At 36.8% G+C, this 144,179-nt stretch overlaps 2 protein-coding genes across 3 annotated transcripts; one reads left to right on the top strand and one right to left on the bottom strand.

Moving 5' to 3' along the window:
* Positions 1 to 51,564: 51,564 nt before the first annotated feature.
* On the bottom strand, positions 51,565 to 76,076 carry AP5M1 (adaptor related protein complex 5 subunit mu 1). 2 transcript variants are annotated; one of them, XM_081230260.1, is made up of 9 exons: positions 75,723 to 76,076; positions 68,585 to 69,230; positions 64,132 to 64,359; positions 63,419 to 63,558; positions 62,619 to 62,704; positions 62,414 to 62,532; positions 59,465 to 59,561; positions 56,739 to 56,817; positions 51,565 to 54,624 (listed from the first exon to the last, which is right to left on the bottom strand). In XM_081230260.1, the coding sequence occupies exons 1-9, from the start codon at positions 75,794 to 75,796 to the stop codon at positions 54,606 to 54,608; spliced, it is 1,488 nt and encodes a 495-aa protein (XP_081086386.1). In that variant the 5' UTR covers positions 75,797 to 76,076; the 3' UTR covers positions 51,565 to 54,605. The 2 variants fall into 2 exon arrangements, with proteins under 2 accessions (XP_081086386.1, XP_081086387.1); XM_081230261.1 differs by lacking the exon at positions 51,565 to 54,624 and having other exon boundaries at positions 56,735 to 56,817; positions 59,435 to 59,561.
* A 168-nt stretch (positions 76,077 to 76,244) lies between these two features.
* Positions 76,245 to 133,063, top strand: EXOC5 (exocyst complex component 5). Its single transcript, XM_081230259.1, has 18 exons — positions 76,245 to 76,500; positions 91,762 to 91,856; positions 92,485 to 92,632; positions 94,003 to 94,197; positions 97,832 to 97,896; positions 100,162 to 100,190; positions 103,564 to 103,673; positions 104,186 to 104,230; positions 104,340 to 104,480; positions 105,720 to 105,802; positions 107,453 to 107,662; positions 108,962 to 109,109; positions 119,058 to 119,166; positions 123,119 to 123,239; positions 124,430 to 124,516; positions 126,797 to 126,905; positions 127,102 to 127,317; positions 127,977 to 133,063. The coding sequence occupies exons 1-18, from the start codon at positions 76,474 to 76,476 to the stop codon at positions 128,163 to 128,165; spliced, it is 2,127 nt and encodes a 708-aa protein (XP_081086385.1). The 5' UTR covers positions 76,245 to 76,473; the 3' UTR covers positions 128,166 to 133,063.
* Positions 133,064 to 144,179: the final 11,116 nt, after the last annotated feature.

The following is a 144,179-nucleotide window of genomic DNA, read 5'->3' as shown; positions in this document are numbered from 1 at the left end:
TATCTATGAATGAGAGAAAGCAATTAGATTTGGTAAACTTTTTGTTCTTATTAAATTTACCATTCTTTAGCCCTCTAGGGCTCCTCCTTCCTTTGCCCCTGCTGGCCCCCTTAATGAGTCACCAGCCCCACGCCAGCTCCCACTGGGCACCCTTGACGACTGTACTATGGTGAATGAGTTTGTTCTCTTGAGGCAGATCCAATTGAAAATTAGTGGCTGCCTATAGTACTGTGCTGAAAATGGTTCTGAGGACAAATGTGGAACATAGGGTCATGATCAGGTAGAGATGCTGGTCACGAGGGAGGGTGTGACATAGCGTCAAGATCAGGTAGAGATGCTGGTCACAAGGGAGGGTGTTACCACACATGCGTCTTGGATTTGCTAACTAAGACCATGAGTATCATAAAGATTATCATCTCCAGAGCTACCAGGATATTCTCAGCTTTTCCCTAGGGTTAAGGATTCAGGACATGAATAAGTTTGAAACCTGGCAAAACAAAAAGCAAACCCCCAACACATTAAGGCATTGTGTTTGGAGTAGTCATTTACATCACTATTCTGTTTGGTCTCCCCAGTGGCTTTGAAAAATATAGGAGGATTATCAATTGCCCAAAATTGTCCTACTCCCTTTGAATGGTTCATTTTTCCTTGAATATTAAGAATTCTTATAATCTATTTCCTGTATTATCACAATGTCTTGGAGTAATAGAATCATAGATCTATTTCATTCTTTTGCCACTGAGCATAACTATACTCAAACTGGCCCTGTTCTTATACTTTTATCTCCAGGAGGTTTTATAGCTTTAGAATTCAGCATCCTAAACTTCGTTCATATATAGATCTACTAAATTACTCCATATTACTTTATTTTAAAGTCTATCACACATCCTATTAAAGTTATACTATTCCAAATTCAACTCTTGTATATTTTATCTTCTCAGTTGAATAAATATCCAAAAATGTTAACAATCAATGTTGCATTGAACCAAACTAGTGATAAATATTGTCCTTTTAAAGATTCCTAAAAATGTGAATCTTATTTACCCAAGTTCATAGCCAATGGAAATGTCTTTGAAAATTGTGAATAGATGCACTAAAATAATTTTTTTTTAAAGTATAGGTGAGAAGGGACCAGGGGATATACAACTGACTGCTGAGTCTGGGGTTCTTTCTGTATTGAACATTTTTCTTAGTGTATAGCCATTGAGCTTTAAGAGGACCACAAGTTTACAAAGAAAAGACTATAATTCAATAATAATTCAAGCATTCTTTTTCTTTCTTACCTTTTGTTTTGGGTGTATGGGAAGCTAAGAATGCAGCATCTCACTCTGAGTTCAGAATGACAAATAATTACTTTGATAGTTTATTTTCCAAAGCATACATATCTCCTGGGAGACCTATACTTGGCTTCAAATTTCTTAATAGGAGATTCTTACAAGTCTCTTCTTTCATGTCTGATTCCTATATGGCCTGTTTTAGGTTGAGCTAGATTAATAAAAGACAAAAGTTGCCCATAAAATTTCTGAAGTTCACTTCAACTGGTCCAAGCCAGAGCAGAAAGCTGGAAGTGCATCACGGAGGAGAGCGCAGCAATAGGAGTGCATAGGGCAAAGTGGAGAGATTCCTGCACAGAGGATGGGTGCTGACCAGCACTCACCAGCCTGAGAGGCTTGTCTGCTCACCCACTGGGGCGGGTGGGGCCTGGGAGCTGAGGCTCTGGCTATGGAGGTCAGATCCCAGGGAGAGGACGGGGGTTGGCTGCGTGAATGCAGCCTGAAGGGGGCTACTGTGCCACAGCTAGCCAGGAGGGAGTCTGGGAAAAAGTCTGGAACTACCTAAGAGGCAAGAGACAATCGTTTTGTGGTGCGCAAGGAGAGGGGATTCAGAGCACCGCCTAAACGAGCTTCAGAGATGGGAGTGAGCGAAGGCTATCAGCGCAGACCACAGAGACGGGCATGAAACGCTAAGGCTGCTACTGCCGCCACCAAGAAGCCTGTGTGCGAGCACAGGTCACTATCCACACCTCCCCTCCCGGGAGCCTGTGCAGCCCGCCACTGCCAGGGTCCCGTGATCCAGGGACAACTTCCCTGGGAGAACACACGGCGCGCCTCAGCCTGGTGCAACGTCACGCCAGCCTCTGCCGCCGCAGGATCGCCCCGCATTCCGTACCCCTCCCTCCCCGCGGCCTGAGTGAGCCAGAGCCCCCCGAATCGGCTGCTTCTTTAATCCCGTCCTTTCTGAACAAAGAACAGACGCCCTCAGGGAACCTACGCGCAGAGGCGGGGCCAAATCCAGAGCTGAACCCCAGAAGCTGTGCGAACAAAGAAGAGACAGGGAAATCTCTCCCAGCAGCCTCAGGAGCAGCGGATTAAATCTCCACAATCAAGTTGATGTACCCTGCATCTGTGGAATACCTGAAGAGACAACGAATCATCCCCAAACTGAGGTGGTGGATTTTGGGAGCAACTGCAGACTTCGGGTTTGCTTTCTGCATTTAATCTGTTTCTGGTTTTATGTTTATCTTAGTTTAGTATTTAGAGTTTATTTTCATAGGTAGATTTGTTTATTGATTTGGTTGCTGTCTTCCTTTATTTTTTTAATATATAGATTTTTTTTTCTTTTTCTCTTTTTGTGAGTGTCTATATGTATGCTTCTTTGCGTGATTTTGTCTGTATAGCTTTGCTTTTACCATTTGTCCTAGGGTTCTGTCTGTCCATTTTTTTTTGTTTGTTTGTTTTGTATACTTTTTAGCTCTTGTTATCATTGGTGGATTTGTTTTTTGGTTTGGGTGCTCTCTTCTTTCTTTTTTTTTTTATTACTTTATAATTTTTTTTTTTTTTTTTTTTTTTTCGGTACGCGGGCCTCTCACTGTTGTGGCCTCTCCTGTTGAGGAGCACAGGCTCCGGACACGCAGGCTCAGCGGCCATGGCTCACAGGCCCAGCCGCTCCACTGCATGTGGTGTCTTCCCGGACCGGGGCACAAACCTGTGTCCCCCGCATCGGCAGGCAGACTCTCAACCACTGCGCCACCAGGGAAGCCCACTTTATAATTTTTAAAATGTTAATAATTTTTATTGTAATAACTTTATATTATTTATTTATTTTCTCCCTTTTCGTCGGAGCTGTGTGGCTCAAAGGGTCTTGGTGCTCCGCCTGGGTGTCAGGCCTGTGACTCTGAGGTAGGAGAGCCGAGTTCAGGACATTGGTCCACCAGAGAACTCCCAGCCCCATGTAATATCACACGGCAAAAGCTCTCCCAGAGATCTCCATCACAGTGCTAAGTCCCAGCTCCACTCAACGACCAGCAAGCTACAGTGCTGGACACCCCATGCCAAACAACTAGCAAGACAGGAACACAACCCTATCCATTAGCACAGAGGCTGCCTAAAATCATAATAAGGTCACAGACACTCCAAAACACACCGCTGGACGTGGTCCTGCTCACCAGAAAGACAAGATCCACCCTCATCCAACAGAACACAGGCACCAGTCCCCTCCACCAGGAGGCCTACATAAGCCACTGACCAAACTTAACCACTGGGGGCAGACACCAAAAACAACAGGAACTACGAACCTGCAGCCTGAGAAAAGGAGACCCCAAACACAGTAAGTTAAACAAAATAAGAAGACAGAGAAACACACAGCAGATGAAGGAGCAAGGCAAAAACCCACCAGACCAAACAAATGAAGAAGAAACAGGCAGTCTACCTGAAAAAGAATTCAGAGTAATGATAGTAAAGGTGATCCAAAATCTTGGAAATAGAATGAAGAAAACACAAGAAACGTTTAACAAGGACCCAGAAGAACTAAAGAGAAAACAAACAATGATGAACCACACAGTAAATGAAATTTAAAATTCTCTAGAAGGAATCAATGGCAGAATAACTGAGGCAGTAGAATGAATAAGTAGAATGAATAAGTGACCTGGAAGTGGAAATAACTACTGAAGAGCAGAATAAAGAAAGAGGAATGAAAAGAGTTGAGGACAGTATCAGAGACCTCTGGGACAACATTAAATGCACCAACATTGAATTATAGGGGTCCCAGAAGAAGAAGAGAAAAAGAAAGGGACTCAGAAAATACTTAAAGAGATTATAGTTGAAAACTTCCCTAATATGGGAAAGGAAATAATCAATCAAGTCCAGGGAGCGCAGAGAGTCCCATACAGGATAAATCCAAGGAGAAACATGCCAAGACACATATTAAGCAAACGATCAAAAATTAAATACAAAGAAAAAATATTAAAAGCAGTGAGAAAAACAACAAATGACATGCTAGGGAATCCCGATAAGGTTAACAGCTGATCTTTCAGCAGAAACTCTGCAAGCCAGAAGGGACTGGCAGGACATATTTAAAGTGATGAAGGAGAAAAACCTACAACCAAGATTACTCTAACCAGCAAGGATCTCATTCAGATTTGACAGAGGAATTAAAAGCTTTACAGACAAGCAAGAGCTAAGAGAATTCAGCACCACCAAACCAACTTTACAACAAATGCTAAAGGAACTTCTCTAGGCAGGACACACAAGAGAAAGAAAAGACCTACAATAACAAAACCAAAACAATTAAGAAAATGGTAATAGGAGCATACATATCGATAACTACCTTAAATGTAAATGGTTTAAATGCTCCAACCAAAAGACATAGACTGGCTGAATGGATACACAAACAAGACCCATATATATGCTGTCTACAAGAGACCCACTTCAGACCTAGGGACACATACAGACTGAAAGTGAGGAAATGGAAAAAGATATTCCATGGAAATGGAAATCAAAAGAAAGCTGGAGTAGCAATACTCATATCAGACAAAATAGACTTTAAAATAAAGAGTATTGCAAGAGACAAAAAAGGACACTACATAGTGATCAAGGGATCAATCCAAGAAGAAGATATAACAATTGTAAATATTTATGCACCCAACATAGGAGCACCTCAATACATAAGGCAAATACTAACAGCCATAAAAGGGGAAATCGACAGTAACACAATCATAGTAGGGGGTTTTAACACCCCACTTTCACCAATGGACAGATCATCCAAAATGAAAATAAATAAGGAAACACAAGCTTTAAATGATACATTAAACAAGATAGACTTAATTGATATTTATAGGACATTCTATCCAAAAACAACAGAATGCACTTTCTTTTTTTTTTTAATTTTTTTTTATTTTTTGCTTTATAACAAATTTAATCAGTTATACATATACATATGTTCAAATATCCCCTCCCTTTTGCGTCTCCCTCCCACCCTCCCTATCCCACCCCTCCAGGCGGTCACAAACCACCAAGCTGATCTCCCTGTGCTATGCGGCTGCTTCCCACTAGCTATCTACCATACATTTGGTAGTGTATATATGTCCATGCCGCTCTTTCACTTTGTCACAGCTTACCCTTCCCCCTTCCCATATCCTCAAGTCCATTCTCTAGTAGGTCTGTGTCTTTATTCCTGTCTTACCCCTATGTTCTTCATGACATTTTTTTTCTTAAATTCCATATATATGTGTCAGCATACAGTATTTGTCTTTCTCTTTCTGACTTACTTCACTCTGTATGACAGACTCTAGGTCCATCCACCTCATTACAAATAGCTCAATTTCATTTCTTTTTATGGCTGAGTAATATTCCATTGTATATATGTGCCACATCTTCTTTACCCATTCATCCAATGATGGACACTTAGGTTGTTTCCATCTCCGGGCTATTGTAAATAGGGCTGCTATGAACATTTTGGTACATGTCTCTTTTTGAATTATGGTTTTCTCAGGGTATATGCCCAGTAGTGGGATTGCTGGGTCATATGGTAGTTCTATTTTTAGTTTTTTAAGGAACCTCCATACAGTTCTCCATAGTGGCTGTACCAATTCACATTCCCACCAGCAGTGCAAGAGTGTTCCCTTTTTTCCACACCCTCTCCAGCATTTATTGTTTCTAGATTTTTTGATGATGGCCATTCTGACTGGTGTGAGATGATATCTCATTGTAGTTTTGATTTGCATTTCTCTAATGAGTAAAGATGTTGAGCATCCTTTCATGTGTTTGTTGGCAGTCTGTATATCTTCTGTGGAGAAATGTCTCTTTAGGTCTTCTGCCCATTTTTGGATTGGGTTGTTTGTTTTTTTGTTATTGAGCTGCATGAGCTGCTTATAAATTTTGGAGATTAATCTTTTGTCAGTTGCTTCATTTGCAAATATTTTCTCCCATTCTGAGGGTTGTCTTTTGGTCTTGTTTATGGTTTCCTTGGCTATGCAAAAGCTTTTAAGTTTCATTAGGTCCCATGTGTTTATTTTTGTCTTTATTTCCATTTCTCTAGGAGGTGGGTCAAAAAGGATCTTGCTGTGATTTATGTCATAGAGTGTTCTGCCTATGTATTCCTCTAAGAGTTTGATAGTGTCTGGCCTTACATTTAGGTCTTTAATCCATTTTGAGCTTATTTTTGTGTATCGTGTTAGGGAGTGATCTAATCTCATACTTTTACATGTCCCTGTCCAGTTTTCCCAGCACCACTTATTGAAGAGACTGTCCTTTCTCCACTGTACATTCCTGCCTCCTTACAAAGATAAGGTGACCATATGTCCGTGGGTTTATCTCTGGGCTTTCTATCCTGTTCCATTGATCTATCTTTCTGTTTTTGTGCCAGTACCATACTGTCTTGATTACTGTAGCTTTGTAGTATAGTCTGAAGTCAGGGAGCCTGATTCCTCCAGCTCCATTTTTCGTTCTCAAGATTGCTTTGGCTATTCGGGGTCTTTTGTGTTTCCATACAAATTGTGAAATTTTTTTTTCTAGTTCTGTGAAAAATTCCAATGGTAGTTTGATAGGGATTGCATTGAATCTGTAGATTGCTTTGGGTAGTAGAGTCATTTTCACAATGTTGATTCTTCCAATCCAAGAACATGCTACATCTCTCCATCTATTTGTATCATCTTTAATTTCTTTCATCAGTGTCTTATAATTTTCTGCATACAGGTCTTTTGTCTCCTTAGGTAGGTTTATTCCTAGATATTTTATTCTTTTTGTTGCAATGGTAAATGGGAGTGTTTCCTTGATTTCACTTTCAGATTTTTCATCATTAGTAATATAGGAATGCCAGAGATTTCTGTGCATTAATTTTGTATCCTGCAACTTTACCAAATTCATTGATTAGCTCTAGTAGTTTTCTGGTAGCATCTTTAGGATTCTCTATGTATAGTATCATGTCATCTGCAAACAGTGACAGCTTTACTTCTTCTTTTCCAATTTGGATTCCTTTTATTTCCTTTTCTTCTCTGATTGCTGTGGCTAAAACTTCCAAAACTATGTTGAATAAGAGTGGTGAGAGTGGGCAACCTTGTCTTCTTCCTGATCTTAGTGGAAATGGTTTCACTTTTTAACCATTGAGGACGATGCTGGCTGTGGGTTTGTCATATATGGCCTTTATTATGTTGAGGAAAGTTCCCTCTATGCCTACTTTCTGCAGGGTTTTTATCATAAATGGGTGTTGAATTTCGTCGAAAGCTTTCTCTGCATCTATTGAGATGATCATATGGTTTTTCTCCTTCAATTTGTTAATATGGTGTATCACGTTGATTGATTTGCGTATATTGAAGAATCCTTGCGTTCCTGGAATAAATCCCACTTGATCATGGTGTATGATCCTTTTAATGTGCTGTTGGATTCTGTTTGCTAGTATTTTGTTGAGGATTTTTGCATCTATGTTCATCAGTGATATTGGCCTGTAGTTTTCTTTCTTTGTGACATCCTTGTCTGGTTTTGGTATCAAGGTGATGGTGGCCTTGTAGAATGAGTTTGGGAGTGTTCCTCCCTCTGCTATATTTTGGAAGAGTTTGAGAAGGATAGGTGCTAGCTCTTCTCTAAATGCTTGATAGAATTCACCTGTGAAGCCATCTGGTCCTGGGCTTTTGTTTGTTGGAAGATTTTTTATCACAGTTTCAATTTCAGTGCTTGTGATTGGTCTGTTCATATTTTCTATTTCTTCCTGATTCAGTCTTGGCAGGTTGTGCATTTCTAAGAATTTGTCCATTTCTTCCAGGTTGTCCATTTTATTGGCATAGAGTTGCTTGTAGTAATCTCTCATGATCTTTTGTATTTCTGCAGTGTCAGTTGTTACTTCTCCTTTTTCATTTCTAATTCTATTGATTTGAGTCTTCTCCCTTTTTTTCTTGATGAGTCTGATAATTGTTTATCAATTTTGTTTATCTTCTCAAAGAACCAGCTTTTAGTTTTATTGATCTTTGCTATCGTTTCCTTCTTTTCTTTTTCATTTATTTCTGATCTGATCTTTATGATTTCTTTCCTTCTGCTAACTTTGGGATGTTTTTGTTCTTCTTTCTCTAATTGCTTTAGGTGCAAGGTTAGGTTGTTTATTCGAGATGTTTCCTGTTTCTTAAGGTGGGATTGTATTGCTATAAATTTCCCTCTTAGAACTGCTTTTGCTGCATCCCATAGGTTTTGGGTCGTCGTGTCTCCATTGTCATTTGTTTCTAGGTATTTTTTTAATTTCCTCTTTGATTTCTTCAGTGATCACTTTGTTATTAAGTAGTGTATTGTTTAGCCTCCATGTGTTTGTATTTTTTACAGCTCTTTTCCTGTAATTGATATCTAGTCTCATAGCATTGTGGTTGGAAAAGATACTTGATACAATTTCAATTTTCTTAAATTTACCAAGGCTTGATTTGTGGCCCAAGATATGATCTATCCTGGAGAATGTTCCATGAGCACTTGAGAAAAATGTGTATTCTGTTGTTTTTGGATGGAATGTCCTATAAATATCAATTAAGTCCATCTTGTTTAATATATCATTTAAAGCTTGTGTTTCCTTATTTATTTTCATTTTGGATGATCTGTCCATTGGTGAAAGTGGGGTGTTAAAGTCCCCTACTATGATTGTGTTGCTGTCGATTTCTCCCTTTATGGCTGTTAGTATTTGCCTTATGTATTGAGGTGCTCCTATGTTGGGTGCATAAATATTTACAATTGTTATATCATCTTCTTGGATCGATCCCTTGATCATTATGTAGTGTCCTTCTTTGTCTCTTCTAGTAGTCTTTATTTTAAAGTCTATTTTGTCTGATATGAGTATTGCTACTCCAGCTTTCTTTTGGTTTCCATTTGCATGGAATATCTTTTTCCATCCCCTTACTTTCAGTCTGTATGTGTCTCTAGGTCTGAAGTGGGTCTCTTGTAGACAGCATATATATGGGTCTTGTTTTTGTATCCATTCAGCCAATCTGTGTCTTTTGGTGGGAGCATTTAGGCCATTTACATTTAAGGTAATTATCGATATGTATGTTCCTATTCCCATTTTCTTAATTGTTTTGGGTTCGTTATTGTAGGTCTTTTCCTTCTGTTGTGTTTCTTGCCTAGAGAAGTTCCTTTAGCATTTGTTGTAAAGCTGGTTTGGTGGTGCTGAACTCTCTCAGCTTTTGCTTGTCTGTAAACGTTTTAATTTCTCCATCAAATCTGAATGAGATCCTTGCTGGGTAGAGTAATCTTGGTTGCAGGTTTTTCTCCTTCATCACTTTAATTATGTCCTGCCACTCCCTTCTGGCTTGTAGAGTTTCTGCTGAGAGATCAGCTCTTATCCTGATGGGGATTCCCTTGTGTGTTATTTGTTGTTTTTGCCTTGCTGCTTTTAATATGATTTCTTTGTGTTTAATTTTTTTTTAAATCATCTATATTCAGTTTTATCTCTCACCAAAGAGAACTTTATTTTCCTTATTTATTTATTTATTTTTGGTATGCGGACCTCTCACTGTTGTGGCCTCTCCCATTGCAGAGCACAGGCTCCGGACGTGCAGGCTCAGCAGCCATGGCTCACATGCCTAGCCGCTCCGCAGCATGTGGGATCTTCCCGGACTTGGGCATGAACCCATGTCCCCTGCATCAGCAGGTGGACTCTCAACCACTGCGCCACCAGGGAAGCCCTGCGTTTAATTTTTGACAGTTTGATTAATATGTGTCTTGGCGTATTTCTCCTTGGATTTATTCTGTATGGGACTCTCTGTGCCTCTTGGACTTGATTAACTATTTCCTTTCCCATATTAGGGAAGTTTTCAACTATAATCTCTTCAAATATTTTCTCAGTCCCTTTCTTTTTCTCTTCTTCTCCTGGAACCCCTATAATTCGAATGTTGGTGTGTTTAATGTTGTCCCAGAGGTCTCTGAGACTGTCCTCTGTTCTTTTCATTCTTTTTTCTTTATTTTGCTCTGCAGCAGTTATTTCCACTATTTTATCTTCCACCTCACTTATCCATTCTTCTGCCTTAGTTATTCTGCTATTGATCCCATCTAGAGTATTTTTTATTTCATTTATTGTGTTTTTAATTGATGCTTGATTCATCTATAGTTCTTCTAGGTCCTTGTTAACTGTTTCTTGCATTTTGTCTATTCTATTTCCAAGATTTTTGATCTGGGAAATAGAATCTTGCATCATCTTTACCATCATTATTCTGAATTCTTTTTCAGGTAGACTGCCTATTACCTCTTCATTTGTTAGGTCTGGTGGGTTTTTATCTTGCTCCTTCTCCTGCTGTGTGTTTTTCTGTCTTCTCATTTTGCTTATGTTACTGTGTTTGGGGTCTCCTTTTTGCAGGCTGCAGGTTTGTAGTTCCCATTGTTTTTGGTGTCTGTCCCCAGTGGCTAAGGTTGGTTTAGTGGGTTGTGTAGGCTTCCTGGTGGAGGGGACTAGTGCCTGTGTTCTGGTGGATGAGGCTGGATCTTGTCTTTCTGGTGGGCAGGTCCACGTCTGGTGGTGTGTTTTGGGGTGTCTGCGGACTTTTTATGATTTTAGGCCACCTCTCTGCTAATGGGTGGCGTTGTGTTCCTGTCTTGCTGATTTTTTGGCATAGGGTGTCCAGCACTGTAGCTTGCTGGTCGTTGAGTGAAGCTGGGTGCTGGTGTTGAGATGGAGATCTCTGGAAGATTTTCGCCGTTTGATATTATGTGGAGCTGGGAGGTCTCTTGTGGACCAGTGTCCTGAAGTTGGCTCTCCCACCTCAGAGGCACAGCACTGACTCCGGGCTCCTCAATTTGGGATGATGTGTTGTCTATTCATGTATTCCACAGATGCAGGGTACATCTAGTTGATTGTGGAGCTTTAATCCGCTGCTTCTGAGGCTGCTGGGAGAGGTTTCCCTTTCTCTTCTTTGTTCTCACAGCTCCTGGGTCTCAGCTTTGGATTTGGCCCCGCCTCTGCGTGTAGGTCGCCGGAGGGCGTCTGTTCTTCGCTCAGACAGGACAGGGTTAAAGGAGCAGCCTCTTCGGGGACTCTGGCTCACTCAGGCCGGGCGGGAGGGAGGGGCACGGAGTGCGGGGCGAGCCTGCAGCGGCAGAGGTCAGCGTGACGTTGCACCAGCCCGAGGCGCGCCGTGCGTTCTCCCAGGGAAGCCGCCCCTGGATCCCGGGACCCCGGCAGTGGCGGGCTGCACGGGCTCCTGGAAGGGCGGTGTGGACAGTGACCTGCGCTCGCACACAGGCTTCTTGGCGGCGGCAGCAGCAGCCCCAGCGTCCCACGCCCGTCACTGGGCTTCGCGCTTTCAGTCGTGACTCGTGCCCGTCTGTGGAGCCCCTTTAAGCAGCGCTCTTAATCCCCTCTCCTCGCGCACCAGGAAACCAAGAGGGAAGAAAAAGTCTCTTGCCTCTTCGGCAGCTCCAGAGTTTTCCCGGACTCCCTGCCGGCTAGCTGTGGCACATTAGCCCCCTTCAGGCTGAGTTCTCGCCGCCAGCCCCAATCCTCTCCCTGCGCTCTGACCGAAGCCCGAGCCTCAGCTTCCAGCGCCGCCCGCCCCGGCGGGCGAGCAGACAAGCCTCTCGGGCTGGTGAGTGCCGCTCGGCACCGATCCTCTGTGCGGGAATCTCTCCACTTTGCCCTACCCAGGTATGTGGGGAGTTTCTTGCCTTTTGGGAGGTCTGGGTTCTTCTGCCAGCGTTCAGTAGGTGTTCTGTAGGAGTTGTTCCACGTGTAGCTGTATTTCTGGTGTATCCGTGGGGAGGAAGGTGATCTCCGCGTCTTACTCTTCCGCCATCTTACCCGGAAGTCCCAGAATGCACGTTCTTCTCAGTGCTCATGGAATATTCTCCAGGATAGATCATATTTTGGGTCACAAATCAAGCCTTGGTAAATTTAAGAAAATTGAAATCATATCAAGTATCCTTTCTGACCACAATGCTATGAGACTAGATATCAATTCAAGGAAAAAATTTGTAAAAAATACAAACACATGGATGCTAAACAATACACTACTAAATAACCAAGAGATCACTGAAGAAATCAAAGGGGAAATCAAAAAATACCTAGAAACATATGACAATGAAAACATGATGACCCAAAACCTATGGGATGCAGCAAAAGCAGTTCTAAGAGGGAAGTGTATAGCAATACAATCCTACCTCAAGAAACAAGAAACATCTCAAATAAACAACTTAACCTTACACCTAAAGCAATTAGAGAAAGAAGAACAAAAAAATCCCAAAGTTAGCTGAAGGAAAGAAATCATAAAGATCAGATCAGAAGTAAATGAAAAAGAAACAATAGAAATAAAGGAAACAATAGCAAAGATCAGTAAAACTAAAAGCTGGTTCCTTGAGAAGATGAACAAAATTGATAATCCATTAGTCAGACTCATTAAGAAAAAAAGGGAGAAGACTCAAATCAATAGATTAGAAATGAAAAAGAAGTAACAACTGACACTGCAGAAATACAAAGGATCATGAGAGATTATTACAAGCAACTATATGCCAATATATTGGACAACCTGGAAGAAATGGACAAATTCTTAGAAAAACACAACCTTCTGAGACAGAATCATGAAGAAATAGAAAATATAAAGAGACCAATCACAAGCACTGAAATTGAGACTGTGATTAATAATCTTCCAACAAACAAAAGCCCAGGACCAGATGGCTTCACAGGTGAATTCTATCAAACATTTAGAGAAGAGCTAACACCTATCCTTCTCAAATTCTTTAAAATATAGCAGAGGGAGGAACACTCCCAAACTCATTCTATGAGGCCACCATCACCCTGATACCAAAACCACACAAAGATGTCATAAAGAATGAAAAGTACAGGCCAATATCACTGATGAACATAGATGCAAAACTCCTCAACAAAATACTAGCAAACAAAATCCAATGGCACATTAACAGTATCATACACCATGATCAAGTGGTGTTTATCCCAGGAGTGCAAGGATTCTTCAATATTCACAAATCAATCAATGTGATACACCGTATTAACAAACTGAAGGAGAAAAACCATATGATCATCTCAGTAGATGCAGAAAAGCTTTTGACAAAATTCAACACCCATTTATGATAAAAAAAAAACCCTCCAGAAAGTAGGCATAGAGGGAACTTACCTCAACATAATAAAGTCCATATATGACAAACCCACAGCCAACATCGTTCTCAATGGTGAAAAACTGAAACCATTTCCTCTAAGATCAGGAACAAGACAAGGTTGTGTACTTTCACCACTATTATTCAACATAATTATAGAAGTTTTAGCCACAGCAATCAGAGAAGAAAAAGAAATAAAAGGAATCCAAACTGGAAAAGAAGAAGTAAAGCTGTCACTGTTTGCAGATGACATGATACTATACATAGAGAATCCTAAAGATGCTACCAGAAAATTGCTAGAGCTAATCAATGAATTTGGTAAAGTTGCAGGATACAAAATTAATGCACAGAATTCTCTTGCATTCCTATAAACTAATGATGAAAAATCTGAAAGTGAAATTAAGGAAACACTCCCATTTACCATGGCAACAAAAAGAATAAAATACCTAGGAATAAACCTACCTAACGAGACAGAAGACCTGTATGTGAAAACTCTAAGACACGGATGAAAGAAATTAAAGATGACACAAACAGATGGAGAGATATACCATGTTCTTGGATTGGAAAAGTCAACATTGTGAAAATGACTATACTATCCAAAGCAATCTACAGATTCAATGTAATCTCTATCAAACTACCAATGGCATTTTTCACAGACCTAGAACAAAAAATTTCACAATTTGTATGGAAACACAAAAGACCCCAAATGGCCAAAGCAATCTTGAGAAAGAAAAGCGGAGCTAGAGTAATCAGGCTCCCAGACTTCAGACTATACTACAAAGCTACAGTAATCAAGACATTATGGTACTGGCAGAAAAACAGAAATATAGATCAATGAAATAGGATAGAAAGCCCAGAGATAAACCCACACACATATGGTCACCTTGATAAAGGAGGCAGGAATATACAGTGGAGAAAAGACAGCCTCTTCAATAAGTGGTGCAGGGAAAACTGGACAGCTACATGTAAAAGAATGAAATTAGAACACTCCCCTAACACTATACACAAAAATAAACTCAAAATGGATTAGAGACCTAAATGTAAGGCCAGACACTATAAAACTCTTAGAGGAAAACATAGGCAGAACACTGTATGACATAAACCACAGCAAGATCTTTTCTTTTTTTGGCAGTACGCAAGCCTCTCACTGTTGTGGCCTCTCCCGTTGCGGAGCACAGGCTCCGGACGTGCAGGCTCAGTGGCCATGACTTACGGGCCTAGCTGCTCCGTGGCATGTGGGATCTTCCTGTACCAGGGCACGAACCCGTGTCCCCTGCATTGGCAGGGGAACTCTCAACCACTGAGCCACCAGGGAAGCCCAGCAAGATCCTTTTTGAACCACTTCCTAGAGAAATGGAAATAAAAACAAAAATAAACAAATGGGACCTAATGAAACTTAAAAGCTTTTGCACAGCAAAGGAAACTATAAACAAGACAAAAGGACAACTCTCAGAATGGGAGAAAATATTTGCAAATGAAGCAACTGACAAAGCATTAATCTCCAAAATATACAAGCAGCTCATGGAGCTCAATATCAGAAAAACAAACAACCCAATCCAAAAATGGGCAGAAGACCTAAATAGACATTTCTCCAAAGAAGATATATAGATGTGAACCAACACATGAAAGGATGCTCAACATCACTAATCATTGGAGAAATGCAAATCAAAACTACAATGAGGTATCACCTCACATCAGTCAGAATGGCCATCATCAAAAAATCTAAAAACAATAAATGCTGGAGAGGGTGTGGATAAAAGGGAACCCTCTTGCACCGTTGGTGCGAACGTAAATTGATACAGCCACTATGGAGAACAGTATGGAGGTTCCTTAAGGAACTAAAAATAGAACTACCATACAACCCAGCAATCCCACTACCGGGCATATACCCTGAGAAAGCCATAATTCAAAAAGAGTCATGTACCACAATGTTCATTGCAGCTCTATTTACAATAGCCAGGACATGGGAGCAACCTAAGTGTCCATCAACAGATGAGTGGATAAAGAAAACGTGGCACATATATACAATGGAATATTACTCAGCCATAAAAAGAAATGAAACTGAGTTATTTGTAGTGAGGTGGATGGACCTAGAGTCTGTCATACAGAGTGAAGTAAGTCAGAAAGAGAAAAACAAATACCGTGTGCTAACACATATATATGGAATTTGAAAAATAAATGGTTATGAAGAACCTAGGAGCTGGAGAGGAATAAAGATGCAGACATAGAGAATGGACTTGAGGACACGGGGAGGGGCAAGTGTAAGCTGGGACAAAGTGAGAGAGTGGCATGGACATATATACACTAGCAAAGGTAAAATAGATAGCTAGTGGGAAGCAGCCACATGGTACAGGGAGATCAACATGGTGCTTTGTGACCACCTAGAGGGGTGGGATAGGGAGGGTGGTAGGGAGACGCAAGAGGGAGGAGATCTGGGGATATATGTGTATGTATAGCTGATTCACTATGTTTTAAAGCAGAAACTAACACACCATTGTAAAGCAATTATACTCCAATAAAGATGTTAAAAAAATAATAGATAGAAAAAGTCACAAATAAACCACATCTAACAAGAAAACAAAACAAAAGAAAACAAAAACACCAAAGTGCTGCTAGTTTAAAGAACTGGTAAGTTTATCAGATCCTAACCAATCAATTCCTAGCCTATTTAATTTCTAATTAATTAACCCATTCCAACTCAATTCCTCACTCCCAGGGACCAGAAAACCTCTTATAAATCAAAGATTTTATTCATTTATTTGTTTGTTCGTTTGTTTGTTTGTTTATGGCTGCTCCAGGCGGCATGCAGGATCTTAGTTTCCCCTGTATTCGGAACTTGTAGTCTCAACCACTGGACCGCCAGGGAAGTCCGAAGTCAAAGATAACTTGATATCTTCTAATGAAGAAATGTGAAAATATCACCCCCTTTAATTCTTTTCACACAGGACCAGATTCTATAAAATGCCAAATATGCTAAGAATTGGGGACATTCATCTAATATTTTGCTTAAATCTCACTGTAAGCCCAATGGAACCTGAAGATATTTGAATTCTCTCTATTGCACACACACACAAATACATACACACAATTTTTTTTTACTAAAACTGAAATTGCAAGGCATTTCTCATCTGACTTGAGTAAAATTATCCTTAATATTTTTACACATCTCCAAAGGAAGTCCTTTTTCAAAAAGCTAATCCCATTTATGTCTGTAGGAATTGGAGTACAAAATATAAAGTACCTAGACCTGAGATGTTGTAAATCATGAGTTGCTGTTTCCAAAGAATCTAAAGCTCAAACCACAAGGTTGATACACAGTCAAATTCCTGCATTTTGCTGCCTTTCTTCAAAACTCCAAACTCAAAACTTCACTGAAATAATTTCTAAAACAAGCTGAGGAAATGTGAGGCTACGTGTGCTGTCACACTTAATACACTGAGGCCAGTGGTGTTAGATATGTTCTGGGGTAAAGAGGAACAGGAACTGTATTTTTAAGATTTATATTAGACAATAGTCCAGCTCACTTTAATTTATAAAAAAAATAATAACATATAATTCATATACCATACAACCATTACCACTATCTAATTCTAAAACATTTTTATCCCCCTCCAAAGAAATCCCATACCATTGGCAGTCGCTCTCCCTCTCCCCCAGCCCCTGGCAACCACTAATCTGCTTTCTATCTCTATAGATTTGCCTATTTTGGACATTTCATATAAATGGAATCATATAATATATGGCCTTTGGTATTTGGCTTATTTCACTTAGCTTAATGTTTTCAAGGTTTATCCATGTTGTAGGAATATCAGCACTGCATCACTTTTATAGCTAAATTTCATTGTATGGATGGATACACCATATTTTGTTTATCTATTCATCAACTGATGGACATTTGGATTGTTTCCACCTCTTGGCTATGTGAATAGCGCTGCTATGAATAAAATACAAGCATTTTTTTGAGTATCTGTTTTCAGTTCTTTTGAGACTATACCTAGAAGTGGTATGGTAATTTTATGCTTAACTTTTTGATAAACTGCTAAACTGTTTTCCACAGCAGCTGCACCATTTTACATTCATACTAGCAATGTATGGGGATTCCAAGTTCTCCACATTCTTGCCAACACTTGTTAATTATCTGTCTTTTTTTTTTTTTTTTTTTTTTTTTGCGGTACGCGGGCCTCTCACTGTTGTGGCCTCTCCCATTGAGGAGCACAGGCACTGGACACGCAGGCTCAGCGGCCATGGCTCACAGGCCCAGCCGCTCCGTGGCATGCGGGATCTTCCCGGACTGGGACACGAACCCGTGTCCCCTGCATCGGCAGGTGGACTCTCAACCACTGCGCCACCAGGGAAGCCCTGTCTGTCTTTTTAATTAAAGCTCTCCTAGTTGGTGGAAAGTAATATCTCTTTGTGGTGCTGATTTTCATATTCCTGATGACTAATGATGTTGAGCATCTTTTCATGTGCTTCTTGGCCCTTTGTATATCTTCTTTGCAGAGATGTCTATCCAGATCCTTTGCCCACTTTTTACTTGGGTTACTTGTCTTTTTATTGTTATGATTTCATTTTGTGTGCTTGTCAAGAGCCAGACCCACACATAATCAATATTTAAGAATAAAAGAAACTGTTAGATCTCAATAGGGGGAAAAAAAAGCCAGATTCCCTTTTCTTTCAACGTAGAAAAAGGTATACTTACTAGGTTTTCTTTTAAACACACAGTAAAGTGACTTAATTTTTAATATTTTTATGAGTTAAAATATTTAGTTCAATTTTATTTGTAATATATGAACTAACAATATCTACCTTACAGGACTGTTGTAAGAACTAAATGGAATATAAATGGAATCATACAATATGTGGCCTTTGGTGTCTGGCTTATTTCATTTAGTTCACCACTGTATCCCTAGAGCTTCATATAGTGTATCGTATATAATAAGCACTCAAAAACAGAACGAATTTGCAAGTACCTAGTAGAGTCCCACAAGCACATCAGTTTCCTCTTCAGGAAACTTGAAGGAGGAAAGAATAACCACACTAGAAGAGCCCCTTGAACTATTTAGATTGTGGTACAATATGAGTTGAGTCACTTGCCACTTAAATACTATGAGATTTATGGAGCCGAGAGGTTTAAAGGATGTGAATGTGGAACTCTACCTATCTTCAATGAAAAATGAGTATGTTGGAGAATGTTTGGGTTTGGAAAGTTAAAAAGGTCCCCATAGGCTACAGTGTTCCTAACTTTGTGACATTGAGTCACTTGGCAACAAACTTCCTGACTTGATGTTCTGAGTGTCAGTGAATTAGACACTCAGTGAGGAAGTGCCCATCATCATGGCGCCTTAAATGGAGAATGGAAAAGCTAGCATGCGAGGTCTCTTAAGACACTGAGGTGGCTTGAAGACAGAGATATTGTTTGTTTTCTGGAAGTGGTTTCAGGGGTACTGTCATAACTGATATTTTATAATTGATATTTTGATTGATAATTGCAATTTCAGGAATCTGTCTCATTATCCCCCAGCCCCCATATAACTAGTTTTATCCTCCAGAAATATTAAGAGGATATTGCATAAATCAGGAAAATTTATTTCCCACCTTCTAATATTATTAATGTCAATGCACACAGCCCAACACAACTAAAAAATCCTTTGTACACATCTTTATAAGCAGGATGTGACTCTGGACCTGAGAAGGGAATCTACTTATTGCAAATTGGAAATGTCATTCTCTGTGATATAAAATTGCCTGTTAGGAGCATGGCAGTTATACAGTTTAAGTCTATACAGTTTAAATTAACACAACACGAATAGCTGAAGGCACAAATTAAAAATCATTAGTTTTTTACACTTAAAATATAAAAAAGAAATATTTTAATTTTTAAAAAGTACTCTGTTAATCAACAAACTTTATGTTGCACTTTTTTTTTTTTTTTTTTTTTTGCGGTACGCGGGCTTCTCACTGTTGTGGCCTCTCCCGTTGCGGAGCACAGGCTCTGGACGCGCAGGCTCAGCAGCCATGGCTCACGGGCCTAGCCTATCCGCGGCATGTGGGATCTTCCCGGACCGGGGCACGAACCCGTATGCCCTGCATCGGCAGGCGGACTCTCAACCACTGCGCCACCAGGGAAGCCCTGTGTTGCACTTTTTAAAAGAAGATCTGATTTTGATAAAAGAAGTATTTTAAATTGCTGAATAATAATCTTTGAAACAAAAGGAAACTTACCTCTTAAAGCTACTAGACACAGGCAAGCATTGTGAATCTACAAATCTCTTTTAGTTCCAAACCTAATCTGTAGTTAATTTCTTTTCTTCAGGAAACACCAGGCAGCTGAAAGACCAAGTTATTCTGGTAAATTTGATGAGCTCCCCAAGGTCAATGATTTGGAATACATCTTCTAGCAATGACCCGAGGCTTAACATCTACTAATTCTGTGCTACTCTAAGACAGTTCTTACCTTACTGGGTCTGAAAAGCAGAATTTCCTTTTAACCTCTGGTATTTCTTAGCAGTTTCTGCCTGTGGTATGATCACCTGATGGTGTAATTTTAGCCAGCTATGTGTATTCTTGGGGGTTGTCTCTCTTAAAGAACATTCAGAAAAAAGGAATGGCTAGTTACAAACAGGTGATCGTGTTAGCAGAGGTTTATGGCAGAATTAGACAAAAGCTATTGGAAAGAAGGTGTACATTGTGGAGGAGAGGGTAGCATATCCAATAATGTAAAAAATCATTAGAAATAAAACTGAAAAAACAAAGACCTATGAAGACAGGTAAACGGCTGTTTTTACCTAGGGATCAAATTCTTAGAAATTGAAGCCACAAAAGATAATTATGTGGCTTTGCAAGCACTCTTTTACTCAGAAACAGCAGTTTTTGTCTAATAAGGCTGCAGGTGCAGAGAGGTGGTAGATGATAGCCATGGAAACATCATCCCTGGGACAACTGGGTGCAGTGAGGGGTGGCAGGGTGGCCCGCACACATGGGCAGAAGCAGGCCGTTGTTTTAACATGACCAGTCATGTCCACGGCTCTCGCAGTAGTTAGTTCTAAATTGAATTTTGCTTCTCGGGTATGTTTTTCACTTGGGAAATTCAAAACAAGGTCAACAAAGGAATCCATGGCATTGGCATGTTTTAGACACTAGGTGGAATGAATAAAAGAGTTCTCAGGATTCAGGCAATTAAATCGGTTCATCTGCTTTATTCCCCAATCTCTCTCTCTCTTTTTTTTTTTTTTTTTTTTTTTGCGGTACGCGGGCCTCTCACTGCTGTGGCCTCTCCCGTTGCGGAGCACAGGGCTCCGGACGCGCAGGCTCAGCGGCCATGGCTCACGGGCCCAGCCGCTCCGCGGCATGTGGGATCTTCCCGGACCGGGGCACGAAACAGTGTCCCCTGCATCGGCAGGCGGACTCTCAACCACTACGCCACCAGGGAAGCACCCCCAATCTCTTTATTATTTTTAAAGGCCTATTCTGGATTTTATTTCATAAAGTACTGTGTTCCTCTGAAGTTGTATGTGAATGCTACCCTTATAGGGATAAGGGCATGGTTTCAAACACATGAGATAAAAGCTTGCCTCTTGACAAATACTACTTTTGTAAATTATATCTTTCCTCTCTTGTATTAGATACTTAAGGATCTGGAGAGTTTTTCTAAAAACATGTTCTTCAAAGTCATAGCATCCAACAAGGATGATTATGCTTATTATACTTACACGAGGCAGAAGTGGAAATTGTTGAAACAATTTGTCCAAATGATCTAACAAATTCACAATTGAGTTATAATGCATCCTGAATTGCTAGGGTACTATCTTAATGAATTTTGCTGCTGTTTGTTCAAATAAAACGGTATTGATTTTAAGGCAATCACAACTGAGATATAGTTCAAATTTCTAATAATTTTCTCAGCAATACAGTTTCATTTCTCACCTGGAAGTAAAAACATGTGTAAATATGTTGAAATTGTATATTTTGGTAGTACAGTCTCTACATTTTCATAAATTAAAAAAAATTAGAAGATGGGAGCTTAGTTGGGAGTCAAAGTAAGAAAAGATATATTAATATATAAGATCCTTCTTATACTTTTAATTTATTGATACAATGGTAAGGTGAAGAAATCATAGAGTCCCATAGAGGTAAAAATATGTTATGATATTGAGGCTAACTTTGAAAGCAGAACAATACCTGTGTCTCTATCAAGTAAACCTAAGAGGTGGGGTTTATTTAATTGGTTGACTGAATTTTTTAAATTCTGAATTTCCAGATGACCACCTCCACCAACTAGTTCCTTTGCTTCAGCTAGAGTACCATTCATAGGCATAGATTATTTATAGTGAACAATTACCCCATATTCACTATCCTAAGATAAAGAAGGGATATAATTAGGCTAGATAACATCCCTATAATACTATAAAAATTACTAAAATTATGGTCATTGAGTTTCATTCTTCTGGAGCAGGTAAAAGCAATTTTTAAAAATGACTGATTGAAATTAATACTCCTTCTGAGGGAAAACTGAAAATAAGTGCATAATTAAGCATATACAAAGAAAAAACCTTATTCAATAATTGTAATAGAACAATTAAATTTATATTGACTTTAACATCAATGACAAACATATGTTCAAACATTATTGTCAATTACCTACATCACATTGTTATTGACAATTATTAGTCATAGCAAGACAAGCATTTTCATGAATACAAAATATCATGGAAAATGTCACAGAATGCAAAATAACACTTTGCAGTTGTCTAGTTCTTTTTGTTTATCAAAGTGTTTTCACATTTGCTATATTATTTTATTCTCAATTTTTAAATAATGAATTTTTTTATACCTCACGCATTTGCACATAATTAAAAATTTCTTTCCACTGAAGAAAAACTAACCAAATATCCAAAAACTCTTCTGCCAGTTTTTTTTAACCTAAGTTGTTTTTCAAATGTTGCTCCTTTGATTAACTCCTGTCTCACTGTCTCTGCTTTCCCTTGTTTTATCCTCTAGGAAATATGCTGCTTCAGGAAAATCTTTATCCTCATGATCATAATTCTTTCATGTTTTCTTTCCTTCTCCCATTGAAAAGGACCACTTAAAGTCTTCCTTGGTAACTATGGCATATTCTTCTTTGTATTATTACACGGATCACATTGTTTTGCCACCAGATGTATTGAATCGATACTACTCAGGCTATTTCCTGTATTTCCCTAATTTGTACCTTTCACTCAGAACATAACATGGAGCAGAGACAATAAAGATTCAGTAAGGAATCAAGTTTAAAATCAATTGTGTTTGCTATATGATAAAGGCTGTATCTATTTGCTCTGATTTCTTTTAAGACATCAGAAACACTATATTCTATACTTTCATGTTTTTATTACAACTATTCCTTGGTTGAAACAGCTGTAAAGTACATATAACAGTATGTACTTAATAAGTTGTTGTTAGCATAGAAATATCCTTAAGATACTATCTGCTGAATTGTCATTAAAATGGGTCACCAGTCTACATGAAACCAGACCTACCAAGATGATTACTTGTCTTATTTTTACACTTCTTCATTTAACATTTCCTCTGCCCAAACTAACATCTTATTTATTTTTGTGATGTTTTTACTGGGACAGTGGTATCAGTTACTTCTCCAGATTTATTGGTTTATAAAATCTTAGAACATCTGTGTTGAGTCTATTGGCTGGTATGATTGTACAAGTTAGAAGAATTTATAATCTCATCAGTACTATATTTGTTCAAGATTTGTGCTTTCTCTATATGTTCAGTTGTTTAGTTGTACTCAGAAACCAGATTATCTACTACTTTATTCTTGATGTCATCTTGTGTACAAATTACCCAACCATGAATTTCCATGGAAATTATTTGTGGCAAATGTTGACTTGTATCGGCCAGAGCCTTTTGCTTCCACCACTGCCATTGGTGCCCCTTGCGTGTCTCACGATGACTGTTATAGTTCATGCTGAGGAAATGTGTGATTGACCATGAAAAAACACAGTGTCATTTTGACTTGTTTTATCTTTTTAAATTGGACTCTGTGAATGACTTGCTAAAACATATGTGGATTACTAGATCTACTATGAAATATCTATGTTGTTAGCCCTTTCACACTGTATTTTCTTAACAAGTTGTGGGAATAGGCTATAAGGGTGGATTTTAAGAGATAGTAATTGTTGCAAGGGTGGTCGCCACAGTACTATAAACTTCTTTACTGTCTTTACATGTTATAGTCACAGGTGATATTTGAACTTAATCCAGTGCCATTTCCATCTTGTTCAAATGAGAAAATGGCTCCTGTGGGAATTCTTTGACTGTTTCCACCTGCTACAGGGTATTAGCAGATTAGACCAAACATTGGGAGGTGCCCTGTGTCATCTAAGCGAACAATAGCACATTTGTTTGTCTTTCTACCTTCAAGGATATTTGAAGGTCAACTTCTGAAGAGAGCGTTTTGTGAACCTAAAAACAGCCATGTTCTTGTGTAGAAATGGACAGATACTTGACCCAAAGGAGGATCTTCCAACCATATAACTATAAATAGGAAAGAAAGCCTAACATGACAGTTTTCTTTGTGTCTGCTTTTTCAGCATGCTGAGGGCTTCACCCACCCTAGACATCTCCCGCCCGGGGAGCGCCTGTCTTAGAGATGCCCAGGATCACATTGAAGCTGTGAACAGTGGTCGGCACTCCTATCCTACAACTGACACAGGAGAAAATCCAAAAGAAGTGGTGAAAGAAGTGATTTTTCTTTCCACAATTTTGCATTCTATAAAGGCTTGAAATGTGCAGGTTTCTCAATACTGTTTCTACACTGATAAATGACAATATAATAGCAATTAAATCATTTAATGGGTGGTATTCCTGGAATTTCTCATGTCCCCAATGCAGAAAGGATGGTAAGGATCTGCAGAAATCATGCAACTGGCCTTTATTTCCTTTTCCATAAAATGGAAAGCATAATGGGTAACTCCTTCTTATGTAATAGGATGTTTTATACACATTTAAGAAATGTTCATTGGGGACTTCCCTGGTGGCACAGTGGTTAAGAATCCGCCTGCCAATGCAGGGGACACGGGTTCAATCCCTGGTCCGGGAAGGTCCCACATGCTGCGGAGCAAATAAGTCCGTGTGCCACAACTACTGAGCCTGTTCTCCATGAGCCACAACTACTGAGCCTGCACGCCTAGAGCCCCTGCTCTGCAACAAGAGAAGCCACCGCAATGAGAAACCCACACACTGCAACAAAGAGTAGCCCACGCTCGCTGCAACTAGAGAGAGCCCGCGCACAGCAACGAAGACCCAATGAAGCCAAAAATAAATAAATTATAAAAAGAAAAAAAAGAAATGTTCATTGGAGAAATGAATCCTATGGGCAGACAGTTCTTAAGATCCATAAATATCTTATTATGCTTGACATCTGTAATACTAGATGAAAGAAAACGCTTTTTCTTTTTACTTTCTTATTGAAGAAAACAATGATATTTTTTAAAAGTTGATATACCGTGACAGCTGGCAGAAGACACTCAAAAGTGCGGTCTGTGAGGATTAGCATTACAGTAAACAGTAAATGGGTAATTGCAAGAGTGACTTGTTTGGGTTGTCAAAGGGTTATGTGAGAGATGTAAGTGCTAATATTAGAGGCACATGGCTAATTCCATATGCCTCCAGAAAAAGGAGACTGCACTTGGGTTTGCTTATTGAAGAAGAAATTATTGTAAACAGTTGCGTCATGCCTCATTTTGTAGTTCATTAGAAAAAAAAATGCTTAGCTTAAAATCGGTGAAGCCTGAGGAATAAAATCTCCATACGAATAAACATTCAAATATGTTTCTTGTCGAGAAACAAGGACCTTCAGTGACCAGGGTCCTGTCTTCTTGCTGTGGAGAGTTTTCCATATGTCCAGAGGAGGAGATGTGGCCAAGCTTCAGCTGGACGCAGGTGCAGCCACTCTTCCACAGAGAAGGAACAATGTCCGGAGTTAGCCGACACTGGTTTGTCATACCCCATGGTGACTGCCAGTCGTTTGCCGGCTTTTGTCTATTCTTTGTGTACTGCTTGACTCAGCTTGAGCCAAAGAATCAGCAGCTAAAGCTGGAGCCTACCTTTCTGCAGAGAGCGTAATGTTTGATGTTTCTGGACATTTTTGCAACACGTAACCCCTACCCCGAGCTCCTGCTGCCTTACAAGCACTTCTCACATGAAGGTACAAGACTTTAAAACAGTACCTTCCACACACTATACGCCCATTTAGGAGGCAAGCAGACATTGTTACAGTGTTTTCTGACAGCTGGCTGTCCATCTGGTGTTCGATGTGTGGCAGAAAAGCACGGTGGGGTAATAAGGGAGATGCTGTTTCTCTAGGTGACAACCTGGCGTTCCTGAGAGCAGACTCCCCTGGGCTCCCTGACCTTCTGCCCAGCACGCTGCCTCTCCCCACAGGACCCTAGACTGTCTTCTTAGTGCAGTGCAGCTAAGCTCTTTCTATGTGCCTATCTGGCTTTTCATTGATTCACAATTTCTTGATGACAACAAATATTTCAACCACTTTATGATGGTGCTGTCAGCATGAATGTGTTGGTAAAGGTTTTTAACAATTCCATTCTTTTTATTTGTGCCTGAAATTCTCCTTTATTATTATTCATTTGTGAACAGCTTCTGGTCTTTCCATTACATTTACGTTAGGCAAAAAGCTATCACCTTGCAAACTGTGTCAGGCCAAAGATACATTTTTTTTAAACTTTGGTAATTTTCAGTTTACTATGCTTGAAGTTTATAAATAGTTCAGATATATGAATACACATTGCTATATTATGCATACCCAGTTTAAGAATTGTTCAGAGAGATATCTTCAAAAACAATTACATTAAAAAAATTGTACTTAGTGTCTACAAAATGTTTTACCTATGGACTGAGTGGAGCTTTCACCGCCATGTTCTTGTACCTTTCAGCAACCTTTCTCAGAGCCACCAGCAGACTTCCCCTTATGTCTTTTTTTTTCTTTTGATCACACCGCGCCGTATGCAGGATTCCCTGACCAGGGATCCAACCTACGTGCCCCCCCACCCTACAGTGGAAGCCCGGAGTCTTAACTACAGGATCGCCAGGGAAGTCCCAGACTTCACCTTATGTTTTATTGGCCAAAAGAGCATTGCTTGCCCATGCCTAGGCCAAACCTGACAAAAGAATGGTGCCATGATAATTAACTTATATCAATCAAGACTCACCAACTAGGCTTGGAGGTGGTGCTAGCTCCTCCTGAAGGACATGGCTTCCAGGAAGAGGGCAGACACCTGAGAGAAGTCAGAATTCATAGGAAGGAAGAAGGGGTGTAGGAAAAGGGGGGCCCAGAGTAAAGTTGGTAGACAAGGTCTCCTGTACACACTATGCATAGAGCATTACAGTGTCCATGTCCTTGATTATATTTTAAGTGCAATTGAAATGTCTGTCTGTGATGGCTCCTGTTATATAGTCCCATCTCTTCTCAACTACCAAAATCAATAGTGAATTTATTGTGTATTTCTGTGGGGGGAGTTGAGAGCAGGGGAATGGAACAAAGTCCAATTAAACTCAGTTACTGCTAGTAGCTACCCCAATATGCATTCTCTCCTCTGCCTAAGGGCTCATTTGAATTAAGTCTGAATATTGAAATTACTAGTGTTCAGAAGTATGAATTAGACAAGCTTCCCAGGGAAACTATAACTATTCCTTACTCATGGTTGACCAGGAGGATCCCTGAAGAGTAAAAACAGAGCAAACAAATTGGCATTTAGAATTTAGGGCATTTTGATTAGCCACATAGACTCTTTGCCACACATAAATTTTGGGGTGAGGAAGGAAGCCAACATATGAAAAAAGATGAAGAAAACTGTATGGAAGAAAATGGCAATGAATGAAAGGTGGAAGAGAGACAGTAACAGTGCACATATGTGAGAGGGAGGGAAGGAGCTGCGTGCTTTTGTCACTATTATGTTGCTATGGTAATGAAGCAAAATTGGGCTGATGCTGCTCTACTGGTTTTGTTTTGAATGAGAAACCAACTCTGAGCAAGCAGAATGACAAATTAAGTCTTCAGTAAGCCTAAAAGACAGTCTAACTGTATTTCATCTAAAATTTCAATGTAAACTTTATAAGAACTCCTACGTTCCTTTGAAATAATAAAATCTAAAAAGATTCTGAAGACTTACACAGTAATATTAAAGTTTCTTTTTGTGATTTAACAGTGAATGAAAACTTCTCAATTATAAAATACATGTTTGCTGCAGAAAAAAATTTAAATAAATAAACGAAAATAGCAGATGATAAAGAAAAAAGGGCACCTGATCCGGGCTGTTAATGTTTTCATGTGTAGCTCTTCAGTCTTTTCATTTATATGTTTTTACCAATTGAGATTGTACTTTATTTTTGTATGTTGAATATTTAGGTTAATTCTAGTTTTTCACTGTCTTAGCTTGGGCTTCTATAACAAATTACCATAGGGTGGGTGGCTTATACGACAAATATTTATTATTTCTCACAGTTCTGGAGGTTAGGAAGTCCAAGGTCAAAGTGTCAGCAAATTCAGTGTCTGGTGAGAGCAGGCAGTGTCTCCTTGGTTTGCAGACAGCCACCTTCTGATTGTATCCTTACATGACACAGAGTAGAGAGAAAGAGAGGGCAAGCTCTCTTGCCTCTTCTTATAAGGGCACTACTCCTATTCATGAGAGCCCCATTCTCCTGACCTAATCACCTCCCAAAGGCCCCACTTCCAAATGCCAGGGGTTAGGGCTTCAACATTTGAAGTTTGGAGGAGTACAGATATTCAGTCCATAGCACACTGTTATAAATAAGGTTTCAAGGGAAAAATTTTACATACTTTTTTTGTGTACCTCCATAAATTACCTACAGCTACTTGTGGCATATTGTAGACATTCAACAAATAGGAATTATCATTTTCACTAACAACCACACCTAAGTTTAGTGTGGTCAATAATTATTTGTTGACTTATCAACTGGGGTTCCTCTTCGAATACTACAGAAGGTGCCCTGTAGGGATCCTGTTCAAGTGTATGACTGGAGGGATTAGCAAGCCTTCTGCCGGAGGGTCCCACAAGGCAGCATTTACTTCTCCATGACTTTCAAACCTGATGCTTTGCAGAATCTGCAACAACCTATGCAGTCAGCATCTGGACATGCCAACTCACATAACTAAACTCACGGTAGAGATGGCTAAATTAATACCAAAATTTTAATTGGCAATGAGAAATATAACTGCTAGGGAGATGGTGCATTTCCATCTGCACAACCAGTATTTTCTCCTTTTATAGTCAAACAACAACTGCCCACAGAAAATCACAAGTTTACTAACAAACAATCAGATGAGATGTATGTAGCCTTGTTATTCAGAGAGGTCACTCTCTTTCCTGGACATTTCATACAGCCTATCTCCAGTTTTAGTACCATATAATTCACTATATAAGTTTACCCTTTGTAAACACAATTTCCAGATCACCTTGATTGGAATTGTGGGGATTTCTAATTGTGGGGTTTAAATCACACACTTATAGACAAAGTCTTGGTTTACTTCTTCAGATGGCTGTTCATTTTATGTGGATATCACTATTTAACTCTAGGTAACTGGGTAACCTTATTTTTCTTTATCACCATATTCATCAATGGTCCCTGTTGGTTGGGTACTTTGGCAGAGAGAATAAAAAGGTTTTAGTCTATTTATTAAAATGCTTACAGAATAAAAAATTTAAAGGCTATGGATATATCTTGAAATATTTGCTTGACAGATATTTATTGATTACTTAATGAAAAAGAAAATAAATCGAGTAACTCATTGAGTCCAGGAACTGTGGATTTCTCTAATGGCACAGTGAAGCTGCCATTTTATAATTGTGGTAACTTTCACTGGCGCTTCCGAATTTCCTAAGAGGAGAGGATTTGGCCAAGAACTCAACCTCACTTTACAACACTTTAAAACAACTTAGTTTGGGGCTATGCAGAGGTAGTTGTGGGCCGATAAGCTGAGCATCATCTGAACTAGGGGTTTGGGGGAGGACATATCATGGAGTATGTGAACATTCAGGTCTGAGTCCAAAAGACAATTCAGGATGGTCATGGTCCATCCTCAAGCTGGTCAGTGCCTTCTATGAGTTTCTTGTGATCCTGTATGAACCTACAATCAGACCAAAAATGATGACCTGTGTGGTCCAAAGTGGATAGGGGAGGAAGTAAAGCTGGGAGGAGGATGATATAATGGGGAGATGGGCAAGGACTGCAGACTGGAGTCCTTGACGAACTTGAAGATTAGGTAAAGTGTGAGTATGAGACTGGGGCTGATAGAGACAGATGTGAGATGAGAAAAGGCTATGAGAGAGAATGGAATTTCTGGTGTGGACGAGTTCCAGAATTATAAATTTTCAGGATGTGGTCATGAGAATGAGTTCTTACCAGAAGATAATGATTGATGGAAAGAGGGGTGTTGGGGACATTTGCTGCTTTGCACAGCACTCTTATATCCTTTGGGAAATTATCCATCCAAGTAAATGGTCCTAGTAGAGGCTGCCAATCATGGCAACCTACTCTCTTGACCACAGGGTTGGGTGTATCATGAAAGCCCAGCAGAATTCTTCCACAGGACTTTTCAGTACTTGGTTGGGGAAGTGGGTGGAAGACGGGAGAAGAGAGTTCCTCTCTGGGCACTGAGCTGTGAGGATATGATTCTGGAACAGTGCTCCAGGTGACTCCCAAATCGATATCTCTGGCTCTAATCTCTCCTTTACCCTCTAGAATCCCTAAAAACATCTCCATCTGAATTCCTCATTAACCCAGAGCCCCGACAGAATTCTTCATTTCCCCCCACCCAAATTGTTCTCCATCCTGCATTGCTGTCAGTGGCACCAGCCATCCAAGCCAGACATCTGGAAGTCATCCTCAACATCTTCCTCTTCTTCATGCCCAAACGCAAGCAACCCCCAAACCCTGCTAATCTACTTTATAAAGATTTGCAAATTTCTTCCCTTCTCTGTCTTTCCACTGCTGTGGCCTTAGTACAGATCTTTATTACAGGCTCTTAACTAGTCTTCTGGCCACCAGTCTTAACAAACCCCTGTCTATTCTGTCCTATTCCCACCCCTACTCTCACCCTGGCTAGAATGCGCTTCAGCAGCTCACTCCTGCTCTCTCTGCAGCCCCTTCTCTGGCCACACCCCTTCTCTGCAGCCACACTGAACAGCTTGCAGTTCCCTGAACCTACCACATTCTCTCCCTGCTCCGGAATTTAGCTCAAAGGCTGCTCACTTTGCCAAAAATGTCCCTTTTTCCTCTTTCTTCGTGGTTAACTCCTGTTCATGATTTAAGGGGGGACTTGGGTGTTGCTGCTCCAGGCATCCTTCGGCGACAGTTTTCAACCTTGGCTCCCTGGTTGAGATCTTCCAGACATGCTCTTACACCACTGTGGCATATGCGAGCAGAGGATTCGCTGCCCTGTGTTGTGAAAACAAATTTGTCTTTCTTCCCCACTAAGCTGCAAGTTCTCTGAGGGAAGAGATTGAGTCTTAGGCAAATTTGTATTCCATTTCCTGTTTGGAGTCTGACACATAATAAATTTATCCTTAATAAACATCTATTGAAGAATAGATAAACAAGTGAATGCAGGGAAGATGCATCACTAATTCTAGTTCTTTGATTCTGTGGACCCATTCTCTTCTTGAACAATGACGGTTTTATGAAACACTGCTAGATCATGTCTCTGAACCCTATATCCTCATTAAAATTTCTTTTGCCATTAAAGCTGGAAAAATAGTCAAATGTCTTTGTTTTTACAGATGAGGAAACTAAGGCACAGAGAGGTTGAATGACACTCAAGGGCACACAGCTAGGGTAGGATCCTGGGCTCCTCTGTCCTGACTCAGTGTTTTTTTTTACAGCTACTAAGCTGCCTCCCTCAAGCACTTGTAATTTCAAATACTTTTGATCTTGTTTCTTTAAGGAATGTGTTGAGTGCTTCTAGCCTCAGGAAATAAACGCTCCCACCTGCAGACAGCTCCCAGAAGATATCTGACTCCTTTCTGAAATGATGTTACTCTGTATTTCAGGTAGGAGGTTTAAACAAAGTGCTTCCAATTCAGCTGCCCCTGGCCTCCTCCAAGCACTTCAAAAATTCTAAGGAAGGAAAGTCTGCTTCTCCTCTCTGACTGGAAACGTGAACATGGTCTCTGAGACAGGATCCACTTGGTGGTGTAATGTGCCCCCCTGGTAGGTTTTTATAAAAACCATTTACAAGTTAGTCAGGAAACTAAAGTATGTGGTGCTAGAGGTGGTGGGATGGGTGTTCAGAAAGTAAAGCAAAGCTGTGAGTTGTTTCTATGATCATTTCCCACAGTAATTTAGGCTTCTATTCAAGCCAAGCCTAGTTTTGAGTCCTTGCTTCTGTTTCCTTCTTTCTTCCATTCTATGACTCTGCCCCCATGTTAAAATGATCACTCCTGATTTTTTTTCAGCTTACTTCTCTGATCACTATACTTATTGCTTGTGACATTTAAACATGTTTTAGCAAGTCAGCTTGATGGAGGTTTCCTTTAGTTATGTAACATAAGCCAGTTTAAATATTTGATTTATTTGAATTGCTGAATTCAAAATACTGTTGGGCATTTCACATTAATTTTAAAAAGAGGATGCCTTATAGATGACTAGTCTGTTTGTCAAACTATTGCCTTTTACTGTTTCTTAAAAGTTTTCATATTTCTTCTTGGAAGTGTTTGTTAAGGATGGTTACTCACCCAAAGAATTAGAAGAAAAAAAAAAGCCATAAACCTGAACAGGAAGGGCCAAGCGGATGGTGAAGACCTTCCATCTTACCCAGGCTTCTCTCGGTTCCACTTTGAACCCTAGATAACATGCTGTTTGTATATATGGGTGTGTGTATGTGTGTGTGTGTGTGTGTGTACATATGTTTATGTATACAGATGTATAAATTTAGCCACCATGCATACTTGTTGGGGTGTCAGATCAAAGCACCCTCCAAAACATTCTCTACTAAGGACAGGAACAATTTTGAGCACTGTGGGGGAAATTCCAAGGAAGCCTAATTAAAATCCTTGCCGGAGCAGATACTGCTTTTTCATGTCAGGTATTTATCACAGAATTTTAGCTTTCTTTTAAAAAAGGGCACTCTAAATATTTACTAATAAAACATTCTGAATCAATTTCTTCCTCTTTAAAAATTCTAGGTGATGAACATGAGGACTGTAATTACGCAGTACTAGAGAAGAAATGATTTTGGGATTGATGCACATGAATTCCATGGTGGCTCCACCTGCCAGGTGGAGGTCTGAGCATTGTCACAAATCCATTCTCCCTACCCATCCTTCCTTGAAGCCTCCAAGAATGCCTGCCCAGGCAGCCTCAAGCTTCCGGTAGGGGTTGCTGTTGTCTAATACAAGGCCTATTGTTCTCAATAGAATTTGGTTATCACTTCAAATCATTGCTGACCTTTGCCCTTTCCCAGGATTTAATCTGTTTAAATTGATATTGATTATTTGCTCTTGAGTTTACTGTGAATTTAATCTTATATTACTGTTTAATACATTAAAGTGATATTTTGGTTGCTACCACTACACTGATTAGCATTAATTTTCCCCAGAATGTGTTCTGAATATCAGTGAACTTGTTCAGGAGAAGGAATGATAATTTTATTGTTTTTAAAACAGTGAAATATTTGATTACTTTATAAAATGCATGAAGTAAATTTTGATGAGATCACTTCTAGAATCAAACTAAGATGTTCAGAAGAATTGAAACACTGGTCTTCACATATAAGTTTTGCCTTTAAAATTTTATTTTCCTGCTGGTAGAGATGCATTATATTTGCATTTTTGAGCCTGAATAATTTTAATTCCATTTTTATTATACAAACCCAAGAGGAACATTTACTTTGTTTTCACTGATTAGTTATACAATTATTCTTTTCAGATACTACATGAACCATGAACCATAATATTATATTCCTTGCTAATACATTTTGGCAAAAGTATTTACATGAAAACACAATAAGTAAATGTAATGACTTTCTCAAATGAGCACACTGTTGCCATGAAGCAATCACCTTTATTTTAATACAAGTAAAATTCATTAATTTTTCTCAGTTAGCAAACCGACTTTTCCAAATGAACTAGTGAAGGAAAAACATTGCCTGTTTTATCCTAACCCAGCTGATTTGCCTTTTATTACCAGATGCCTATTTGGGGAGGAGAAAAAAAAAAGAAGTCTTTAATTTTAATAAACTTGATGCAATGCTGACTCCTACGGGATTAGGTATGGTTCTGATATACTTAGTTTCTTTTTGGTTAGTTTCAAAGTAAAAGTTAGATTCAAAGCAAAAGGCTTTGAAGCCAAGATACTACCTTCAAGACTCTCAAATGTTGAAAAGAAGAGCTTGGAGACCCAAATGAACAAATCCTTTGAATTGCAAAACTTAACTTACACAAAAGAATATTTTATTTTTTCCCTTTCATTAAAATGTTTAAATCCCATCATAAGTCTAATAACCAGATTATGTCATTTGACACAGACAGTTGAGTTGAGCCTTGTATCTGTGAATACAAATGTAGTTTTTTGGAAAAAAATACAATTAACTTTGCATTCACATTTATATAGTATAGATTTCAGACTAAGTTAACTGCCCCTTTCTGAAGTAATTTTTTAGTTGTAGTGTTGGTTATTCACTTTATGTGTAGAGTAAAAACATCTTTTTTTCCACGTTAAGATAAGTTAAAAAAAAATGACACTAGCTATGCACATACTGAATAACTCAGGGTATGGGATTTATAAAATCTGTTAGCTATTCCTAATAAAAATGCAAAGACTAAGAATGCTAACGATCTTATATATTTGTGAGGCTCCTGCTCTTAAAATACTTAATATCACTTAATCTAATTCTTGGAATACCTGTTTAGCATTCTTCAGATGGATTATAAAATGTTAAATAATATTTCTAAGGGTACAAGGTGAAGACTGAAAATTCCAATTTCTAGTACTGTTTTTCCAAGATAAGGGACAACTAATACAGTCTTTGTCTTATAGGAAGCTGGAGTCAGATGTTAAAATAAAGTTTACATTAATCCTGAGGAAAATTCACAGTATCTTTCTCTTTCCCTGATATTTCAAATAGCTCTTAAGTTGACAGGGGGGTGGAGTCATAAAAAAAAAGAAGAGTCACAGCAGTAAACTAGGGGTATGTGACATTCTCTAATAAAAGAAACCAGGCTCCTTGGAAAAATGGCTGATTATAGGACTGAGGCAGAGAATATTCAGCATGAATCTGGAGCATCCTGTAGTGCCAGAGAGTGAGGAAGTGCTCAAAAAACAAAAAGAAACAAACAAAAAAAATGAGGCATGTCAAAGGGAAATAAAAAGCAACCTGAAAAAACTACTAACAGACAAACCTGGAACAATGTGGGCAACAAAATAAATAAGGTAGTATTGGACGTATGACCCACAGTATAAAATAAATAGCCATGAATCCATAATTGAACAAAAAATGAAATATAAAAAATACTAAAATATCAATATGAAATAGCCCAATTAAAAAGTTTTAAACATTAGCAAGTAGTTAAAAATCTTTTAAAAATACTGTTCAAAGAAAACATATTTGTGAACCAAATTGAGTTGCAGGTCTCCAATTTACAATCTAAGCCACAGTCTTCTATTTGCCCTGGGTTCACTTTTCAAGATTATATAGGGTCATTCATAATTTTCACAGCAAATGTAACCCTAAAGTTTGATGTTGATCTTTGGGGAATAGTAAGCTTAAGATATGAAAAAGGAAATGTGAAAAAATGGGCCTAGAAATCCTTGCCAAGGAGCTACACAGTTTTCTCATATAGAGTTGACCCAACTCCTCAAAACCAACCTGCTTTTCCAAGGTCCTTCTGATCAAAATGGATCCTGTAATATTATCTAGCCTCATAAAGGAGTGGAGAAGCTCCCTCACCATTGATAGGAAAAGATTGATAAGATACATCGTAAGGTGAAAAGCCAAGGTGGAGAACAATATGTCTAATATAACATTTTTTTGTGGTAAAGTAGGGGAAAATAGAGATATATTTTTATAGTTGATTGTATAAACATGAAATAAATCCATAGGTTATGTAAAAATTTCATAACCACTGTGAACCTATGGGGTGGGAACTGGGCAGATGGGACAGTCTGAAGAGGAGGCTTTGGTTATATACCTTTTCTTTAGTTATGTTATCACCTTTCTGAAAATTTAAATTTAAAAATATATTCTATTTTAATCACAAATCCATATTCAACTAACTTAAGTTTGAAAAATGTGTTTTGTTGGTTTATGTACCGGAAGAGTCCGGGGGCAGAGTAAGGGATGGCTGGATAAATCAGAACTTTCTTGTTTTTGTTCTCTAACTCTCAACTCTCAGCTCCTGGGTGTTGGCTGTATTCTCTCTTGCAGCAGATGGCTGACCCTCAAAGTTCAGGAAAAATGGCCACAAGATGCATGAGTCATAGGCTTATATTATCCTGAGACCTTGCTAAAGAGGAAGAGAAAATATCTTTCCTTCTCTGACAGTTAAGTCTAGACCATATTGGGTCACATATCCTTCTTGACCCCTGAACCAATCATTATGGTCAGGAGGTAGAATACTCTGATTGGCCAGGCCTAGGTCATATGGGAATGGTGAGGATGCCCTCACTTGCACCACACAGAAAGGGGAGGAATATTCCCCCAAGGCTGGCATGATGGGCAGTGAACACATATCTACTATAGAGCCAAATGTACTTGAAACCAGAACAAATCCAAATCCCTGTGGCTCAGGCATTTATATCTAGACTTACTGCAGAACTCAGGGATCCACAAGATGCTAGGGACCTGGAAAATGACCATTCACCATATAAAAGTTTGCTCTCCATTTATGTGGGCGTGAAGTTGACATCCTTCTCTAAGACACTATCTGATTAAAGTTGCTATAACAAACTGGAAAACACATCAAGCCCCTTCCCCTCACACACTGTTTATTCACTCCTGAAATAAATAGTTTTAGAGTCTAAACTTAAATGATGAGACAAAGGAAGATGTTTGCCAAAAGAAAGAGTAATGCAAGAAGCTCTGATTTCAGAAATGCTGAATTAATCTTCATAACGCTGCCAAATTTTTAGAAAGAAAAAATGCTCAGCTAAGCTCATTAAGAAATCATCTAACATGATGATTGAAGACAAAAGGGTGGATACCAGCTCATGCATCTTGCAGCTTTTTCAGAACCTTGGGAGAACCCACCTGCTTCAAGAGAGAAAGCTGCTACACTCAAAAATATCTACACACGGGCTTCCCTGGTGGCGCAGTGGTTGAGAGTCCGCCTGCTGATGCAGGGGACGCGGGTTCGTGCCCCGGTCCGGGAAGATCCCACATGCCGCGGAGTGGCTGGGCCCGTGAGCCATGGCCACTGAGCCTGCGCGTCCGGAGCCGCAACGGGAGAGGCCACAACAGTGAGAGGCCCGCGTACCGAAAAAAAAAAAAAAAAAAAAAAAATATCTACACACTATGCATTGTGAGAGGAAGCAGGGTGAACTAAGCCTCTCGAATCCCTTTAAACATCAGTTTCCTCATCTGCAAGATGGAGATAAATTTGTTTTGCAAAGCTGTTGGGAGTTGTATTTGTGCCCTATTGCTGCTATAACAAATTACTACAAACTTAGTGGCTTAAAACAACACAAACTTATTATCTATAGTTCTGGCAGTCAGAGTCCTAAATGGGTCAGCAGGGTTGTATTCTTTCTGGAGTCTCTAGAGGGATAATCCTTTTTTTTTTTTTTTTGCCTTTTCTAGGTTCTAGAGGCTACCCACATTCCTTAGCTCATGGCCACATCACTCCAACTTCTGCTTCTGTGGTCATATCTTCTTCTCCAATGCTGACCCTCCTGCCTCCCTCTTACAACGATCCTTGTGATTACACTGGCCCACCCAGATAATCCAGGGTAATCTTCCCATATCATGATCCTTAGCTCAGTCACATCTGTAAGGTCCTTTTTGCTATATAGGATAACATACTTACAGGATTCAGGGACTAGAACACAGACATCTTTGGAGGTCATTATTCTGCCTGCTACAGGAGTATATAATGAAACAATATCTGTGACTATTCTTAGCACTGTGCTTGCCACATAGCAGATATTTGACCAATACCTCTTTGCAGTTTGTAAGTTTTAGCAATTTAGATATTTAACTGTGCATCCTGTCCAGCATTAAATTCTTAGATGTTCAGTATCTTTGTGGGGGCAGAATACACAATGCTATGTTCTTGTGGATGCCAACCTAATTTTATACATTTATGAGCTCTGTGTACTGACCTTAGAAGATACTTTCTGTCCAAAAGTAAAGGGCAGTCCTTGAATGGAACTATTTTAAACAGTAAATGATAAACATGCAAGTTCTCTTCAGTTACTCTTTAACCGAAGACCAAATGCAGCACACAAATTGTGGAGAATTTTCAGAGAATACTCAATGTCCTGAAGAATGTTACATCTTGTAAAAGATAGTAAAAGGGTTATTTCATCAAAGTATGTTGTAAGAGGTCAAGATGTAACAATACAGATATTGGTGCCTCAGCAGATCTCCTCATCTGTATTTGGGTTAACAGGTTCCCAGGGCATCTCAGCCTCCCTCTTTTGGGGAGGGTCCTGCTGGCCCCAAACTGTACTCAGTGCAGCCCAGCGGCCCTGAATCAGGGTGGTGGATGCTAAATTGTGAGTTTTTTTCTAGGCCCATTATACTCCAAAGACTTCAGTGGCCAAACAAGACTCCCCATCACTTTGAAGAAGGTATGCAATGGCCTTCGAGAGCCTCCCCAAAAGACTCATGAAGCTTAGTTCACATATCTAAAGAAAGGTAAGATGAAGTCTCCACTAATTTTAGTGAAAAAACACCCATGATACCCAGAGGGGCCAATCTTTGCAGTAATGATGCAAGTATTTGGTATGCAAGTATTTGCAGTATTTGGTATGATGGGCCATCCCTAGTATGTGTTCTTTCTGATTAACAATAGTCTTTGTTTAGTAGTCACTCTCCTATGAGGAAATGCTAATGTAATACAGTCTTCTGCTGCTGGCTGGGACCTATTATCAATAGGTCATAAATAAACGACCACCACATAGGAAAGACAGTATGATTATATATACTCCTACTACTTCCAATTACAGTAAGAGCAACAATTATAAGGTTGTACTCCTACAGCCACCCTAGGGAGAAAATGAGAGGAAAATGTTCCATTAGCTTAATGAAGAGAGCACAGCAGAGGCACACATTTTCTCACTATTAGCACCTATGGAGCTACACGAGATGCAGGGTAACAATTAAACTTTCTGACAATTAGCCCCTACAAAGTGCATTCCCTGAACCCAAAGGAGACATTTAAAGAATCACATTTACATTTTTCTCACCTCTTACCTATGTAATTTGAGTGAGTCATTTGCTTGTGGAAACAGAGGGAGTCAGGATGAAAGTTTATTTCAGAGTTGACTGCAAAGTATTGTTGGCAGGCTTGCTGGAGAACACACATCAGCTGAATGGCGTGGTTTGTAAAAGGGACGGTTAAGAGAGCTTAAAGCCAGGAAATGTTTACACCAACCTAATTAGAGAAAATATGGATTTGTTCAATGTGATAATGTAGCTTCCTTGTTACCTCTGCTAAGATGACCACAGGAGGGGAAAAACTGCTCCAATCAACGAAGCAGGACACTGACCTCCATCACACCGGTCCACTACTGCTATTGCTTCTTATTGCCCCACAGGGTCGCTGCTGAAGAATGTCCAACAGCCCCCACCCATGTTGCAAGGAGGCCTCTCTCAGCAGGACAAAACCGATCTTAGATGAAGGCTAATTCCTCTTCCTAGGAGCTAGCTTTGACCAGAGTATGCCTTTTTCTGTTTTATACCCCACGTCCTGGTCAGCCTCAGTAACTCTGGGTCAGGACTGGTTCAACCCAGAGCCCTCTCTCCCCACCCTTCCCTGAATTTGACACCTCCAGGAATTGGGCAACTTCTCAGTTTAAACCCTCGAAACACCCTCAGAGGGGTTTCCTGGATTAAAAATTTCCAACCTCTGACTTCCAATAATAGTGACTGAGAGAAAGCTGAAAAGAAAAATGTTAAGTTGAAGAGCAGACTATGTCTTACTGAGAAACAGTATTGCCTAGGAGACAGTCTTTCAAGCGTGATTATCCTTAATGTCTGTGGGTTTTGCCCATGTTTCAGGAGATAGTCTGCGACTACAATTAGGCTTTAGGTGTTTGGTGAAATAACCAGGTGTTTTAAAATCATTAATTCGTAACAAGATACTGAGTTGGAGAAGTAGAGTACTTCCCAATTACACCCTCACCAGTCCTTGTGACAAGCGTGGTCACCTCCCCTTCCTGAATTGTGTGGTAGCTACTTTTCACAGCACTTGCTGCTCTTTCCCTGATTACCAGAAGGGTCACTCTTGCCCCCTGCCACCTCCACCCTCAGGTTCTGTGGCCATTGTGCATTATGTTGTAGAAATTACACCACCCTCTGGACCTTTCTTCCTCCCCCTCCCCCTCCTTTTTTAACTCCAGAGAATTTGTCACTACTGACATACTCCATATTTTACTTATTGTTGTGACTTTGTTAACATTTGTTAAGTAGAGCCCTGGTGAGCCACGAGGTGTTCAACGAAAACCACCAGGGAAAGTGAAATAGAGAAACTTATTACTCATAGGTCCTAGAGGAGGTACATGACACACCGAGAGGAGCCATGAGGAGAGGTCGAGTCAGGGTGCAGGTAGAGAGAATGTGGCAGGACCCAGGGCACATGCCTTAATAGGATCCTCGGGTGGAATGTTTTGGGATTCCCAGGTGAAGGCTGAATTGGTCAATTCAAACCAAAAAGAGTACAGTTTTGGTGTAATCTAAGGGGTGCACAAGGAGAGGCCCTGGGAGATGGGGGAGAGTGCTTATCACAGTTGGGGGAGTCATATCAGGATCTTGTGACTCTGCAGGTATGGTGTCAGTTCAAGGCCCCTGCAGGCAGTGAGGCCACATAAAATGAATGCCAAGGCAGGAATGTGTGTTATAGGGTAGTCTAAACCCTCAACACTTATTTATGTCTTTATTTCCCATCTCTCCTTAATATACTATAAGCTCCATAAGGGCAGGGGTTTGTTTTATTCATTGCTGAATTCCCAGTGCCTAATATGCCTGAACATAGTAGATGCTCAATAAATAGTTGTTGAATTAAAGAAAAAACTGTAGGTAGAACTTACCAAAGTCTTTGTATATGGGTGTGTGTTTGCGACCCAACCAAGAAAATTCTGTAAGGGAAAGATTTTTATACCTCCACAACTTGCCTTCCTAACTATGAACCCTACCATCATTTTCATCCCCATCACTCTTTCCTATTGCTAATAATTTGTGTCGTCCAAATTATTTTCCCCAAATTACATGGCTACAAACGACAATATTTGGTTTACATAAAATTTGTCTTATATGCATAATAGAAGCATAGCAGGTGACAGAGACTTAGAGATCACCCAGTCATCTTGCCTTGCTCCCACATTTTTCAGATGAGGAAACAGACAGTAAATGATGTAGTCATGATTGCATAGCTACCAGCACTGCCTGGATCTGGGGGCTTTTGTTTTAGTTTTAGGATAGAAAAGTCATGTGACTTTCCAAAGGGATTTGAAAACCTGTCCTCATCAGAATAGAAGATCCCCCCTTAAACTTGCAAGCCCTAATTCCCCGTTTGGAATCTGGAGGTAATGATTTATCAGGGTGGACCACGTGAATAGGATGAGTAGGGAATGGTTGACGTGGTGTAATTTGAGAGGTAGGATGGAGGTCCTGTAACTCCAAATACAGAACACCCCCAAGGTCAGAAATTGCACCACTGGCCTTTGTGCCAAGCTTTACTCACTCTGCAGTCCTATTTGAAAAGCAAATCTTCTGAATGGTGGAACACACAGGTTCCTAATACTTCAGTGGGTACCATACATCTCTGGATGTTTTCTGCAGTTGGTGTACGTGGCACAAAACAAAGCATGTTTTGCGGGTAGAGAGGAGAGTAGGCAGTGATGTGTCGAGGGCAGGGTGGTCCTCTTTCCATGTACACAAGAAGGGGATGCATTGTCTGTAGAGAAGCTAAACACAATAACAAAACTGATCAAAAGTTGGTCTGCTTTTTATGGCCATGTGCCAACAATTCTAAATAATGTTAGTGATGAAATAATCCTCCCCCAAACTCTCTTTTAGTCTAAATTCTAAACAATTGCTGTGGTTATTGTTGAGTTAAAATATATAAAATGAGCACATTTTGATAACTTATCCTTTAATAAACACTGTATCCTACATGTAGATTGATTTGGAGAATTCCCAATTATACTGTTTGCCCCACACGTGGACCCAGCTACACCCATTCCTTTCCAGAGTAATAACAATTGAAGACTGTTAAAGCTTGCTTTGAAAGCAGTTTCTCTCTCTAAACTTTGGGGCACTACATAGTCCTGTGTTTAAACAGCTTTTTTTTTTTTTTTTTTGAAATTAACAATTTAGCAGAGTGATTGGAAAGATGAAGAAATAGAACTTGGGTTGCTTCGATTTGGTCTTTCTGGGCAGTTTTTATTATAATAGTGAAACAGCATACTAGCACTGAGGTATAATGTTTCTGTTTGGGAAGTGTAAATTTTGTTTCAACCATCTAATTTTTTACTCAATTAGAATAATACTTTCATCGTTAATCACTTGTTTTAAACTAAAAAATAACAAGAAAATAGAATGTTACATCAGTGGTATGTTTTAGTTGTCTAAATTGTACCTTTTGCATATGTTTTGGTTTTATTAAAACTCACTTATCAGTCAGTTACTGCAATGTTGTTTTCTGTTACTGTAACAAACTGTTATGTAGGTATAAATTCATCCCCCTTTAAAAATACATCAATGTAATTTAAAAGTAAGTACATTTTAGTTTGTTCTGTGATATTTTATTTTGTATTTTTTACTGGCATGATTATTATATATATGGCATATATATACATATATGAGATACACACATATGTACATATATATTCAATAAAATACAATTTTTACTATCTGCACCCCTTTTCTGGCCATCATTCTTGTTCCTTTCGTATGCTGAAAATAATTTTGTCATATGGAGGTGACAGGTGTTAAAAATAATCCACTCCATATGTCAAATACTCCAGGTATGCCACCAATATGCACACTGACACTACACTGAGATCTTCTACTAGCATCTCTAGTAGCTAGTTGTAACTTTGCAAATAATACTTTGCATGTTGGTTGTTTTTTCTAGTGATTACTAAGCCAATGGGTTATATAACAATTTGAGTTACATTTTTAACTCCATCAAAAGATAAGGATTCTTATTATTGTAATTACTTTGTCTTTACTGGTTAAATTAACATTCAGCTCTTGGGGTTGCTGTGCGATATGATTTTACCTACTGTTTGTTCAAAGTAGTCTTGTCACAGTAACAACACGCTAGCTTGAAAAGCCTTATAACAAAGAGGTAAATACACGTCTTTTGTGAATTAAAGGGGGTAATTATGTCAGCCTTACTGCATTTGTGGGTGAATAACTAAAAATAATTGAAGTAAAAATGTCAGGAAATATTTAACATTAAATACAAGGAATCACAAGATTGTCATAAAAATGAGAATGACCTATAAAACACAATTTTTAGTTTCCCTTGAGAGAGTACCCACATTAGAATATGAAAACACATGCAAATACTCTTTTATTTCCCCTTCATTTTAAGCAGTCCCAATCCTATATACTACAGGTACAATTGCTATAATTTTCCTGTCAAAATAGATCTTTGCTATAAAAGACCCCCAAATGATTATTTTAAAAATTTATCTTTATGCTTTATACAAACAGAACCCAAATAAATCCTGATATTGAAAATATTTTGGCTTGCTAGAAACACGTAGGATTATGCTATATGGCGTGTGCTTATTATTGAGATTCATTTAAAAACAAACACACCAGAATTTGCAACTGAGCTTCAAAGTAGTCTTTGGTTAACTACACACTTATTCCATGATTCTGTCTTTGTGCCAAATCTTTCTGGGAATGGCTTTTTCTTTGTGAATAGCCTTTAAACCATGTGGCATATTCTTCCAAATATTTGATCTCTTAAATTTAAGCCCCATGACTATAAGATGGTTGATTAAGCTAGATAAAATGGTTTTTTATTTAATACAATGAGGCAATCTTAAGATTCATTTTCCTTCTGCAGCTTCTAAATTAGCTTTGAAGGCTTTTGCAAAGAGAAGTCCCCGAAATATCTTTCTTGCTATGATAGCTTCACTAGAATCACCTCTAGAGGAGATTAATCTGAAAGACAACATGTATTTGAATACCTGAAACTGGTGGAGTTGTTGATGATGTGAGTCCCATTTTTAAAAGAGAGGCAAATGGATTCTAATGGTTTTTGATGTAAAGCAGTGATGGTGGCATAACTAAGTTAGCTGTGTTTGAACAAGAGTGAAATACTTCAAGTTAGAAGTCACCAGGAAACTGACATAATCAGTTTCAGAATCATATTAAATTTTCTCCGATCTTTTTCTCTTAAATTTTGCTTAGAACATTATCAGTAGTGGATCAATGACACCCTTTTGCATATGTAATTATTCTCAACCTCATTCCAAAAATGATGAGGAAATTAAAAATAAAGGATATAATAGTATAATATTAATAAAGTTCAATGTAATAGGATAGGGTAGTACAATGGGATACAGTAGGATAAAAAGATAGAGAAATTAAGGCAAAGGAAAGTTAGAATAGTAAAATGATTCAATACAAAGATGACAAAAAATATATATGAAAAACTCTGCACATCTTTAAAAAAGGTAAAAATTTAAGCTCTCAGCTTCCTCGTGACCAGAGAGGAAAATGATCTGTTACAAGAATATATATGTGTGTGAATGAGTTCATTCTCTTTCTCTTCTCTCTCCCCACCGTTCCCACCTGTGTGTGTGTGTGTATATGTGTGTGTGTGTGTGTGTGTGTGTAAGGAGAAGCAGTGGGGCTGGTTAGTTTTAACTAGATGGAAATCTAAATCTAACTTTGCCATTAACACAAACTTTAAATTTGTCCTGCAGTAAATGTGAGGATTTAATATTTTGCTTTTCCCTATTTTGCTAGCACATTACAAAAAAGAAAATACTTGGGATGTAAATAATAGTGACCTACTTCCAGTTCATAAGTCGTTAAGAAAATAGAAACAGCTGCTATCATTATTTGAGGGCGAGTCAAGGGGAATGTGTGCCAGCACCTGTGTACCATTCACTTTATATGTGCTGTGTCATTTCATTCCTACACCAATCTTATGAAGTAAGATTCCTATTTTACAAATGAGGACGCTGGATCCGAGGTTTCCTTAAACAGAGATGGCATTTGAACTGTGTCTGCCTAACCTGAAAGTCACACTATATTCTCCACTGACCACACTGCTTACTAACCCCTCCAAGGGCTTTACTGGAAAACTATGTTAAGTAGCACAATGAAGACTCATCCTGATTTCAGATTCCCTGAGCGTCAATCTTTCATTTTCAAAAAGGCTCAAGGTAACTTTTGTGTACCCATTTGAGCTTCAACTTTTCTGTTGCCAAATACTACCTGAACTATTATTTACTCTATATTTTACTTTATATGTATTTATTTAAAATTTATCAATATATTTAAGGAGGAAACTTTATATTACTATTAAAAACGTACAACCAGCATGTTTGCTAGAAATAGAAACATAAAGAGAAATAACTATTAATAGCTGTGAGTTTATGTGGCCTCTAGGAAGCTCTCAGGCACCAACAACTGGGCATCCCAAGGGAAGCCTCCGGTGCAGGACTGGGAAGTTAGGAAGCTCCTCCCTCCCTGGGTGTGGGGAGTGGTTCTCAACACGAGTTTCCAGAGGGTCACCTACAGGCCTCGATGGTTTTATCATGCCATTCACTTTTCCACTTTCAGATATCAGACAGTCTTCGCGTTGTGGTAGGGACTCAGGCCTAGAGAAGATGAAGGAATATGTCCACTGCTATTAGAAATCTGTAGCTGCAGCTCAGAGTACTTTATTCAATAGAGCTAATTTGGACAAAAGGGCTGGTAGAATAAAAGAAAACAAAATGTTCCTATTCTGTTAAAAGAGAACAAATTATTTTCAACCCTTTTTAGCATTACTAAGATTTAAGTGCCCTGATCCAAAACTTCAGATTTCTAGGAAGCTAAATTTGACGATTCAAATGTTTCATTAAATCAACAAATCAAGCAATCACCATTTAAAAAAATTATGTTGTCAATTAAAGTTTTTTTCTATTATTTTTAGGAAAAAAATTTCAAGAAAATTCGAGAGATAAGAGTTGGTACTTAAAGCATTTCTTTCTTTCAGATTGTAAATTCTGGGAAAGCAAGCACTTTGTTTAATCTTTACATTTTTTCCCCTAGAGTCTAGTACCGTATATTACATAATAAATAATGTGTGTCAGAATATTCTGAATGTATTTATTTCCTTACCAGGTTTAATCAGTTGTTCATCTTATGAAGAAATGACTTCCACACATAGCAATTAGTTATGAATGGTACAGATTGTATCTTGGACATTATAAAGAAAAGCCTTCCAGAAGTTAATTGAGCTCTGTTAATAGTTTGTGGGTTATTACTGCATTTGTTCAATGTTCCCGTGGATGAATTTTATTTTCGTTCAATCCCACTTTTGGCAGAATATGACTGTTAGGTCACCTTATAATATGTGAGTTTTACGTAAATGCCTTTCCATGAATAATGATGAATTGTTAAACTTTAGCAAACTTTATATAAACACTTAAACCCACTGAATTCTACGGCCACTTTATTAACTCCCAAAGACCCATTCAAGCAATGGAGTAGGCATTCCTGCAATACAATATACAGCTGAACATTCAAAACCAAGGCCAAATGGACAATTCATATAATTTTGATAGTCTGAAGGCATAACTGTCTAATAACTAGTTGCATGAAAAGGCCATTTTTAATCTTTGATGTAGAAGGGAATGAACGCTAATCAAATACCTATGTACTTAGAACTCTGTATCATTCAATGCTCACAATACCCTATGAAGCTTGGAGGAAAGTGAAGACCACAGACATTAAGTAATTTATCCAAGACCATCCAGCTTGTAAATGGCAGAGCTGGGATTTGAAATCAGGCCTCTATGACTTCAAAGATTATATATTTCCTCTACATCATTCTGCCTTTATGATAAATGGAAATCTTCAAAATAATCACTTGGAATTCTTGGGTACTGGCAACTCTACTTCATCAGTATATGAGACTCACCGAAAGCTGTGACTTTATGAGGTGAGGGGAGTCATAGCATACCAGGTCATATTATATTGAACAAAACCAGGATTGACTCCGGTGAATAGTGGGGAGCTCACAAAGCCATTGTAGAGTGAGTTCCAGAAGGGAATTTCTAAGATGAGAGTGCCAAATGCTTTAGGGTTTACGGAAGCATAACTGCAAAGAATGTGTCCTGTGGTGGGCAGCAACTGCAGGCCTCCGCTGTTGCTGGTCTAACAGGTTGAGCCAAAACGCTGCACACTGTGTCTGAAGAGCAGTGTCACAGACGGTGACAAACCCTCCAAATAGTGTTAGAGATGGCAATCACAGGGTAGAATGTGCTGAATGTGAATGGAACTACTGTTTGCCCAACGGACTTTTTATACACACATGCAAAACCATAATCACTCGACATCATTGATTTGTCTCAGGTGGGAGGACAATCTGCTTTATTTCATATTTAACATTTCACTGTGTTAGTGAATCAAGACCAAGCTTCTGTTTCTAGTGGCACTGGGAATACAAAGATGCAAAGATGAATGTCATTGTCCTCAAGGAGTTCAAAATATTGGTGAGGAAGGTGGGGTAAAGTTTGCAAACTAATATTTAAGAGCAGTGCTCTAGAGCTTGCATTTTTGCTTTACTTACACACATATGCACAGTCATGTATATATGTATGTATATATATACTCAAATGAAACAAGGCTAAGAATGTGTTCCACAGTTCTACTGGAGGTGAACTGAAATTTTTAGTTTTTTAATTTATCTGTCCATTGACAGATGAATGGATAAAGAAGATGTGGCACATATATACAATGGAATATTACTCAGCCATAAAAAGAAATAAAATTGAGTTATTTGTAGTGAGGTGGACGGACCTAGAGTCTGTCATACAGGGTGAAGTAAGTCAGAAAGAGAAAAACAAATTCCGTATGCTAACACATATACATGGAATCTAAAAAAAAAAAAAAAAAAAAAAAAAACGGTACTGATGAACCTAGTGGCAGGGCAGGAATAAAGACATAGACATAGATGGACTTGAGGACACGGTGGGAGGGGGAAGCTGGGGTGAAGTGAGAGTAGCATCCACATGTATACACGACCGAATGTAAAACAGATAGCTAGTGGGAAGCAGCAGCATAGCACAGGGAGATCAGCTTGGTGCTTTGCCAAGGACCTAGAAGGGTGGAAGGGTGGAAGGGAGGGTGGAAGGGAGGCTCAAGAGGGAGGGGATATGGGGATAATTGTATGCATATGGCTGATTCACTCTGTTGTACAGCAGAAACTAACACAGTATTGTGAAGCAAGTATACTCCAATAAAGATCTATTAAAAAAAATAAAAAATAAAAATGCTAAAAAGCTATGACTTTTTAGACCATGGCATTTTAGATTGGCATTAACTCTGTTTCATGACTTCTTGCATTACCCACTTGCAGTGGGTAATGACAAAAATACAGAAGTTATATTATAATATCTGGGTGTACTAAAAAAAATTTAGTTTATCAAATTTAGTTTATCAACTGACTGAGTATAACGTGTATTAGCATATCAACAAATTATATAACAGCTCTTCACTGACATATTTTCTGTATAATCCTATTTATACATCATTACATTTTCTTCATTGATAATGCAGAGGTAAGACTCATACGAGCACATGTGAACATGCATTCAAAATTAGCAAGGAAGGGAGGCAGAGAGGGGAGACAGAGTGTGTGAGTGTATATTTGAGTCTTTAGGAATGCGTTAGGTATGCCTGTATATTAAGGAGGAAATTAAATATAGTAATTCCTTTAAAGTTTATATTTATCTAAATATCCAAATATCAAACATCTAGAAGCAAAAAATATTCCCTTGCAATGTATATACTTACTATATTAGATGTTTCTGGGTTTCTGGGATTCTCTTTTTGGAGAGATAGACCTCCAGGGATATGACATTGTCCCTGGGATGCCCTTCTTCCCTTTGTCTGCCTGGTGAACTTCAACCATCACACCACTTTGGACAATTTCTGTACAAACAATGTATAGAAGTAGTCTTCCATATTACAGTGCTAACACATTGCAGGAGTTATAATGTACCATTCAAAATCAGGTACTATTTTTTGTCTAGTTCTGGAATGGTATATAATAGGAGCACAGTAAAAGTTTAATATTAATTATGAGTTTTTATTGACTAAACTACGTTCTCAATTTCAACTGGATTACTCAGCAGTTTTTAAATCCAAATCATATGTTATGTTCTACTTTGTTTAGGCCTTTAACATTAAATTAAATGACTTACCATTTTAGTATGAGGGAAATACTTTAATTATGGGCCTGAAGCCACTTATATTCACATTAGTTAAAAAGTCCTCTTGCTGCTACCAGTTAACAAGCTGTAAGCATTATTAACCACTTCTCCCGGTGATTTCCTTAGCAAAAGCGGAGTTAGAAGCTTGGCATTTGCTTTATTTTAGATTCAAAAAAACTTTAAGAATTATGAACAAAGACTGAAGTTCCTTAGAAAAATGTTAAATAAGATATTCATTTTAAATATAAAATATCCAGGTTAACTCAAATTAAATATTTTTATCAATTATTTCTATACTTTATATGATGCTCTGTAAATACTACAGAAATGGTAAGTAATAAAATATCTGGCAAAGAGGTTCTCAAGAGCCTATAGCATAAGCTAATAATCTTTGCTAAGTGTGATAGAAAGATTTTTAGGCTGAAATACAGAAGACTGACAACTGGTCATCTTGGTGAATCTAAGAAGACAATTCTTCAAAAATTACTCAGTCCATAAGAGATTACAGAATACTGAACTGTATTCAATAACACCTGCAAGGGACCAAGTAAAATATGGTATTTAAATCCCTATTAGGGCTTCCCTGGTGGCGCAGTGGTTGAGAGTCCGCCTGCCGATGCAAGGGACATGGGTTCGTGCCCCGGTCCGGGAAGATCCCACATGCCGTGGAGCGGCTAGGCCCATGAGCCATGGCCGCTGAGCCTGCACGTCTGGAGCCTGTGCTCCGCAACGGGAGAGGCCACAGCAGTGAGAGGCCCGCGTACCGCAAAAAAAAAAAAAAATCCCTATTAAACACTACACTTCTAAAAAATAAAAGCGATTTAGATTGTTCATTTTCCACAGATGAAAGCTAAAATTCTGAATTTTTAATTATTGACTTTCCCCCAATTTTAGCAGTACATATAATACTTATTAAATTTTTAAACGTCAGATTGGTATGCCTGCTTCCAATTGCTGTCTTGTTTAATTCTCAACTTTTTCTTATGAAGTAGCTCAAGATAAATGTAGCTCAAAAAAGCTCTCATAATTATCAAGCTATTTTTCCAATGCACATATTATATATTCAATTACACACTCAAGTAATTTCACAATTGTTTTCATTTAAAAATTATTTTCAGTTGATTATTTCTTATGCATTGTAGATTCTGGGAGGAAAGTTACATAACGCATTTGAAAATAATTCAAAGGTGTATTCAAATGAATGAGGTTTTTTTTTAATAGGATACTTTTCTTAGTGACAAGAATCTTTAAAAGAGAAAGTATTAATACTTAAATATTTTGAAGATAGCTCAGAAACACAAGTTAAATGCTATTTATTTACTTTTCTAAAATGTACAAATGACTCATTTTTATTATCACTCATGCACTGTAATAGTTGGGACAACAGCAGGTTGCTTGAAGATGCAACAAATATTCTTTGAACACTTCAATAAACAGAATGTAAACATTCACTTTAATAATGTTTCCTTTGTTAATGCAAAACTGAGTGCATTTTTTCCTTGTCTCTGGTTGAGTCATGACTAGCTGAGTAGCAACAGCAGAGCGCTGAAAGAATTTTTCAACAGCAATTTGCTTGTTCTAATTTACTTTTCAAGGTTGATGATCAGGATCATTATGTGGCTTGCAGAACTATTTCTATTAACTTGATCTAGTCATTCCTCTTGTTCTCGTCATATTTAGTTTCCCTGGCAGCTTTAAGTGAATCAGAAGTGCCACTGGTGCTCCAGTTCTATAGTTTCATATACAAAATGAATTCCTGTATCCTTTAGAAACAAATCTGTTATACTCATTGAGAAAGTATGGGTTCTTTGAAATGAGTGACTCAGATACAAAACCTTTGCCTTTTGTTCTTCAAATAGAAATACTCTTTCTGGTTAGTGGACCTATGCAACAATAATACCAAAGCATTATCTGTTCAATCTTAACTTTGTTTAAAGAAATTCTAAGTAGCCTCGTGTTTTGAGCTTGAACACAATCATCACTCATCAACAAGATTAAGAAATAAAACTCATGTAATTTTTAAAATTTACATGATGCATACTGGAAAAGGCGTATCTTATTTCAATGTATAATATTCTAAAAATGTAATGGGAAATAATCAAGTTATTCTCCACATTTTCAATAAATTTCAAAATAGCTGAATGTTTTCCCAATCTGCTTTCTGTGAGGGAATGGGTATTACTATAGTTCTAACATTTAAAGAGTGCCAGCTAAGTGATTTGGGAAATTCAATGGTATTACATTCTTCACACTAAACAAAACTATAAAACTGGCAAAGAAAAGAAACTCTTACTTCAATCACTGGCAAATTAACAAAGTTAACAATATAAATAAAATGGATCACACTTACCAGGCTTTGCTTCTAAAAGGGAAAAATCACAGGGTTTAAAAATATAGTCATTAGTTATCTCTTTATATAACCTGCAGAGGGCACTCAAGTCACTTGAAAGAAAAAGTAAAAAATTTAAGAGGGATAACAATAATTTTTCATTTTTATTTATTAGTAGTGTGTTAACTAAATAACCTTTTTTTTCACAGAAACTATCATTTAAAGAGAAGACATTTAAAGGAAACATAGTTTGATTTTAAATGTTTAATGGATTATTAAGATATACAAATTTTCATGTCCTACTGGAAAAACAATTCAGCAGGTGGTTTCCACCCCAGGGCATCCGTCAATATGTAAATGCTGTGCATCATATATTAACACCACACTACCATCAATTACACAGATTGGCCAAGGCCTGAGAAGAGTCAACCTGGACCTCAAAGTAACCTGCTTACAAAGCAGTAAATTAGTAATACAGATAAGGCATTGCATTGCTCCAGGCTATATATAGACAATAATGTTATCATATCCATAAAACAGTTGTTGAAAATAAAAAACTAGAAGCTAGTTGAAAAGCTTTCAACTCATAAGAGTTTTAACCATTTTATAAGAGTAATCTCAAGAGTTCTTTGGTAATATTCATTTTATGCACCTCTTCATTACTACTGACTAACATTGTGTTTGCAAGAAGACATTTGAATATTTAACTTTAAATATTCTTCTTCCTCCGACATAATGAAATATTTCATAGGGAAACCCACCAAGTTGTACACACTAACATAAAACATTATATAAATACGTACACACATACATCTATGTTTTACATAAATATATTCTTTCTCTGACAGCATATATCAAAATATATTGCAACATTTTATTAACTAAGAATTTACTGCATAGAGTAAGTTAATTATTAAAAATACTAGTTTCTTAGCAACATGGCCAGGAGATCCTGCCTTCCATCTTATATTTTTTCTGATCCTCAATTTTACCATGGTTAAGTAACTTGCTATCAAAAGATATTTAGAAACGTTTTGGTTACTAAATTCAAACTAGAGATGTTCGTTTGGCACAAACATAAGTTAGATATGCATTTATTTGAGTCACTGTTTCAATTTAGAAATTGGATCACAAAAAGTTTGAGCCAAAAAAAGGTATAAGAAAATTATCCAAATACATAACTTGCAAACTGATACTAGAAAGAACAATTACAAAGCATTTAAAAAATGCTATCTATAATAATAAAACTAGCCAAGAAACACATCTTACCATTTTATTCTTCAAATATTGTGCAAAATTTCATAGAATGTTTCAAAGTTTAAAGTTATGGAGGAAGGGTACCCAGTTAAATGAGAAAAAGGCAGAAAAAATAGTAAAATCGTAAACAGTACTGTCAAAAATGGTTATTTTGATAACTTAAAATAATCAGGTTGAACTATTTTTGTAATGGTACTTTTAGGAAAAAAATCTTGATTCACCATGGGAACGAAACAAGCTCTTTTTCAAGAAAGGACAAAGCTAAATAAAGCTTTGAAATCAGAAGTCTTAAGATGAATAATTGTGTACTGCGACATGTTTTCCCAAATTGGATTTCTTTACCACATACCATGACATTTTTTAATGGAGGCGGATGGGGAGAAACTGTGCAGTTGAATAAAATAGAAGCATTTTCTCAGTGTAAGTTGTAGCTTTGATTTTTGGGTTATCTCAGGGCCAATAAATATACACTCTAGTATATGAAACAAAACTAGAAGATATACTTAAACTGTAGTCTTTGTTTCTTCAAAGCCTATGTTTTCTAAAATCATTGTTAGGCAAAGTAAAAAGAAATGTTTGTTCTATTACATAAGAACTAAACTTCATTTGGTATTCAATTGACTTTCTAACTTAGCAGACAGGACTTTTACATCTTCAAATACTGAAAATAAATTGCATTCTTGGCCCTTGCTTTAAAAGGTTATAGGGAATAAACGCACACCCTGGTAGTGTTCTAGTGATCTCCCTAATCTCAGTTGCACTTTGTCAGAACGAGGTAACTGGTAGTTAAGTGAAATACCCTAGATCAAAGGGGGATTAATCACCAACTGAATCCTTGCTGAATAAACCTGTCATTCAAGAAAATTATTTCCACTGAACTTAGCAGAGGATTGAAGGTATTTGCATAACAGGGACCTACGTACTTCAGCCAGGTTAAAAGGTTCAGAATTCATCCCATGTTTAGCTTTTTGCCTCCTTTTCCTTTCAGCAGCCTGGTACAATGGTTTCTAATCTGATAATACAGCTAACTATCTAAATGATGTCAGAACAGGAAAGTATTGCAAAGTTTGGATGAGGGATGGATCAATTTCACTTTCAGTAACTCCTAAATCTGATTTGTTGGAATTTAAGATGTAATCCTAAAAAAGTCCCTTAAACCTGAGAACTGTTTATTAACATCCCTTTTCTGACCTTTGTCTTAGAAACAACCATTCTGCTGTGGCAGCGGTCCCTGCAGAGACTCTGGATGATAACTCGACCTACCTTCCTCCCAGGGGTGGTGCAGGAGTCCATGAATATCTATAAAGGATTCTGAAATACTATAATAAAAACTAGAAGAAAAATACTAGTAGTTGTTCTATGTATTAAATTATGCTTTGAAATATCTTAAATCATACAATGTATATATAAAACCAATTTTAACTTACTGAAAATATTGAGTTGGTGTGAAAAAATTAATTTTGTAAGACCAATGCTTAATTTAAAATTAAAAAGAAATAATTTAAGAATTCCTGATAAGGTTATTTACTTCAAACCTGACATTTGAATCAATTATTTAAAAAGTAAAAGGTAAAAAATGCCCACCACTATAAGGGGATCGTCTTACACTGTTAAGGGTAGTGCTGACTTTAAAAAGTTTGAGTACATTTTCAGAAATGTAACACTTTTTGTACATTTTGGATCTACTGAAGAATAATTACCCATATGATAGACATCAGATTTCATAATCATATTTTGGCACTAAAGGGAATTTAGTAATTTTGCATCTAGCGGTCTGACACCATCCAAACCTTTAACTGGAAGTAGGTGCTCATATTCAGTGCAAACACACAGCATCTTTCAAGTTAAAAAATGCAAAGAATAGTTATCAAAGAAAATGAATAAAATCCATAGCGAGATAATATTTTAGAAAATGATTGAAGTTTTAACCCAAGAAAGGACTCTTAGAGTGTCTTATAGCTTAGAATAAGAACATGTCAATCACGATTAAGCTTCTGGAATCGGAATCCCTTTGAAATGCAGCTGTTTCTTCTTTAATTGTGGCAGCGGACTCTGAAGAAAAGAAAGGTCCAGCCTTAAAGATGAGTAAGGAATACAAAATAGCTCAGGATTAGTTGTGGAGTTCAAAGGTCGCTAATTACACTAAGGAGTTCCCAGACACAGAGAAAACATTAAACAGGTCACCTACCAAACGGGAAACAGACTTTGTCTTCAGAAATTATCCTGAAGTGACAGGTTTCTAGACAAAATCAAAGCATCATAGTGTGCCCAGCTGATCTCAACAGGATGAAAACATGAGTTAGTTTTAGTTCTGTAGCGTTATGTTAGAATGGAATGGCAACAGATGGCATCAGGTTCCCCATTGTCCCTACACTTTTCCAGTACTCCTTAGATTTTCCTCAGGTTTCTAGAAATGTCAGATCAAAGATTCATTGGTTTTTATGATTGCTTATAAAGTTTTGCCTAGGGGATTATTATACTGAATCTCAGCCTACTCACTAGATAAATGCCTCTTCCCTATTTTAGTATACTTTGCTAAACACTTATACAATCAAGATGTACAAATGGCTCCATTAATATAAGTGAAATGTTAAGCTTTCCTTGAGTTTAAGAGAGATCAAAAAACTTAAAGGGAATGATTTTTTTCTTTTTTCAAAAGGAAAGTTTTTACTACTGATTATCTATGATTAACCTAGAATAACAAGCTGAAGTCCTGGTCTGGAAGTTACTCTATTTTCTTCATTACTTGGGATAATTTTGAACATAGAACATTATGCCATGATAATGTCTTGCAGAAAATGAGTTTATAATGAGTAGGATTGACCTTAATTTTAAAAATTACATTTCAAATCCTAAATTTCTATGCCATCTCCTTTCAAACTACCATAGCTCTCTTTCAAGAAGTTAGCAGCTTTTTCTAAGCTTTTCCTTAAGAGACTCATAAAAAAAAGAAACCAAGATATAATTTAATTGAATATTAATCTGTAATGTGTATTTTTTTATAACTCTTCTAATTCTGTTCTGTAAAAAGAAACTTGACATGGAATAAGTTTTGAGGTTCTTGAGATTTCATCTTTTCTTGAATGGTCATTTAAAGTCCAACTTGACAATGAACTACTTTGAAAACAGAACGTGACAAATAATTGTAAAGACAGGTAGAGAATAAAGAGTATGACTGGATGGTTCCTGAAGAAACCCAGAGCATGCCAATAAGGAAGCAAGGGTGACAAATTTAAAGAAAATGTGCTACATGAAACTGAAATAAGATTTAAGTGATACACTCTACCCATAAAATAGCTTTTGAATTTTTACCTGAATTCATTCATTAATGAATTATAATAAAACAGGAAAAGACCAATATTATATCTAAATTTATATTTAAAAATTTGGCTGCAGATATTCAGTAATCACAAAACACTGTGCTCATCTTCTGAAGGTATCCCACCCCTCTTAATATGCTTACTAAACAAAATGTTATTGTGGCAGATTAATAAGCTTGCCTGAAAAGTAACTCCAGAACAGAGATAAACAAAATAGAATTATGCAGATTCTTTATTAGTCAGTAGGATAGTTCTGATTAAAAACAGGTTACTATTTAAACAATTTTCTTTCATTTTCATCAGCTGTTTTCTCAAGAGATTTACAAAGTTGTTTCTAATGTGGTCTCTGGTATTCTGTAACAACACATTGTACTAGCACTTAGCACTTAGGTTTGGAAGAGCAAATAGTTTTTTATCTTGCACGTCATCTACAATCCATTGGGAGTAGCTGCCTGCAGCTCTGCACAGAGGAGCCTAAGCCCATATCCAGGAAGGCTCAGTGGAGAAAGAGGGCTGTGACTGATTAGCCATGTCTGCCACAGGGGCAGGAAGAAACATGTATGGCAGGGTAACCCAAGACTAGTCTACAATAAGCTGAAAGTGAATCACTACATTTTATGCTCTGAAATCATACTTGAGTAAAATCAAAGGGTAACGAAATTGGATACATTAGTCTTTAAAATGTTCTTTCAAACTAGATCAGACTAAAAACAATGAACAAGAGCATTTTGTAATTAAATCAATGATTTTCACTCATAGGTTATATGTATACACTTTAAAAATAAAAGACTGTGGTTTAATTTATGTTACTATTGTATAAATCCCATTTAAACATGAGACAATTACAGTAATAATGATCCATATGTTACTGGAGCAGGAGCTTTAGAATTCCAGATGTAATAGTCAGAAGAAATTAGTTTCCGGTCTAAAAAAAAAAAGGTAAGATTATATTATCTTAAAAATTCAATGAGAAAGAAAAGTCATGATATTTAAAATTGTGGAACACAATTATTTCAAGAAAGGCAATACTTTGAGATATCCATTTCAATTCAATTTTTATCAAGGCATTATTATAACTTTCACCACTTTAAAAATATGGCTTCATTAAATACATGAATAATCCATCTTTTAGCTTATATATGCCAAAATCCCTCATGCCAAATCTGCTAATTTTTTTCTCACATCTTCCCTAAATTTTCTTACAGACCATTACTTCAGCTACAAAAACATTAAAAATAGTTTTATTGTTTCCCTTCTGTAACCTCTTCACCACAGTTCTGATTCTGATCTTGCTATTCTTTATGCATTCAAAATTTCAGAGATGGAAATACACACCCAACTTTCTAGTAACGTTTTAAAAAGGTTGCTTCAGTGGTTTCTTATAGTTCTGATCAAATTTAAGGTTTCTGTTTTAAGAGCTTTGGACAAATGAAAACCTCTTTAAAGTTTTCTGATATGTAAAACTGAGACGATAATGCTCATTTGGAGCTACACATGTGTAAGTTCTTATTCCATACATCTCTATGTATCCAATTCTGCCTTTTCTACCTTCTTCATAATGAAAAGGATAGAGGTAGGATGTATTACCTCATTGCCTTTTTTTGGTTGTTTGTTCAGTTTGAGAACCTAGTAACACTGAGAGGCAACATAGCATATTGGTTAAGACATTGAGAGGCAACGTAGCATAATTGGTTAAGTGGTCAGGGTCTAGAGACAGACTGCTTGGATTTGAGTCCAGTTCTGCCATTTACTAGCTATGTGACCCTATTCTCTCTGTTCCGTCAGCATCCTCATCTGTAAAATGGAGATAACAACACTTACGTAGGGCGCTGTAAGGATTAATGAGTTAGCACACATTACATACTCAGAACTGTGCCTGGCACATAGTAAGCAATAAACACCAGCTATTATTATTTAAATTAACATTATTAGCATTATTAAACTATTTTCAGAACTAAGTTGTATATTATGAATATAGATTTTATTGTCAAGATGATGGCAAAATAAAGGCTTTTACATAGTTGCACAAAGTGATAGTTATGCTCTGAAACTAACAGAAGAAGGAAATAAAAGATTGGTCATAATTATGCATTTAAAGTGACCTCTTTCATTCATATATTAAGAAGCAGGTGAATTACTGAAACATCCCATTCTGTATTATAATCTCTGAATATTACTAAAACATGTTTAGTTAATATTAATAAGATACAATATTTTAAACATTATCTAAAGAGACAACATATTTCCCATAGACAACCTAAAATACTGCTCTGTGTGCATTTAGACAAAACTGCTGGTTTGTCCAAACTAACAACAGTATTGTACCTTCATTAAAAAAAAAAAAAAAAAGCATTATGAAGACTCTTCCATATACATGAATTTCTCTAAAAAGCAAGCAAAAAATGATGTAGGAGAAAGCACAGGGATGTATGGAGGTAAAGAATATGGCTTATTCTGGTTATATTACATAGAATTTATTATTGCCATTCACAGGTAATTGCTTAGAATTCAGTAGTTCTGAGTTCTGTAATTCTTTAGAAACTTTCAAGTACAAAGTCTTGTCTTATCCTTCCTAGGGACCCTAACCCTTAGTTTAAGAAATACTTACCTAAATAGCTTTATTCCCCTTAATATATGAGGCAAAAATGTTGCTGCTTATGTTTAGCTAACTCTACCTCATTCTAGCTACTTTTTTGTTCTATGCCACGTATCTATATTTGATCTGAATTAAATAATTTTGAATTCATCTACAAATTGCTGTTTCCCCTCCCTATATTTCCATTTGTACTATGTGCGTGTGTATGTGTATACACACACACACACACACACACACACATTTCTCTTGCCCTCCTTTTGGTAAAACAGGGTACTAAATAATGCTCATTGACTACAACATTTGCTAAAAATATTTAAAATTTTAAGTAATAATCCATTTATTGAATCCATCCCACATGCTAAGCATTATGCTAAGTGCGTGGTTGATATGATTTTATTTAAACCTCCTAACCACCCTGAGGTAAATAATACTACTAATTCTGTTTTACATATGAGGAAACTAAATAAGAAGTTCACTAACTTGCCCAAGAGTAAAAGAGTAAATTATAAGCAGAGCAAAGCAAATCCAACTTTAGACTAGAGCCCACCTCTATGTCAATCCTTGCTCATCCAGACCACTTTACAAATAGGAGAAGGCAGAGGGCAATGTACATAAACTGTTACACAGGATGGATTAGGCCAGAATTTTTTTTTTTTTTTTGCGTTACGTGGGCCTCTCACTGTTGTGGCCTCTCCTGTTGCGCAGCACAGGCTCCGGACGCACAGGCTCAGCGGCCATGGCTCACGGGCCCAGCCGCTCCGCGGCATGTGGGATCTTCCCGGACCGGGACACGAACCTGTGTCCCCTGCATTGGCAGGCGGACTCTCAACCACTGCGCCACCAGGGAAGCCCCTGAATTTTTATAAATCGGTATTATTCTCTGATCTTTTTCTGTCACATTTTAATTTTATCTTAGTTAATAATAACATAACACCACTTTAATTACCTTAAGTTAGTTTGAATCTGTACAACTTACATGTACTTATTTTTGGTTTTCCTGATGCAAAAACTTGAACTGAATGCTGATCCGCATAACACCCAGTGAGTGTGTAATCTAAGATCCTAAAATGAAGCTAGAACAAGAAGAGAAATGTACCAAATTAAGGTGATTATTTGGTAAAAATGATGGTCAAATTTTTTTCCCTTGACACAAGTTTAGGAATTTATTTCACAGAGTTCACAAAATAAAAATCACAAATAATACTGTGTGTATTTGTGTGCGAGTGCACACATTCACACATATACACTCACCTTTCCCTTTTGCATTAGGGTCGTTTCTTTGTAAGCCTGCCATTATGAAGTGCTTAACACATACCAGGCCCTTCACTAATATAAACTCTAATCTGCACTGCAAGGTATCCCTATTTTACAAATGAGGGAACTGAGGTTCAGAGATGGAAACACTTAGCATCCCAGTAGGTAAGTAGTAGAGCTGCCATTTGAACTCAGACTTGACTGACTACAAAAGCTGGTGCTCCTTCCCCTATGGTGTTTGGTGTTCTGTATTTTCTCTCCTATCTCTAAGGCTATGTGGCTGTGATAGATTTCAGATCATAATTCTTTTATACACCTTTTAGCAGAACACAATAAAGTAATTACTAAAACAGAAACACCAGTTTATCTGGTGTTTGGAGGGAATGGAATGCTCTACTTAATTTTTCAGAAAACTAAAATTTAACTTTTACATAACTAACCTTTCTAAAATGTAATGAATGAATGTAAGTTCCTAGATTTAATTGATAATATGGTGATATCAGTATAAATGCCAATTAATATATTGGGCTATAATAGAGAGGGCCATTAGTACCTTCTCTGAAGGCACAGTGCTGGGCTGTCTCTGAGCCACAATGATATTCACATGAACCATGAAAGGTCTATTCTTACAGAACTCCTGCCTCCTTTTGCTGTGATTCTCATCTTTGCTGCTAAAAGCTTTTGATTTGGCAATATCCTGATAGCTTTTCTATACTTTTTTTCTTCCTTCTCCCTTCCCTGCAAATTTCTCTCTTTTCCTATCTTTCTCTTTTTGATTGCCAAACTAACTGATCATAGGCATAGATGTAATTTTCAGATCTTCTCAGCAATTTCTTCCCTATTGCAACTCAAATTGTCTAATAGTAAAGAGCTTTTGCTTGCTTGTTTGGTATAATTCTGGATGCTGGAAGTTATGACAAGGTTGATTCCCACACAACTAGATATTATAAAAATAAATCTATTCATTGAACACAAATACGTACTACACACTTCTGATGCGACTATAACTGGTTAGGTGATGAAAATAAATAGAAGAGTCATAATTCCTACCTTTGAAAAACATATAGTATAGTAACATCTCACATTTTTTTCTGAAAAACATCTGGAAGAGGGAATTTCTATAATAATTATTGAAACAAAGCTCATGGACATAGTTGAAGCCAATACAGAAGAAATGAATATCACTAGTGTACTTCTGACTTCATTACCATTTCCCCTAGTTGCTTTTACATATAGATTTCAATCTCTCTTTGATTTCTTTGATACTACTCTATTTAGGTTTTCCTGCTACCTTTCTGATCACATTCCACTTTCCCTCATTGATTCTTTTGAACCTTCCTCCTATTTTCTCTTATCTTTTTCTGACCTTATTTATTTCTACTGCCTCAACTATTTCTTCTCCATGGATAACTCCTAGATCCTAAAAACAGTTGAGCTTTCTCTTGAGAATCAAGCTTTAGGTTTTTAGCCACCTACTGGACACTTATACTGGGGTAACTTGCTATTACCAGCAACATACATGATATGAAGCCCACTCCCTCCCAACTTTCTCCACATTTCTTCTAAGATACAGAACTTTCTTCTAAGTATGTACATCCATTCATCAAATATTTATGTGCTAGGTACTGAACTAGATGTTGGGAATAAAACAATGAATGAATGAGATTCACATGGTCTTTGCCCTCCTGGAGCTTCAAGTCTGGTTTAAGTCACAATTTTTTAATGACATCATCTTTGACTTAAAACTATTTCTTATCTTTCTACTTAATTAGTGAGATTAAAGGCTATACCTTTATCACAGCTCTATTCCTTTTTCTCCCTTCCTTTCTCTTTCTGTGGCACTACACTAGTTCAGCATTATTATTACCTTTCATCTGGAATACTAGTATAGCTAAAAAATAGTTTCTTTGTCTCTAGTTTTTTTCTTCATTCACCTTCCTCACATCCATTTCAGATTGATCCTCATAAAGTATCGCTTTCTGAAGGACCACTCCCGTACTCAAAAAATGTATAACATTTTCTAACAAAGCAATGAAAGCCAGATTCAAATCCTCTACAATCCAGACCTAAATCGCTTATTCAGACTTCTGTGTGACTGTTTCTAGCACTGGTTCCTAAACATGCCTTGTTATCCTTCATTCCTGTGATTAAGTCATTTCTTCACCTATACAAACGAGAGTCAACATTCAAGGCTTCATATCGATGCTTACCTGAGCCTCAGAGTTTTGCCTAAACTCCATCTCTACTACAAAGCTTTCCTTGACCACTTTGGTTGGAAGTGCTCAGTCTTTTTTTTGAAAGACCAAAAGCAGTTAGTCCTGATCAGTTACTGACATGCATCATTGAAAAATCCCTAGAGGGCAAAGACTATATCTTACATTCTTTGTATACAAATCTCAAATGTGATATCTAAGAGCTGTGTAGAACTAGGTTAAGTTGAGGTATTTAGGTTTTACATAATTCTTTCACCTTAAAAATTTTAAAGTATTAAGTGAAATAGAAAGTGATTACTAAACAAAAAGAATCTTACTAAAATCTAGCAGAGGACTTAGACAAAAAGAACAGAACTCCAAAAAAAAAAAAAAAGTTAGGAAACATTAAAAATCAATTATATGCAATTTGGAACAAAAGGAAAGGTTTCTAATGTAGTGAGCCATATAAATATATTTACCTTTAAATATGCTGTCCCTCCAATGCAAATCTGGTCAAATGGCTCCTTTTCATGGCTCTTGGCTCCAAAAGTTACAGTTCCAGAAAGACTAATTTCCATTGATTTTGGGAACTTCTGTCCTAAAAACAGAAATACATCAATCAACTATTATAAATTAAATAGATTCTACAGCAAATGAATGAAAAAAAAAAAAAACCTGGTTTACCAATAATCCAGATCAATAAGCTTTTCTCTCGAAATACTTCAAGCTGGCCAAAACTAACTTTGTATTCCACATGTGTGACTGGACCTCTTTAAAAAAGAAATGGACAAAATGGAAAGAAAAAAATAATCATAGCTATAACAGTTTTAAGAGATGTAAGTCAAATCTTGCCACTGTTACTTAATACAAGAACAACATAAAAGCAGATCTGATTCAAGTTTGCAGAATAGAGTAGAATAAATAATGAATATTATATCTCAGAAAACACTGAAACACAATAAACATTTTTTTGGTGATGTTATACATTTCATTATTAATTCTAAAGATAACTACAAAGTCATGCAGAATGTATTAATACAGGCACCTAGATTGACGTAACATTAAAACTGTGATTTTACTATATATTTATGTATCCTTTGAAAAGAACTATTCTGTAGGACAAACTTAAAAGTAGAACTGATAAGGAAGTAATCTTATGATATTAATTCACCAGGTTTTTTAGTTGGGCTTGATCTGTATGTTGAGTACAGAGAAATTGTTAGAAATAAAGCCAGTAGTAAAAGAAGCTACACTGGCTGAAGTTTATAATTTACTAGCTGGTAGTTTAACCAGAAAAATGACGATATTTAAAAATAAAGAGATTATTTTTATGACAATGTTTTGGTTAAGAATCAGCATACATTTAAATAACATAAAATTTTTAGACCTTAAAAGTAAGGTAAAAACCAAGATAATTTATTATAGGGCAGTGGGAATGTACTAAAGAAGGCAGAGATCATGGCATTATGTTATTTTATTCCTACCTGTTGTAAAAAGGTATACGAGCTTCACAGAATTCAAAACTATTTTTCACACTTTCATGAAGTTTTAAATTAACTGTTATTTTTAGTTGTACTTCTTCCTCTTTTACTTGATAAAAACCCAAAATTGGTGGCACAGGGACCTGGAAACAAACATAAACACATTTTTATCTAATCCTCAGGTTAATGGGTCTAAAATATCAGTGGTGATGGAGAAAAGAGCCTTGCAGTAATATAGTCATTATATACAGATATGACTTTAATGACTAATGGGTTACTTCACATTATTTTGATAATAGATGACGAAGCTACATTCCTTCTAAGGTCAGGGATTCTTGCATCTCTTTCTATTTCCAGAGGTGAGAAAGGTGCCTTACAGAGGTGTGTGATACATTTTTTTTCCTACTCCTGCTTGTTCAGATTCCCTTCCTCCAGGTTCTCTATGACCTGCAACACAGAACATGCACTAGACATACTGATCACTGACACCCGCCCACAGTTTCTGCTGCCCTGCTTGTATCTTGACTCCTCAACCCTCCCAGATCAGCAGTAGCTTAATGGGTCATCAATAACTGTTTGAAGAGAAACAATCCGAATCTTCTGGTAAATAACTCATGAAAAGTTCTTGTTTGGACCAAAAGTATGGATGATTTGCTTACAACAGAGTTCATAAATATGAAGATTAGCAAAGTCCCAACTTCTCCAAGGTTGTTTACCTGAGAAGTGTAGTAGCATAAGTTGAAAGACTCTAAAGGTGGAGTGAGTGGAAATTTGTAAGGCCCACTAAATGCAGAATCATCTGCTGCATCAATGCTACTAGAAGTCAGAATGGCAGAGTCGAGAGATGTCACACAAGGATGAACCAGAATATCCTGAAGTGGAGATCCATTGGTGGGGAGACTCAAGCTGATGGTAACATTTGGCATACTTCCTTCTAAATCACACTGCAACACAAACAAACAGATATTACCAAGATCTTTGAAGCATACATCTTCTGAATGAGGCCTTTCTTAATTTATCTGAGTCACTTTCCACAACTTAATTCACTTTTCTCTCAAGGTATTATTCTCATTGCTTTCTGTGTTCTGGTTAATGATTCTATCATGCTCTCAGACAACCAAGCCAGAGACCAGGAGAGCCTTCCTAGAGCCGTCTGCTTACATTTAAAACCCTTAAGAAGCAACTTTTCTTCATTCCTGTTACACTGGTACAGGCCCTTACAATTTCTGTCATAGCCCTCTAAGTGTACCTAGACTCGCTTTCCTCTAATCAATCCATCCTTCATGAATGCTAGAGCTATCTTAATAAAACATAAATCTAATTATATTGTATCCATATCAAAACCTCTCAATAGTTCCCCCTCAGTTTTGTATTACTTTTAAAGCCTTTTGCTGTTTGGTTCCCATCTATCTCTTTAATCATTTTCTACCCTGCAAGTAATGCTGGAGACACATTGGGGACTGTCAGAGGATCAGAGACTTATTCTCCCAGCTCCTCTTATCCGTGAGTAAGCCCTCATTCCTATACTAAACACCTTTACTCCCATAAATCTGTAGTGGCTCTTTTTCTGACCCAGCCAGACTGATACACCTCCCTTGTGTGTGTGCTGGGGGGGGGGCGGTCAGGCTCTTCCTTTATAACTCAACCTTGACATTTACCTCTATTAAAGCACCCAGTTACAACTGTCCAATTGAGGCATATAAGGCTTACTGATAAGTTTTGTTTGGCTAGACTTGTACAATATTTTAAGAGTTGGTGGAACTCAGTAGGTATAATGCTTAGCTCCAAATGCAAGCAGCTAGTTCCACTATCATATACATAGTCTGCATTATGCATTAACTGCCCACTCTCTAGAGGTGAGAGCAAATGTCTGTGCTCCTGTTTGTTTCCTTCTTTAAGCTTTAAGTTCTTGAAAGCAAGAATTATTATATTTTTCTTTGTATCTCGAGTGCCCAGTACATTGCTAATTATAAGAGATACTCCAGGGACTTCCCTGGTGGCGGAGGGGTTAAGAATCCACCTGCCAATGCAGGGGACATGGGTTTGAGCCCTGGTCTGAGAAGGTCCCACATGCCGCAGAGCAACTAAGCCCATGTGGCACAACTACTGAGCCTGCACCCTAGAGCTCGTGAGATGCAACTACTGAAGCCCACAAGCCATGACTACTGAAGCCCACGTGCCACAACTATTGAAGCCTGCACGCCTAGAGCCCGTGCTCCACAACAAGAGAAGCCACCGTGACGAGAAGCCCCCGCACTGCAACGAAGAGTAGGCCCCGCCCTCTGCAACAAGAGAAAGCCCATGTGCAGCAACAAAGACCCAACGCAGCGAGAGATGCTCCAATAATGTTTGCTGAATGGATATCTTTTGATAATTATGAACCGTACCTTTGGTTCGCAATTTTAATAGGAAATGTTTTATTTTTTTATCTACCACTTGACATATGTGTGAATTCATGAATATATCTGCTGTATAATGCAAGCATTTAGAGAGCAGGCAAGCATTATGAACAGTACCATGTATAGTGACTTATAAAGGTCTTTCAGTGATAGAATAACGTCAATCCCACTTGATAATAAAAATGCCAAATAACTACTACGAAACTTAAGAACATTTTAGTATTTTCAACTTTAAATCATCTGCTACTTCACTCTCTATATGTGGATAGCAAGAATTAAAGAAAAAAGTTTTATTTTTTGGCAGATATTTATGGAGATAATATATGAACAAATATTAGTAGCAAATAGTATCAAAATTTTTAAATATTCTGTTTATACTTATTATCCACTAACACTCTAACATAATTAAAGGAATCAGAGAAACAGCAACCATTATGGAAATAACCAACAAATTATCTGCTATCTAGGCATCTGAAATACCAGAGCACTAGCCCTTCACTACGGGATGAGGACATCCATTCTAGAAATCTGTATACTACCCTTTAAACCAATCTGGCATATGTAGATCTGGACTTTTAATTAGGAATTATAAAATTCCTAATTATAAAATTTAATTTAATTTAAAATTTAAAATTTAATTTAAAATTATAAAATTTATAATTATAAAATTATCTAATTTTAAAAATGAGAAAAGATTGAAAAAATTGTGTAACTCTTCCAAAGAGACAGAGAAATTAGTGGTGGAATGAGGACTAGAACTTCAGTCCACTGGCTTTTGGTTCACCAGGTCTCCTACTAGGATTGAGATAAAATGAAGATTATTATTTCCATTTACAATAGGCTGCATAATAAAACTCCTTTAAATACTTAAAAAATGGTTTGGCTAACAGTTATACTATTTACATACAACCCTAAAGAAACATTTAGTTCATGAGTTTCAGTACACCCTCACTATTTTTATCTTTAGAAAAAAGTTTTTTAAAGATGAAAGTTTCCCATAATAATCATTTGTATTAGACCAAGAATAGGAGCCAATCTAAAATTCCCAGAAGCAATAAACTAGGGTCAGCCTACCAATGAGCTGAGGTATTTAAATAGCATATTAATTAGTATTAAATTATATAAACATATTCCCTGTTCATTACTACAGAATGAAAAACAGAGATGGTGAATTTTCCTACTTATATTTTACAGAACTTACAAGAAACGTAGATTCAACAGCTTTAAGAGGTATGAATGACATAATCCGTGAACACCTTAATTTTGGAGACATTTATGATAATTATTTCTATTAAAATTAGTAACTGGAATGTATTTTTGATCATAATAGAAGTGAGTTTAAAACAGGCACATAAATTTTTAGGTCACTTTAAGGTTAAAAAGGAAAAAAAAAAGACCCAATTTGTCTGCCAGGACTCTTCTAATTCTCTGTTCTTGAAATCTACTTTTATCTATTGGATTTGCACTTAGCTACTCAACATTAATATGATGTATTAAAAGTTTATATTAATAAGTGCAGAGAATAAAGGAAGATAACAGAAAAACAGACACCTGTGAATATGTGCTTGTAGACATTCTCTTGGAGGGGCTCTGTTTTTGATCATTATTGAATGTGGCACTGATCACTGTTAACTGTATTGTTATTTTCATTGCCTTTTCCTATTACCTAACCTTAAACCACAGACCCCTATATTAACCTAGTGACTTGTTTAAATAAAACGTGAGCCCTTGAAAATGGCTTCAGATATTAAGTCAGAGATTTGTCAATTTCACCCCCCTCCAGGAAAAATGGAAAATAGGTATGGTGACTTTAAAATATTTTCACAAATTCTTTTAACACTACTCTTTTCAAAAGGTGGAGGCTAATACCACTCCCCTTGAACGTGGACCAGACAAAGTGACCTGCTTCTGATGAACAGAAAGTGGTAGAAGTGATACTATGTGACCTTTCAGCCTAGGTAATAAAAAGAATAGCTTTCACTTGTGCCTCATGTGGCTGGCTGTCTGTATGATCATTTGATCAAAGGGAAGGCAGTCACCAAGTTGTGAGAACATTCTTAAGCAGCCTGTTCAGAAGTCCACATGGAAAGGAACTGAGGTCTTCTACCAATAATCAGCACCAACTTGCCAGCCATGTGACTGAGTCACCTTGCAAGTAGAACTTCCAGCTCCAGTCATAACTTCAGGTGACTATAGCCCCAGCTGAACTCTTGAGTGTGACAGACTTCCACACTAGAAGTTCTCAGCTAAGTTGCTCTTGAAGTCCTGACCTACAGAAACTACGAGTATAATAAATGTTTATTGGTTGTGGTAACAGGTCAATTCATTACACAGCAATGCAGTTGACCATTGAACAATGCGAAGGTTAGGGGCACTGACCTTCTGTTCAGTCAAAATCTATGTATAACTTTAGAGTCAGCACTCCGTGTCCAAGGTTCTGCATCTGTGGATTTAACCAACTGTAGATTCAGCCAACTGCAGATACTATAGTACTGAATGCAGTATGTATTTAGTGAAAAAAAGCCATGTATAAGTAGACCCATGTAGTTCAAATCCGTATTGTTCAAGGGTCAAATGCATATAGCCAGTATAATTAGTAAGAAATGCAAAAAGATAACATTATAAAATTTCATGTGAACATAACATTTAATGACTACTGTTTATAAGAATCAAGAATGTCACATTATGATGTAAAATAAAGTCGGCAAATTTTACTTTTCTCCATAAATGTTAAGTGCTATGATAAAACAAGTACCAGAGAAAATCTCACCTTGCAAGTGACAACTCCAATGACTTGCCATGTATCTGCTATATCCTGTTTATCATATTGCATGGATTTTACCTTTTCAGTGATAGAAATAGAAACCTGTGGTTTTCCTTTGTATGTTCCAGCTTTCCAGGTCGGCTGTTTTTGTGGATGAGTAACAGAAGCAAAATTAATACTATCCAATGAATTCTGTAAGTTGGCATCTAACAAAGTGCCAAAGGGACAAGCCTGTAGAAGCAAGTCGGGCAACTGGCTCAATTTTGTATTTAGCTCACTGTCATTTTTTTGACCGGAATAAAGAAAACCCTGTACCCCAAAAAGAAGTTCAAAGCCTTGTGAAATTCCACTAATGCTAATTAATGGTGGACGAGGGGATAAAGTTTGTTCAACCAGTGGAACACAAGCGTATATCATGCCATTCTTCATGAAAGCAACAACTGGCCAGAGTTCTTCACCTCCTATCGGGAGTGCATAAATGGATGTTTTATTGATGTGTGAACAGCTATCACGACTCTCCGAAAAGTCCTTATCATCATCCAATAATCTCAGTTCAAAAAGCAGTGATTTAAGGAAGGGACCATCTTCAGGAACAGGCACATAACTTGCTCCATTGAAGACTTTGGCTCTTTTTTCAACAGTTGGATACCGTCTGTATTAATGGAAACAAAAACAAAATTAATTCCTGCAAGTAAAATAAAACTGGAAGTTCAAAACCTAAAAACAAACACAAAACATAAGGCAAACACTAATAACAACAAAACACACAATAACAAACAAATACACACACCAACAAACAAAAATCACAACCAAAAAAATATATTACATGTTAAATTCTTACTAAAACAACTACCTGTTGTGTACTTGATATATCTCAAATGATAAAGTATCATTATCTATTATTTTAGAAAATTCAATTTAGTTGATTTTTTAAATGGGTAGTGTACCTGGTTCTAATTCAAAATCCTAGTCTTTGGCTGCTCAGATTCGCACTTAAGCAAGGCGTGTATACCTGTATACATTTTAGGCATCTATAAGGACTTTTTTTTCTTTCTTATTTTTTAAAAAAAAATTTACTTTTTATTTCCTCCTTTCCTTTGTTTTTTAATCACAGGGAACATCTTTTTCCCCACTCAGTCCTACCTCCAGGAGTAACCACTGCCAAGGGTTTACTGTTTCATCCTTCTAGAGGGTTTTCAATGCTTTTAAAGCATAAACATAAACACACTGTCATTTTTTAAAAACAGAATGATACATTTTGCAGTGAAACTTACTTTTTTCACTTTCCAAGTTAGGTCACATAAAGCTACAGCTGCATGGTATTCCATTGGGTTAAGGACCTGCAATCTACCTGGACCCCCATTGGTAGAAACATCACTTCTTTTATTGTTACAGATAAGGCTGCAAAGAAGATTTTCTTGTCTTGTCTTTCCTTCCCCCTTCCTCCCCCCCCGCCCACTTTCTAACTGAGGTATAATTTAGATATAACATTATATCATTAGGTTGGTCCAAAAGTTCATTCGTTTTTTTTCCATAAGGTGGCTCTAGTAGTGCTTAGTTGTCTGTAACTTCATTCGAAACAATTTTGTTAGACTGTATTGTGACAGCTGTCATATCAGTGTTCATTTAAAAAAAAATCAAAATTGGTGAATTTCTGTGTGGCCATTTTAATACTGAAAAAGAAAGAAAAAGCAACATTTTCAGCATATTATGCTTTATTATTTCACGAAAGGTAAAAACACAATTAAAACACAAAAAAACAAGATTTGTGCAGTGTATGGAGAAGGTGCTGTGACTGACAGAACGTGTCAAAAGTGGTTTGCAAAGTTTCATGCTAGAGATTTCCTGCTTGACGATGCTCCACCATTGGGTAGACCAGTTGAAGTGGATAGCAATCAAATCGAGACATTAACTGAGAACAGTCAACGTTATAGCACACTGGAGACAGCCGACATACTCAAAATATCCAAATCAAGTGTTGAAAATCATTTGTACCAGCTTGGTAATGTTAATCGCTTTGGTGTTTGGGTTCCATGTAAGTTAAGCGAAAAAAACCTTCTTGACCGTATTTCCGCATGCGATTCTCTACTGAAACATATCGAAAACGTTCTGTATTTGAAACAAATTGTGATGGGTGATGAAAAGTGGATACTGTACAATAATGTGGAATGGAAGAGATCATGGGGCAACTGAAATGAACCACCACCAACCACACCAAAGGCCGGTCTTCATGCAAAGAAGGTGATGGTGTATATAGTGGGATTGGAAGGGAGTCCTCTATTATGAGCTCCTTCCGGAAAACCAAACAATTAATTCCAACAAGTACTGCTCCCAAGTAGACCAACTGAAAGCAGCACTCGACAAAAAGCGTCCAGAATTAGTCAACAGAAAACGCATCATCTTCCATCAGGATAACACAAGACCGCGTGTTTCTTTGATGACTAAGGCAAAAACTGATACAGCTTGGCTGGGATGTTCTGATTCATCCGCCGTATTCACCAGACATTTCCAGGATTTCCATTTATTTCCGTCTTCACAAAATTCTCTTAATGGAAAAAATTTAAATTCCCTGGAAGTCTGTAAAAGGCACCTGGAACAGTTCTTTGCTCAAAAAGATAAAAAGTTGTGGGAAGATGGAATTATGAAGCTGCTTGAAAAATGGCAGAAGGTAGTGGAACAAAACAGTGAATACCTTGTTCAATAAAGTTCTTGGTGAAAATGAAAAATGTGTCTTTTATTTTTACTTAAAAACCTAAGGAACTTTTTGGCCAACCCAATAGTTTCAGGTATGTAACATAATGATTTGATATTTGTATACATTGCAAAATGATCACCACAGTAAGTCTAGTTAACATCTATCACCTTACATAGTTACAAAATTTTTTTGTGTGTGTGATGAAAACTTTTAAGACTTCCTGTCGGGGCTTCCTTGGTGGCGCAGTGGTTAAGAACCTGCCTGCCAATACAGGGGACACAGATTTGAGCCCTGGTCTGGGAAGAGCCCACATGCCACGGAGCAACTAAGCCCATGTGCCACAATTACTGAGCCTGCACTCTAGAGCCCGCAAGCCAAAACTACTGAGCCTACGTGCCACAATACTGACGCCCGCGTGCCTAGAGCCCGTGCTCCACAATAAGAGAAGCCACCACAACGAGAAGTCCGCGCACCGCAATGAAGAGTAGCCGCAATGAAGTGCGCACAGCAACGAAGACCCAACACAGCCAAAAATAAGTAAATTAAATTAATTTAAAAAAAGACTTCTTGTCTTAGCAACTTCCAAACATGCAATACAGTATAGTTCAACTATAGTCACCATGCTGTACATTACATCCCTATGACTTATTTATTTTATAACTGAAAGAGTATACCTTCTGACCCTCTTCATAAATTTCTCCCACCCCACCACAGGACTTTTTTTCTGATTCCATCTTAGTAGAGTAGGATGGAAAAAAGTGGTTCAATTTAATCCTCCACATTGTGGATTCACTAGTATCCTGAGTACACTTGGTGCCCTGAGTCTTCTTGCTAACCCCTACAAAAACATGTAAGAGCATTTTAGTAATAGTGGTTTATCTCTATGGCCCTGGAAGATACTATGAGGTAACAAAAAGAATAAAATGAATAATCTTTTATGGTTTGAATGCTCTATCCTGAACAGTAAGTTACTAATTCATCCTTTTTTGGGGGGAAACAAATTTACAAAAATGTTAGATCACACCTTCTTAATTAAAAAAAAAAAAGTACTTACCCGATTCCTTATCTCTCCACTCCAAAGTCCACAACAAAGTCATTTATTTGCTATTAACTTCTGTGTAAATTGCCTAACTTCCCTAAGTCTGTCTTCTTATTTGTAAAATAAGGGAGTGGCTAAAGAACATATAAGCAATTCTCATCAAGAATCAAGAACAGACCTAGCCACATAATGTTTTTCTACTAATTCACTAATACTACTAATAAAATATTGGGGTTTACTAATAATTGTAAAAAAGAAAAATAAGAATGTATTCAAAGTTATCCATGTATTAGTGAACCTCACTCATTTACATTCTGATGCATTTTCTTGATTGAGGAAAGGGAAGAATTAGCTAGCCCTCCAGTAATGGCCTAGCAGGTGAATGCCACCTCTTTCTCTTAGTCTTTGGATAAGGATAGTTAAAAACTCTGGACTGAACTCTAGTCCAGACTATTATCCTCTAGAGGATAATTAAAGTTCTCTTAAGTGTAAGAATTTCATGATTGAAATTGTAAAAATAAGTTTATCTGGGACCTTATAGAATGTCTCAATATATGTTCAATAAATACTTTGCCAGATGACTCAACCTGTCATTTCAGAGTTATTCTAGGCCTTTTCTAAAACAGGACTTGAACTTTAAATGGCCCTGCAACTATAGGGAACAATACCAACCTAAGCTAGACTTAAGCTGGTACTGTTACTATCTATCCAGACAGCAAATCTCTAAACCAGAATCTAAATCAAGTTCTGTTGTGGGGAAAAAGTAGCTAGATAGAGGAAAGATCATTTGCATTCTTAAATCTTAAGTGATGGCCATTATCCTTTGGCAAATATGTGGATAACAGGCCAGTGCATTCTGTTTAGCTCTAACTCTGGCCCCAGGAGGTCAGAAAACAGAAAAAAAAAAAACCCAAAAACCTAACTAATTCATTCAATGATACAGGATAAATAAGTGGCAGATTAATTATCTGAACCCAACTTGCCGCCTTCATAGAGATGTTGAAAAGTCCATCCAAACAAAAAAGAATTTTTCTTTTGAAATATTCTGAGCACAGTGGGAAAGAACTCTGAAAACAAGCACAACTTCTTCAAGAAACTTATTATTGTACACAGTACAAAAATCTTACCTCTATGAGATATTAAAATAAGCTACAAAGCCACATATATAAATACACTATGGTACTGGCAAAGAACAAAGTAATAGAACTAAGACAGACTAATGTTTATACGGGAGACATAATAAACTACTATCAACAGCCCCAGAATTCAATGAAGAAAATACATACTGTTTGGAAGATGATGTTAGGAAAACTGGCCCACAGCACAGAGAAAAACAAAATGAGAATACTACTTAACACCACATCCAAAGATGGACTACAGACGGATTAAAGGCCTAAATATAATAGAGAAAATGATAAAGTCAAGAGGAAATAATGTAGTAAGATATCTTTGGGAAATAAAAGTAGGAAAAGACTTCAACAAATTCCCCCAAAGGGCTAACTACTTTGACTGCAACAAAACTAGGGATTTCTGTTTAACCAAGGGTAATGAAAAGTTAATTGACAATGACAATAAGTTAAGATAAAATATCTATAATAGCTAAAAATGACATAGGACTAATATCAAGATTACACAATGAACTCCCGCAAGTTAACAGGAAAAAACCAGCAACTCTTGAAGAAAAAAACAGACAAAGGATATATACAGGCAATCACAGAAGAGGAAACCCAAAGGCTGTTGCTACACAGAGAAATACAAATGAAAGTAAGATATTCTTTATACCAGTACTGGCAAAAAGTGGAGTGTTAGGAAAGAATAGAGATACTGCTGATGAGAGTGTAGACTGATCAAAGTATTCTGAGGAGCTAATTACTTGGTAATATTTAGTCAAAATCAGTATAGATATGCCCCCATGTAACTGTCTGAGGTTATCTACTGCAGCACCGTTTTGATAGCTGAGTTGGGGGCAATCTGGGAGATCACCACCAGGGGAAGGGGAGATGTAAAATGTGGCAGATGTAAACCATGGAGTACTACAGAGCAAGTAGATGCAATGGCCTAGATCTGCACCATCCACCATGGTAGGTGCTAGCCATACATGGCTATTTAAACTTAAAATGAAACAAAATTAAAAACTGAGTTCCTCAGTTACAATAACCACGTTTCAAAAACTCAACAACTAAATGTGGCCAGTAGCTGCAATATTAGACAGTATAGATTTAGAACATCTCCCATTTCCATCATTGAAGAAAATTCTACTGGACAGTGATGCCCTAGATGAACACAAAGTAACCTGGATGTTTCCTAAAAATAGTGCTGAGAAATCTGACAAACGTAAGAAAAGGGAATGACATCTATAGCACACTTAACTGTATAATTTGAAAAATACAAACACACAAACAAAAGGATAAAGATACCAAAGGGAATATATAAGTAAAGCAGGAGTACCTAGGATGGATGGACCAATAAGGCTGATGAACCATATTGAAGATTATTATTAACCTCCTGAGGTACAACAAAAAGAACAAATGTAAGCCAGGTATCCCAGAGAAAATGGTAAACTCCAAGGCTCGATGCCTTCAGTAACAAAAATTGTTAAGGTAGGAAAGAGGGAATTTTTCATATCCACGTTGCCTACCACTTTTCACTTAAAATTACACTCATCTTTGTCAGCCTCAATCTGGATTCAGAACTAGCTACTTCACTACAGAGCTTTTCTCAGGGAAGAATGAATGTTTGCAAGAAAGAACTGCCCACCACTGAGAACAAAAGGAGAAACAGATCACTCAATTGCCACCCATATTTTACAGTGAGTTACTGTATATTCTCTTCACAGAGCTAGTTTGATAAAACGTGGCAAATTCTAAAAGTGGAACCAGATCAGCTCACACCATTTTAAAAAAGTGAATTCAATTTATTTTTTTGTAGTTTTTCAATTTTCTTCAACAATTAGGAACTTTAAAGTAAACTATCTGAGAATTTCTGGGAACGAAAAATAATTATAAGATGAAAGTAACAGCCTGATACTGCTCAGCAAGGACTTTCCATAAAAATAAGTTAAAATATCCTTGAATGATTTTTATTAAAGTAGAAAAATGTGAAACATGTTTATTATTGCTCAGGAAGTTTCCTTTCCTTTCATCATCTCTACATCAATTTAACGTAGGTGGAGTTACGATATAGTAACATTAACATAAGAAAATACATAATACTTAAAATGTGCCAGGCATCAGCTCATAATTCTCACAATACTATGAGGTAGTATTATTACAATCTCCACTTAACAGATGAAACAAATGTTAAGTAACTTGCCCAGGTGTCGGACCAGGGATACACACAGCATCACAAAACTACGCTACACCATCCATCTGTCCGATCCATCACGCCTGAGGATTTAGATTTGCGTTTACCTGGAGAATCTGACGGTGCCACAAAGCGGAGTTCCCGGTTCGTGGCTTATGAGCCACACTGCCCGCTGGGCCATGATAAGCCACTAAGGCATCAGCTCTTCTCTAAGGTGGCCACCGAAGAGCGCAGACCGGCTTTCTCAGGCGTTTTCTTTTACCAGAAGCCCCGAGGCTCACGCATCTAGAGCCACCTTCTGCCCCACCACAGACAGGTCGGGCTCAGCAGAGAAACTAACTCCTTCAGGTGAAGTCACTAAAACCTCTGAGCCCGCGCTGGACAACACACGCCACAAAAAGTTCTGTGAATCCGCCCTTAAAACCTCCGGAAATCTATTTATCCCCACCAACCCTTCTACTTTCTTCCTCTCGAGCCCACTTCCGGGACGGTAGCCCGCAAGGATCATGATTCCTCACTCGACCGCGCGGGGAGCCTCTTCGCGGTTCGCCTGCTGCTCTCCCCCTCGCCGGCCCCTCCCAACAGCCACCCGGGCGCGCGCAGCTCCACTTCCGGCGTACGAGGCGGTGACAATGGGAGCGGCGCGGGCGGCGCCGGGAGGCAGCTGACAGGCGTCTGCGGCTTCGCTTCATGGCCGCTTTCCCGCCCCGCCTGGGCTCTGTGGGAAGCGGGGCGGCCCGCGGCGGCCGGGAGCCGGAGCTGGCGAGCCGAGCGGAGATCTGTGCGCGGCGCCGCTGAGGCGCAGCATGTGAAGAAGAGACGGCATCCAGTGCGAGGCGAGCCTCTCAGCCGGCCGGGATGGCCACGACGGCCGAGCTCTTCGAGGTGGGTCCCCGCAGCTCTTCAGGGAGTGGCGGGCCCGGGGTACGAGCCGCGAGGTGGGCGGGCAGAGGAGCGGGCGTTCGCGGCTGCGGGAGCAGCCCTGGGGAAGGAAGGTGAGAAGGGGAAGGGGTGGGGTGGTGGCTCCCGTGTAGGCGCAGGCGGAGCGTAAAAGGGGGGAGGGGTGGCTTGGGGACCGGGGTGGGGAGGTGGGCAGGGGAGCAAGCCCGGAGTCCCAGCGGAGGAGCGTTGGTTTTGTCCGCACGGCTGGAAGGGAGCCTCGGGGTTTGGGCGTTGGAAGATGAACTCGGGATGAGAGTGGGAAGGGCTGACTTGGGGCGCGGAAAGAGGAGCCTGACCCAGGTCTGGCGAGCCCCGTCTTGTCGCCTGGATCCCCGCGTGATATTCTAGGGCCCTCCCTTGAGATTGGGACGACTAGGCGCTTCTCGTGGTTGAGTAATGACTCCGTTAGCCAGTGTTGGAAGCGGCGCTCACTTGCCTACCAGTTTACCCTTCCATTTGAAAAGGCTGTAGTATTTTTTACGACAATAAAGGCCTACTAAGCCCTTCCGACTGAAGGAAGTTAAAATTAACATTTGTGTTCGGGTCTTGAGGAATTGAAGTCTATTATAACCCCCCTCAGCTCGATGCTTTGTGACCACCTAGAGGGGTGGGATAGGGAGGGTGGGAGGGAGACGCAAGAGGGAGGGGATATGGGGATATATGTATATGTATAGCTGATTCACTTTGTTATACAGCAGCAACTAACACACCGTTGTAAAGCAATTATACTCCAGTAAAGATGTAAAAAAAAAAAAAAAGAATCCTTAACGCGTGAGACAGTGAGATTCTAATGTGTTTCTTGGACCGTTTTCAGTCTCTAAAACTTAAAATTCAGTTTAGGGGAATCCAGTGTGAGAAGCTGTGATGCTTGAGATAATAGAATAGGAAAATTCTAATTAGACCACCTAACAACGTGTAGGGGATCTTCTTTTGTGACAGAAATGAAAACTGAGATGTGAAGGAAGGGGAAGGAAGAACCTTTTTGATGTGTGCTTGTGTTTCATATTGAATAATAAAAGTGTAAGAAATAATTAAGAAGACTACAGTTGACGATAGATAATTTCTCCATAAGTGAAAATTGGATCCTTTTTTCTGCGTGAGATTCAGCAGGTTTTGTTTTTTTGTTTGTTTTTTTTGGCTTAAAATTTGAATGCCACAGTTTCTACAACAACTGGGAACTTTTCATTTGTTAGCTAACTATGTTTTGGGTTTCTGTCAGCTTTTGGATAGATAATGCATTTATTGAGGAATAGTATATGCCATTTTTATAAGTTGTAATAAAATAGTAATTTATGAGTGAAGGAATATAAGTGTAAGAAAGAATTGGGAAATATTAATTACATTTCCTCAGATTTAAGTGTAGGGATATATTATTACATTAATTTCTCTAACTCCAAAATTGTGCCATATGTTTATTGATTGACACAGGAGCAAGGAGACATTCTTTTTGCTACAAGCTTTTACTGTGTGTTCCTGAGCAAGATACTAAGTAGTTCTGTAGTTCCTTGTTTTATTTTCACATTTTTGTAAAGGTAGAAAACAATTTATGAACTTGAAGCCTTTAATATAATGAAATATGGGACCAGCCAGCTATTAATAGAAAACTGTTATTTTGTCATACAGTTCAGAAGGCATTAACCTTTGGGCTTATGGATCCTGCTTGACGTTCCCAGTTGTCTTTTTTCCTTTGAATGTTTGATCCCATGAGTCCACATATACTTTCTTGAAAATATATTTGATTTCTGTTCCCCCCACCCCCACCATGGGGGAAGGAGAGGAGGTAGAGAAATATCTGTAGTATATTTAGCTTTCTAGGGTCTTGCCATTTAGTAAAGTAGTTAAACTAAATTAGGGTTTAAGTTAACTCAGTGACTCCAGTTATGATAGCAGGTAATATTCACTTACCAGTGATGATAGAGACAGACTAGTCCTTTGTCCACAGTGTTCATAGAACGACCTTGAACATGCTTATGGATCTTAACTCATGTGACTTTCTCTTTCCTGACCATATGTAGTTTGTTGTTTCATCAAAATTAAAAGCATATTACCTTAGGGACTTCCCTGGTGGTGCAGTGGTTGAGAATCTGCCTGCCAGTGCAAGGGACACCGGTTCAAGCCCTGGTCCAGGAAGATCCCACATGCTGTGGAGCAACTAAGCCCGTGCACCACAGCTACTGAGCCTGCGCTCTAGAGCCTGCGAGCCACAACTACTGAGCCTGCGCGCCGCAGCTACTGAAGCCTGCGTGCCTAGAGCCTGTGCTCCGCAACAAGAGAAGCCACCGCAGTGAGAAGCCCTTGCACTGCAACGAAGAGTAGCCCCCGCTCGCCGCAGTTAGAGAAAGCCCGCGCGCAGCAACGAAGACCCTAGGCAGCCAAAAATAAATAAATAAATAAATAAATTTTTAAAGCGTGTTACCTTAATAGTTACAATTAAAGGTTAATAGTCATGATTAAAAAGTGTATTTATCTTTTCATCCCTACAGTGGATTCTACTCTTGAATAAGTTTTCATCCCTAAGTGAAAAGTTGGTCTCTTTGCTTTAGAGGGAGAAGGAAAAAAAGAAAACAAAAACCAAACTTCATTTGTCACTGCCATTTCCTGTTGCTTTTGCCTTAGGACCTAGGTTGTAGGACAAGTCAGGGAGTGCTTTTTCTCTTGCTTCCCTTTCTTAGTCACAGCTGGAGAACTGTGGAAAACAGAGGTCAGGATGTAGTCAAGGATATTTAGTTTTTGCATCCTGGCTTTAATGCACCAATAAACTGGGTTGTGTTTTAATTTTTTCACATTGAAAAACAAGTTAAATCAATACAAAATTATGTTTTGAATCCATGAAATTTCATAAGTGTTAATCCTATTTCTTTTAAAATCTTACTGGTCCTGTGAGACTTCTTTTTTAACATAAACACTTTCATACAACAAAATCAAACTCCAGGATATTTCCTCAGTTGACAGAAATGGTTTAAAAGTTCTGTCTGCAGTGTTTCTAAGTGATCACCTCAGGTTGGACATTCTAAACAGGAATTCCTATGTGGTTTGGATTATGTCCTCTATATATAAAAAGTGGCGGGGATAGTAAATTTTTTCTCAGTTATCATAAGTATTCCTCTCTTTTCACTGCAGTACTGAGAACATTGTACTCCCTTCTCACTTGCTATTTTTCTCTCCTGTCATTCTTCTGGAGACAATGGCTATTCTTCTGCTTGGGCAAGCTACCTTTATGGGAAAGTTCTTTGTTAAGTAGGGTCCGTTACCCATTCATTCAACAAATATTTGTTGAGTACCTACTAAGTTAATGAGGCTGCATGTCTCAGAGGGTGTGCTGTATACATATTAATCCTATGAGATGTGCTGCAAAAAGCCCAAATGGTTCAGAGCCCAAGGAAGTTTTGGGTATGGGCATGCTTTGTTTCATTAGAGATTTACAATATACCTTAGTATGTTAAATATTCTAAGAAGTTCATTTCTCAAACTTTTTTGACCATGAGACTGTTTTACTTTCTACTGTTAATTTTGTGAATTTTATGGAACATACTTTGGAAAATGTTGAATTATATATAGGACTCACCCTTACTGTTAAATAAGGGGAGAGAAGATAGATGTATAACTATATATATGTATAAAGCAGACAAGACTATAAAAGTCAAGATATAAAGGGAGGTAACTGTAGACCCCAGAGACAAGGGAAGAGTTCATTTTAGCTGAAATATAGCTTGCATGAAGAAAAGGAGTGCTATGTAAGGTAATTGGGGTTTAATTGTAGAGGTCCTAAATGCCAGGATTAGGAATTTGGTTGTTTTTTTCTTTCTTGTAAACGTAAATGCCTTGATAATAGTGTTTGAGGTCATGTAATTTGACTGTGGTGACAATGGCTATTTGACTTCCAGATTAGAATTTGAATAGCTAAGAACACGTTTGTGTAAAAACATATTTATGTCTCTTAGATTTACAAACTAAGTAACAAAAGCTATTTAAACAGACTTCTTGAAAAAGACTTATTCTCTTGTTCAATTAACTAGTTAAATATGTTTAATGAACATGAGATATACAAGTAAGGACCACTCCTTTACCTTCAGGGTGCTGAAATGCTACTTGTTTTAGACATATTAGCTATTAAACAAGAGTTTGTGGAACTTCGCCACCAATTACAGTATCATGTATATGAGAAAATGTATTCATTCAGTAAACATTTAGCTTACCTTACCTTACCTACCCTAGGCCAGAAATCCTTCCAGGTACTGGAGTTAAAAGATGGTTTGAGTTAAAAATCTAGTTGGGGGAGTCAAAAAAAAAAACTCTTTCTTCTCTCAACATTCTACCACTACTCTGAATATTACTTCACTTCTGACACCAGATGTGTGGGGATTTTCTTCCACAACAATTCAGTTCAGTTTTCCAATCGACACTGACTGGGTGTCCTACAATTCACTCTATTTCTGATACTGTCTACCTGGAGTTAGCATCAGATCCCACAAGTTAAGGGCTCAATCCCACAAAAATGCCCCCACTTCAGATACCAATTGCAGTCCAGGTTGTCACGTGTGTTTCTGACTGACAGCTGTAAATTGGAGGGTCTCATGACCCCCTCTTAGAGATTCAGTAATTTGCTAGAACGGCTCACAGAACTCAGGAAAACAGTTTACTAACTAGATTACTGGTTTATTATAAAAAGATAAAACTCAGGAACAACCAGATGGAAGAGGTACATAAGACAAGATATGGGGAAGGAGTGCAGCACTTCCATTCTCTTGGGTGCTGCCACCCTTCCAGCACCTTGATGTGTTCAGCAACCTGGAAGCTCTCTGAACCCCACGCTTTAGGGATTTTTATGGAGGTCTCATCATGTAGGGGTAATCATTAACTCAATCTCTGGCCCTTCTCCCCTTCCCAGAGTATAAGGGGTGAGGCTGAAAGTTCCAGGCTTCTAATCATGCTTATCTTTCTGGTGACCAGTCCCCCATACAGGAGCCCACCAAGAGTTGCTTCAGTAGGACAAAAGATGCTCCTATTACCCAGGAGATTCCAGGGGATTTAGAAGTTCTGTGTAAACCACTCCTATCACCTTTGTCACTCAGGAAATTACAAGAGTTTTAGGAGGTCTGTGTGAGGAGCCAGGGTTGACGACCACTGGAACAGAAGATGCTCCTAGTACGCTTATCACTTAGTCCCTTAGTTGTCTTGTGTGTGCTTGCTTTCTACCTTTCCATGGGTAGGATGAATCCCATTTTGCTAGTCTGAAACGAAACGGAACGTTTGTAGTGCTTTTCAAAAGAATCAATATTCAATAAATGTAATTCATTTAAATCCACCATGAAACACATAGTCGCATGATAATCAAATCAAATGTGGTTAAAAGGAGAGCCAAATGTGATAAAATTCATTTAGTTCCAGTGCCAGAATTGCATAAAGTTCATATTTGGTTTCTGGTAGAATCTTGGATTTATAATACTGTAGAATGCCTATTTTTTATTTCTGTAGTGGAGGGTGGTGGTCCTGCCTTTTTGGTTTTGGATCTCTGAAGCAAGTCTTGATTTTCAAGATCCTGTGCAGGGGATTTGGCCATGGCCCCGATAACAAGTGGTTTGATTTATTGTGTATCTGTGGTTTGCTCAACATTGTTCTATTGACCACAGCTGGAAAGCAAGAGAAGTGTATGACAAATCCTGCCTTTGCTTTCAATTTAATTGTGGAGAAGAGAAAAACATACAAATGTTACTATAAAACAATAAATGACAAAATGGCAGTAATATATTGTTTTGTGTTGGCATTTGAATTTTTAAGCCTCATAGGGGTTAAGAGTGAAGAAATCAGTGGAGATCATCTAGGGAAAGAACCCTTTCCCCATAAGTATCCTTGTGGGTTGAGTTACCTGGTCACAGGTAAGGAAGCAGAAGTAGCATGGGTTTGAAAAGAAGACTAGAGGAGGCTGCTGGTAGTGTACCTGTTCATTTTGGGGTGCAAAGAAATTTGGTTAGGTAGTGTAATATAAGAACTTCAAGGGCAGACTTAAGAGTGTAAACTTCATAGTTTAGGAATTGCATAGGGAAGTTTCTGACTAAAAGGGGAATAGTGTTTTAAAGATTAGTTTGGCAGTGGTCTGCACAATGAATTTAAGAAAAGCACCTTATATAGGAGGTACTTGAACCCACCTGTTAGTCGGTTTAATAGGACACAGAAATACTTCTTTCTGAAATCCTCTGAGCCTTATTTTTTAATCCAAGCAAGCGAAAATATTATAGATTCTTTAAGTTTGTGGGTGGCTGTAACATATTTTATTGGATCTATTTTTGGGAAAGCTACTATAAGAAAATATAAATGTTTGGTTGGATTTTCTCAAGGAAACAATGTTAAATTAGGGATTTATGTTCCTGTCCAAGGGCTTAAGGTCTTAATTTTTAATAGAAACGACCACAAACTCCAAGTTTTTATTACAATTGGTAGCATTTGTAAAGAATAGGAAATCAGTTTAATAGATCAACACAGTAATCAATTATGTAAAGTTGAAATTAATATGATAGTATCTTTGTAGTACACACTTAGATTTTTGTTTTTGTTTTGGCCGTTTGCTTTTAATTACTACAGAAAAATAGAGATTAAGATATACCTTTGTCAGGTTCATGAAATTCTAAAAGATTTTTGGGGTAATTGTTTACAGGTGTCTTTGAGAATCCTCTTAGGAGGACTTGGTCATTTGGAGGTCTTGGAGAATTTGTTAATTTGACTACCTTTTTCTCAATGTAAATGCCTTTGCAGCAATGCTAAGTATTAGAAAGTAAATTATTGGGATTTATTTGGCTTTGTAAGCAGCAAAGGTTTTGTTTTGTTTTTTGCTTTTTTGGAACTTCCATTCCATTGGAATCAGTAGTTGATTTATCTTAAACTCTTGTTGATAATTTGATTGCTTCTGAAGATGACACCTGAACTTTGTTTCCAGGATGTTATTGTCTCCTAAGTTTTCCTCCTCCTTTACTGGTCCCCCTTACTTTGTCTTTTGTTGGATCCCTTTCCTCCTTCTATCTCCACATGTTGGCATGCCCTTCTTCTTCCTAGATGATCTCATCCTGTTCTGAGGTTTTAAATAACTTTAAGATTATATCTAACGCCAGTTTCTTCCCAGTAATACAAACTTATTTTTCTGACTCTGTGCTCTGCATATTCACTTGTATATCTAATTGGCATCTTCAGCATATCATATGCAGAATAGAACTCTTACATCCCTACTCCCTTTTCCATCTCTTTCCCCAGTCTCACTAAATAGCACCACTTACCATTCAGACAGTTGTTCAGGCTGCAGACCTCTATGAGTAATCATGATTCCTTTTTAAAGTTTCTCCCCACAACCAATTCATCAGCACTTTGTATGAGTACAGTCTTTAAAATGTCATGAACCGGGCCACATCACAGTACCCCCTCTACTGCCACTTTCATCTGAGTCATTAGCATCTCTTGACTAGTACAGTTTTGCAGGTTTTCTCAGAGAAGCAGACTTTGAGAGAGAGTTTAGTGTGCAGAATATTTATTAGAAAGTACACTTGGGATAAATACATGTGAAAGGACAGGGTAAAGAAGCAAGATTGGGCCTTAGAAGAAGTATCAGTACAATGCTGGCCCAGTGACAATGGTGATGATCCCTGTGGGAAGATCTGGAACTAAAATTACCTATCAGAGTTGTCCTGCTTTTTACCAAAGTGGTCAGGCCTTTATATCCCCATCTTATTTAGTCATTGGATATAGACCCCATTGAGAAAAGTATGACATTGAGTGAAGTGGCTCTCTGCAGCTGAGTGGATCCCTGAAAATACTGCCAGGTGAAGGTTCTGTGCTGACAGCACTGCTAGCAGCTAGAGCAAGACCCTCCTTGAAGGGAGATCTGGGTGACACCTGTCCACCGCAGACCACCCCTGTGCCACTAGACTCCATGTCTTCACATACATTTGGGGGTAGCTCCTCTAGACTCCAGTTGGGGCTCTTATCCTGGAGGAAAATTAGAAGGTGGTTAGTGGGATGAACTATGGCCCCTACTGTTGCATGTGGTCTCAGGTTGCAACCAATATCACTTTCCATTTTTTACTCTCCGTTCTAACTCCCCCTCACCTTCAGCTAGCACGTCTGCTGCTTTTGGTGGCTTAACTGGTTACCATACTCTTCTTAGGCCGGGGCTGCGCACATGTCCATGTACTTTCAGAATTGGTCAAGGGAGTATCACAAGATCCTTACAAGGAGATCTGTGTGTCAAACATATTGTTCCCTGCCCCCTCTGTATAGTAGCCACCCTGCCTCCCTCTGATGATGTCAGTTGCCCTGCCAAAGATGGTCACTCCTCTTCTTGTTTTTTATTCCCTGGATAAAAGCAGCCAAATGCCCAGGCAGCACTTGCAGTTATAGTTTATTGGGACTCTTAATTATGTTCCCATACAAAAGTATTCCCCCTTTGGAGATTAAGACCTCTAACCCTGTAGACCTTAGAATTGCAGGAATAGCAAGAACAAATTGGGAGTCATGATGAGCAGGGCCACTTCCGATTTTATTCCTTGTTCCCAGGCTCATGTGTTTTTCCTGTTGGGGACACAGCGTCGTATAAAGGTTTTAAATTCAGAATGTATACTGCATTTTGGCAGATAGTGCTCCATCTTTATAGAGTATTGTCTCTGAACTGGTAGTTCAGTTATACCTTCAGCAGGCTCTTTCAGTGCTCTATCAGACTGGCAGCTTCTGGGTGGTATGGTTTATGATATGACCAGTTGATTCTATGGTCACCCCCTTTGCTGTTAAATGGGTCCCATGGTCTGATATATGAGATCCTGTGCCAGGAGAACAAACATTTCCTCTGAGGAAAGGCAAACTCAATTTGGAATGTTTCTCTTCCTGTTAGAATGAATTACTCTTCCAGCATGGAAAGAGCCCAGTGTAGTCAACTTGCTACCACATGGCTGATTAGCCTACTTGAAGGATGGGGTTGTTTTAGGAGCTCAGAGGTGGTCTCTGTCACTCTTAAGCTAGATCTTTGGCTTTGACACTAGATGGATCAGCCTTGCTAAGTAGGACCTCATGCTGTTGGGGCCATATCTCTGAACTGTGTTCTCTCTGTTCATGTGTGCAATATGCTAATGCTGGGCAGAGGCTGGCTGGTGTCAGCTGGCAGAGTCATCTTGTCTACTTGGTTGGTGTCTTCTTGTGAACGTTAACATGTGGTACTAAGATCTTCATACTTCATGCCCAGTCTCATGTATCCATTCACATGCCTGTACCCCAGACTTTCCCATTCTCTTTCTTCCAGTCTTTTTCCTCTGATAGCCAGGCCCTTTGTCATTGTCTGTGAGTCCATATATATTCTAACTGCAGGTCAGTTTTCTGTCCACCCAAGAGGATGACCAGGTGTATTTCCCAAAGCTTTGCCTTTTGGGAGGATTTTTTTTTCTTGCCACTGAGTTTCAAGGCCACTGTTGAGGGAGGTTGTAATTGGAGCTGCTGTCCATTTTCATTTGGCACCCACATGCTTAGCCAACTCTTCATAAACCAAGCTTATGCTATTTCCTTCTCTATCATCTGGTTGTAAGAGGTTCCCATAAGGCCATACATGTGAACTGAGGGAAGGATGCTAGTGCAATAGTAGTGGAAGACATGGGAGTTTGGGCTACCTGCTTATGCAGTTTGCTTTGTGGTTCTGTTCATGTTTGATCCTGGGTTTACTACTTCCATCTTATGATGGATAGTTCCTAGGTCCACTTGGGGAGTCTGTTAGAACACACCTCATGTTATAATTCTGGATGCATGGTCACTTCGTGTCCTGTGGTCAGGTGTACCTTCTCTGCCAGGGTCCAGAAGCGTACCAGGAGTTGTTCCTCAAAAGATGTGTAATTCTGCTGCAAATGGCATGATCTTCCTTCACAATCCAGGGATCTGTGTTGTGATTATCCCACTGGAGCTTGCTATAACTCCACATGACATTGTTTCTTGGCACTGATTACTTTAATACTTTAGTAAATGCTGATTTCTTTAATACTATTGGGTCTGCTAGGTTGTATGGCCCCCTCTTCCACAGATCCCTTTTCTGTTTTTGTGTTACCTGATATATGTGCCAGAGTGGGTGTGGAATATGTTGGCTCCAGAAGCTGAAAAGGCCTACCAGGTGTTATGTGTCCTTCCTTGTGGTGGAGGTGCAAGGTGCCATAGTTTGTCCTTTACTTTGGATGCGCTGTCCCAGCCTCCCCTGTCTACCTTAAAAATTTTATTGATACACTGTGCCTGTGAATCTTTATAGAGTATACATCTCAGTCTCCAGATCACGTGTGTCTTACCAAGCTTCTCCAGTGTGCTAGCCTGTTCTTGCTCATTTGGCCCAATTAGCATGATGTCAGTTCATATGAGGAATCAGTAAGATGTTCTGCAGAATGTCCATACAGTACAGATCATGTTTTAATAGAGGGTAAGAGTTCACACAGCCTTGAAGCAAAACAGTAAATGTAGACTGTTGTCAGTTCTATGTGACCATGACTGTCTGATCCTCTTTGCTGGTAGGGATAGAAAAGAACGTATCAGCTAAATCATTAGCCATATAGCATGAGGCTGGGAGGTACTGCATGTGGCACGGCAGATGTAACTGGGGCTACTTTTTGGTTGATTATTGAGGTAGTCATCCTCCAGGATTTGTCTGGTTTCTGCAAAACCCAGACTGATGAATTAAATGAGAAAATGATAGGTAACATTACCCCTGCATCCTTTAGATGGGGGTTGGCAAATTTACAGTCCATGGGATACCTGCCTGTTTTTAAAGTTTTATTGATACATAGCTAGACCATTTGTTTATGTGTTGCCTATGGTTGCATTTGTATTACATAGGCAGAGTTGAATGATTGTAACAAAGACTCTGTGGCTCTCAAGCCTAAAATACTATCTAGTCCTTTATGAAAAAATTTGCTGATCCTTGCTTTAGAGCTTTAAGAGTGGCACTAATTTTTGCCATTCCACTTGGTTACTACATTGAGTAGGGAGGGGCAATTTCAGAGACTTTTACTTGGACTTCCCCACCATAATAGTTCCTACTCTGTAAATCAAGGACTCAATGTGGAAGTTGCATTGGCCATCAAGTGTGTCTGTTCCTATTAAAGGTTTGCAAACTGGGGAAATGGCCACTAGTTGGGCTAATGGCCCATTGGACTGATGGTGAGCTTGACTTTGGCTAGGAATGTGTTTATTACTTGGCTCCCGTATGTCCTTCTCCCATATGTCTCTTGAGTCCATGGTGCTTTGAGTCAATCAAGAATGTCAGCTAGGACCCTGTATACAACAGACCTCAAAAAGTTTGAGTATTCCCCTTTCCCTAGTATATAGTTACTCAAGTAAATTGTTGTAACTGCTTTTGGGGGAAGGAATAGTAGAATCATTACTGCATATATTTGCCAGCATATTGCAGAGTCCTTCTTCCTGGGAACCTGGCCTTTTCTTCAGTCGATAACGGGGAATATGTTATAGTACATCCTTCAGGACCTTAGTACAAGCTGTGGATTCTCACCACCTCTCGATCTCATCTACAACTATTCTCCACTTCACTCACTGTGTTCTAGTCACACTGGCCTCTTGTCATTACTTGCATACTAAGTTTGTTCCCTGTACTTGGAGCATTCCTTCCTCAGATGACTTATTCCTTAGCTGCATTTAGTTCTTTGTTCAGAATTTACTTTTTTTTTCTTTTAATATTTATTTATTTGTGACTGCTTTGGGTCTTCGTTGCTACGTGCGAGCTTTCTCTATTGCGGTGAGCGGGGGCTACTCTTTGTTGTGGTGCGTGGGCTTCTCATTGCAGTGGCTTCTCTTGTGGAGCACGGTCTCTAGGCGTGTGCGCTTCAGTAGTTGTGGCACACAGGCTTCAGTAGTTGTGGCTCGCGGGCTCTAGATGCAGGCTCAGTAGTTGTGGCACACAGGCTTAGTTGCTCCGCGGCATGTGGGATCTTCCCGGACCAAGGCTCGAACCCATCCACGTCCCTTGCACTAGCAGGTGGATTCTTAACCACTGTGCCACCAGGGAAGCCCAAAATTTACTTTCTTAGAGAGGCATTGCCTGATCACTTCTACCAAAAATAATTCCACTCTTATCCATCTGTCTGTATCCTGTTTAGCTTTCTTCATAATTCTTATTACGTTTTCATATATCTGCTCATTTGTCTGTTACTCTCCTCCCTGAAATCCAGTGGAGCAGAGATTTTTCTCCTGCCCTCCAGAATATTTAGAATAGTGAGTAGCCTGTAGTAGGCTCTCAATTAATATTTGTTGAATGAAGGAATACTGTATTTTGAGAAATTTGAAAATATTTCATATGAAAAAATGCTTGCTTTTTTTCACTGTCAATAATACTTGTTGATTTGTAAGTTTTTTGACATATAATTTAATAAAACTGGTTTGTTGAGATTAATGAACAGTGTAACGTTGGATTGAAAACTGAAACTACTCTCAATAACTAATAAATGAAATTAATAACACATGAGAACTGGGACTTCCCTGGCGGTCCAGTGGTTAAGACTCTGTGTTTCACCGCAGGGGGCAGGGGGCATGGGTTCGATCCCTGGTCGGGAAACTAAGATCCTGCGTGCCGCATGGTGTGGCCCCCCCAAAAAAAACAACAACAAAAAACCACACATGAGAACTAAGATTATTAAGTACTGTATTTACACAAGTATCTATGCGTAAAAAATGACAGGGAAAAGGAGCACGATTACTATATAATTTAATGAAAGTAATGTGGACTTTTTTTAACATATTTATTGGAGTATAATTGCTTTACAATGGTGTGTTAGTTTCTGCTTTATAACAAAGTAAATCAGCTATACATATACATATATCCCCATATCTCTTCCCTCTTGCGTCTCCCTCTCTCCCACCCTCCGTATCCCACCCCTCTAGGTGGTCACAAAGCACCGAGCTAATATCCCTGGGCTATGCAGCTGCTTCCCCCTAGCTATCTATTTTACATTTGGTAGTGTATATATGTCGATGCCACTCTCTCACTTTGTCCCAGCTTACCCTTAGTACGGTGGACTTTTGAAGAGCTGCTACTTCCTAAACAAATTTAACCTCTTTTAAAGAAAAAACTCTTTATTTTACCAGAAGTGAAGGCTTGAACTTTTGAAATCAGGTAAGCATATGTGATCTTGGATTAAATAGCCTTTTTGTATCACATAATTTCTCAGGTATAAAATGAATCAACATTAATAGAACCTACCTCATGGACTTGTTAAGTATGTATTAAATGAGATTAAGTTTGCAAAATGCTAGGCACATATCTGGCACATAGTAAACACTTAAAAAAATCAGCTGTCATCACCACCTTATCATAATTCTGAAGTATTTCATGTGCTTATCAGACTTTCTAAAGTTCTAAGTAGCTCTAAACATAAATTTCTTTGAGTCATTGTTTCTCAATTTATATATGTAAATTAACAATTGTTAGACATATCAACTCTTTGTCTCAAGAGAAGTGAGGTAGACTACAGGTATGATTATATAAATGATATGTTCGCTAAATGAATTAATTGTATATTAGAGAGCCAAAATTTTTACTTTGCAGGATATCTAACTCATCCTTAGGATTTAATCTTCAAACATGTCAGCACCTGGATAAATCTGAATATTTAATTTTTTTTACAGTTATTACAAATTATTGTATATATTTCCTGCATTGTGCAATACATCCTTGTAGCCTATCTTACACCCAGTAGTTTCTGCCTCCCATTCCCCCACCCTTATATTGCCCCCCTTCCATCCCACTGGTAACCACTAGTTTGTTCTCTATATCTCTGAGTCTGCTTCTTTTTTGTAATAGTCATTAGCTTGTATTTTTTATATTCCACATATAAGTGATTTCATACAGTATTTGTCTTTCTCTGTCTGACTTATTTCACTTAGCATAATGCCCTCCAAGTCCATCCATGTTGCTGCAAATGGCAAAATTTCATTCTTTTTTATGGCTGAGTAGTGTTCCATCATATTTATATACTACACCTTCTTTATCCATTCATCGGTTGATGGACACTTAGGTTGCTTCGATATCTTGGCAATTATAAATAATGCTGCTGTGAACATTGGGGTACATGTATCTTTTTTAAATTTCCATATTTGTCTATCTATCTATTTATTTATGGCTGCGTTGGGTCTTCATTGCTACGTGCGGGTTTTCTCTAGTTGCAGCGAGCGGGGGCTACTCTTCGTTGCGGTGTGCGGGCTTCTCATTGCGGTGGCTTCTCTTGTTGCGGAGCATGGGCTCTAGGCTTGCAGGCTTCAGTAGTTGTGGCTCGCGGGCTCTAGAGCACAGGCTCAGTAGTTGTGGCGCATGGGCTTAGTTGTTCTGCGGCATGTGGGATGTTCCCCGACCAGGGCTCAAACCTGTGTCCCCTGCATTGGCAGGCGGATTCTTAACCACGGCGCCACCAGGGAAGTCCTATCCTGCTTTTTTAATATCAGATATTATACATGAGCATTTTTTTCTCATTTCATTAAATTTTTTTACAACATGATTTTAATAGGAACATAATTGTTTTATCCTGTAAGTTTACTATAATTTTTCAATAATGATTTTGTTGAATATTTGTGTAATAATTTTTCAGTGTTATATATAATACAAAAATTTTGTGTTCATATCTGCTTTTTCCCTTAGAATTTTAAAAGAATTACTGGGTTAAAGGGTATGAGCATTTGTAATACTTTGATGTTACCAAAATGTTACCTACTGTCCTCCAAAAATACTGTACCTTTTAACATTTCTAACAATAATGAGAGTGAGTTTCAGCTTACCCTCTCCTGTAGGCATATTATAATTAAGGAAAAAGAAAAACTTTGTCAGTTTGTGAGGCAAAAAGTAGAAAAAAAAAGTAATAACTTGACCTTATTTGATTACTAGTAAAGCTGTATATGTTTCATGTTTCTTGGCCATTTGTATTTCTTCTATAAATTGTTTGTGTCCCTTGCTCATTTTTCCTTTGGTATGTTCCTGCTCATAATACTCTTTAATATTTTAATATACTAATTTTCATTAAGTAATTTGTTTATTGAAGATTTTTTTAAATTGAAAAAGCCTGTACATTTTAATAATACAGATGTATTTAATTAGTAATTTAATTTTAAGTTCTCACATGGTATAAACTGTTTCATTTTTGTAAGTAGTATTAAATCATGGCCTGTGAAACTTTTTAAAGGAACATTTATTTTGTAAACTAGGAGCCTTTTGTGGCAGATGAGTATATTGAACGTCTTGTATGGAGAACCCCAGGAGGAGGCTCTAGAGGGGGACCTGAAGCTTTTGATCCTAAAAGGTGAAGTAAAAATTTTTTTTTCATAGACTCAATCTAGTACAAATTTGTATCTGGAATAGAGGTGACTGTTGGAATTCCTTTCAACATTCATGTAAAGGGAGTTAACAACTGGCCAATAAAAGGAAGAAGCATTAAAAGTTTGAGATCTATTTTTTTCCTTTTATGTTTCTTTTATTTTAGAGAAGGACTTTAAGTGATATGGGGGAAGGGATTTTATTGCATTATGAGAATTTAATATTTTCTCCAATTAGTAATAAATTAGAAATGTCTGGCTGTACCTCTAAAATAAAACATGTTGAATATGTTGTTTTAAGTATTGTTGTAAATTGGGGGAACAAAAATTCACCATACCCTGGAATGCACAGTATTATTTTTATATAGTACGATTTACCTTTTTAACTATTTCTATAAAATTGGTTTCAATTCTGGGGGTTAATGGAGATTCCCTATGAGGTTTTCATTTATGTCAGAGATAATCCCTAACAGGATGCTGAAGAGAAAATTAACATGCTCATCCTTACCTCAAGGAATGCTCACTAATACTTTATTTACAATTATAAGTGAACTGGTCACTTCCTAGTGATCAGTTATAGATGGATTGATTCATATTCTAATTTTCCTTTGTTAGATTATTAGAAGAATTTGTAAATCATATTCAAGAACTCCAGATGATGGATGAAAGGATTCAAAGGAAAGTAGAGAAACTAGAGCAACAGTGTCAGAAAGAAGCTAAGGAGTTTGCCAGGAAGGTACAAGAGCTCCAGAAAAGCAATCAGGTAAACAGTTAGTTAAATAATGAATAGTTTATACAGGCTTTAATATCTTTATTTCCTTTCAGTTTTCAGTTTTTAAAAAAAATCTAATGCAACAGAATTGTTGAGGTTTCTTTATACTGCTCCCATCTCATGGGATAAAATGTTAATAAATTGTTATCAGGCACTCTTGGTGCACTTGCTTGCCTACTGAGTGTTGGTTTGGGATCACAGTACTCCCTTAGGATGGGGTGGTATCCATTACAGTGTGGTCCTTGCTTCCTCTTTAACAGTGCAAACTTTTAAGAATGAAAATTCAGTAGACCTGTATTTTTAGGGGGTCATGATTAGCTTGGATATTTAGGTATTTATTTGCATTCTCATTTAATCATAAAGCAAAATAATAATACCAGACCAACTATTGACTGGATGAAGTTTTTCCCTAGAGGAAACTGTCTGGGAAGCTTCACAAAAGTCATGAGGTATATACTCTAATGAGAATGCTGGTGTAATTGGGAAAAGCATGTACAGAACTCTTCCTCAGTCCATTTGGGAGTAAAACTAGATCTCTAGACTGACTCTGGGGTAAGTAGGCCAAGCTTCTTAGCCATTCTTAGACCCTAAACTTAATCTGGAACCTCTGAGCCTCTTTCACAGCCTGGACCTGATGTGGGACTTGATTGCCCTTTGTAAATGTAGTTAGAAGAGCATGTTTAGGGCTTCCCTGGTGGCGCAGTGGTTAAGAATCCGCCTGCCAATGCAGGGGACACGGGTTCGAGCCCTGGTCTGGGAAGATCCCACATGCCGCGGAGCAACTAAGCCTGTGCGCCACAACTACTGAGCCTGCACTCTAGCGCCCTCGAGCCACAACTACTGAGCCCACATGCCATAACTACTGAAGCCCGCGGGCCTAGAGCCCATGCTCCACAACAAGAGAAGCCACTGCAATGAGAAGCCCACACACTGCAACGAAGAGTAGCCCCCGCTTGCTGCAACTAGAGAAAAGTAACGAAGCAGCAACAAAGACCCAACGCAGCCAGAAACAATAAATAAATAAAATAAAATAATGAAATAAATAAATTTATAAAAAAAAAAAAAAGAAGAGCATGTTTAGCATTGCTGCCTCCCAGGGGCTGTTTGTTCTTTAGCGTTAGGGGTTAGAAAGCTGATTTCTGCTCAGATTTCATATATTTAGATTCCTTCACTTAAGCATGTATAACTGTTAGAAAATAATAAAGTCAGTAATTTACATAAGATAGAAAATGTGTTTTTAAGTAATTAAGGTGATAGCTTCCAAATACTTCTAATGCAGATTCCCCTTGGTAATAATGATAGTATTAGTAGTTAATCTGGGTTCTCTGATTGTATTTTATTCTTGTTCACATTTTTCCTAGGTTGCCTTCCAACATTTCCAAGAACTAGATGAGCACATCAGCTATGTAGCAACCAAGGTCTGTCACCTTGGAGACCAGTTGGAGGGGGTAAACACACCCAGACAACGGGCAGTAGAGGCTCAGAAATTGATGAAATACTTTAATGAGTTTCTAGATGGAGAATTGAAATCTGATGTTTTTACAAATTCTGAAAAGGTGAGCACTGTCAGAAGGATAAAAGCAAATTATAGCATTAATAACAATGCCCTAATTATGAACTGCAGTTATTTCTTTCCAGAGTCAGACTTCAAATCACTGAGTAGCTGACTTATTAAAAGTCTTTATTCTGAAATGTACACTTGTCTACAGATTGCTGATCAGCTATATATATTCAAATTTTTAGTTGGATTGCCTGGCATTTTTGTTTATAAAATTTGTATGGTTTAGAAATGTTGAGGTAACTTTTAATAAATATTTCTTTCTCATAATTGACTTATAATATTAACAGAATTTGATAGTCACATTCCATTGGGTGAGGGGGTGGTCTGACCTAAATCATTGACAAGCTGAAGTATTTTTCTGTGCAAGGAATTCAGAGCTTCTAGTTTTTGTTACTTGAATAAAGATCTTTTACAAAGAATTAAAGCATAGTTTGGATCAAAGAGAATAGAAAAATCTGAATTAATTGTTCATGTTAATCTTTTTCATAGCACTAGTCACTTAATCCTGGTCTAAGGTTGCATGGTGTTGGCTGCTCTACAATCTTGAAAGAGGTTATTTAGCTCACTTTCTTCCCCTCGGGGGAAAAAATCAAAATGCATGAAAAAATAGACATTCTTATGGATGGTATATGCACATAGTGACATTGTCCACTAATATGTTGAATACAGTCTTCCAGAATTTTTCTGAGTGTACTCCATGGGATATCTCAGATAGTGGAATTTAAAAAACTAAGTAGTACTGAAGTTCACTTTGAATTAAGCAACACATTTTTTTGTGAGTAGGAACTATATAGGGGTATAGAATTTATAAGTTTTAGAGATCTTTGAAAGGAATGGTTACATATGTAGAGATAACTCCTCTAAAGAAAAGGCAGTATTTTAAATAATGAGTTTCAGGAATTATATTTGTAATATAAAGTAGAACTCATAAGATTAACATCAAGAACATTATCATACTTAAACACTTGTAAAATACTGGCAATATCTACCTTTTATATATTCACGTGATTTTTATATATAATAGTGTATACACACACACACACACACACACAGCTTGAACACTGAACTGTTTTTCAGGATAGCTTATGGAATGCTTTTATTTTATGTTTCCTAAATATAAGCATATATTATTTCTAATGTATTATAGAAGTACATATTTATACATATAAAAATTTATATATATATATATATATATATAAAATTTATATAATTCAAGTCTTATACCTTGGGTTACCTTGGATTATACCTGTTGGATTGTAGAGTATATTTAGGTTTTGTTATAAATAAAATGCCGATATTTTACCAACGTGAGTTGGTCTGTTTATTTGATGCAGCTCAAGGCAGCCATTTAGAATCTAGAGAAAAATAGATATTTTAAAATTGACTGATTACACATATTTTTATCCTGATTTGTATTGCTTGTAATGTTTTGCATAATGAAATTATGTTTTTTACACTTTTCTTTAAACATTTTAATTATCCTCAAGTAATTGTGTAGTTCATGGTATTACTATTGTCTCTTAATTTTTAAGATTTTGATTGAAAGAAGAAGAAAAAATCTTCATATTCTTGCTACTTCATTCACTTGGTCACTAGCTGTCTGTAATTTTTGAAGAGCAAGTAGAGCTAACAGTGCTTAAGCTACCTCTTATTTTCTCTCCTTTGCTTCACTCTCTACCGTATCCCATTTTCTTTCATCTTGTTCCTTTTTTCTTATACTCTAGTCCTCTTTTGTCTTGTTTTTCTCTCATATCTCCCATAAGTTTTGGGTTACTGTTGAATCATTACTTTCGGCCTGGTACTATCACAGTTAACTACACTTAGGAACATCATATATGGTATTAGAATGCTAATTATTAGATAAACTTCTAAGTATCTCAATTTCTGCACTGTGTGCCAGCCACCTTCCCAATGGAAAGAAAAGGAAAATCACCCATGTAGTTAGGGAGGTGTGTGATTGTGGAAGGAATTAGAAAGCGAAAAGATAACAACACATCTTTTTCCTTTTTCTTCCTGCCTCAAAGTCATTTTTGCTTTTTTTTAATCCTTGCTTCTCAGAATCTTCTAATTTTCTTCTCTGGGAAAAAAACCCATTTTATGACTATAGTATATATTCCCTCTTACCTCTGTCATTACAAAGTATGTTAGTTGTTTCTCTTCTTAGCATCACAACTTACTGTTCTTCATGTAGATAATGCCTTATGGCCCTGATTATCTTTAACCTGTTAGCATGGGTGGTCTCTCACCTTACCCTAACATCAGTAGCAGATATAAGCAAGTTATTAGATTGTGGTTTTGAAAGCTTCTGTACTTTTATAGTATATTTCAACTGATGGATGACCTTAAGAGCTACTTGTGCTTGAAACAATTTTTATAAAATAATTACATGTGGGAATTCCATAAAATCAAGTGTTATTTACTCTGCTATACTTCTTACTATATTAAGTGAAGTTTGCAAACACTGCGTAATGGGGACTTCCATCTCTTGAAACAACAAGAACAAACTCCTGATAGGAACATAAAACATGTATGTAGGTCCTTTCTGAAGGGAGTATCGGTGAGGAGAAAAGGGTGGACATTGCTAGTACAACCAAATGGCATGGTGAAAAGAGATAATGCAGTGGTATCTGTGCCCATGTTCAGTAGGATAGAGTGAGCATCTGGTAACTGAAAGTGACAGTGACGTGCTGACTAGGAGAGAAGAGATAACTGAAGCAGAAATGCTATCTATATTTACTATTGTTGGGCAAAACAACAATATCGTTTGGTCCTGCTTTTGTTTTCCACAGTTGCTTGCCAGACTTGACATGAGTACTCGGTTAGAAAGATCTGTGTTAATGTTCTCAGCTCTTCCTTCACGTTTGTATGAGTCTCTCTCTCTCTCTTTTTTTTTTTTTATTGTAAAAGAAAGTGAATGATCATAAAATCATTTACTTAAAGGTGTGCCAAAATAAAACTCAATACTTATTTAAAATTTGTTTTAAAAAGTAAACATTATATAACTCCCCTATACATTAGTGTTTATAAGCACAAATGTCTGCATTTTAAGAATTCTGGACCCCTTGCCTAAATCCTTCAGTTCCACAACTTGAATAAGTACAAACATTTCTGTACCATATTCCATTTTAGAAACTTCATATTAAACGTAATCTTTGCTTTTATAACAAGTTTTATAACTATATGTTCATTAAATGACAGGCATTTTGTTGTTATTTTCTTCACTTAAAATGGGACTTATACAGCAGTATGATCTGAATTATTTTCATAAATCTTGTTTATCGTTTCACAAACTCAGAAGATACTTAAACTTGCTTTCAGCAGTCAATGATTTGAATTTATTTGGAGTAAACTTGAACTGCAGGTTTCATGGGGAAGGGATTGTGGCATTATAAAATCACAAGATTTCAGTACAATAATGACAAATGTTTATGTTTTATTGACTCATTATTGGTGATACCCCAGATGTATTCCTGTTGCTCATAAGATTTTATTTGTTGTGTTTTTTAAAGAAAATTGCTTGGGTGAGGGTCTGTGGGCATACATAGAAGAATATTACTATTTTTAAATATAGAATTATTTTTTGATATGTATAAAGATTTTTTTTAATTATTGCTTTTGTTTTTTAATAGATAAAGGAGGCAGCAGACATCATTCAGAAGCTGCACCTAATTGCCCAAGAGTTACCTTTTGATAGGCAAGTTTATTTCTCAAGAGCTAATTTGGGTATATGGTGTAGTGTATGGAATAAAATTGTACTTTTTCCTGTATGATTTTGCTCATTAATTCAACAAGAACTTATTGAGGACTGCCTTTGTACAGGTACAGTATGTAATAGCTGATTGAAAAAAATGTGGTATCTTAACAACTAAATTTAATGATATATCTTGAAATAATTTCAATCTTACATATTTCTTTTGAAAAAATTGATAGAGAATTTTGAAATTGGAGTAAGATTTTAAATTTTCTTTTTTTTGGACTTCGATAAATAGACTAGAAGGGGACAGAGAAAGTTTAAACATGGGGCTCTTGAGCCCCTTTTTCTTCTGTCTACATGAGAATTCTTAAGCTTTTAGGGGTCTTGGACACCTTTGAAAAGCTGGTGAAAGCTATGAAATTTCCTTAAGAAATTCAGATACACAGGCTGTTGTATACAATTTCACGGAGTTTTAGACCCTTTAGCCTATCTGTAGGCTCCTTCCTAGGGACTTCAGGTTAAGAAGTCCTGTTGTAGATGCAAGGCCCTAGGGCCATTGCTAAGTTAGGTATTAATGGTTTCATCCTAAAAGAAACTTCACTGAGAAGGAAATTCTTTCATGATTTCTTTAGTTCATGGAATGTCAGACTCTAATAAAATCTTGTTAACAGCGGTTCTCCCATTTAAATATCTGGAAAAAATGTCTTCCCTTTTAACAGATAATATACATATTTTATTCTTTTGGTAATGCTTGAAAATCCTGAGGTACAGGTAGAATGTAAATGTATTGCTATACTTAAAGCTTGTCCATTATGTCCCAAACATAGAGTGAAAGTGAATTCCCTACCCCCAAATATATCTTATTTTACTCTGAACTTTGTATCATCATAAAGGATTAGCAGTAATAATCATCTATCATTTAGCTATTATTAATAATTTCATACTTGTCCAGCATTATGAACAATGATTTTTAATGTCACCTACAAAAAAACTCTTTTTAACTTTATTTCAGAGTTAAACCATTTACTTAAATGGGTAAAATGTGTACCTCACAATAAGTGCATCATAATTGTTGGCTTCATCTGTCTCCCACCCCTACAAACACAGAGGCATATACTCATCTTCTCCTGCTTCTCAATTACATGCTTCTCTTACAGTTTTGTTTTAGCCTATCAAGACTTAGAATTGAATATATAGCCTAATCAAGTTTAATTTTTTCACAAAGATCAGTATGGCCTATCATACTTTGTGATCCACTGTGACTTTGATATCAATTTTGTATAGATCTTTAAATTATTAGCTTCTTTATCTGTCTTTGGCATCTCTTTTGCCAGCCCTTTTCCTGTCTCTTCAAACTAATCACATAAGATCTCTCAACATTAATTTTCCATGTTGTGCATTCCCCCTGGATACTTATGATTTGAAAAAAGTTCTAGTGTGTGGTGTAGTGTATGATATTTTAGTCTTTGAATTTCCAGAGGTTGAATGCTAGGCACATTGCTGGGTCCTTTTTATGGCTTCTATTTTATTTTTCTAGTTTTAAAATAACTCATTTGTGTATGCTTATTTTATAGTTGTTTTTCTTTAAGTAACAATAGTGGAACGTCATATGAGGAAATCCCAACTGAGGGGAAAATAGACAAATATCAAGTGAATTTAAAATGCCAGTGAATATGAGTAGGGACAATAACCCAGTTGTTGGGGCTTTCTGAGTTGTTAATGCCTCATGCAGAATTCCTCCCTTTAAAAGGGAATTGGTGGGACTTCCCTGGTAGTCCAGTGGTTAAGACTTCACCTTCTAATGCAGGGGGTGCAGGTTTGATCCCTGGTTGGGGAGCTAAAGATCCCACATGGCTCTGGGCCAAAAAACCAAAACATAAAACAGAAGCAATATTATAGCAAGTTCAATAAAGACTTTTAAAAAAATGGTCCACATCAAAAAATAAATGAAAAAATTTTTTAAAGGGGTGGGGGAATTGGTTATTCAATGTGAATTTCTTCAGTGAGAACCAGAGACCCCATCTGGATTGCCCAAATTCAGTTTTGTTACATGGCATGCTTCCTACTATCAGTACTCTCTCCCCTCTGGCTTTGTCTTTCCCTCCCCTCCCTCCCTCCCCACCTTCCTTCCTTTTTTCTGACGACATTTAGTATAGAGGGTTCCTATGTACCCCCAAAACCAGTTTCCCCTTTTATTAACATCTTACATTACTATGGTACATTTGTCACAAATAATGAACCTCATCACTGGTTTTTATCTTTCAGATTTTCAGAAGTTAAATCCAAAATTGCAAGTAAGTGGGGTTCTATTTATTTAACTGTTTTGGATAGGTAATCAAACTACTTGTATAAAAGAAAGAAAATAGTAAAAGAAGAGAGTGGGAACAATGTCATCCTCCCACCCCATCCCTGAGTTTGATTCCTCTTCCTTGAAACAACTGTTATCAATTTCTTGAGTATTCTTCCAGAATATTGTATGGATATACAAGCATAAGACATAAATCATGAATGTAATGTGTAGAATTTAATTCTGCTGTCCGCATTTATTTTAAAATAATTGGTGGCATGCTATACAAATAGCTTCCATACCTTGTGTTCTTGGCATACTATACAAATAGCTTCCATACCTTGTGTTTTTAATTTAACAATGTATCTTGGGGATTGTTTTTATATTCATACATACAGTTCTAATGTAGGTTCTCTTTTTTTAAAGCTAGCTCATAATGACCATTTCAGTACCTATTTAACTCCTTACATGATAGCTTGATTCTTGATCTTTGGATTGTATTTTAAGCAGATCATTCTGAATTTCTTGAAAAGATGCTATAATTGCAGGCTCCCATGGTAGTCTAAGTCACTGTTTTGGGAAGTCATTGAAGTTCAAAGACCACCTGGTTTCCCAAAAGTGTACCATAATAGCCTCAAGAATGTAGTGAATCAAATACCACGTTGTCTTAAGGTGTACCTTGGTATTGAATCTGCCATTGTTTGTAGTAAAGGCATCTGAACTCTAGTAAAGTGTTTTATAATTCTGCTCACCCTTTCCATAAATTCAGGTTTAAGATTTTTCCTGTTTCTTGATATCACAAATGACATCCAGAAGGTTTTTCCCAGGCAGCTGCTTGTTTTTTAAACATCTTTATTGGAGTATAATTGCTTTACAATGGTGTGTTAAGTTTCTGCTTTATAACGAAGTGAATCAGCTATACATATACACATATCCCTATATCTCCTCCCTCTTGCGTCTCCTTCCCACCCACCCTATTCCACCCCTCTAGGTGGTCACAGAGGACTGAGCTGATCTCCCTGTGTTATGCAGCTGCTTCCCACTAGCTATCTTTTACATTTGGTATTGTATATATGTCAGTGTTACTCTCTCACTTCATCCCAGCTTACCCTTGCCCCTCCCCATGTCCTCAAGTCCATTCTCTATGCCTGTGTCTTTATTCCTGTCCTGCCCCTAGGTTCATCAGAACCATTTTTTTTTTAGATTCCACAGATATGTGTTAGTGTACAGTATTTGTTTTTCTCTTTCAGACTTACTTCACTCTGTATGACCGACTCTGGGTCCATCCACCTCACTACAAATAACTCAATTTCGTTTCTTTTTATGGCTGAGTAATATTCCATTGTATCTATGTGCCACATCTTTAGATCCACTCATCTGTCCATGGACACTTAGGTTGCTTCCATGTCCTGGCTATTGTAAACAGAGCTGCAATGAACATTGTGGTACATGACTCTTTGAATTATGGTTTTCTCAGGGTATATACCCAGTAGTGGGATTGCTGGGTTGTATGGTAGTTCTATTTTTAGTTTTTTAAGGAACCTCCATACTGTTCTCCATAGTGGCTGTACCAATTCACATTCCCACAAACAGTGCAAGAGGGTTCCCTTTCTCCACACCCTCTCCAGTATTTATTGTTTGTAGATTTTTTGATGATGGCCATTCTGACTGGTGTGAGGTGATACCTCATTGTAGTTTTGATTTGCGTTTCTCTAATGATTAGTGATGTTGAGCATCCTTTCATGTGTTTGTTGGCAAATTGTATATCTTCTTTGGAGAAATGTCTATTTAGGTCTTCTGCCCATTTTTGGATTGGGTTGTTTGTTTTTTTGATATTGAGCTGCATGAGCTGCTTGTAAATTTTGGAGATTAATCCTTTGTCAGTTGCTTCATTTGCAAATATTTTCTCCCATTCTGAGGGTTGTCTTTTTGTCTTGTTTATGGTTTCCTTTGCTGTGCAAAAGCTTTTAAGTTTCATTAGGTCCCATTGTTTATTTTTGTTTTTATTTCCATTTCTCTAGGAGGTGGGTCAAAAAGGATATTGCTGTGATTTATGTCATAGAGTGTTCTGCCTATGTTTTCCTCTAAGAGTTTGATAGTTTCTGGCCTTACATTTAGGTGTTTAATCCATTTTGAGTTTATTTTTGTGTATGATGTTAGGGAGTATTCTAATTTCATTCTTTTACATGTAGCTGTCCAGTTTTCCCAGCACCACTTATTGAAGAGGCTGTCCTTTCTCCACTGTACATTCCTGCCTCCTTTATCGAAGATAAGGTGACCATATGTGCGTGGGTTTATCTCTGGGCTTTGTATCCTGTTCGATTGATCTATATTTCTGTTTTTGTGCCAGTACCATACTGCCTTGATTACTGTAGCTTTGTATCATAGTCTGAAGCCTGGGAGCCTGATTCCTCCAGCTCTGTTTTTCTTTCTCAAGATTGCTTTTGCTATTCGGGGTCTTTTGTGTTTCCATACAAATTGTGAAATTTTTTGTTCTAGTTCTGTGAAAAAGGCCACTGGTAGTTTGATAGGGATTGCATTGAATCTGTAGATTGCTTTGGGTAGTATAGTCATTTTCACATTGTTGATTCTTCCAATCCAAGAACATGGTATATCTTTCCAGCTGTTTGTATCATCTTTAATTTCTTTCATCAGTGTCTTATAGTTTTCTGCATATAGGTCTTTTGTCTCCCTAGGTAGGTTTATTCCTAGGTATTTTATTCTTTTTGTTGCATTGGTAAATGGGGATGTTTCCTTAATTTCTCTTTCAGATTTTTCATCATTAGTGTATAGGAATGCAAGAGATTTCTGTGCATTAATTTTGTATCCTGCTACTTCACCAAATTCATTGATTAGCTCTAGTAGTTTTCTGGTAACATCTTTAGGATTCTCTATGTATAGTATCATGTCATCTGAAAACAGTGACAGCTTTACTTCTTCTTTTCTGATTTGTATTCCTTTTATTTCTTTTTCTTCTCTGATTGCTGTGGCTAAAACTTCCAAAACTATGTTGAATAATAGTGGTGAGTGTGGACAACCTTGTCTTGTTCCTGATCTTAGAGGAAATGGTTTCAGCTTTTCACCATTGAGAACGATTTGCCAGCCAGCTGCTTTTTTACGTAGCAGTGATAAATGGCAGTCAGACTATAGGAGCTCACCTGTTTTACCAGTTGGGAAGGTTTTTTTGGTTTTGAAAATACAGATTTATATACCACAGTATATTATAGGGTTTTGATCCACTACCTATAATCTCATATAGTTTTTGCAATTCTTTTAAAAGAAAGCTAGATTCCTAATCATTATATTTATAAAGAAACCATATACTCATAAATAACTTGGATACTTTGTCTCATTGTAGCTGAATGACTTTCTGTTTTTAGGTAAATACCATGATTTAGAATGCCAACTGATACAGGAGTTTACCGGTGCTCAAAGAAGAGGTGAAATATCCAGAATGAGAGAAGTAGCAGCCGTTTTACTCCATTTTAAGGTCAATAGTAAAAATTTAAATTGCAGATTAGTCTTAAAGAGTACTAGGTTATATGAATTCTATATATTATAGTCTCTGTTTTTCCCCAGGTGTATGAGTCAGTGATAATTTTCATTATTTGGAATAATTTGAATGTACATTTGTATCTTTCTCCAGAAATGATATTAAGTTTTAGGTAGTTAATATTATTTAAATGAGGATCTTATATTCAATAATATTAATATTTTATCACTGAATTTTTATGTAGTTTGACATGGCAAATCATATTGTCTGCCTTCTGGGTGTTTAATTTTTTTTTTTTTTTCAGTCAAACATTTGATGAAATAATTCAAAAGCAAGAAAGATTGACCTTAAGTTTGGAATATAGGAACCAGAGAGTAGCTATTACCGTTGGCCATTTATTGAGGCATAGACATAGCTTTATTACATATAATACCTCTTTTATTGACATTGTTGTTATTATTGTTATAATTGAACCAAAACAGTGATGTATATTTCTTTCTTCTTCCTAGGGTTATTCCCATTGTGTTGATGTTTATATAAAGCAGTGCCAGGAGGTAACATAACAGTACACTTTATTGGATTTTATTTTATTTTATGCTAATTTGTGTTTTAAAAAAGCTTTTTAAAATTATATATTCAGTGTAAAATTCCTCTGCTGTTTAGGGTGCTTACTTGAGAAACGATATATTTGAAGATGCAGCAATACTCTGTCAACGGGTGAACAAACAAGTTGGAGATATCTTTAGTAATCCAGAAACAGTACTGGCTAAACTTATTCAAAATGTATTTGAAATCAAACTACAGGTAATTTTAAACAATGACTAAGTACTTAAGGCAATATGGGATTTTTTTCCTCTATGTTTTATTTTATTTTTTTTTATTATTATTATTTTTTTTTTTTTCTTTTTGCGGTATGCGGGCCTCTCACTGTTGTGGCCTCTCCCGTTGCGGAGCACAGGCTCCGGATGCACAGGCCCAGCGGCCATGGCTCACGGGCCCAGCCGCTCCGCGGCATATGGGATCCTCCCAGACCGGGGCACGAACCCGTATCCCCTGCATCGGCAGGCGGACTCCCAACCACTGCGCCACCAGGGAGGCCCTCCTCTATGTTTTAAAAGTTTTTAAAATTTAGTTTATTTGTATAATATCCTTAGGCATAGTAATCCACTTATTAAGCGTAGGAGAAAGGAATGACAGTGTCATGCTTTAAAAAAAAAATGTTTTATTGTTCACCAAGAAAAAAGGTGCTATCACTTAGTGTCATCAGAGCATGTGTTTGAAATTACTTATGTGTCAGGTTGTGGTAGGTTAGCCTCAGTTTTCATTTTTATTGGTTGCTTACCTTGACCAATAGATGGCATTTTTGAAATTGAACAAGAATTACAAGCTCAATCTGTAGAATTTTTTATAATATGGTACTAAGATTAAAAGAAAACAGAGGAATTTCATTCACAACCTTGACTTCCATAGCTCTATACTTGAAGGCAACATTTCCTAAACTATGTTTACCAATGGATTGAGCAACATTAAATAAGTGTTGTCTTTAAAACACAATTCAGGACTTTTAATAGCCTTTAAAGATACTAATATGTATTGTGATTCTCCAGAAGTGGAGATGTAATGTACAGCATTTCCCAATTTTATAGTAATGTCTCAAAGGACACTAGTGTTAACTTAGACTACAGTTTGGGAAAAGCTGCTGTAAGGAATTGACCATATTGATATAGCGTCAGGTTTTGTGTTTTGGGATTTTTTTTTCCCCCAATGTACTTCATGAGGCAGGATAGGCAGATTTCAAAAGACAAGGTATTTGAGATTCTTAATGCTTATTCCCAACACTGATAAGATGTATGAGTAAATATGAGAGGCAGTAAAAATTAAAAACCTATTTTTTTTATATTGGTCTCTTTTCTGTGCATTGCCTTTTCCACTGGACTTTAAGTCAGAACAGTTCAAGAATATGGAGTAATTCTAGAGAAAAAAAAATTGACTATATAATTTAATATTTACTTAATTGACAGAATGTTGACTTTTTTTTTTTAGAGCTTTGTGAAAGACCAGTTAGAAGAATGTAGGAAGTCTGATGCAGAGCAGTATCTCAAAAGTCTCTACGATTTATATACAAGGTATATTTTTAATTATTAGAAAATAGTAATATCTCATATTTTCTTTTTTTCAGATAAAAAAATGGGGAAGTATTCAGGTATTTTTGAATAACAGTTTGTCAGATAGCAATATACCTTTTACATTAAATACTTGGCTGTATAGACTAGTATTGTACAAGAGCAGCATTCTTAGCATGTTAACTTAAGGAATTGGATATTATGCTTTATATTAATGTACTTTAATGAAATATAAAAACCTTGTTTAAGACTTGAGAATTTTGTTTCTGATTTTAATTGTAAGCTAGTTCATTATTCTTTAATTTTTTTCTTTAAGAACTAGTATAATTATATTTATCTGCAGTTAAAACTTTAAAAGTTGAGAAAGGGAGTGACAAACTTTTTAAAATTTATTTATTTTATTTTTATTTATTTTTGGCTGTGTTGGGTCTTTGTTGCTGCGTGCAGGCTTTCTCTAGTTGCGGCGAATGGGGGCTATTCTTTGTTGCAGTGCCCAGGCTTCTTGTTGCAGTGGTTTCTCTAGTTGTGGAGCACGGGCTCTAGAGCGCAGGCTCAGTAGTTGTAGTGCATGGGCTTAGTTGCTTTGCGGCATGTGGGATCTTTCCGGACCAGGGCTCAAACGCGTGTCCCCTGCATTGGCAGGTGGATTCTTAACCACTGCACCACCAGGGAAGCCCCCAGAGTGACAAACTCTTATGTGACAATTTCAGACTTAAGTCTGATGTGAAAATTTGTCTTGTGCTTTTGTAAATGGCAGTGTTATACTTTGTAGAAGCTTCATGTGGAGTTTTTTTCCAACTCAATTGCTTTTCTTTATTGTCATCGCTTTGAGAAGAGGGTTTTCGAAAGTAACTATAATCAGGAAGTCCATCTCAGCAACAGCACTATTGTGAGCCTATCTTCAACAGTGAGAAACAGAAAATTAGAGGAAAGTCCAGGGACAAAGACTAAAGAGAATGAACAGCACATAGACTTCTCAGTATTTTGACTTGGATACCATGTCATGAATGACATACTTGAAGCCGTTCTGCCACTGTTGCCATTTCTAGTCTGGTTGGTTGCCTCAGTTTCCTCTCCTGAGTCATCTCTAGGAGTTTATGGTAGTTTTCAAAACCATGATGTTGTTTGTAATATTCATTCTACTTAACATATATAACCCTATACAGTCGCTGTCTGCATCCTGAGTAACTTCCCAGGGTTTAAGAAATGGTGGTGTAACATAAGTTATTAAAAAGTCACATTATAGGGCTTCCCTGGTGGCGCAGTGGTTGAGAATCTGCCTGCTAATGCAGGGGACACGGGTTTGAGCCCTGGTCTGGGAGGATCCCACATGCTGCGGAGCAACTAGGCCCGTGAGCCACAACTACTGAGCCTGCGCGTCTGGAGCCTGAGCTCCGCAACAAGAGAGGCCGCGACAGTGAGAGACCCGCGCACTGCGATGAAGAGTGGCCCCCACTTGCCACAACTAGAGAACGCCCTTGCACAGAAACGAAGACCCAACACAGCAAAAATAAATTAATTAATTAATAAACTCCTACCCCCAACATCTTCTTTTAAAAAAAAAAAGTCACATTATAAAAATATGTATTTCTTAAATATTGTTACTATACCTAAAAAATACATTAATCTTTTTTCTCCCTTTTGCATGAAAAGAACCACAAATCTTTCCAGCAAGTTGATGGAGTTTAACTTAGGTACTGATAAACAGACTTTCTTGTCTAAGCTTATCAAGTCCATTTTCATTTCCTATTTGGAGAACTATATTGAAGTGGAGACTGGATATTTGAAAAGCAGAAGTGCTATGATCCTGCAGCGCTATTATGATTCAAAAAACCATCAAAAGAGATCGATTGGCACAGGAGGGTAAGTGTTTTTGTTAACTGTTATAGTTAAAACTAAAGATATTAAAAACTATTATATTTGGACAAACTTGTGAAATATTGATAGTCATTAGAATTTTCTGTGAAGAATTTTTTTAATTCAGTTTGTTTACACCATTCATCAAATCCTGTCTCTCAAGCCACATGTTGAAATGTTCCTACATAACATTATTAAAATGTAAAGCAGAATACTAGTACCATAAAGAGTTCCTCCCTCCCTCCCTCGCGCCCTTCCTGCCTGCCTTCCTTTTTTTAGACTGGGTAAATTATTCCAGGTTATTGACTAGGAAGCACATTGTTTTATTGCTGCTATTGCAGGTGTGGTTAAAAAAAAAATGCAGATAGTTCACAGTTTTGTACCCTGAGCTTTTTCATGACTTGGGCATAAAATTATTTAAGTGATACATTAAAACGTGAATGTACTTACCTACTAGAATAAAATTAAATGATTTGCTGTAAGAATTGGTGGCAACTCAGTTATCTAGATCTCAACTATCTGGAATTGAGTTGATTTTAGGATGAATCAGAATGACCTCTGTGGAGCCATATAATCAGAGTTGACAGTTCACATAATGCACACCCAAATCACTTTCTTGTTTCCCAGTTTGTCATATATTAAATAGTGATCATGGAGAGATTATAATTAGGAATAAGAAGTGACATCTCAAAGGCAGTAGCAAGTAAAAGAGAAAACCTAAAAAAGAATCATAAGAATTTTTTGAAAAATTAGTTCACAGTCTGGAGCTATATATTCTAGGACCAAAAAAAAAGTAATTTTCTAAAGATACTATCATGTAATAAATGTTCTTAATGACCCTCAGTCATTGAGAAAAGCTAAATTATGTTTAATAATAATGAAGAAATGTACAATATGTTTAAATGGTTAATATGTTTAAAAATCTTTAAAATTTTAGAGTTTGTTTTAAGCAGGACCATTTAGTTATCTGGAATATTAACTTATTTGGAAAAGCCCACTTCCTAAGGAAACCAGACAAGGAGTTTTGGGCTACTGAGTCAGAATCGTAGAGTTGAAAGAGACTTTAGAGATAATAACTCCAAATCTACTCATTTTTCAGACAAACGTCTTCCGTTTAGAGATTAATGCTTGCTTCACTTTACAGAACTACTTACTGAAATTAAAAGTTTTAGGGCTCCTGGCTGTTGGTCTATTTTTCATTCTTCTTTCTTTTTCTTAGTTCATGTATATTAAGTTTGAGAGTATTTGAAATTGAAATCTATGTATAGTAGTGTTCTTTTTTCATTTGTTGGTATTATGTACTAGTATTCAAGATTTGAAAGAGAGAATTAGACAGCGTACCAACTTACCACTGGGACCAAGTATCGATACTCATGGAGAGACTTTCCTATCCCAAGAAGTGGTGGTTAATCTTTTACAAGAAACCAAGCAAGCCTTTGAAAGATGTCATAGGGTAAGAGTAATTGTAAATTTATTTTATTTGTATATAGTTGTGTATTTTAATTTTTCTCTGGTTGGGAACAATTGTTTATTGTAATAAAAAGGATTTTTGCTTGGGGAACAGAATTATTTTTAAATTATTTAGAAGTATATTTTAACATAATTTTAAAGTTGAGCGTGTCAAATTTTCTTTAGTGAGATATTAAATCAAGATATGAAAGGGAAAGTTAGACCTGTCTTATAAAGAAATAGAGCGTTAGGGAGAGAAGGATGTTTAAGAACACAGATATCAAAGGAATGGAAAAGTTGACTCCATTAAAATTTAGAATTTCTGGGCTTCCCTGGTGGCGCAGTGGTTGGGAGTCCGCCTGCTGATGCAGGGGACACGGGTTCGTGCCCCGGTCCAGGAAGATCCCACATGCCGTGGAGCGGCTGGGCCCGTGAGCCATGGCCGCTGAGCCTGCGTGTCCGGAGCCTGTGCTCCGCAACGGGAGAGGCCACAACAGCGAGAGGCCTGCATACCGCCAAAAAAAAAAAAAAAAATTTAGAATTTCTTCCACAAACATACTTTAACAAAGTAACAGGTAAGTCACAGCCTCTGAGAAGGTATTTGTAACCAATATTACTAGCAGAAGATTTATAAAACAAATAGTAGTGGTTAATAATTGTATACCACGTACTATGTTCCAGGCACTATTCTAAGCACTTTAGGTATGTTATTAACGCATTTAATCATTGTAACATTTCTGTGAGGTTATTATTCCTGTTTTACAGAGGAAGAAACTGAGGTACATACTTCTTAAGTATGAAGTTGAGAGTTCAGGCAGTCTTAATTTTTTATTTGCATTGATGTATATTGTCTATATACTTATATTGATAGATAGTAAATCAATATAAATTATACATATAAATATAAATCAATAGAAAACAAGTCAAATGCTACACATAAATACAGAAAATATAAATTATCAATAAGATATTCAGTCTCACTAGTGGGGAAATGAAACTTAAAACAGGGAAAATACTATATCATTCTCGATAGGTTGGCAAAAAGTAAAAAGTCTGTTGATACTAAGTATTGGTAAGGGTGTGGAGCAATAGAAGTTCTCATACACTGCCAATGGAAGTAAACATTGGTATACTTTGGAGAGTAATTTGTTAATTCCTTAGAGAAATTTGTAGGTGCACATGACATGTCTAACATCATAAGCTATGTTTGTCATGGTGAAAAATTAGAAACAAAAGTGTGCTGTAAAGAGGACTGATAAACTGACATTGTTCATATACTAGAAAACTATATACCAATTTAAATGACTAAACTAGAGTTATATGTATCATCAGCATGAATAAATCTCAAAAATGCAATGTTTAGTGAAAAGAGCAAAATGGGGAAAATATATATTCAGTATACCACAACATAAAATTTTAAAAAGTAAAACAATACTTTATATTACTCAGGAGCATACATAAGCATGGGTGTGATAAACAACTTCAGAGTAGTGGTTGCCTTGGGAGGAATACCCAAGGGATGTTATCTATATGTATAATGTTGGATAACTCCTGCCCCCCCAAAAGGAAGAAAATCTGAAGTACATTTGGAGAAATGTTAAGATATGACACATCTGGGCAGGTGATGGGTATATTTGGTACAGTAATATCTGTACTTTTCTGAATACTGGAAATATATTAAAATGTTTCTAAAGCATTGGATTATCAAACATGAAGCTGTCAACATATTTATTTGAATCACAGCAACTAGGTCTAAATCATGACCTCTGGAAAGTCATGAGATTGAAAATCAGTTTAATTCATTGTAGTCTGATCCAACAAACATTATTTTGTGTTTACTTTGTACCATCTGCCATGTTAGGCATTGAGGTTATAAATACAGGACATTTACATTACTTTTGAATAGTGTGGAGGAAAGAGGTAGACATATAAAGAATTAGTGCAAGGTAGGTAAACACTGCTGGGACCAAAGAGGAAACAACGAGCTCTGCCTGGTTAAGGAATTGAGAAAGAGTATCAGGAAAGATTTTAAAACGGAGGAGACATTTGGGGTCTAGATCTTGAAAGCTAAATAGGATATCTTCAAGAGGATGATTCTGGCAGGCTGTTTCAGGACTAGAGAAAATTACGTACACAAAGACATACAGATATCAGTCAAGCAGTATGAAATGCTTGAACTAAAAAAGTATATGGGGAGAGTAATAAGTCAGGAGGTTGAAAATGTAGACAAAAACTCTTTGTATACCATACTTAGAAATTTGGACTTGACCTTGTTAGGTGATGATGGAAGCTTTAAAGGATATTAAAAAGGGCAGTGTAATGAGCAGATTGGTGTTTTTTTCCTTTCTTTTTAAAAAACTTAGTAACTTTGAGATATAATTGACATTCAATAAACTGCATGTATTTGAACTGTACAATTTGATAACTTTGGTAAATTATGTGTACATTTGTGAAACTATAACGCAGTCAAGATAATGAACAGATCCACCACCTCCAAAAGTTTCTTCTGCCCTTTTAAAATCTCCCTTTCGCCTCCATTTCTGTCCTTGGGCAACTGCTGATCTGCTTCACTGTAGATTAGTTTTCAGAAAGAAGGGGATGCTTCGGTACTGAGTCTTGAAAGCTAAATAGGATTTTTCAAGAAGTTGATTAATTTTCTAGAATTTTTAATATATGGGATTATAGTATATTATAGTGTATACATGTGTTTCTGGATTCTTTAACTCAGCATAAATGTTTTGAAATTCATTCATGTTGTGCGTATTAATTAGTATGTTCTTCTATTGCTGAGCAGTATTTAATGAATATGCCACAATTTGTTTATCCATTTACCTATTAATGGCAGTTTAGATTGGCTCCAGTGTTTGACTATTACAAATGAAGTTGCTATGAATATTCATGCATATGTCTTTATGCAGACATATGCTTTCATTTCTCCTGAGTAGCTATATGATGTGATATGGTAATTCTTTTTACAAAACTGCCAAACTGTTTTTCAAAGTTGTTTCGTTTGACATTCTTTCCAGCAGTATATGAGAGAGTTGCATTTGTTCTACATGATTTCCAACATTTGGTATGATCAGTCTTTATTTTAGAGTCTAATAAGGTATATAATGATACCTTATTATGGTTTTAGTTTGCATTTTCCTAATGACTAAAAATGAGCATCTTTTCTTGCATTTATTTGCCATTCATGTATATTATTTGGTGTATTTTGCGTGCGTTTTTCAAAATTGGGTTGTCTGTTTTCTTATTTTTTGACAGTTGTATATCTGGTTAAAATTCATTTATTTGATACATGATTTACAAATGTTTTCTTTCAGTCTGTGGCTTGTCTTTTTCATATCTAAAGAGTATTTCAAAGAATAGAAGTTATTAATTTTGATGATATCCAATTTAACACTTTTCTGTTATGGGAGGTATTTTTGGTATCATATTTAAGGAATCTTTGCCTAACCTAAGGTCACAAAGATTCCTCTTATATTTTCTTTCTTTTGTTTGTTTCCTTAAGTTTTCTTTCTTTTTAAAAAAATACATTTTTAAAAATTTTTCAACAATTTTGAAAGGTTACTTTCCATTTACAGTTACTACAAAATATTGGCTATATTCCCCACATTGTACAATACCTTGAGCCTATCTTACACCCAGTGGTTTCTACCTGCCACTCCCCAACCCTTACATTGCCCCCTGCCCCCCTGCTCTGTAACCACTAGTTTGTTCTCTGCATCTGTGAGTCTGCTTCTTTTTTGTTGTATTCACTAGTTTGTTGCATTTTTTTAGATTCCACATATAAGTGATATCATACAGTATTTGTCTTTTTCTGTATGATTAATTTCACTTAGCATAATGCCCTCCGAGTCCATCCATGTTGCTGCAAATGGCAAAATTTCATTTTTTTAATGGCTGAGTAGTATTCCCTTGTATATATATACCACATCTTCTTTATCCATTCATCTGCTGATGGACACTTAGGTTGCTTCTGTATCTTGGCAATTGTAAATAATGCTGCTCTGAACATTGGGGTGCACGTATCTTTTGGAATTAATGTTTTTGTTTTTTTTCGGATATATACCCAGGTATGGAATTGCTGGGTCATATGGTAGTTCTATTTTCAGTTTTTTGAGGAACCTCCATACTGTTTTTCATAGTGGCTGTGCCAGTAGGAATGTTTACATTCCTACTAACATTGTACAGGGTTCTTTTTCTTCACATCCTTGCCAACATTTGTTGTTTGTAGACTTGATAGCCATTCTGTATGAGGTGTGACGTGGTATCTCATTGTGGTTTTGATTTGCATTTCTCTGATGATCAGTGATGTTGAGCATCTTTTCATCTGCCTGTTGGCCATCTGTTTGTCTCCTTTGGAAAAATGTCTGTTCAGATTCTCTGCCCATTTTTTAATCAGGTTTTTTTATATCGAGTTGTATGAGTTTTTTATATATTTTGGATATTAACCCCTTGCATATCATTTGCAAATATCTTTTCCCATTCAATATGTTGCCTTTTTGTTTTGTTGATGGTTTCCTTCGTTGTGCAAAAGCTTTTAAGTTTGACTGTGTCCCATTTGTTTATTTTTGCTTTTGTTTCCCTTTCCTGAGGAGACAGATCCAAAAAAATATCGCTAAGACCTATGTACTGCCTATGTTTTCTTCTGGAAGTTTAATACTACACTGTTTTGATCACTGTAACTATAAATCTTGAATCGGGTAGTGTGAGTCCTCTAACATTACCATAGAAAGCGTTTTCGTATAAGTCTGATAATCAATTTGTCAGTTTCTGGGAAAAAAAAAAGTTTGGGGTTTTGACAGGAATTGCTTTGAATCTATAGTTCTGTTTGTGGAGAATTGACGTCTTAGCAATATTGAGTTCTCAAATACAGTTGATTTTTATATGTTGATTTTGTACCTGCAACCTGACTAAACTCACTTATTCTAATAGCATTTTTTGTAGATTCCACAGGATTTTCTGTATAGAATATAATGTTTTCTGCCAATAAAGTCAGTTTTACTTATTCCTTCCAATGTAGATGCCTGTTGTTTTGTCTCTTGCCTTATTGCCCTGGTGAGGACCTCCAATACAATGCTGACTATAAGTGGCGAGAGCATACACCTTGCATTATTCTTTTTGTTTGTTTGTTTGTTTTTTAATCTTTTTTTAAACATCTTTATTGGAGTATAACTGCTTTACACTGGTGTGTTAGTTTCTGCCGTATAACAAAGTGAATCAGCTATACGTATACATATATCCACATATCCCCTCCCTCTTGCTTCTCCCTCCCACCCTCCCTATACACTGCATTATTCTTGTCTTTATCATTAATAAGATACTAACTGTAGGTTTTTCTTTAAAAAAAATCTTTTTATTGATGTATAGGTTTTTAAATTTTATTTATTTATTTATTTATTTATTTATTTATTTATTTATTTTTGGCTGTGTTGGGTCTTCGTTGCTGCGCACGGGCTTTCTCTAGTTGTGGCGAGCAGGGGCTACTCTTCGTTGAGGTGCACAGGCTTCTCATTGTGGTGGCTTCTCTTGTTGTGGAGCATGGGCTCTAGGTGCGTGGGCTTCAGTAGTTGTGGCTCGAGGGCTCTAGAGCTCAGGCTCAGTAGTTGTGGTGCATGGGCTTAGTTGCTCTGTGGCATGTGGGATCTTCCCAGACCAGGGCTTGAACCCTGTCCCTTGCACTGGCAGGCAGATTCTTGACCACTGCACCACCTTGGAAGCCCCTATTGACATATAGTTGATTTACAATATCATGTAACTTTCAGGGGTACAGCACAGCGATATGTATATATATATATATGTATACATATAAATATGTAACCTTATAGGTTATTACATAATATTGAGTATAGTTCCCTGTGCTATACAGTAGGTCCTTGTTGGTTATCTGTTTTATACATAGTAGTGTGTATATGTTAATCCCAGCCTCCTAATTTATCCCTCTCACATCCCGCTTTCCCCTTTGGTAACCATAAGTTTGTTTTCTGTGTCTGTGAGTCTCTTTCTGTTTTGGAAATAAGTTCATTTGTGTCGTTTCTTTTTCTTTTAGATTCCACATATAAGGTATATCATATGAGATTTGTCTTTCTCTGTCTGGCTTACTTCACTTACTATGATGGTCTCTAGGTCCATACATGTTGCAAATGGCATTATTTCCTTCTTTTTTATGGCTAAGTAATATTCCATTATATATATATATATATAAATTTATACATACACACACCACATCTTTATCCATTTATCTGTCAATGGACATTTAGGTTGTTTCCATGTCTTGCTATTGTAAATATTGCTGCTATGTACATAGGGGTGCATGTAATTTTTTGAATTATAGTTTTATCTGGATATATGCCCAATAGTGGGATTGCTGGATCATATGGTAATTCTATTTTTAGTTTTTTAAGGAACCTCCATACTGTTCTCCATAGTGGCTGCAATTTACATTTACCAATTTACATTCCCACCAACAGTGTAGGAGGGTTTCCTTTTCTCCACACCCTCTCCAGCATTTATTATGTATAGACTTTTTGATGATGGCCATTCTGACTGGTGTGAGGTGATACCTCATTGTAGTTTTTTTTTTTTTTTTTTTTTCTTTTTTTTTTTTTTTGCGGTATGTGGGCCTCTCACTGCTGTGGCCTCTCCCGTTGCGGAGCACAGGCTCCGGACGCGCAGGCCCAGCGGCCATGGCTCACGGGCCCAGCCGCTCCGCGGCATGTGGGATCCTCCCAGACCGGGGCACGAACCCGTATCCCCTGCATCGGCAGGCGGACTCTCAACCACTGCGCCACCAGGGAGGCCCCTCATTGTAGTTTTGATTTGCCTTTCTCTAATAATTAACAATGTCGAGCATCTTTTCATGTGCCTCTTGGCCATCTGTATGTCTTCTTTGGAGAAATGTCCATTTAGGTCATCTGCCCATGTTTTGATTAGGTTGTTTGTTTTTTTGTTATTGAGCTTTATGAGCTGTTTGTATATTTTGGAAATTAATCCCTTGTCAGTCGCATCATTTGTAAATGTTTTCTCCCATTCTGTAGATTGTCTTTTAGTTTTGCTTATGGTTTCCTTTGCTGTGCAAAATCTTTTAAGTTTAATTAGGTCCCATTTGTTTTTCATAGATGCTGTTTATCAGATTGATGAAATTCTTTTATTCCTAGTTTTCTGGGTGTTTTTATAAGGATTAGATGTTAGACTTTGTCAAATGCTTTTTTTATTGTTGTTCTGTTAATGTGGTTGGATTACATTGATTTCCAAATGTTAACCTTGCATTCCTTTGATAAACCCCATTGGTCATCATGTATTATCCTATTTATGTAGGGTTGGATTAGGTTTGCTAAACTTTTGTTAAGAATTTTTGTGTTTGCCTTCAAGAGGGATATTGACGTATACATATTTTTTTCTCGTAATGTCTTTGTGTAGTTTTGGTATCAGGGTAATGTTTGTCTCATAGAATAAGTTGGAAAATGTTCCTTCCTCTTCAATATTCTGGAAGAGTTTATGTAAAATTGGTGTTATATTTTCCTTAAATATTTGGTAGAACTCACCAGTGAAGTCATTTGGGCCTGCAGTTTTTAACTTTGTGAGGGTTTTAAACTACAAATTAACTTCTCTAATAGATATGGAGCTATTTTAGTTACCTGTTTCTTTTTAAGTGAGCTTTGGTAGTTTGTGTCTTTTAAGATTTGTATATTTCACACAAATTGTTGAATTTATTGGGATTAAGATGTTCATGGTATTGCCTTATTATCTTTTTTATGGTCAATTGATTTTGTGTGTGTGTCCGTGTGTGTGATTTTTAATTGAAGTATAATTTGTTTACAGTGTTGTGTTAAGTTTCTGGTGTATAGCAAAGTGATTCAGTTATATATACATAATATATACTTTTTCAATATAGGTTATTACAAGATATTGAATATAGTTCCCTCTGCTTTACAGTAGGACCTTGTTGTTTATTTTATATGTAGTAGCTTATTATCTTTTTAACGTTTGTAGAATCTTTAGCGATGTCTCCTATTCATTTTTGAAGATTGGTATTTTTTTGTGTGTGATCATTCTGGCTAGAGGTTTATCAGTTTTATTGGTCTCCCCAGAGAATCAGCTTTTGGTATCATTGATTTTTCTGTTTTCTGTTTTGTATTTCATTGATTTCCACTCTTTATTACTTCTTTTCCTTCTGCTTACTTGGGTTTCATTTCCCCTTCTTTTTCTAGTTTTTTAAGGTGGAAGTGAGACATTGATTAGAGACCTTTCTTATTTTCTAATATAGGCATTTAGTCTTATAAATTTCCCTTTAAGGTACTGCTTTAGCTGCATACCACAAATTTTAATTTGTTGTATTTATTTTCATTCAGCTCAAAATACTTTTAAATTTCCCATTTGATTTCGTTTGGCCCAAGAGTGGGTTAGAAGTGTGTTATTTCATTTCCAGATATTAGGGGATTTTTTAGATGTCTTTCTGTTGTTGATTTAAATTTGATTCCATTGTGGTTAGAGGACATACTTTGTGTGATATGAATCCATTTTAAATTTATCGAGACTTGTTTTTTAGCCCAGAATATGATCCATCTTGGAAAGTGTTTTATGAATACTTAAAGAAAATGTACATCCTGATGTTGTTGGATAGCGTATTCTATGAATGTCAGTTAGGTCCAGTTGATTAACAATGTTGTTTATGTCTTCTATGTCCTTACACATATTCAGTCTACCTCTTCAATGAGTTATGCATGAATGTACGGATGTAGAGAGGAGGAATGTGAAAAATTAAATTTATTCTTTGTGGCTTGCTAAGGGCATTTGTTAAGCATCAGTGAGCAAAGGAGGGAGGTGAGGGTTGTGGTAGAGAGACTGATGAAGGGTAAAGGTTAGGATTGTATTAAGAAGACCACGAAGGGAATTGAGTAATACCAAATTAGTATTTATAATCAGTAGAGATTTAGGGAATTTAAAGTGGGTTATGCACTTCAGTGCCCATTACTCTGAGAGTGGATCACAAATGGAGACTACAAATAGGCAACAATCAATTGATAAATAATATAGGAAACAGCTATAAGAAGTTGAGAGGTAATTTTCTAACTTTTAAAGAGGGATTTAATTTTCTCAGCATAATTACTAATAATTCCTTTACTAAGTAGTTAATCAGCAGCAGCAACATCAACATCAAAATGAAAATTTATTATTGTGAACCTATTATATGCCAAACACTTAGCTAAAAATACCTTACATGCATTTTCATACTTTATTTTCACCTCAAGGCTAGGATATAAGTACTATTAATATTATTCCTACCTTACAGATGAAGAAATTGAGGCTTGGTGGGGTTAAATAACATCTCAAGGGTTCACTCAACCAGGAAGTGATGAAAGTGGGATTTGAGCCTGTCGTATTTTATAGTGTGTCTGTTATTGATTTCCCATCCCCACCCTCCAATAAAATAAAGAATCCTTTTTGTTCTGAGTTTTACTAGAATAGCATTTGTTCATTTGGTGGCTCTCAAAATTCTTTTACTGTGACTCACAATAAGAAAGGCACTTTACATGGCAGTTGAGTGTACATTTATTATATGTATTTATGTGTGTGTGTATGTTATGTTTGTATGTGTTTATTTCATTAAAACATAATTTGGTTTTAATGTGTACTTTAGACATTATTTTCTCTTGGTTCTCTCTTCTTTTCTCTTTCTTTCTTGTCACAGTCCACTAATGGGTTACAATCCAGGTCAGTAAAACATTGATCTAGTCTAAGCCAGGAGAGTTGTAGACAGACACGGGGCTTTGAAACTGTATGTATATGAGAAAGGCATTTTGGGTGGGCAGGAAGAGTTTTAAGTTATCATTTTGATACCTGAATACTGACTATGTCTTATACAAAGTTGATTGCTAAAAAAAAAAAAAAATTGCCTTTTTTTAAAGGTAAACTTGAGGAATGATGTATTTGGTTTTTGTTTTTAAAGCTCTCTGATCCTTCTGATTTACCAAGGAATGCCTTTAGAATTTTTACCATTCTTGTGGAATTTTTATGTATTGAACATATTGATTATGCCTTGGAAACAGGACTTGCTGGTAAGTATATTTATTTATGTTATACTTCATGTTAAATTCCTTTGATCCTATTTGGTTAAACTGTATGCATAATGTTTTATATACATTCAACTCTATCTGTCAAAAGCAGTTCAGTGCGATGAAATGCTTTTTGAGCTTCTGTAACAAGGATTTGTCAGATGCTAGAAGCTATAGAAAGACACAGTTCTCATATTGCTTACATTGACCAGGGCTACAAGAGTCACTACAGTGAATGGAAGAATGTAATACAATGCTGTAAGCTATGAAATGCCAAAGGAGCAGAAATGGAAGTGACAGCAATTCTGGTTGAGACAGTTGAGTAAAGTAAGATTTAGAAAGGAAAGTGAGCCTTTTCAAAATAAGCCTGGAGAGGAATAGATTCATATAAAATGTTTTCTTTTATTTTTGGTCTTCTGGGTTTACTGGTATTAATAGGATAATAATGACTTCTTCCCTAAATTCCAGTCCCATTAATTCAGTTGCCTCCTTGACCTCTCTTACCTGTTCTGTGTGCATCTCAAATTTAATATATCCCAAATGAAACTCTTTATCTTCCACCTAAACTTCTTCCTTTCCCCTTCTTTTCCATGTCTTTAAAAGGCATTACTATTTACTGTTTGCTCAAGGCCCAGACCCCGGAGTTATCATAATTCTTCTTTTCATCAAACCTGAGAGCCAATCTGTCAGCAAATCCTGTCTGTATACTGCCAAACATAACTCAAATTCGTCTACTTTTCTCCATTTCCGCTGATGCCACCCTGATTTAAAGATCATCATCTCTATCCATTCCTAACTGGTCTCTTTGTGTACATTCTTACCTTTCCAAATAACTGACTCCATGTAACATTTATGTTATAAATTCAAGGGTCTTAAAATTTCTTGCTTAAGACCCTTTAGTGGTTTCCTGTTACTCTTAGGGGAAAAACAAGAAGAAACTCTTTATGAAAGTATAGCTTTTCGAAAGAGAGGCATGGACATATATACACTACCAAACGTAAGGTAGATAGATAGTGGGAAGCAGCCGCAGAGCACAGGGAGATCAGCTCAGTGCTTTGTGACCGCCTGGAGGGGTGGGATGGGGAGGGTGGGAGGGAGGGAGATGCATGAGGGAAGGGATGTGGGAACAGATGTATATGTATGACTGATTCACTTTGTTATAAAGCAGAAACTAATAAAAAAAAAAAGAAAGTATAGCTTTTGATCTGGCCTCCTCTTATATATTCATCTTCATCTCATATTGCATTTCCCCTCACTACCCCAGCCCCTTTGGCCTTCATTCATTTTCCTCACTCAGGTTCTTTGCACTTGGTATCTCCCTACCCCCCAATCCTTTTCCTTCAGCTCTTGTCATGTCTGGCTTTTCACCCTTCTGATCTTAGCTAAGGTGCTACCTTCTTAGAGAGGCCTTTGCTGATCGGCCTAGCTAAAGTGATACCCCTTTCCCAGCCTAGTTACGCATTATTTCATCATTGAATTAACTTTTTTCATAACACTTGTTACAATGAAATTTTCATTTGTTAATATCTGCCTCACTCACCAGAATTCATTCATTGAACACATGCTTAAGTCCTTACCCTTGTACTCATGCAGCTTACATTCTTGTGGAAAAGATAGACAAATGACTAGTAAGTTCAATGAATAAAAATAAAATTGAGTAAGGAATAGAGAATAGTAATGGGAGGTAGGATGGGGAATTCAGGGGCAGAGGGCTTTTTTAGAAAGGCTGGTCAGAAAAGGCCTCTCTGAGGAGACATGATCCAGAGAGCTGAATGAAGTGAAGGCGTAAATTGAATATTTGGAGAAAGAGTATTTTAAGTAGAGAGAACAGCATGTAAGTTCTCTTGAATAGTGAACTTCACGGGAATCTTACCTGTCTTAGGAATCTTATCTGTCTTAATTGCCATTATAGGCTAGCACCTAGAAAGCACATAGCACGTGCTCAAAAATGTTTGACTGTATATAACATCATTCCATAAAGTTTCTAAGGTTGAAGCAAAATTACCCATAATTCAGTAACCTTGTGGTTTATTCTTACCCTTTTTTTTTTTAACCTGCAGGATGTAGATAAGCATTTGTAGCCTGCTTCCCCCCATCCTCCACCCCATGCAGCAGAAACTTGACATCAAGTATTTAACATTTGCCATTTACAAATAAGCTAATGTGGTAATTTGTATTGGGATAATAATATCCACCTCAAAGATGTGAAGATTAAAGAAGATAATAAAAAAGTAACATGAATTTGATTCTATATGGTATGAAGGAGTTGTTCTTTAGCTAGTATGGAAGCCTAGCTTCTTCATTTTAATAGCAGTATTCATAATTTGGAAGGGCTTAGAAAATTTTCTGGTAGGATGAGAATGTCCCTTATAAACATTTTTCATGCAGCTATTTAGTTAGTACATACTGCTATTATTTCTAATGATTTTATAAAATTCTGTCATGCATATATATTATAAAGTTAACCACCCCCTATTATTAGACATCTTGGATCTTTTCAGCAATTTTTTTTTTGCGGTACGCGGGCCTCTCACTGTTGTGGCCTCTCCCGTTGTGGAGCACAGGCTCCGGACACGCAGGCTCAGCGGCCATGGCTCACGGGCCTAGCCGCTCCGTGTCACGCGGGATCTTTCCGGACCGGGGCACGAACCCGTGTCCCCTGCATTGGCAGGCGGACTCTCAACCACTGCACCACCAGGGAAGCCCCTTTTCAGCAATTTAGTAGTGTAAATAATGCTACAATGAACATTGTAGAGCTTAAAGTGTTTTCCTTATTTTGAATTATTTTCTTTGGATAAAATTCTGGAAGTGAAATTAACAGATCAAAGTGTATTGCAAATTAAAAAAAAATTTTATACGTATAAACTATTTTCCTAAGGGTTTTTTTCCCACTAATCTATACTGCTGCTGGCATGTATGATTATACCAGCTTTTCTGCACAACACTGAATATTCTTTAAAAACTTTAATAATTTAATGGTTAAAAACATACATCACTATTGCCTTTTCATGTCTTTCATTAATAGCAAGGATTAGTATTTACTACATGTATATTGACTTTATTTTTTTCTCTTGTAAATTTGTGTTGGAGCCTTTATTTTCTTATCAATTGGTGATTTTGTCGTTTATGGGAAAATAAAACACCTTTATTTTCCATTTTTAAAACTTTGAAAAAAAATCCTCCTCCTGTAAAGAACTCTAGGTATTAAACTTTTGTTTTCTCATTTTCTGTGAGTATTTTTCCTAGCTCCTTATGTCTTTGAACTTTAGCTAGAAACATAAATGTCTGTGGTTAGTAGGGACCTTAGAGTTTAACTATTACTCTCTTACAAAAGAGGAAACTGAAATCTGGAGAGATCAGCTGTCTGTTTTGGGGTCAGAATGTGAAGTGGCTTGAATACAGTGCTGAAAATCTGGAATTTATTATGTTGACAGTGAGGAGACTTTGAATTATTTTTGAGGAAATAGTAGAGAACATGGTGAGTGAAATATGTTAAATATATTATCATGGCAACAATATATAGCATAAAAGATAAGGAGATTTGAACCAGGATACTAATAAAATTATTTTAACTGTTACCAGAGGTAATGAGGCCTGGTTATAAGAAAAATGGTAGAAGTGTATTCATGGCTCATGAATCATTGGGCATAGGAGGGCAGGAAAGGGAAGGAGAAGGTATAGTTCAAGATGATTTATTTATTTATTTATTATTTATCTCCGCAAATAATGAAGACTTGAGTAGATAGTGAAAATTTGGACGTAAAAACTTTGGATGAATTTTATTAAATTATTAACAAGCTTAATTTTACTCTTCTGTCCACAAAAATTATTGCTGATTTAATGAAACAGCAGTTACTTTTATGCATGTTGTATATATAAAACCACATTCTTTTTTCTGTTGCTTACATGAATTTCTTTAATATGATTCTAACATATACATGCCTTCCAACTTTAGGAATTCCTTCTTCAGATTCTAAGAATGCAAATCTCTATTTTTTGGATGTTGTGCACCAGGCCAATACTATTTTTCATCTTTTTGACAAGCAGTTTAATGATCACCTTATGCCACTAATAAGGTTAGTCAAATTGTCCGATTTTCATTGGTGTTTCAATTAATATTATAATATTCTACTTCTTGTTAAAATTTAAAAGTAATAGATGTTCGTTAAGACATCAAACAGGAACAAGAGGGTGTGGAATAAGTAAAAGCCCTTTTCCTCTTCCTTGCCTTCCTGTTTTCCTTCTGTGGTATTAATTTTGGTTTACTGAATGTGTCATAAACCTAAATCTGATATGAAAGACAACTTCTAGCTTGTTCCCACTTATTATAATAAAAAGACGTACAATAACAATTTTATGAGATCAATAGGACAGGTTTTGATGAGGCATTAAATAAGGTTTTGTTTATATCTTCCTATCAATTTATGTGAACTTTTAAAGCATGTGAGGATTAAATAAGGTAGTATATATGTGAACATGCTTTTTAAAATTGTATGTGTAGTACTATAATTAAAGAGGAAGAATATTCATATAGAAAACAAAATTCTAGACATTTTGTATAAATGTTGATATGCCAAGAAATAATTAGTCTAGAAACAATCTCAAAGATAAAGATTACTTGTGATCCCTGAATCACATTTTGAAAGGAAATTTACTTTTTAAAGAGCTCTAATGTCACATAACAAAGAATTCATGTAATTATTAGGGTTGCATATTCTTTAATATTTTGGGTGTTTTTTGACATTTAGGTAATATTCAGAAGGTAAATATGGCTACCAAGTTGCTTTTCTTTTTCATTTTTTTTAATATAGGAAAGCTAAATACAATTGAATTGGGTGTTAGTTTAGTCTGCAAATTTTAATTAGTATAATTTGCTATATTCTCAAGACTTTGTGATTTTTCTTACTGATATACCAGAAATTTAATTAAAAAGGAAACCAAATAATTTCAGAAATTCAAAATCACATGTTTATATTCTAAAGGGATGTCTCCTCACAGATGAAAGTAATAAATCTAAATCCTCCTCTTCCGTCTCTTTTAACGGGTTAGTTTTTCCTAGCGTGACTATTGTAATGAATTGGGCATAGTGAATACTAAATAATTACTTTACTATTTATATGCTTCTTGGATTGGGGAGCAAATTAAAATAATGTGTGTGTGTGTGTGTGTGTGTGTAGGTATATAGCAATACATATATGCCTATGAAAAACTGTTAGAATTGTAAGGCTACTAATGTGATCTTTTTCCCCCTTTAAACATTCAATAGCTCTTCTCCTAAGTTATCTGAATGCCTTCAGAAGAAAAAAGAAATAATTGAACAGATGGAGATGAAATTAGATACTGGCATTGATAGGCAAGTTGTTAGTTTTACTATTTCTCTTGCATTTTTGTTGTTGTGTTTATTTTTTTATTTTTAAATTTTTTTAACATCTTTATTGGACTGTAATTGCTTTACAATGTTGTGTTAGTTTCTACTGTATAACAAAGTAAATCAGTTATATGTATACATATATCCCCATATCCTCTCCCTCTTGTACCTCCCTCCCACCCTCCATATCCCACCCCTCTAGGTGGTCACAAAGCACTGAGCTGATCTCCCTGTGCTATCTCTTGCAATTGTAAAAACACCATTGTAACAACATGAAAATGATTTTCAGAGAAGAAAAAAGTCTATTTTAATTCCACCATCCTGCTATAACGTTTGATTTTAATTTTACATATTGCTTTCATCTGTATTAGAATGTTGTTTTTATTGGCTTCCAGGTTTATTATTTATGGAAGTCAGTATGTTTAGACTTACTTTTAAAGCAGATTCTATTTAAAATCTTTTTTTGTAAATGCCCCCTCCTACACACACACACACACACACACACACACACACACACACACACACACACACACACACACACACACACACACACACACACACACCTCTCTCTCTCGCTCTCCCCCTCTCTCCACATCCCTTAAAAATGGTATGTAGGGCCTCCCTGGTGGCGCAGTGGTTGAGAGTCAGCCTGCCGATGCAGGGGACACGGGTTCGTGCCCCGGTCCGGGAAGATCCCACATGCCACGGAGCCTGCGTGTCCGGAGCCTGTGCTCCGCAACAGGAGGGGCCACAACAGTGAGAGGCCTGCAAACTGTCAGGCTAATATCTGAAATGCTTTAAATAAATATACTGATTTTCTAAAAGTAACTTCCATTAAGTGAATGCAGACTCTACGTTCCAAAAAAAAATTTTTTTTTTTTTTTTTGCGGTACGCGGGCCTCTCACTCTTGTGGCCTCTCCCGTTGCGGAGCACAGGCTCCAGACATGCAGGCTCAGCGGCCATGGCTCATGGGCCTAGCCGCTCCGTGGCATGGTGGATCTTCCCGGACCGGGACACGAACCCGTGTCCCCTGCATCGGCAGGCTGACTCTCAACCACTGCGCCACCAGGGAAGCCCCAAAAAATTTTTGTAATGTTTATTGTAGTTAATTACCTGTTCATAATATGGAGCAGTGGATCTCTGTCTTTTGAGATGATGGTGGGCATTTATTTATCGATGATGATAATAGCTACTATTTGGCTTGGCCAGAAAGTTCGTTCGGGTTTTTGTACCATGAAAAACCTGAACGAACTTTTTGGCCAACTCAGTATTTATCAAGAATTTGCTATGTGCCGGGCACAGTACAAGGATCTTTACCTGTATAATTTCATTTATTAAGTAGGAAATACTATTCCCATTTTACAGGTGAGGAAATGAAAGCTTAAAGAAATGAGGTAGTTTGCTCAAGATCATAATGCTGGATATTTGGGACTCAGATTCTAAAGCCCATGCTACTAGGTTTGGGCATATTTTTATTTACTGTAATTCTACTCCTTTCTCTTCTATTCAAGAAAACATATTTGAATATAAGTTAGTTACAGGAACTCTAGCCCTTAATATCTTTGTCTTTTGCCAATCTATTATCCTTTCCCAGCTTTATTTCATTCATTGTTGTGCTTAGATTGCTTGGTCCATCTCTTTAATTACTCCCTTGTAATTACCCTAAAATTTATTTCCTTTAACCATAATTATCTTACAGATCCTAAAATCTGGATTAATGCAGACTCTTTTATTCCCATAACCGGATGGCTGATTGCTGTTGGAGAATACCACATTACTCAAACATTATTTGTGCCGTTACAAACACATACTCTCATTTCTCAACTGGGTCTTCAGTATCACTTGTTCAGCCTCCTGCTTGTCCTTAGACTGTGAAACTCGGGTTCTTCTCACCTGTTCTTCTAAACTTTGGCCATCCCTCATAAGCCCCTCTATCTTACTACCTTCCTAAGCATTCTCCAAATATAGTTGTTAAGGAAACAAATTAGTGACAGTCTTCTAAGATCTTTAAGATTTCCTTAAATAGAGTAATGGGCAAATGAATCTTTGCCCTGTGTTTTGAGCAGGAAGCTAATAAAACTAAGAGGTCTTTGATATCATGACCTAGAATTTACTTTTTTAAAATCTGAAGTATACCCATAGTAAAAGTCTAATGGTGACATGAAATTAAATAATTTAAATTTAATTTATTATAAATAATATAAATAAAAGTAAATATAAAGTAAATTAAATGGATCAAATACATGGTGTTCTCAATTCTCTAGGACATTAAATTGTATGATTGGACAAATGAAGCATATCTTGACTGCAGAACAAAAGAAAACAGATTTTAAGCCAGAAGATGAAAACAATGTTTTGATTCAGTATACTAATGTGAGTAAAATGATTCAGTATGCTACTAAGAATATTTGCTTTGTTTATACTTTTGTTAACAATTCATTGATGTATCTTATTATGCTCCAAGTTTTTTTATTTTATACTTAGAGATTAATGAGAAACTATATGTATTTTCTCCTTAGCTAAGCTGATACACATTTCTATGTAATAAGTATAGAAAAAATTTTTACAGGCCTGTGTTAAAGTCTGTGCTTATGTAAGAAAACAAGTGGAGAAGATTAAAAATTCCATGGATGGGAAGAATGTGGATACAGTTTTGATGGAACTTGGAGTACGTTTTCATCGACTTATTTATGAGCATCTTCAACAATATTCCTATAGTTGTATGGGTGGCATGTTAGCAATTTGTGATGTTGCTGAATATAGGAAGTGCGCCAAAGACTTCAAGGTATGTATTCACAAATATCAAACTTGTAAATAGGTTCAAGAACATAAGTCAGATCATAAAAAATGTGTACTGACTTATAATCATTAGTGAAAAGTTTATAACTTTTGTTGACATTGTAGTGAGACAGATCTAACATTTCCTAACTCAAAAAGTATTGTTGCAGTCATATTTTCAATATTAACACATTTTTCTTTGAGCTTTATTTTAGACAAGGCCATATTTCAGTTCCATAGTCCGAATGACCTTATTAAATAACGCCCATGACTAATGCTGCATATATCAGATATCAGGAAAATATGTTCTTTCTTCATATACATCTCTCTGAAATCAGTTTCCCTTAATGTTTAAATTACTTAAGAAACCTGCTAAATCAACAATAACTAATTCTAGTTTACAAAAGTATAAATGATTATTATTACTATTTAAGAGAATTGGCATAATATGAATCTTTTCAAAAAGATTATAGCGAGTTTTATAATGTCTGAAATATTTTGAGTTTTAACACTTCAGGAACTTTAAAAAATTCTAACATGGAACTCTCCAACATTAGTTAAGTCCTGAATAATAGTACATAAGTGAGAAGAATTAACAAACTGATTGTAAAACTAAACATTATTTTGTTTCAATGTTATTTTTTTCCTTCTCTTATCTCAATTCAGATTCCTCTGGTATTACAGCTTTTTGATACTCTGCATGCACTTTGCAATCTTCTGGTAGTAAACCCAGATAATTTAAAGCAAGTCTGCTCAGGAGAACAACTTGCTAATCTGGACAAGAACATTCTTCACTCCTTCGTACAACTTCGTGCTGACTATAGATCTGCCCGCCTTGCTCGACATTTCAGCTGAGGTTGAATTTACAGGGCAGTGTGTTGTACTTCAGCGGGCCTTGGTTGATAGAAAGCACAGGCGGTTTCTTATGACACAGCCAACATTTTATTGAAAAATGACTGTTTAGAAAAACAGCAGCCATACTTACCCTTGAGATTTTATTTGAAATTTGGACACTACTAAGCATATTTTGCTGTTTTCCCTTAAGTTGGATTTTAATTCCATTTTTGAACTTATAAATTTCAAACTCTGTAAAGCTATATGTCATTGTTTTCATCCTGGAAAATGTTAGTGTCAGAAGGCAAATGAGATGTTACCAGTGTTCTGGTTCATGTTCTTTAACATAGTCCATTGGGAAATTTCACCATCCTGTTTTGCACTAAAGATGCGTAAAATCCAGCAAAACTACATTTGTTATTTATCAATTTTCAATGACCTTTTCAGCACTGGTAATAGTGAATCAGGTTATTTTAGGTTTTCCTAGAGAATTTTTTGCTTCTTTCAGAAGGTTAATTAACAATTGGGCATAATTTTTGTAGTTGGTTGATTGGATTTTTCTGAGGTACAACAATAATACTATTCCAAGAAAAATGTTATAAACAAAACTAAAATGATGAAATGTTTTATGTAGGTATTAGCAGTGGATCAGAATACATCTGCTTTCTGGGTAAAAAAAAAACTTAAATGTTTACAATTTCTTATTTGGTAAACAGATTTTTAAGCCAATGCTAGCAAGAAATTAATAAAATTACCTTATTTTATATTTCGCTTAAGATAAGGTGTAGGATCTTAATTAAAGGACCATATTTATTCATTATTTTAATATTATAAGGGAAGTAAAAAAATGAGGTATGGTCTAAATGGTGCATATGAGAAGTATTGACAGTGTTTAGCAACAATGCAGTCCTATAAGATTTCTACCTTTATGCAAAACTGGAATAAGATGGAATGGCTAAACATGCAGGTAGTCTTCTATTTTAAGAGGAATTGGAAATTGATAGTTAGCATTATATTCTAAGTCTTGAGATAAACTTTGCAAGGACTAGTTGCTTTTTAAATATATAGTTTCTGTCATTACCTTTTTCAGGGCATTTCTGAAGCGATTCCTACTGAATGTAGTTAATTGAATTGGCTTAATATGGTGGTATAATAAATCACTTATAAAATTTTAAACATCAAGCAGAAATTTAGAAAGATCTTTGCTCTAAAAACTGTAAACTTGCTCTGTGAGAATGCATTCTTAGCTATATGTAGTGTTTCAGCTTTCATTGTATTTTTCATAGTCTTCAGGAACAGATAAACTTTAATGTTCAACTCATTCTTGACTTTTCTTTTTCCTTTAATGTAGGCTTTTTGGCCTACTTCTGGAAAACTAATTTTAAGAATATGTTTCTGAATGTTCATCAACTTTACCCAAACTTCCAGGTCCAGAGCGAGCTAGCTACTGTTTAAGTTACTATTGACTGAATTTTCTTCATTTTCTGTTTAGCCCAGTGTTATCAGGGTAAGCAAAAGAAATGAAGTATGCCAACTTTTGTCAAAGCATTTTAGGAAATTGTGGCAGCTTTAGAAGGCTGTCTAATTTTCTATTCCTTAGCCAAAGGAAAGCCAGAACAGGTTTTGGATACTAGAGAAAGTCATATGCTTGTACTATTGCCATTTTAGAAAGCTCTGATGTGAATTCAAATTATACCTCTGTTACTTAAAGCCAACAATTTTAAAGCAGTAGTTTTACTGGCCACTTGAACTCTTTGTACACAGTGTCAATTTGTAAAAAAATAAAAAAGGGAAAAAAATATCAAATAAAACATGAGAGAACACTTTAAGACTTCCAAATCAGAAAAGTGCTTCAAACTATTTTGTTTGGATTAATTTTTTAAATGTAAAACATATATTTGTTGCTTAGATATTTCGTTAAGTATTATTTCCATGTTTGAGTTCTGTGCGATATTTTCCATTATGTCCATTGACAGGACAGTAACAAAGAAAACTCATAAGTGACTACTTAATTTAGAAGTGTTAACATAAATGCTCAATAAACAAATTCCCTGCAATTGTTTTTTTTTTTATTTCACTCCATTTTTACATTTTGAGGACATCCATACTGAATTTTATAAATTATTTTTTATTTAACTTTTTAAGATGTTTCTTATTTTTCATAGCATAGGTCTTCCTTTTTAAACAGAAAAATACTTGACTATATAATCAAAATTAGAAACAGATTGTCTTTCTCAAAGGAAAAAAAATTTGATGTATAAAGCAGTATGCATTCTTTGCATTCGTTGGATTTCATTTTGAAAGTATTTTTCATATTAATGGACACTACAAAATTCTCAAAATATATGGCTCAAAAGAGATGGTCAATAAGTAAAATGTTTTTCATATGCACATGGTAAAATTTTAGGTAGCGATAATGGAACTTTGTATATCAGTAACTTTAGTCAACATTTGAATAAGGAGAATCTTTATAATTTTCCCTAGTTTCACATGAGCTAACATGCAATGTTTAGATAATGTTTTGAAATTGAAAATAGACTCTTAAACACTGCGTTTTTAGAAAATGCAGAAACACTCGCTAAAAAGCTTGAGTGTATTATGTTTTCATAACACAGAAAGTGAAATACAGAACACAGGTTTAAGAAGGAAGTCTAGCTTCTATAAGTTATGATATTGAAAATGACAGCTAACCAAAGTAGCTGAATACTTCTTATGAGGAATTGTTAAATAATGGCTGGATGTATCTTTAGACAGTTGGTTATCTGACTATTTCAAGACAGTTATTAGTAGCCTCATTTTGAGTATCCCCATGTTTGCAAATCCCTAGCACCTTTCTTGTTTTAAAAAGAGCTTCTAAGTAAGTTAATTCATGGTATATTTTAGACCATCCCTTTCCTTTCACTTTAAATATATCACTCGTTGAATATCAGCCTTCTCACTCACCATAAAATAATTAGCCAGTAGATCGACTCAAAGTGGAGAATTTACTGCTTCCTTAAAATGCCTTTTTCTCATCTATGATGGTGAAATATTTACATCTATCTAGATAAAGAGATTTTTGTTCTTGAAATGCCACAAAACCCATTAAGGTGGTCATGTTTATGAAGTAGTGCTTAAGGCATGCTTGAACTGCACATGAGAGTAAGTAAGGTTCCCTGGGTGCATAATTTGTTAGTGACTTTAAAAGCTCAGATCTGGGAGTTTAACTTTTTTTTTTATACGAAAATATTCTATGTATTACCGTTTATTGCCCATTGACTCAGAAGTATGACATATTTTCTAGAAGCATAGTGATTTCTAGTGGAGAATTTGACATATGAAGCATTCTGAGCTTTCATCCAATTAGTTTAACTATATTTCAGTCCCTGTAGTACTTCTCTCTGCTTGAAGAAGTCTGTCCTGAAACATGTTGTGTACTTTGGAGGAAAAGACCAGTCCATATTGTTACTGTAAATAATTGTACGTAAAGTAAAAATAGCATTTAAAAAATTCTGATGCATAATAAAGTATAGCTATATTTATTGACTTTAGTCCCATGCACTGTGCTCAGCCCTTTACATACATTATCTCATTTGGTTTCAAAGGAGCCCTAGGAGTAGGGTACTATTATCTCCATTTGACAGACCCCGTGCACAGAAAGTTTTAAGTAGATCTGCTCAAGGTCTACAGCTAAGTAAAAGACTCAGATAGAAACCTGAATGTTTCTCACACTTTATCTTCTATACACTATTCTCCTTATGCAACATAAAATATTGTTTGATAGGCTCAGTTTTGCTTAGTCTAATTTTCTTTTCATCCAATGTTTGGTTCTCATTGTAGTGTTTAGATTATGAAGTTGAGATACAGGGCTAATATCTAATTTACTGTTAGACTTTTTCGTAATGTGTCCGGTGTGTGGTCATACTTTTATAAAATTTGGTTTTTAAAATTTTATAAGTGGTCATGAAATTTTAATTGAATATTAAGTGTGTACCTACTAGAAATCTTTCCATCAAAAAGTTCTTTAGTGAGTTATTTTGCATAATCATAATACTGAGTAATAATTTTTGCAACAGAAAGACTTCAGGTATTTTGTACCATATTTTGTAACATGGGAGTGAATGAAAACTCTACCTTGAAAGATATGAAGAAATCAGTATTTCTACCTTCAAAAACAGACTGTTTTAATGTAACAAGCTTGCCAATTCTGTTGTTTATTTAGTGCATTGGTAGTTTTTAAATGGCTAATGCTGGAGGGAAAACATGGAGAAAAATGTACTCAATGTATTAGCAATAGGCAGTCATTTTTATGTAATCAAATATTGCATATTTAATCTTTTTAAAATTGCCTTAACTCTTAACTTTTATTCTTACCACTGATCAATCTTTCTCTTTCCAAATTTAGGGGAGAAACAACTCTCAAGTGTATATAGGAGAGAAACCTGACACATTAGAGAGTAAGAATTTTAATTGGTGATTTGAAGCAGCTGGGTTGATAACCCTGGGCTTAACAAGATTGATATTTTTAAACTAGGCCCTGTATACTTTAACATTGTTATCTGGGAGGTAACACTAAACTTCAGTTCTTGTGATTAATAACACTTTTGTGGGGGAGAGACAAGTAATTAACCATACTTGCTCATTTTCTAAGTGGTTTAGAAGGTTGCAGTCTCCCTCACCATACAAAGCTAATTTAAATATGAATATATAACAATCATACTCCAAACAGCAAACAAGCTCAGAGGAAAGTCATTTATTCAGAAGGCATAGATTTGCACTAGACAGCAGTGATGCATTACAAATATATAATTATTTTTACTAATATTTGAGCAGGTGGAATGGATTAGAACATGGTCAACATTATGCTGCTGCTAACATGTATTTTCCTATATTAATATGTACTGTGAAACATGTATTAAAATTGTCAATAATTCATTTTAGCCGAGATACTAATATTTGTATTACTGTGTTGAAGAGACAGTATCCAACTGAGCCACTTTTAATTTAAAAGTCTGAAACTGGAATTAAGTTTACTTTCAAAAACCACTTAAATTACTTTATAATCACGGGAAGGTCAATAAAACATAGAATTATCAGTGACTGGTCACTTAATAGGAAGAAGTATGGAGGGTTAAGAATAAGGATAAGAATCTGGAATGAGTTAAATTAAGTTTCATTTATACTCAGATGAGTGACTTCCTTTTGTTTTCACCATTGGCAATCTTAAATGAAGGAAAATGTCTTTCTTCCAGAGTATCTTCATATTAATAAACTAAATTTGAAGATTGGATGGAACCAACTCCAAGGAATTAATCTCCAGTGGTGGACTTTCAGATATTTTAGATTAAACTTTGAGAGGTAGGAAGCCTTCTTGATGCCCCTGTAATCTTAAATAGGCAGGTGCCTTGGAATGGAGCCATCCCTTTTTACCTGCCTGTCATTTTAATCTTTATACTGTGGGTAAATTTGGTTTCTTTGAACTCTGGCATCTTGTTGTGGTAGTCTATCAAACCTGCAGCTTTTTGCTATAGAGAATATTACCCAAATAGAACCTGGACAATGCTGAACTAAAGAAAACTGTGAAACTACCTCTTAAGTATATTGTTTGAAAATGCTGTGTGCTAGAGGATTCACATAAAATTATGTGAAAATACTTTATAAGGAATAATACTAAGTGCCTCTATATTAGGATTCTTCAGTAGAATGTATTTTCAATTTTTGCCACAAGGGGGAGAAGTTATTTTTATAGTAATACTTAAAAACATTTTTGTTTGATAAAAATAGAACTCACATAGCTTCTCTCTACTGAACAGCACCTATGAACATGTCGCTATCCTAACTAACAGGAAGAGTGTGTGAGTATGTGTGTGTGTTTAAGATTCTGAAAGTCGTGTGAGAAGAATTTCTGGGTGAATTAATGACACAAAACTAAAACAGTTTTGAAGAACATACATGTGCACAGTGGACCCAGGACCTGGACAGACTTCGTCATTAAAATTGTCTTTTTAATCATTGAATTCCTTTATCAGCTCTTTAATAAGAATCTATTGATTCATTTTTTTGCTTTCTGCTTTTTAAAGAAAAATTTTTGAAACAATCTCTAACTTACAGAAAGGTTGTAAATATGGTACAAATAAAATTTTTCCACTTTGAGAGTAAGTTGCTGTCGTGATGCCCCATCACCCTGCAATACTTTTGTATTTCCAAAGAGAAGAAATTCTCCTATATAGCCACAATACAACCATCAAAATCAGGAAATTAACATTGATATATTACTCCCATCTAATCCTAAGACCCCATTCAGGTTTCACCAGTTGTCCCAATAATGTTTTATAAGGATCCACTTCAAAATCATGTGTTGTCTTAGGTTATAGTGTCTCTAGTTTCTTTCACTCTGGAATGGTTCCTCGGTCTTTCCTTGACTTTTACTACCCTTGGCACTTTTGTAGATTATAAGCCAATTATTATGTAAAATGTCCCTAAATTTGATTTATCTGTTTCCTAGTGAATAGATTCCAGTTGTGCTTTTTTGGCAGGGGTATTACAAAAGCAATTCTGTGTTCTCATTGCATCCTGTGAGGTAGTGCACAATTTCAGTGCACTATTTCTGATGATACTCATTTTGATCACTTGCTTAAGGTACTACCTATCAGGCTTCTTCACTGTAAAGTTACTTCCTCCCTTTGTAAGTATTTTGTGAGGAGGTAGTTTGAAGCTATGTATATATCCTGCTCCTAATCAAAATTTCAGGTTATTAATATCAGTATGAATTCACGGTTTTCTAGTCAATGGATTATAATCTGTTATTTATTTTGAATCTCAAATCATCCCACATTTGGTCAATGGGAGCCCTTTCAAGTTGGCTCCTGTGTCCTTTGACAAGTTGCCATCATTTTTTAAGTACTTTCTTACATTTGGGCACACAGGTTTCTCCAAACTTACTTTGTACTTGCCTGCCCCATCTTTGGAATCAGCTGTTTCTCTGCCTTTTAGTGGACATTGGTATTTAGAAACTACAATTTGTGCATGAGATGTGCTTATAATTGAGATATCGGTGCCACACTCCTTCTCAGTGGATGGTGCTCTAGGGCTTTATGTGTGTATATACGTGTATATGTTTTAAATTTACATACACATACACTTTACTGTGTGACACCCTTTTCACCTTATTTGAGCTCCAGTACCACATATTGTATTTCGTTCTTCCCCCATGCAGGAGGAGGGACTTCCTCACTCCACTCAGCCTCTGAGGCTTTGGCTTTAGGACAGGTTGGGGGAATGAAAACCGTCATTACAGAAAACATGTAAAGATTTAAAAATTCTAAATAAAAATTACTCATAATTTCATCATTCAGAAACAACTATTTTTGGTGTATTTTCTTTTATTGTAGTCAAATTAATAAAGAAAGTGTTTATGCCAAAAACACGAGGCTTATATTTTAAGGAATTAAATTTGAAATCATATCATATGTTTTTCTATAATATGTGTCCTTGCTACTATGAGTAGTTGTTAATTAATAAAGTACATCAGAGAAACTGTTTCTGAGAAAGGAAATCTGACCATTAAGGACTAAATACCAATAGGATATTGGTATTTTATTACTAATAAAATTCAAAGGAAAAATTATCATAAAATTGTTTTGTAGGCCAGCAAATAAAAATATATTTAAGTAAGATCAACTTTATATGAGAAAGGAGTCTGTATCTAGACTGGATTTAATACATCTTAAACTTCATTTGAAATAGGAGTCTATATATGGGCAAAATACTTAATCCTCAGTTTCCTTGTTAGTGTTCTATGATCACTGCTAAGGCTAAAATTCTGTAATTCCAAATGCAGGCATTCTGTTGAGAGTGTATAGTGATGTCAGAAATGGATTAGCTTAAGAAGTCATGTCTGAGCCCAACTGAGAGTATCTGAGAGCTAGATCCTCCTCCAGTGCTGCCAGCTTGCAATGACCGTATACCACTTTGATTAAGAGCTAAGGCTCTTGAATCAGACAAATGGCAGATGTGCATCTTGGCTTTGTCACTTGCTAATTATGTGACCTTGTGCGAGTGTTGTAAAGTGAGGAGAAAAGACATTTGTGGTTTTCATCCTCACCACTTCTGTCAGCTTTTTGAAGGTATTTCCAGTCCTATGTGGGATCACCTCATTGGCTCATTTTTCATCTGACCAACATTTATTGAAATGTCCTTTGTCCGGTACTGTATTAGAAGTTAGGGATATTAAGATTAAGTAATAAGATCCTGCCCTCAAGAGTGTAGCCTAGTGAGAAAGTTAATGTATGCACCAATAGTAGTATTCTATAATAAGTGCTATAACAGTAGCATGGAACCAAGTACTGTGAGAATCCACAGGGAGCTGTTACTAAATTTGTGGGCTGGTGGGGAGGGTAGGTAATTAAAACTATTAAAATTACCTTTTATTAAACACCTATTATGTGTCAGACACCTTGCTAATAATACATTTGTTACTGTGCTTAATACAGCGGGAGGTAGGTACTGTTTTTATCCCCATTTTACAAATGAGGGAACTGAGGCACAGAGAAGTTAGATAACTTGACAGAGGTTAAATATCTAAGAAATAACAGAGTCAGAATTCAAACTATAACCACAGGCTTCCAGAGCCAGTGCTTTAACCACTTTGTTCTGTTACCTCCAAGAAGATTTCACACTAGACTTTTAAAAGTCAAGGAGCATTTCAGGAAATGGAACAGGTAGAGGGGCATTCCAGGTAGATGTGACTCACACTTGGAAAGGTGTGGTGCATGAGTCACTGGTGTATTCACAGAATGTGAGTAGAGCTTAGGGTATGTGGTCTGTCAGAAAGGCAAGTAAAGCCTGGAATATTTGCTATGCTAATTTGCTAATTGTTTAGGCTTTATCATAAAAATAATAGAGAACCAACCATTAATGATTAAGTTGGTGAATGACATGAACAACTCTTTAAAAAGGTGGCTGATAGGAATGTGTGCCGTGGGTGAGAGGGCAGAAGAGAGCAGAAGCTAGGCTACTGCATTCATCTGGATGCTGAGGGCCTGAACTGGGGGAGTAGCACAGGAATGAAGAGGAAGTGATGGACTCAGGAAACGCTTTGAAGATTAAGCCAATGGAGCTTATCGTTGATTATTGGATGTGGAGGGCAAGGAAGAGAGGGAATCAAAAATGATTCCGAGGGCTTCCCTGGTGGCGCAGTGGTTGAGAGTCTGCCTGCCGATGCAGGGGACACGGGTTTGTGCCCCGGTCCGGGAAGATCGCACATGCCGCGGAGCGGCTGGGCCCATGAGCCATGGCCGCTGAGCCTGCACGTCCGGAGCCTGTGCTCCGCAACGAGAGAGGCCACAACAGTGAGAGGCCCGCGTACCGCAAAAAAAAAAAAAGATTCCAAGATTCTTAGCTTACATATCTTGTTGAATACCAACAGTACTTACTTACATTATATACATTAGCAAAAGTAGGTTTAGGGGGAATGTCAATGAGTGCTGGAAGAACATCTATTTTCTCACCAAGAGAACTTGGTTAAGGTCATGTAAAATTTTTTAAACTTTTTAATCATCATCTTTTTAGAAATACTAGAAATGGTGGGAGAAGAAAAACATCCCTTCTTTCTCTATGGCTTTGAAACAGAGGAGTGATTTTGAAATTTGAATAATACTTTGATAATGTATAGTTGTTGAGTTTTTGTTTTTTACTTAAAGCAAAAAAGAAAGCTTTCTAGCATTTTAGTGTATGGATATAATGGGTAGACTCAAATGGAATGACACCAGTCCTCTAGAAAATTTAAGCTGGAAAGTATGACTTCCTATAGTTGGACTGTTTATATGCTAGGAATGCTTCCCGATTCTGAACCAGAATTTTAACCTTTAACCTTGAGGATGTCAAGTATCTTCTTATGGGAAGACATTGCAGATCTATAACACAGTTCTCAGCCATCATATTTAACTGTAATCCCAAAGAAAGCATGTTTATCTCATTAAGGTTCACAAATGACTCCTTGGCAGTAGTATGTGGAAAGTATAATGACAAATTATGGATATACCACAAATTAATTGTATTTGATGGATTTCAGACATGTTTTGAAGGCATATTTTTGGATCTTTTGGAAGTTTGACATAACTGAGTTGTCTTAAGCAGGGTAATAGTTAACCAAAGGATTAGCAAAATCCTTTAGAGGTAATTTATTTCTGAACCTGATTTTAAGAAAACCCAAAACTCACACATTGTCATCCTTTTATCCGATGCCTTTTACTCTGCTTTAGCAATTTTTTAACACAATGAAATAAAATTATTTTCATTGTGATTACTAATGGCTTTGATCAAAAGAGATCATTTACAGAGTATTGAATATTTTTGTTAACTAAGAAAATTGTGGGTACAAATTTCATTAAAATTTTGTGATTATATTTAGTAAATAATTTTAATACATATTTAACTTTCATCAGTACAGAGAAATGTGTTTTTATTTTTTTTTTGAGTTTCCATCTTTTTTTAATAAAGCAAATGATATGATAACTTCATTGTGAGCCAATACGTAGAGTCCAAGTTATTCAAACCCAAGGATTTTTTTTTCAGTTTAGATCTCATTATATATGTTGGAGATATTAGCTATTAGACTTTATGGTATTTCAGGTTCCTGGTTAACTTTCTTTTTTTTTTTTTTAATTTTATTTATTTATTTTTATTAGAGAAATGTGTTTTTAAAGTAGATTGTAATATTTTGATTTTTTTGTAAAGGAGATTATAAAAAAGTAAATGATAGTCATACATAACCACAGAATACATATTCATTTCAAGTGCACATGGAAATTTACAAAATGGCCTATGTGCTAGGTCTATAATGTCCTAACAATTTTCAAAAATTTGAAATTATTCAGAGTATGTTTTGTGACTATAGTGGAATAAAGTTAGAAATAAAAGTTTACTAAATTTTCATACACTTGGAAAATAAACAATTTCTAAACTCAGGAGTCAAAAAAAATTTCACTGGAAATTAGAAAATATTTGAACTGACTGGTAAAAATACAACTTATCAAAACTTGTGAGATGCAGCCAAAGCAGTGCATAGAGAAACATTTAAAGCCTTAAATATGAATGTATTTAAAAGAAGAAAAGCAGAAAACAACTATTTAAATCTATTTCAAAAAGTTAGAATAAAGCATCAAACACATAGGAAAGTAGGAAGGAAAATAACAGAAAATAAAATATAAAACAGAGGATCAATAAAAACAAAAATTGGCTTTATTGTAAAGACTAATGAAACAAACCTCTGCAAGACTGATCAAGTAAAAAAAGAGCACGAATATTATCTCAGGAAAGAAGAGGGAAACTTCTGTACATATTCTGCAGACATTAAAAAGAAAACTAAAGCGGGACTTCCCCTGTGGTCCTGTGGTAAAGAATCCGCCTTCTAATGCAGGGGATGCGGGTTCGATCCCTGGTCAGGGAACTAAGATCCCACATGCCGCAGGGCAACTAAGCCCGTGTGCCACAACTACTGAGCTTTCACGCCACAACTAGAGAGCCCACACGCCCTGGAGCCCACATGCCACAACTAGAGAGAGAAAACCCTCACGCCGCAACTAGAAAGAAGCCCACGCACTGCAACAAAGATCCCGTGTGCAGCAACTAAGACCCAACGCAGCCAAAAAAACTTAACAACAACAAAAAAAAGAATAATACCAACTCTTTGCTAATAAACTTTAAAAAATAGATTAAGGTTATCCTTCAAAAAATTTTAAAAACACTGATACAAGATAAAATAGAAAATATTAACAATTCTATATCTATTAAAAATAGCTATTCTTTAAAGACTTTAAATAAACTAGTCTTTAACTAAAGACTTTCTGTGAAGAAAGCAGGCTTAGGTGACTTCCTTGATTAGTAATGGTAAAATAGTTTTGAAAGCTATCTTCCTGAGATCAGTAAATGCTTGCTATCACCACTTCTGTTTAACATCAGTGGAGATCTTAGCCAATACAGTAATGCAAAAAAATAATTATATATATATGTGTGTGTGTGTGTGTGTGTGTGTGTGTGTGTGTGTGTGTGTGTGTATAAGGCAGAAGGGAAGAAATAAAACTCATTATTGGCCAATATTGTGATTATGTACATAGAAAGTCACAGAGTACAGATAAGTTATCATAAGTGAATTTAGCAAGGTTACAAAATCTGTATACTACAGATTAACTATAGAAATTATTCTTTATACCAGTAAACAGTTTGAAGATAATTTTGAAATGTTATCTGTTACAAAAACATCAAATACCTAAGAATGAAACTAGTGAAAGACATGTAAGACCTCTATGCATAAGACTCTAAAACATTATAGAGAGAAATTAAAAGGAGTGAAAGGCGATGTTTATTGATCAGAACTCAACGTTATAAATCAGTTCTCCACAAAGTGATCTATAGATTTAATAAAATCCTAATCAAAATCCCAGCTCATTTTTTGTGGAAATTGACAGAATGACTCTGAAATTCATACGGAAATGCAAAGGTCCAACAATAGCCAAGATATTCTTAGAGAAGAAAAACTTGGAGAACTTTTACCACTAGATACCAACACTTATTAAAAAGTTACAGTAATTAAGACTGTGATATTGACAAAAGGATAGAAAAATAGACCAATAGAGCAGAATAAAGGGTCCAGAAATAGACTGACACATACATGGATACTTGATTTATGATAAAATTGGTGCTGAGGAGTAGTATATTTATGAATCTCCATCCCTCCTCCCTGCTTAATACCATACACAAATTCTTGGTGGTTTATGCACCCAAATGTGAAAGATAAAACAATAAAGCTTCTGAAAAATAACAGGCAAATATATTTGTAATAGAATAGGAAAAACTACCTTTGAAAGTGACAGAAGTAACTCTAACTTGAATTACATATAAATTAGGAACTCCCAGTCATGCTAAGGCAGAAAATGAATAGACTTTGCAATCAGGAGTGAGAGGGTCAGGACAGAAAGAGCCTCTGAATCTCTGGAGGCTAGAGATTGGGGAACTGGATTTAAAAGCATGAAGATTCTTGAAGAAACTTGTTGGTGGGAGTTAAGAAGTTGAAAAGACCAAAGAGAGTAGGGAAAATATTTGCAATATGCATAATTGACAAAAGATTATTGTCCAAAACATATGAATAACTTCTATAAATCATTAAGAAAAGGACATTTCAGTAGAAAAATTGGAAAAAGATTTGAATCACAGTACACAAAGGATATTCAGCACCCAATAGATATAAAGATTCTCAAACTCATTGGTTATCAGGGAATTCCAAATTAAAACCACAATGAGATACTATTACACATTCCACAGAATGGCAAAAATTACGAAGCCTTGACAATTCCATGTATTGGCAAATGTGAAGCAAATGGGATTTGTATACATTTCTGGTAGGAACAGATATATTGCTATTTGGATAACTTTGCTATTTTCTACTGCCTATGCATACCCAGCAATTCCACTCTTTCCTTTGAAGGGAAGGAGAGGTAGTGTCCGAGGAGGTGGCTCAAGAGCTTAGGTCCTGGGGTATTGTTTTATTTCTTGATCAGGGGACGGTTACATGAGTGTGTTCACTTTGTAATAATTCATAGAAAAGTACATTTACAGTTTGTGCACTTTTCTGAATTTAAGTTATATTCTAATTAAGAGGTTATTTAAAGTAATTGAAACAGAACTACTTTGGTTTTGCATTCATAGCCATTAATGGTGCTATTAAAAATAATGTAAAATCTAGAGGCACATTTTCTAGAACTTTCTGGATATAATACACCTCCTGGCTTGTGCTGTTTGTTGAATAATTTAGATCATATGACCTCAGAGGATAAGACCTACTAGAGTAATTCCTGTGTAGGTGGATTAAAACCCATGTGTGTATATATAATATTTTTTCTCATTCTAAAGTAATATATACATGCTCTAAATGCTCCAGACATTACAGAAGTATACAATGCAGTATAACCAGAAATAGGTAGGTAGTGTACCCCTGCTTTATTGGCTTGGTCTACAAAAGGTCAGTTTTTTAAAAATACTAAAATTCTAAGAATTCCAATCCAACGCCTAGAATTCCCCCAAACTTAAGGTTGTAGAGGTTAATAAAGCTTTACTGCATGCTTGGGGGATAACCAAAGAATAGCAGCAAAAGTGATTTACTCTGCCATTGGCAGTGATTTTTCTCAGGTTCACGTGCCCTGAATTCAGTATCAGGGACCCCATGGACTTTCTATCAGGCTCCCAGATGTTGAGGCTAATTTAACACCCATCAACAAAACTCTCCAAGAACTTTCATTTGCCAAATCCAGACTCAAAGAGGCTCTGTCTGCCCCACGCCCACACTCCTGATTCCAAGGCCTGTTCATTTTTCTGCTTTAAAATGATTGAGAGAGGGACTAGATGGTAAGTCACAGTAGAGTGGATTTCTCAAAACCCAAGTTAGTTCATTTTAATAACACTACAGAGGAACACTGAGAGTCCTATCTAAATATACATATAGGAAAGCATTTCTCCAGTGCTTCAAGAGCCCAGCACGGCCAACACCACATCTGGTTGCTAAACAGAACTCATGATGATAGCTAACACTCAATGGAACATTTACTTTATGTCAGATGTTATTTTAATGACTTTATATTCACTCTACACAAAAACTCTATGAGGTAGATACTAATATTGTCATTATTTTATGGTTAAAAGAGTGGAGGCGTGGAGAAACCTAAAGCAAGTTCACCCAGGTAGGGGAAGTTAGAACCAGGATTGAACATGGGCAGTCAGCAATTGGTACCTGTACTCCTAACCACCACCATGTTACATTTCTTGGAAAATAAGTTGCTCAGATGATAACATCTGGCTTTGGTCTTCTGACGACTTCACCTGTTTCTCCAAGGTTAACTGATGAACTGTTACTTTCATGTAACAAGAGACTATCCTGAATAATTTTCCCAAACAAAGGGTACATCTCAGAATATAATGGATTTATCTACTACCAGGAACCCAAACTATCCAGCAACTCCCCAAAGCCAGATCATTTCACAAAACAAACCAGTACATTTAAAAAGTGGAAAATCCCTGTAATCCTGCTCAGTGCTCAACTCTGTTAGTAGACATGTTATGAATTTTTATTTGGGTAGCTTCTCAAACTTGTTCTTACTCAAAGAAATCCATACCTTTCACATTTAAATATGCAGCAAGTTGAACATTGATGTGACCCTTCATAGCACTAGCAGAGGATGAAAATACCTGAACCAACATGAAGAGTTTAGGGAGCAAGCCTTTCCTTTGTTATTTTTTTTTTTTTTTTTTTTTTTTTTTTACTTTTTATTTTATATTGGAGTATAGCCGATTAACAATGTTGTGATAGTTTCAGATGCACAGCAAAGGGACTCGGCTATACATATGCATGTACCCATTCTCCCCCAAACTCCCCTCCCATCCAGGCTGCCACATAACATTGAGCAGAGTCCCCTGTGCTATACAGTAGGTCCACTGGTTATCCATTTTTTTTTAAGTTTATTTATTCATTTTTTTAATTAGTTTCTGCTTTATAACAAAGTGAATCAGTCATACATATACATCTGTTCCCACATCCCTTCCCTCATGCATCTCCCTCCCTCCCACCCTCCCCATCCCACCCCTCCAGGCGGTCACAAAGCACCGAGCTGATCTCCCTGTGCTCTGCGGCTGCTTCCCACTATCTATCTACCTGACGTTTGGTAGTGTATACACGTCCATGCCTCTCTTTCGCCTTGTCACAGCCCACCCTTCCCCCTCCCCATATCCTCAAGTCCATTCTCAAGTAGGTCTGCGTCTTCATTCCCGTTTTGCCCCTAGGTTCTTCATGACATTTTTTTTTTAAATTCCGTATATATGTGTTAGCATACGGTATTTGTCTTTCTCTTTCTGACTAACTTCACTCTGTATGACAGACTCTAGGTCTATCCACCTCATTACAAATAGCTCAGTTTCGTTTCTTTTTATGGCTGAGTAATATTCCATTGTATATATGTGCCACATCTTCTTTATCCATTCATCCGATGATGGACACTTAGGTTGTCCTTT

The sequence above is a fragment of the Mesoplodon bidens genome (genome assembly GCF_964165515.1).
Source record: "Mesoplodon bidens genome assembly, chromosome: 3".
In the NCBI taxonomy this organism is placed as follows: Eukaryota; Metazoa; Chordata; class Mammalia; order Artiodactyla; family Ziphiidae; genus Mesoplodon; species Mesoplodon bidens.
This window is presented reverse-complemented; position numbering and strand designations above follow the sequence as displayed.

What these genes read in the sequence shown, in the direction of transcription:
- AP5M1 (XM_081230260.1), bottom strand. Translation starts at nt 75,796, where the DNA reads ATGGCCCAGCGGGCAGTGTGGCTCATAAGCCACGAACCGGGAACTCCG. An exon ending in GGCACCGTCAGATTCTCCAG is followed by an intron (nt 69,231 to 75,722) that starts GTAAACGCAAAT and finishes CCATTAATACAG; the next exon opens with ACGGTATCCAACTGTTGAAA. An exon ending in CGTATACCTTTTTACAACAG is followed by an intron (nt 62,705 to 63,418) that starts GTAGGAATAAAA and finishes TCTTTTTTAAAG; the next exon opens with AGGTCCAGTCACACATGTGG.
- EXOC5 (XM_081230259.1), top strand. Translation starts at nt 76,474, where the DNA reads ATGGCCACGACGGCCGAGCTCTTCGAG. An exon ending in CGACGGCCGAGCTCTTCGAG is followed by an intron (nt 76,501 to 91,761) that starts GTGGGTCCCCGC and finishes TTTGTAAACTAG; the next exon opens with GAGCCTTTTGTGGCAGATGA. An exon ending in ATATAAAGCAGTGCCAGGAG is followed by an intron (nt 104,231 to 104,339) that starts GTAACATAACAG and finishes TCTGCTGTTTAG; the next exon opens with GGTGCTTACTTGAGAAACGA.